Below are 143,825 nucleotides of genomic sequence, written 5' to 3'. Positions count from 1 at the left end.
TGTTTTCCTCGTGATGAGCTAACATATCCAAATAGAGGTTCTAGTTATTTATACAGTGTTAAAAAAAAAATAGGTGTTCATTATTCCCAACTTTGAAATACCACATTATACTTTGTCTTCGGGGAGTCTCGTATGGCTTACTCCACTTCATGTGAATGATCAATAGCCCAAATCACACAGTTATGTTTGTTAAAACGACTACTGACATGAAACTTGGCCTCTTCGGGAAAGTAAAACAGTGGGACAGATTCTTGACTAACACTTCTGCCTTTTCACGCGGGAGATTTTATCGGCGTCAATAAGCGTTTGCACAATTAGGATGGGGTTGCCATATAAAATTAATAAAAGCGAAAGATATTAGCGTCGAATCGATAGGTTTTTTTTTTTTTTTTTTTGAGATGAATAGCGACAGTCCTGAGGCCGTCCAACTCCGAGTTTATCTCCTATCATCATGAGGGCGAGAAGGGATAGAAATTAAAATGTCCAAAATGAATTAGTGTCCAATCCATAGTTTTCAGACTTGCAAAGTTGATTGCTGACTTTCCCGATGGCATGTAAGTCCAAATTTAGTCACGAACGTGCATTCAGTTAACCCAAGAATTGACAATGGCAATCGTCGTTACTTATCCTACTCAGTTCTTTATTTTCGAATATTGTACATAAATGTACAGTAGTTTTTCCATTGCGAAACAGGATCTTTAGCTAATATCTGCAAGTACGTTCACTTAAAATATGGTCTCATTGTGGGTCTCTTTGATACTCTCATCACAAGTGAAAATCTCTGTGACATTTTGACCTGCCTCAAACGACCGACAGCTAAACTTAATCCACTTCTAATTTCAATAGGCGGAAAAGTACGGAACTTATTCTTGGGATCCTAAATCAATATTTAAAAAAATCATTTTTCGTAATCTCTTGCTGATTTTGCTGCAGTTTTCTGAGTGTACGGAATAACCGGGGTTTCCTGCATCGGATTGTCATTTCTGATGAATATGTACAGTGCGTTTAGAAATTCGATGGCCAACCTCCAGGAAGTGATGTCTTATATCAACTGAAAAGAAATGTTCTATTGAAGATAGGCCGAAAAATGTCTTTCCTTCAGAGTTTTAAATTGCCAAAAATACTAAAGTCACAGTTTAAAACCTCCTTTTTTTTTTACATTTTTATAACACTTATTAAATTAAAATAATATGAAAATAATACTTGAAAAAGTGATTTATTTACTTCTGTGCAGATAAGTAGTTGTAGTACTTATTCCCTTGTACTCCATGATATAGGGCTCGTTTTGTTCCCCTTGTACTTCATTATATAAATTTTGTGACCAGCTTAAAACAATTGGCTAGGATAGCGCGTAAAACAGCTGGCTAGAGTAGCGCGCGGAAAAACGTACTTCCGGGAGTATTACTCTCCCGAGCGGGACGTACTCTGCCCACTCCACCCAATAACATCGCAATGTTTTGAGCCAACAATCATGGCGGAAACAAAAGTAGCTAATCAGACAATGGTGAAAATGAGAGTAGCCAATCAGAATTGCCGATGCTCAGTTGTTTTTTGGCTTCATTAATTTAATAGGATGAAGATACATATAGGCAGATCCTCTTTTTTATAACATCCTTGGTTTTTAACCTATAACGTGGGAAGGCTTGAGCTATAACTAGTTATTGATATTCACAATTGTGTTCACAGGTGGAGTTAATGTGTAGTAAAACAACGAACTACGTTAGAAAAGTAACATATGAACAATCTCTGCAATCTTTGTATACATGAAACAACTCATAATAAAATTTCTGTAATTTAATAACTCTTTCTTGTATTTAGTCAACACAGGAATACATTGTCTTTGCTTGATACACAAAACTTGCTTACTTTGCTCAATAATTTAAAAGCTATTTCGAATAACAATATCAACCTGACGAAAACGAGTTCATATCTTCAAACAGAAGGATATGTCCGCGGAAATAGGGACAAAAATTCGTGAAAGAAATATAGTTATAATTTTTAGTCAAGTTGTTCTGTTGATAAAAAAATATAGTTGTATGTAACTTGCATCATTAAATTTTTTTCAAAGAATTACTATTTTCTTATTTTTCCCGTAGGTTACCTTTCATCTACTAAGTTTTAATGTTGATTATAATATACAAGCCTTATTTATTATTGCATAGGTCTTACTTTTTTTCTGTCGGTATCCCAAGTAAAATTTCATATAACTGATCAAACCTTTTCTTAAAGTAGAGTTCAATGTTCAACTTAATTAAACGGTGCTTATTTCAAATTATTATAAATGTATGTTGCTTATACTTAATCATAAAAGACCGTTGACAAATGTAACGCGAGTTACCGTAACGTGAGTTAACCGACTATGTGCATATTCCACTAAAATAAGTAGTCATAAAATGTAAACAAAAATTTAATATTTTTGTCATAATTAAATTATGTGTGTCCCTATCTTACATAGTAATTTCATGCACATAGCTATGCCAGGACAAAAGAAAATGTATTTAAAAAATCACAGGTTCTGAATGTAGGGAAAAAATTTGTAACGTGAGTTACTATAGTATTTTCTTTTCTCCTAGGTTTGCTGTATCATATAAAATGTCGATATTTGGTAATTATCTGTATAAATAAGACAGCTTTCCTTTTTCTTAAAAAACGGAGCTTTTAAGTTTATTGTGGTTTGTATCCTTCAAAATATACTTCATTACGTAACGTGAGTTACCATGGACATACACAGAAGTAGTAATGCTAATTTTGCGTTAGGCTATTTTTGTCTAACTCTAATCCATTGTGAGAGGCATTTAGGGCCAGTCCTACAATATCCTGATATTCTTTCTGATTACTATCAGTCAGAATTAGATATCAGGAAGTTGTCAGTTACTTTAACCCGTGGTTCGTTCTACAATATACTGTGCCTGATATATGATCTGTCAGATAGTTAACCCGAAGTAAGGTTTTAACGGACCATTTGATTGGTTGGTTTTCTGTTGATCATACTGGAAACAATTGAAACGTCAAATTTATAACTAAAATTTATAACGTTAATTTCGTTATATATTACACTCCATTTTATAATACTACACGTAATAACACAATCTGAGCTTTTAATTAATTCATTTATTTGATATTCCATCTCTAAAAATATGTAAATTAGATTAATAATTTAGATATGTTTTTATATATCATTCAATTTCAATAATTAAACTCTATATTTTATATAGAATATATTTCTTCATCTTCTAACTACACACATTACATGGCGCTTATGTGCGGGCACTTGTAGCCAACGGGTACTACTTTTCGTTATAAATTGGCATATATTCGAGCTAAAATGTTCTTCTAGGCCTCGCTATATATTGAACAATCTCCTCATCGTCCTCGGACACCATCAACAATTCATCGATTTCGTCCGTGATTCACTACACGACAACTAACAAGTAGCTGATAGCTGTTAACAGGCAATTGAACTTCCTGTCAAAATACCAACCAGCTGATAGGGTTTATCAGCCACCTGATTGTTATCAGGACATTGTAGAACACTTATCGGAAAGATGTCAGGAGGATATTTATATCAGACAGATATCAGAAGATGGTAGGATTGGCCCTTAGTCATACATATCTATGAAATGCTTATAGCCTTAAATGTAGCTTATTTTATGAAACTCTTTTGCCATTTTTGGCTTTTTTATTAGCCGTTGAATTAATTCTAAGAGTACTTTTTCTTTGAAAATAAAGTGTAATTTTCAAACTTTAGCCTCTATGTCATTATATATTATCGAATTAATTGATTTCTCTAGAAGATATAGACTGTTCTGTAACGTAACAAACTATTGTTTTTCATTATTCTCAGATTTGGATCAAGAGAGATGATTAGTAAGTTTCCAAGCACCCGAAAACATTGGAAAAATGCAGAAAACGGACCCTTATTTTGGACCCATATAATGCTTACAGGAAAATAAGCAAGGAGAAGACTACAGACTGGAACGGCAAGCTAGAGCATTTCAATTAATTGATAGAAAGTTGTACCGTGCATATAGATTTGGAAATATTACGAAGCATTTATTGTGTTCCATTTAAAATGAGAGATGGAATTTTTAACTTATTGCACGCTCATCCGTCAGCTGCGGTGCATGCTGACCAGAATCGTACATATCAATTGGCGCTACAAAAGGTGTATTTTCCACACATCCGTAATTACTTTCGTCAGAAATTTAGACAATGCGTTTCTTGTCAAATAAATAAAAGAGAAAACCAAGTAGCTACTATTAAACCTCAAATATTTCCAAAGGTGACCCCATTTTCAGTAGTCTCAATTGACCAATGTGGCCCTTTCCCAACATCTTCTATATATCGTCACAAGCATATGTACATATCGTCTATCTACATATTTTAATTATGTGTAATGCTTGTACAAGATATGTCATAGCTGAAAGCATACCGAATTTAACGGGAGACATTATTGTGACTGCTATTTATAATATACTCATGTTAAAATACGGAGTACCATCATGTTTAATTTTAGATTGCTTTCCTGCTCATAAAAGTAAGATAATGTCAGAGTTAGCGAAATTCTTGGGAATAGAATTGAAATTAATTTCAGTTAATTCACATTATTCTCTCAATTTGGCTGAGAAAACAAGCGACACAATTCAAAGAGCGTTACGTCACTACATCAAATCAACTGGAAACAATTGGGACATAATGCCCAAATTGTGTTTGGATTAAATAACACTAGTTAACAAATTTAAACTTTTTGTTTGTTACATGAGAAAAATCACCTGATCTTAAAGGAACCTTTTGCGCTGAATTCGAATATGCACTCGGTTTCTCTCCATCACGTACAGTTTTCCCGTAACAGAGGGATTCTCGGGAAATTCCCTAAAAAATTTCCCTTTTTCAGACATTTTATTCCCCTAGCTCCTGTCCCCTTACATATAGTAACATAGAAATTATACCTAAGTATACATTGATTTATATTTAATAAACCCTAAAAGTTTCGTAAAAATCGCTTTGTTCTTTCTAGAGAAATAAATATATTTGTATGTATACTGTGTGCACTGTTTATTGCACCTGATAGTAATGCTTTCAGATCTCCTGAGTTGGGGTAAAAACGATTTGCTTTATTACTACAAACACAGACATAAAAATGAATATTTACAATAGTCAACAACACACTTGTATTGCTCTCTGTAAATTAGAAACGTGTATAAAAATAGAATGTACTTCCAACGTATATTTTTTTAAACGTACTGTATATGTATATATTAATACATATATATACAATTCTCCAAGTTTTTTCGTTTTGTTCATGAAATGGTTATCAATATTTGTTATCAAATGTAACAGAATGCAAAAGAAAGAAAGAATGGAATACAGACTCATTGTTAACAACAATGAACTAATGCAGTCTGAATTTTCCACTACGGTATCGTTTCCCCCCTCCCCACGCGCATTTCTTTCTTTCTTGTGTTCTTGACATCTGGTGAGGGAGTTTTGTACATTTTTATATTGACGTGAGGTTTAACACTACTTCACTTTCAAAGTTGTCTTTGCTGCTAAGAGTGCTTTCATGTTTGATCATAACGGCATTATACCCAACTAAGACCAGAAGTTTAGTTTGTGATCAGTACAATGGCGTCAAGAGGACGGCGTTCGTGTGTTAACTCACCAAATAGATTTTGTTATGTGTGTGGCCAGTTTGTAGTTAAAGGACAGTGTAGATCCATTACGCCATCGGTGAAACTAGCATATTATATATATTTCGGATGTCGTGTGGGAGATCAGGACAAAACTTGGGCACCCAACATAATTTGTGCGTCGTGCTACGTCACTTTACTTCCATGGGCCAAAGGGAAATGGAGGTTCATGAAATTTGCTGTACCAATGGTGTGGAGAGAACCCACCAACCATCTGGATGATTGTTATTTTTGTCTCACAGTAGTTAAGGGACATTCTAAAAAAAGCAAATACACAATAAGTTATCCCAACGTTAAATCCGCAATTAGACCTATTCCGCACGGGGATGAACTTCCACTTCCCGAGCCCCCTACAAACTGGGAAGAGATATGGCCAAAAGACTCTGATGATGATCATGACCTTCATGAACCATCGACATCAACATGTACATCCAAGGATCCAACGTTCATCCCTGACTGTGTTCGCGAGCCACATTTCATCCGGCAATGTGAACTTAATGACCTAGTCCGTGATTTGCACCTGACAAAACAAGAGGCGGAACTTCTGGGATCAAGGCTCCACCAGTGGAACTTATTGGATGCAGAAACAAACATATCAGTGTACAGGAAAAGGCATGTTCAATTTTCAAGCTATTTCTCAATGCAAGATAATGTGTGCGTATGTACGGATATAAATGGGTTGATGGCGGAGCTAGGAATTCCTTACGTTCCAGAAGAATGGAGGTTATTTATCGACGCGTCAAAGGTCAGCCTTAAAGCTGTGCTTTTACATAATGGAAATAAAAAACCTTCTATACCACTTGCGCACTCAGTGAAGATTAAGGAATCCTATGACACCATGTCAACTTTGCTAAATCTTATAAATTACAAGGACCATTGTTGGCAAATATGTTGTGATCTCAAGGTAGTTGGTATTTTATTAGGACTGCAGTGCGGTTACACGAAGTACCAATGTTTTTTATGTTTATGGGATAGCCGAGCTGATGACAAACATTATGAAGTGAAGGAATGGGAACCTAGAGTGAATTACGTACCTGGAGAATGCAACGTCAAATACGCTCCTTTGGTAGATCCTAATAAGATATTACTACCGCCACTTCATATCAAGTTAGGACTTATGAAAAACTTTGTCAAAGCCATGGACACATCTGGTGAAGGTTTCAAGTATTTGCGAGATAAGTTCCGTAACCTGAGTGATGCTAAGATTTCAGCGGGAGTGTTTATTGGTCCCCAAATTAGGAAATTAATGCTTGATGATAGCTTTGACAGCAAGTTAAACAGTGCTGAGCTAGCTGCCTGGATAGCATTTAAGTGTGTTGTGCGCAACTTTCTGGGCAATAACAAAGCTGAGAGTTACACAGAAATCGTACAGGACATGATACAGAAATACAAAGAGTTGGGTTGTAGGATGTCTTTAAAAATCCACTTTTTGCACTCCCACCTCAGCTTCTTTCCTGCTAACCTAGGTGCTCTCAGCGACGAACAGGGGGAAAGATTCCACCAAGATATAATGGCAATGGAGAAAAGGTACCAGGGACGATTGGATCCTTCAATGATGGGGGACTATTGTTGGGGTCTTGTTAGAGAATGCAACATTTCTTACAAAAGAAGGAAGTAGTGTACGTTTTTGTAACCCAATGGAAGTTTCATATATTGTGATAGTTTTGATTGTCTTTTCATGACCTTTTGGTACATTTGTATTATTGTTTATTGTAAATTGTCACACTTGTAAATTATATTGTATTATATTTTATATATGTGTTTGTGGTAATAAAGCAAAACGTTTTACCTCAACTTAAGAGATCTGAAAGCATTACTATAAGGTGCAATAAACAGTACACACAGTATACATACAAACATATTTATTTCTCTAGAAAGAATAAAGCGATTATTACGAAACTTGGAGGGTTTGTTAAATATGAATCAAAATATACTTAGGTATAATTTCTATGTTAGTATATGCAAGGGGACAAGATCTTGGGGTGTAAAATAAACGAAAAGGGAAATTTTTGAGGGATTTTCCCGAAAATCCCTCTGTTACGGGAAAATCGTACGTGATGGAGAAAAACCGAGTGCATATTCGAATTCAGCGCAAAAAGTTCCTTTAAGAACAGGTATTTCCTTTTATGTAACAAAACCTTTGTTAACTAGTGTAATTTGAAGAATCAAACAACTAAATATTCAAGTTTCTTTCTGCTTCATGGGTTTGAACCAAAGATTATTTTTGATCTTCAATTTCATACTCCAATTCAAGAGGAAGAAAATGTCGAACGGATGGAAACGATTTGACTTGCGAGAGATGATGCCTATCAGAATATGTATAAAAGTTATCTCAAGCAATTGGAGAAATACGAAGACCTTCATGCGCAAACACAGTTTCACCCTGGACAAAAAGTGTTCATTCAAAACGTGACAAGACATAAAGGAATACCAGCAGCATTTGATTTCCGTTATGACAAGCAACGTGTGATACTATCACGTTTGCCCAGCTGAAACAAATACAGTGAAACCTCCCTTAACGGACACCTCTCAATAACGGACACCTCTATAATACGGACAGATTTTTTTGCACCGGGAAAAATATATGTTCTCTTACGGAACAAAACCCTCCCTTTTGCGGACACTCTCAGATACGGACGCGGACAGTCCTTTTCTCCCCCAAACATTTCAATAACTTCTTCATAACGGACAGGAATTACTCTCGGTTCTGCTATATATTACAGTAGACAGAAAATTCTTTTCCCCATAAGTGTATATATCAAGAGTCTAGACCTGGTGAACCATCAAACAGAGCAGCTTCAAGCGGAACTTGAATTTTTTCTGCCAGCAATAAACTGCTATCCGATGGAAATCCTAGAAAACCTTCAATAACACTTATGCAGGGACAATCGGATGGTCAAGAATTCTATGCGGAAGATCTTCCCTTCCCTAACAAATTTAGTTCTTTTTCCAGTGGTCCTTGCACCTTTTCCCGGTAATTTCATAGATAACAAGTAAATGAATTGATTTTTTACAGGGTGATGACATGTGCAAAGGAAATTACCATACACGCATTATCTTTTGCAGTATATGAATATATTAACACATCCCCGAGTAATAACATTATTTAATAGAAATGAATACCTCCTTCATCCCTCCAAGGAAATCAAATACGTACTAAATAGTATTTTCATATTTAATTTTACGTATTTACGCTCATACATATGTATTTACTGTATATTATTACATACAATTACCGATGTAAGAAATTAAATTTACGTAACCTCTCTGTAACGGACACCTCTCAATAACGGACAAAAATTCATGTCCCATTGGTGTCCGTTGTTCAGAGGTTTCTGTATCTTGTTTTTTTTTAAAAATGCAAAAGGAGATGATGTCCAAGACGAGATAGAAGTACGTCAATTAAAGTTGCTGTAATCTTCAACAATGAATGAAAATGCGAACAAAGGACAAGAAAAGACAAACGTCATTCTTGGAAATATGTAACCAGTGAAACACAGCATAATTGTGCAAGAAGAAGTTTATATCTAAATTATCAAAATATCTTAAATATCATAATTTGTGAATTTCATGAAAGAAAAGAGTAAATTAGAATATTTTTCATTTGATCCCCTTTTCCCCTCTGTAAATACGGTTTAAGTTAGGTTATATGTTGATGTGGCCTATTTGTACTATATAGTATTCATTGTGGGTAAGCGTGTATAAGTCGTTCTCCTAAAACTCAACCAAACTTTAAGCTAAAGGCTGAAAAAACGAGCTGCAGATATGTAGTTCAAACTTTCATATTTCGAACATTGAATACGACTTGTAACATTGTGTTGTCTCTTTTATCTATCTTTGGGGTAGAATAGGACGTTATTCGAATCAGAATTCCCTCCCATTCCCCCCAGAATAAACATTTTCGTTGGAGATATTAGCTGAAACTGATATATGCAGAGGTTGTTCAGTCTACATTTGGCCAATTACGACTTACCTAAAAATTTAGAAGAATTCATGGCGCCAGATCCGTAAGTGCTCGATATGTTTCCCTTGGTTCCTAACAATAACCCGACAACGTAATTTCGACTGTAATAGGCTTCTCTGAAGAACTGGGAGGGGAATCTTGTCCCATTTCCTTTGCCCAGCTTTCCGAAGTCCTTCCACAGTTGTCACACGCCGTTTTCCCAAAGCTCGTCTCAGCAATTTAAATCCATAATAGTCCATAGGACTAGCATCTGAAGATTTAACAGGTACCTCATTGAAAGGTATCACCTGTATACCACTTGCCTCTTCCATTTCCCTGTAGAATGCGAGAGACGATCGTGAGGTATGTGATGAGGCCTTCTCCATGTGAGTGCGCACGAGATTGGCGTCGTTTCCGTACATTGTTGGAATCTCATGCTCGTAGATCGGCCGCATGATCTGCTCCTGAAAATACTGCAAATTTATTTTGCAGTTCTTCGCCACCCTACGAATCTTCAGTTTACATCGGTAACAGTAGCCAGTTACGACCATGAACCCTTTTGGGAAGAATTCTTTACAGACATGGACCAACCTTCTGAAGTTCTTGGCGCCTTACTCTCGGTACATGATGGCTCTCGGTTTGCCGCAGCCGGAAAGGCTTTGTTTTGCCAGATGTCGTTCGTACAGTTTCAATTTCGTTCCTTTTTGGTGGGCATCCGTGAGAAGATGGCCGTGAGCTTTCATGACTTTTTCGAGGTTGAGTTGATGGTGTAACGTCCGGCTCACAGTCCCCAAAGACAAGTCAATACAATTATGTAACGCTCGACTTTGTTCATTCCGTCGACCGTAGGCGACGTTCTGACAATTGAACTGTTTGGCCCTTGCATGTAGACTGAGTCGCCACCACGAATGAAAACCGTGGAAAGATTTTGTATTTTAGATCCAAGTTCGGTGATGAGGATGTAAATGCAATCATGAAGATTTCCCGATCACACCACACGGGACTAGATAACTACCGTGACTGACGATATGAATGAATACAGTCATTGGAGGAACATTCAAATTCTCAGGAATTTAAATATAAGTAAGAAGGCAAAATCTTGTTTTAGCTTGTTTATAAAGATGAGTAATTAAAACATCATACATAGAATTAACTGTAGAAAGGAGAGTATAGTTGAATGGCAAGTACCAATATTACATATACATTTATTTCCTTGTACATATTTTATAGTATGATCAATTGGTAAGTATTTATTTATTTCATGTTTCTATATGAAATCTCAGACCAGATGAATGAATCTACTTGTAGTTTAAACTGCGTAATATGTTTTTTAAATATTGTCTATGAATAGTGTTTATATAATGATGCAGCACATATATTGGTCTTATTCCGATATTTCATATTACATGTAGATAGATTACCAAGCGGTAGAAACCAGCACCATGTTATTTATAATGATATTAAAATTCTTCTTTCAGCTTCCGTACATGTCCTGTTTCAGTTAGCATCTCCGGTTACAACAGTTCAGCAAAAGACAATATTTCCACACGGGACATATTTATTCACTATATAATAATAGCATCATTTTATTTACTCTTTAATACATATATATTTAAATTATCATCAAAATCTCGTATATTAAATCAAGCCTTCTGCCCATGTTGTAAATATCCTTACCTCGTTGCCAAATAGACAAGACATGACTTCAAAACTGCACAGAGAAGAAACGTTCGAGTAGTCTGAATTTACAATATTTAGAAATAAGCAGTGCTGCGTTGCTATGCGCTACGGTTATCATCTCACTAATCAGAAATATTATGCTGATAAATTGTCATAGATCTTTCTGACAGTAAATATTAAACCCATGAAATATATAGTAGCTTGAATATCATCCGGACTAGCTTCCATATTGACCAAAAGATTATTATAAAATACTAGAATTTGGATAATGATTATTTCTTAATTTATGATGTTAAATTTTCATTTATTTGGCGGCATAGCAAGGAGTAGAAGGGCTTAAGCCCCCAGAAGAAACTCTTTAGTTAGCCATACACGTTATTTTCTCGCTCTCCATGATCAAAAATAATATATTGCTTATTTTAATTAATAATTATCTAAAATAGTTGCTATCAGAACTAATTAGTTATTTATGGATATATATTACCAGATTAAAATATCGTTGAACCTTAATTTCGTACACCTGTAATTCCAAATACCGTATTTTAATCAAATATTTTATGAAAGGATTAACCTTTTTTATAATCTCTTATGTTTCTGTTTTAAATATATCTCTTTCTCTTTTTCAAATTAATTATTTTTCTTCTTCTTCTTCTTCTTGTTACGGGAAAGAAAGCTATTTCGCCAATTGACACTTAATAATTATAAATTAAGCCATATCTTTAACGGTACAGTTATATAATATACGCTATCCCATTTAAAATAAATATTAACAATGTAATTCGTAATATTGCTTGGTGCAGGTCTAGAACAGGTTAACATTTTAATAAAACATAAATTCCAACTTTGTAGAAAACTGAACTTGTACGAAATGTCATCACAAACAATAAATAACAAACAAGTAGACAAAATATCAAGAGCTGTTATGGTCAGTTGTGGGGCATAACAATTAGCCATACACCTTTGTGTTGGTGGATTTTCTTGCATTGCCATTTTGCGAAGTTTCCTCTGCATGGTGGAGGTGGTCTTGGTGCATTCCCGCTTCATAGGCAACTTCGTTGGTGATCCAAATGGTGGAGTTTCGTTCCCATGTACTTTTTATAACATTTTTTATTCCAATTAAACTGATGTTGCGACCATTCTTCTTGCAATGTTTTCTAATAACAGAAACACTAAAGTGGGCGTCATAAAGAGACGCAACATAGCCTTCCAAAAGCCGGCTTGGTTTGGGCGGCATTTTAGTCACAGAGCGGAAACCCACACACTTGGAAACAAATTTAACACAACACTCACAACAATGGTCCTGCTTTGTGCGTTACTGTCGTCCATGCGGAAAAACAACTCCGTTCCCAGGAAGCCACTGCACAACACTGCAGGACGCCACGAGTCAGGTCGGGTGAGTCCATTCTGGCCGGGAGGGAGAAGGAACAAAATCGGCCAAACGTAGGTTGAACAACCTCTGTATATACATATATATATATATATATATATATATATATATATATATACTAGCAGCGTTCACCCCGCTTCGCTGCGGTCACCCCGGAACGCAATAAACTTTGTTACTTAGATAATTTTTACTTTTTCGCTTTCAAGTGATATGATAAAAACCATAGTAGATTGCAGTAAATGTTAACATTATATCGCCTGTCATTTATGTTAACCCGCCGAGTGACACGGTCATGCGGGTTGCATATAAATACGTTTATTTTTATACCTATGATGAACTAACAAAGGATTTGTACGTTATGGACACTTGAATGGTCAATTATCTCAAGACACTGGTAATTAAAAATTAAAGTGATATGATAAAAACCATCTAGGGTCCAAATCCTAATAACCCCCCAAAAATGAAAGAAATTGGTTCAGCCGTATTAGCGTGATGAGGGAACAAAGGAATTGTGCGTTCTCTTTTTTATATATATATATATATATATATATATATATATATATATATATATATATATATATATATTGCATTTTAGATTAACTAATGTTATATTTTCTGTATTAGTAAAGTACACAACTATTATTTCGTTTTCTCCTTTTATTTCAGGCAACATGAACGAAATCATTAGGAAATTGATCATAGCCTCAATTATTATTTTCGCTAGTGTCGATACATAAGCAAGTGATTTAATTGAACATTCTCAGTTAATATTACAGAAGTTCGGCGTTGCTATTCATAAAATTGGCCCTTCGCTTCAACATAATGACCAAATTTTTATCTCTTTAAGGATACATTTTGATTTGAAATTTGAAACAATACGCATTAACCATTATTCTAATTCAAATTTATTTGGGAAATCTTGGATTCAAAATGACACGACATTTTACGACCAATTAGCGAATCTCATTCCATGTCATTTCATGTTTTCGGAACAAACAACACGTTAGCATGTGAGTCCAAGCAGAAACGTTCCTTATTCTTCTCAGCTCTATCTGGACTTTTAAGTCTTGGCTTTTCATCATATAATTATTACGAAACGCAAAAGTTAAAGCACGTAGTTAACAATCTCCAAAATCACGATCAAATTCTCACTACTGAAATTTCAAAATTGAAGACAGATTTTAAAAATCAAATGTCTATACAACATGACACTATTTTGGTAATACAATCGGCTCTTCATGAATTAAAGAAGGACATGTTTGAACAATATTGTAACCTCTGTCGTCTGATGCTTTGTTATTAGCTAAACAAGCTCACGAAGCTTCAAAAGATGAAACCTTACGTACTTTTAGAGATGTGCTATCAAATAAATTAACTTTTCGAATTGTAAATTCTATTCATGGTAAAGAGCTTATTGCTAATCATTCTTTACTCAAGTATAGTGTTTTTCAAAAAGGCTTAGGTTTATTTTATGCTATTATGAAAACGCTTCTTTTAGAGTATAATCCCAACATTCATACGCTATATGTTTTATTAGACATTCCATTAATTCTTCCCCAAAACATAAATCCCCTATACCAAGTAACCAATTTGGGTTATTTATCACAAAATCGTATTGTTTCCTTCAAGCTTCCAGAACACGTATACTTATACCAAGATTCTCTTCACTTAATAGAAAAAGATCAGTGCCATTGGATTTCTTTCTTGTTTCTTTTCTACACTAATCAAATGTCGATCTTACCTAAAGCGAAATTTTTATCAAACTTATTGTTTCATAACGCTACAGAATTTTGTGAAACAAACAAACAAACTAAACAAACTAACTAAACAAACAAATGATAAGTTTAATATGGTCTTGAAGCTTTGCTGGCGTCTACTATTAATCCAATGTTCTCGGGATTGCTGCCAGAGTGAGTGTTGTTGTGCTGAGCTTTCGTTACCATATTGTTTCCAATTCTATTAAACTCCTGGAATCGCACTTCAGCAAGGATATAGTACATCTCTTCAGACACACCCTAACGTCTACCTACTTCAGTTACCAAGACAATTTCTTTGAACAAAGCGATGGTGTGGCAATGGCCTCTCCTCTCTCTCCAGTAATAGCGAACTTCTATATGGAGTATTTTGAACACAAAGGGCTAGAAACAGCAACATACAAACCTACAGTATTCTACAGATATGTAGACGACACATTCGTCATATGGCCCCATGGCAGACAGAAACTCGACGAATTCCTGCAGCATCTGAATTCTATACACCACAACATCCAGTTCACTATGGAAACAGAAACAGAAGGAAGACTCCCGTTCCTGGACGTACTCGTATACAAGAAACCAGATGGAAGTCTAGGCCATGCAATCTACAGGAAACCCACGCACACCGATCTCTACCTCGATGCGATCAGTTTTCATCATCCTGCACAGAAGATGGGAGTGTTAAATACCCTAATACACAGAGCATACCAAATAGCAGATCCAGATAATATTTAACGGATATTCGTCGAAACAGATCAAGGCAGCCATGAGAAAATACAGTAGCAAAAATAGCACCACAAAAGAGGACAACACGACAGACAAGGAAAATATTGCAGTTATTCCATATATGGGAAAAACCTCCAACCAACTAGCAAGACTATTGAAGAAATTCAACATCAAGACTGTACACTGCCCTCCACCGAAGATCAGGAGTTTACTACCAACTGCAAAAGACTCATTGGGATTAAAGACACCAGGGATCTATAGGATCACCTGTGAATGTAACGCCACTTACATAGGTGAAACGGGAAGGAACATTGAAGACAGAATGAAAGAACACCAGCGACACACCAGGCTTAAACAACCTGAAAAATCTGCAATAGCCGAACACTGCATACAATACAATCATACGGCCATGTGGGACCAAATTGAAGTACTAAAGAAAAGCAAACAGTTCTGGGACAGGAAAATACATGAATCTCTATTCATCCGTACATACAAGCCATCCATCAACAGAGACGAAGGTTATCATCTACCTGACATCTGGATCCAGCTTCTCAGTACGAAAAGAACCATCAGCCAATCAGAGAGCAGTTTCCACCAGCAAAATCAGAGCACGCCATAGGCCAACAAAAACAACCAATAGAAACACAGCGATTCTTAAAGACCACAATATAAACAGTACGACCAGCACACTCCAACACATAGCTCTGAAGATGTTGCCGCTGTATGGTAACGAAAGCTCAGCACAACAACACTCACTCTGGCAGCAATCCCGAGAACATTGGATTAAATGATAAGTTTATTTTCAAGCATACTCCTTTGGAAATAATTCTCTCCACAAGTTTTATGGTCACCATGTAAAACGATACACGGAAAACCAGCCTATAGCAGTGTCAACGTCAATCATGAAAATGCTTCATTTTTCGTGTACGTAGATTTTCAGTCCATAACAGTCTAAATTCTTGACTCATGATGCACTTTAAATTTAACTCACAAAATTTTTATGCCTAACATCACTTATCCTCCATTTTCTCCTCATATGGATACTTTTTTGAATAAGTTGGAATCTTTAGCGCAGCAAATAGAAATTATAACTGTAAATGCCTACAATCCATCTTTACAAATTTCTAATGACCCAATGTCATTGCTATTAATAATATCTATTACAAGTGCTGTACTGTCGCCTCTCATTATCATATTTTATCTATAAAATTATTTAAAATTAATAGGGAGTTATCGAATATAAATATGAAATTACATTCACATAACGAAGAAACTTCAAATGATTTTAAGCACGTGCAAACGAATAATGTATGAAATGTTTCTTTATGCGAAAAATATTATTGTAACATGATGGTATAAACCTAGGTTATTTTACTGAAGTAATCAAATAATAGTCATAACATGATTTGCAAAGCAAATCTAAAGACAGATTATTAGTTTCTTTGAAAGAGAAATTCCAGTTTTGAAATTCAAATTCTTGCAAAGCGAGACGAAGACATCAAACTAGACAAAAGGAAAAAAGGTACACAAAAGGTATTCGCAAAGCGAATGTTTGGAAATGTGTATGTTGTGTCTTATGTAATTATAAATATATTCATTAAACTTCCATACTAAAATTATGTAGTATTTTCTTCTGTTTACCTTTATAGGCAAATAATCAACATGAACTTCGCCTTATTCTATATAATTATATTCACTGTCACTTCTATCTTAATTTCCCTTATGTTAGCCATTTTTATTTATTTTCAATGCAGAAAATCTGCAGAAAATCTAATTCAACAGCCACAATAGAAAATTAGTTCTATTCAAATACCACCTTTACCTCAACTAGACCCTGTATGTGAGGATATCTACTATGGAAATGTGCAAAATCAAAACATACCTAATTTTTCTTCAGATAATATTTCTCTGCGCATTCATGGTTTAAATTGCATAGTTACTTATTCCAATTGCAATGTATACTTAAAATATTTCTCCTTAAGTCGAATTTGTGTCAATCAAAAGAGCATGTATGTACTCTAAACACCCCAAGAGTTTTGTAATTACAAATCACCAACTATCTCGACTGTAAAGAATATATTCAAGACGGCTATGTCGACATACCTATATGCTAATAAATAATCATCTACGTCAAGACGATATTAACGATTTAATTCCAACTATATATTTTGCATGGACACTAAAATTTCGCCAAGTGCCAACGAAAGAGGACACATCTGGATTCTTGCCATATCAACTGGAAATAGGATGAACCAGGAAATAGTCGTCTGAACCCCCCACCCCCACCCCACCCTCTAGTGTAAATTTCCCACGAAGCCTATATGTGAAAGTGAACAGTGATAAGTGATTATGTGTGAAATAATGTCGTATCAATAGTGAAAATGTTATATATAATTATGTGAATATGTGGTGTTTTAGTGCATACTTAAATTTTTAGTAAAAAAGAAAGGTGAGAGTGAATCCAGAAATAGTTATGGTGATGGATATAATTATGATTATCTTGATGTTACTTATATATATTTACAATTTTTTCAGTGTAGTGCAGCTGTGAATATTAGTGCAAATTCACATAATACGAAACCAGTGTTTTAAAAAAAACGAGCGATTTTTTTGTTTTGTATAATGATATAAGACATACTTACCAATATATCAGCGGATAAATCTCGAAAACACATACAATTCACTCCATCATAAAACACAAACAATCTAAAACTGACCTATATTTATGTTTTGCTGTGTGGAGATTTTTCTTTACCTGTGACATTGCAAGGACGCATGCATATTCTTGTGACTGTAATACTGTCCTTGTATTGCTTGTAATATGCAAACGTAATCATAACGACTTCATTTTTATGTTTGATATGATTATCTTGGACTAAGCAGTGTTTTATCACTCATTCATTTCAGCTTGCTACAACCTGATTTTATTTTAACAAAATGTCTTATACATATATTCAATTTATTTATGGTTTGGTGTTACTTTTATTTTTAAGATACGGAGATGCCGAATATCCAAGCGGGGAGGAATGTAATATGACTAAAGCATTTTGGCAAAGGGCAAATAATATTTTATTAGTTTTAACATTAATATTTTGTAAACGTTCATATTTTAAATGCAAATAAAACTCAAGTCTCAATCTGGTGCTGTTAGGCTGTTCACACGTATAAAGAAATTAAGGAAGTCTCGTAACAATTCAAAACTATGTCTAGATAAAACATTCTTTTAATAGGAAATATAACTTATGTTATGTAGCAATATGTCAAGGCAATAACAAACACTTCCTACTTCAAGTTATGAGGTAATTCTGAAAATTTAAGCGGAAGAAATAACGCTACCAAAAACTAGGAAGAAAAGGTTGGTGGACAAAAAGAGGAGTGAACTCGAGAGAGTTTTGAAGTGACCATCAGACAAGAAGGATCAACTTCTCAAATCTTCACTGATCAAAATCTGGGTGAGTACATGCTGGTTACAAATTGATAACACACTTCTATTATTCAACTTCGTTACCAAATTTATTCAACTCATAACCTAACTTCTAAATTCAATATGACAGCTGTTATAGATTTTGACGTAAGGTCACAGCACCAGTTTGGGTAATTATCTGATCTGATATCTCTGTTTTTATTTATGCAATCGTAACTACCCATCTTAACACATTAACCGCTCTACCTAAATTAAATGGTCAAGTTTCTTATTGAGAATGCATTTTAAATTGCCCCATGCTAATATGTATGTCGACTTCCGGATTTCGGTCCGATAAGTTGGCATATGTTATTGTGGAATATTGACTTTCACAAATCAGAGAGGATTTTATAGTAATTTAAAGTCATGTATGCTGCTTGTTAGTCTTCAGCGAATAAAATTCAACATTTCAAATTTTACTATAACTCACTTATAATCCTACATACTAAAAATATTTTAAAATCTACAATGTGGGTTATAGGTTAGCAGTTCAAAATCTAGCCATTTTTCGCGTAAAAAAGCTTATTTCTGAAGGCCATCTAGCCTATTTTCTTCAGAGATTGTTGGCAACACTGAACAGTACATGTGAGAACTGCTCTTTGACCTACAAAATAAGAAATGAAATCTTTCAGTTTAATGTGCCATTATTATGTCCTTTATGTTGAGGGAGACGGATGATTAAGGCAAATGAACAATTATGAAAGAATTGACGGAATGACTTTGTGGGAGGAAATGGGAGTATCACAAGAAAATCCATGAACACGATATTGGCACCAATTTACTTGTCCAGGGGTCGAACAAGGGACCCCAGGCACCAGAGGTAAGCAGTCTACTACTAAACCACTGCGCTCTCTCTCACCTAATAAAAAAAGCTTGATTTTGTCTCTTTCAATTACCTACATTCGCTTTATACAGGATGATTCACTTAAAATTTGCACCGCAAATAGATCGGGAGTGAAATATACAATCTATGCGCTGTTTCTGCAGACATCAAGTATATAGGAGGACTGATATATATTGTCCATTGAATAAAGAAAATATAGACGAATGAGCTTCTGTAAGAATTTTTTTTTCTTAATCCTACAATATCTTGGAATGTCATATAAAGGAAAGTATGGGTGATGAGAAGCTCAATTTGTTTATGTCTCTAGTTCAAGTACATCGAGAGATACAATCGAAAGAAACCAAGGATAAGTACTAATGTCAAATTTAACAGCTAAGTAGGAGACAAGCACCAATTCACAAGTGACGTTCAAATTCATGTCATTAGCTAGACGACAAGCCTCTAGCCTAGCATATTGCTGAATATGTAGAATTTCAGTCCAAATGCTCGAACAGGCTGCAGTGATACGGCGTCTGAAGCAGGAATAATAATGGGAGGAAAGGCGTACTAATTGACTTGTACCCTTCTTCAAATCCAACAACAAGGAAACATTTTGTGAAAACAGGCCGTGGTGAATCGTGTAGTCGAGCTGGGGAGCCATCGTGCTGGAATTATGTTTTCCTTCTGATCTGCAATGGAATGTCTTCTAACATCGTTGGGATGATATTTCTTAGTAGGTCAACATACTTTCGAGAATTCAGGGTGCCTTCAATGAAAAACGGACCTATGATACAGGAGCGTCATTTCAGATTTTGCTTGGGGGGGGGGAAGACCCCTTGATATAAGCAAAATTTCGCGTTTTCACTGATTTATTGCTATTCTATTGATAAAATCTATATACATCTCAAACTCAGGGGGGCAAATGCCCCTCCCTGCCCCTTCCTAAATGACGCCCCTGCTATGATATGACAGTATACTGTTTCACACAGCGCATTCACATACAACGCTTTCGTTCCACTTCACGTAGCCAATGGGAATTGTCGGCAGACCAATGATGCATATTTAGAGGTTTCTCTGTCCATAATTATTAAACGTTGCTTTGGCAGGAAACATAATGCAAGACAGATCAGGTGCATTCGGGCCTAATGCTCAAGAACATAATGATTGTTTTCATGTAGTTCTTCATGGAGTGACAAAGAACTTGTGACAACGTAGAATATGAACAACACTTGCCTGACTCGGGATAGAACTCTAGAACGATGAGGGTCTAACGGGAGCTATATCTCTAACTTCATCCGCCACTTTAGTCACCAAGGATGTTATAAAATAGAGGATCTGCCCATACAACAAAATTGCGAAGCCATACGTCACAGCTTCGCCACACATACTCTGCCCACTACGCGTCACTAAGATCGCAAAGTTTCGAGCGAACAATCATGGAGGAAACAAGAGTAGCCAATCAGATGTGCTGGCTTGGACGATGCTCGGTTGTTTTTTTTTTTTTTTTTTTGGCTTCATTGAGTTTATATGATGATGATAGTTATAGGCAGATCCTCTATTTTATAACATCCTTGTTAGTCACTGAGTTTTTTTTCTTTCTTTCTTTTAAGGCGATGAAGTGTTACATTTTCTGTGTCAGTTTAGTCTACGCTATTGGGGTATCTCTCAACGTACACTGGCGCCGACTTTGGGGGGGCAGGACACTTTTGGCCCCCCCAATATTTAAAGGTGGAGTCCTCGCCCCTCCAGTATAATCTAGTTTAGGAAAAAATAACAAAGAGGAATAAGAATTTCTGTCGTAAACTTCGTCGTACCTTTAATTCAATATTAGGAACAGCCTTCTTATTCGATAGAAAACGCCACTTTCAAAGTTGTGTTAAATAGAGCACTGAAGCTTCAACCAACACTATCGCAGCACTGATATGACAGGGAAAATCAATGTGGTGCCAAACTTGCAGTGAAATTCTCAAATTTTGAACTCGAATTTGTTTTAGGCTAATTTGATTTAGGTCGTGAATTTCGCAGCGGAGCAGATGGAGCGGACCGAGATACTGTGGGAGAGGGGCTTTCATCAAGCAGTTGATAGAAAACGTCTGAATATGATGATATATTTATTCATTGTTTGCTCCCCATCGGCGCAAATCTGCCTTCAACATTGGGGGGATGGGTAATTATATACCCTATATATATATATATATATATATATATATATATAAGCGATGTTCAAAATATTTATGAAGTTCAAAAAACAATGCTGTGGAGAATCAGGGGAGCAGAATTGTCTTCAGTGGTCTATAGGGTGCTATCGGGCTCAAGCTCGCCCCGTAATAAATTTGTTAGTTTTTCCCATTCCACTTAGAATAAAAATCAATAATCCTTCAGAATTTCATTGATTTTCCATTTTCTTATGCTCTTTGTTCAGAAATAATACTGTATTTGCCAAATTTCATATAATGTAAGAATTGCGTCCTTTTTCTTTCTTTCGTCCTTTCTACTTTTCTGTTTCTTTTTCTTGATGTTACTTTCTTTCGTTTCGCCTATCATACTTTCGACCGTTGTCAGTTGCAATTCAAGTCGGCCGTCATCAGTAACACCAAAACTAAAAGGAGCTGATAAGCGAAACTGATGTTCCACACCAACTTGCACAGATATCAACATAACGGGACTATAGTTTTTATAGCAAAGGAAAAATTATATCGTTTTGTTATTTTAAAAAGAAGGAAATGTTTGAATTAAAGAAAATCAAAGCGGGGGAATAATTACCCCGGAAAATTAGGTAGGCCAAGGGTATACTTCCTTTTTCATCTATGGATAGAATAAAAGGTGAGATTCACTCCTAAATTTTTGTATTATACCATATAGGATTTATCAGTCTGCAATTCTTGCCATTAAAATTTCAATTTATGCTTAAATTAAAATGCATTTAATTCTCAAACTCAGGTGGGCAATTGCCTACTTCCTTCCATGTGTTGGGCATAGCCCCTCGAAACAAAATCCTAAAGGCGCCACTGGTTGACCTCAACATTGCGAGATGGATAGATTTGAGACTTATTCTAGAGAGGGGAGATGAAACCCATATTACGGTAAGGGGCCACAGTGGCTCAGTGGTAGAGCGTTCACCTCTGGTGCATGGGGGTCCCGGGTTCAAATCCTGCTCCAGCGAAGTGAACTTTGTAGTGGATAAACACCATGTGCGTGGGTTTATTCGGGGTTCTCCCGTTTCCTCCCACTTTCTTCGTTCTATTATTTCATTCATTTATCATTATCACAGTCTCTCTTAGCCCAGCCAGCATAACCGTGGGACATAAAACTCAAAGATTTTCATACTACGGTAGATGAATCTGATTTCTGAGGTGAACATGTTGTAGAGTATATTATATATTAGGCGATGTAGATGAAGTAGTAGTAGTACATATCCGTATTACAAATCACTGCCGTGAACACATTCTGAAATCTGAATACATGCATATTTATAATTGGTATGTTTCCAATTAAGCATCAACAATGATCCACGTTAAAATTTTGGACACTTGTTTTATAATAATATAAATAATGAGTTCCCCAAAACTAGGAAGAAAGAAAATTATGTATGACGCAATAATACTATTATTTGAGCAAAATGATGATAATCTCAATAGCATTACAGGAATCGTTACAGAAATCTGACGCATGCCATATACTCTTTAGTTAACAGATGTAACCTTAAGATTACGGAGAAAAATATTCCAGCAATGAAATTCTTTTCTTTGCTTACGAAGCTTGAGTAGATGACTAGGCTGATACTACAAATAGATGAAATGCGCGTTTACTGAAAAGATGGGTTCTACTGACATAGGGTAGTCTATATACTCTTCGTGTGCTTAGGCCTAGGGGAGAGGAGGATATAAGATTTCATATCAGGTTACGTCATGCACAGTCGCACACCTTCATTTTCATTAAAAATGGAAAAGCCAGGAGAAATCAATTTCATCTCACTTTCCTTTAGGCAGTCGGAAATGAAATGAAATCTTTAAGTTTTACGTCCCACGATTATGCCGGTTAGGCTAAAGAGGACGGTGATGATGAGAGATAAGTGAAATGGTGGAAGGAAGGAAGTGGGAGAAAACGGGAGATCCCGAGAAAACCCACGAGCACGGTGTTTGTCCACCACAAAGCCCACACGGCGCGAGCTGGGATCGAACCAGGGACCCAAGCACCGGAGGTGAACGCTCTACCACTGAGCCACCGCGCCCCTCCTTTTTTATTTATTTATTTATTTTTATTTTTAATTTTTCATTTTAAAAAAATTTTTTTGACAGTCGGACACAAATCATCACACTTATCTGCAAAAAGCACTTTTCAAATGGGGTTATTGGGAGAGCCTCCAGTTCCAATGTTGGGGGGAACATGTCTCCAAATTTTCCCGGGATTTGTGGCCGTGCCTACAGATGAGACAATTTTCCAGAATGAGGAGAGTGGCATATTCTCCTCTGGCATTTATTGCAATTTGTGCCCAAGTAGCGGATGCGGAATTAACATATATTGATGAGACTACTAAATGCACTACAGCACGAAGTTCAGTTTGAACTATTACAGGATTCTTTTTAAAAAGACAAATAAATAAATAAATTTTAAAAAAATAAATGTACCGGTAAAAGCCAAGAGAAATCAATTCCATCTCACATTCTTTTATGGCAGACGGACACAAATCATAACACTTATCCCAAAAACAACTTTTCCCGTCAGATTATTGGGGGGACTGCACCCCCAGGTCCAAGATTGGGAGGACATGTCCCTCTCATCCTCCCGGGATTTGCGCCAGTGGCCCCCCCAATATTTTCTTCAAGTCGGCGCCTATGATGACAGCACAGAATTCTTCACATTCGTAATACGATAACAGCATGTCAACTTTTTCAGCATTCAAAAATGTTCTCGAACGAATCCACCACGTACTAATACGTACCTTATTTTGCTGAACTGTGATAATTAACGACAAGTATGTCCGTATGTACTACGAAACACCCGCGATTCCGAATCACAGCGTGAACAACATCGTTTGGCCTGTGATTCCTACTCGAACTTGATATGTTGAATGGGGCATTAGCATTTATCCTTTGTTTCTTTAGACGCCTTCTGTCGATATAGTTGAACTAGATCCGTGAATAAACAACAATTACATTCTCACCATTTGTACTTGTTTTTCAAAGACGTTATTCCATTTTCACAAAACCCCATTCGACTACTTTGGAATAGAGTTGAATAATATAAACTCTTTTATTCAACTGACGTCTAGGAACATCTTATTTATCGTATCCTCAATTTTCGACCTATTCGTGGTGCAAGTTTAAAGTGAATTACCCAGTAAACAATTTTCTTCATAACGGAATAATGCATAATATATGTGACATACCAACGAACTTTACTTTCGCGCTTGCAGATGGTTCTGCTCTCAATTATAAGCTATCAAAATTTAATCTTTACAATTAACACTAACCTACAATATGCAATAAACCTATATTATTTACTTTCTACTTGAAGAGAACGGAAATTCAAGATTAATAGTACGAAACCACAAAGCCTTAATCGCTAAACCACTGAAGACCAAACATTTTATACGACATAACCAGATACCGTACTAAGATCCACGTAATTCAGATAAATCCAAATCTTAAGGCATAATTGATTCCAAACTGAACTTGGGATTTTGTAGTCAATATATCAAATAAAAAGTAAGCAACAAATTAAATCAATTATAGAAAAATGAAATGAAATTTAGGGACGCGGTGGTTTAGTAGTAGAGTGCTTACCTCTGGTGTGTGGGGTCCCTGCTTCGTTCTTTGGCAAAATAACTTTGTGGTGGACAACATTTGTGTCCTTGAGTTTTCTCGGGGTACTACCGTCTTTCTACTTGTAGTACTCCTACTACTACTTGGGGTACTCCTCCTTTGTACTCCTACTCGTCTTCGTCGTACTCCTTCTACTTTCTCATTCCACCAATTTTTCCATCATCATTCATTTGTTTTAATCATAGTCTCCCTTAGCCTAAGGGTATAATGGTGAGACATTAAGCAGAAGGATTTCAACTTTTCATTTCAAATGAAAATTTTAGTTTAACGTCCCCGTTTATGCCCTACAGGCTAAGGGGAATAGATGATTAATAGAAATGAATGATTATGTATGAGTTGGTGGAATGAGAGTGTGGAGGAAAACAGGAGAATCAAGAGAAAACTCACGGACACGTTGTTGTCTGCCAGAAACAGGTTTTTCTGTAATTTTAACTTATATATATATATATATATATATATATATATATATATATATATATATATATATATATATATATATATAATTATTACATTCAGTCTTAATGTTCACTTTTATTATCTGTTTTGAAGTCTGTCTTCCCAGCAAATTTAGTGTAAAAGTCCCGTAACTCGCCTAAAATAGTGATAGCCAAATAGAGGCCTGCGAATAAAAATGAAAAATGTACAGTATAATTTGTTCATTTTTATAAATCAATGCATAACAAGAAGAGTCTAGCCATCATAATGTTCCTGAATTGAGACTTACCTTTAAACAGTGAAAATATTTTCTTTAATCTTTTCGTTACCTAGTCCATTCTGGAAGCTAAGGCCGTTGCTACCTGGCCGATTGTTAGAAAAATACATATTTCATATTGTAATGTTTTTGAGGTAGAGTCAATAACGGTCCGAGTGCTTCCCCTTGAGCAATTTTATTACAAAATTTTAATACAAATATTTTTGAATTTACAAAGAACAATTTAATTAAGTCTGTCCTTCTAAGTGATCAAGATGAAGGAGAAAGGTGTTTTTCACGGTACCCCTTTTACTCAAAGCAGCCACCTGTGCACCTGCAGGGTTTTAGGTGAGTTTTGCAGGAAACCTCCTCAGCCCAAAGCAGCTTCGCGAGGTTTGGTTGTAGTTAGGATTCCCTAGTCCAAAGAGACCTCAGGAGCGAGTGTTGGTTATTTGATCAGCAGTCAAACTTATAGCTGGTTCCTCCTCAGGCTGCGCTTTTATATGCGGTCTCTTTGTGACTCTTTCCTCCTCGGGCTTCGTCGTCTTGGTTTCGTAACTTCCTTGTTGTAGTTTCTTGTCTGCTTGTATTGTTTGTAAATTGTAGCACGCGTTGTGGGAACATGTGCTTGCGCTGAAGGTGAGGATCCTTACACCCTCACACTGGAAAAAAATAATCTTACAAGATTATTTTTGAAAATAACACTATTAATGTACTAGGGTGCGGTGACAGAAGAAACACTAATACACACAAAAGTAAGGTGCACACTGTTGTAGTTTGGGGACACGTAAAAAATACCATCAAGCACTAAACACAGTTGTATTGAAAGATATAAACATAATAAAATGGTAATAACTCTATACTATCTGTTCCGACTGAGCAGGATCAACACTTTGTTATCATTTCTCTCAAAGTGATCAGAAAGTGTCATCACAGTATTTAATAAATATATACTATGACACTAATTGTCGGAACAGTTCGAGTTTGTAGTTCCGTAAATTCGGTATGTATTGTTGTGTCGAGTCTGGTGGTGTTTGTCAGTGATGGTTGTACGTCCGTTACAATAATAGAGGCCAACGATGTAATCCATTCCAGCGGTAGTGAGATGGCCGGACGTGTTGGTGGATGTTGGCTCTTATAACGGGACTTTTTAATGATGAGGCGCAAATAGGTAATTATAATTATGAAAATTAAGGAAAGGATAATAATCGGAATTAGAATCTTAAAAATTTTCTTTTAAAAAAGAAAGAAATAGCGAACGCGAAATTTTGCTCAATCTATATAAGATTGCCAGATGCCTGATTTCTTGAACAACCTGTATAAGTAAATGAAAATGACGTAATTGGTTAGTATGTAATTCTCATTGAAGAAACGATGTTAGAAACTAGAAAGTATGGTGTTTCGATCTTTCATGGATTAATGACATTTGGAACTAAAAAAGAAAGAGAAAAATGCAGGGTTTGCATTGCCAACTGAACGGAAATACTGATGCAGCGAAGTTAAATGACAGAGTGAAATAAAGACATGCGATTTTATCTGTGCTATTACAATTCTTTTGTTATTATCCTTTTTTCTGTGTACGTGGATCCTCGTGTACGTGGCCAAAATATTTAGTCAGGAGGGGCATGCTTAATGAAAAGTTTGATGCGCCCTCCGTCATATTTCCAAAAGTTCAGTTGCTATTATCTCCAGCTGTTTACCAAATCTTGTCTCTGGTACTAAAAGAAGAAGAAGAAGAAGAAGAAGAAGAAAAGGAAAAATGGAAAAGTAGATAAAAATGCTACTGATGTATTTGTTGTGTCAAATTTAAAGTTAGAATTCCGTTAATAAAAAGAGCGTCCCGTACAAAGCTACCCGGCGCCTCCACCATGTAATGTCTTTGAGGTAGAATCAGTAACGGTCCGGGTGTTTTCCCTTCAGCAATTTTATTACAAAATTTTAATACAAATATATTTTAATTTACAAAGAACAATTTAATTAAGTCTGTCCTAAGCGACCAAGATGTAGGAAGAAGATGTTTTGCACGGTGCCCCTTTTACTCAAAGCAACCTCTAGAGCACCTGCAGAGTTTTAGGTGAGTCTTGCAGAAAACCTTATCAGCCCAAAGCAGCTTCGAGGTTTGGTTGTAGTTAGGATTTCCTAGTCCAAAGAGACCTCGGGTTTAGGTTAAGATGAACTTCCTAGTCCAAGGCGACCTCAGGAGAGAGTGTTGGTTATTTGATCAGCCGTCAAACTTATAGCTGGTTCCTTCTCAGGCTGTGCTTTTATATGTGGTCTCTGTGTGGCTTTTTCCTCCTCGGGCTTCGTCGTCTTGGTTCCGTGTCTTCCTTGTTGTAATTTCTTGTCTGCTTGTATTGTTTCTAAATAGTAGCACGTGTGTGTGCTTGCGCTGAAGGTGGGAATCCTTACAATATAATTTACCTTCAAATATTCCTAGCTCAGACACTAATAAGGCTAAATTCGTGAAATGAAGCAGGATACAGAAAATAACACACACATTTACAAAGTAAATGAATTATAACATCGTTTGTTACAGGAGGAGGCAAAGAAAATGAAAAACGAATCACAACTATGGTACTTTTTCTGGCCTGGTCTGCAGTGCATTGCATTATATTACTAATTACATTTAATTTGTCATAACTGATCTAAAATACAGTTAAATACACAATAAGTAGGGATGCGCACGAGATGAGTCGAGACAGGATTTTCCTGACAAAATTCGAATCGAGGCACGGCTCTTCCAATAGTAAAATATACATTTTTCGAGTCGAGACATCACTTTTACAGCACATTTTCGAGACGAGACAGCCACAAATCTTGTCTCGTGCGCATCCCTAACAATAAGAAAGAAATCACTGTCGAAGGTAAGGCTTTACCATCCACGAAACAAAGAAATACTAAGCAATTGAAGACAAAGAATTGCCTCTTACAAAACACAACCAGCAGCAATTCTCTCGCTCTAATGCGGTTGGATTACAAAAAGAATGCTCAAATATGGCGATAATTCCATTGAGCGTATTTGTGTGGCGACCGTTATTAATTTATGATTTGGAAATAATAAAATTAGTAAATGATTAGGTCTCCAGAACGAAGACACATTATACGTATGCCTCTATTATTTGTCAACACTAGCAGAACATGATGCTTAAAGAAGTGACAAGAATAGTACAATTTTTCTGAATATCTAACACCTTCATCTAATTGGTATTAACTACCTAGGAAACTTATATTTGATTGGAAACCTCTCGGAAATTACACATTGTCAATTGAGATAGGACATAACCAACATACTGAATCCCTTGAAGCATTTAATTAGCAAAAATTGGAAATTCAAAACAGACAATTTCATCAAAACCCACAAAACATTATTTCGCTTACGGTTCGCAGACGGTCATTTAACTAGGAAAAACTGACCTTTACATCAAACATGCAATTTTAGACTCTTGCTTTAAGATTTGCATACCATATCAAATTCCCTATCCATTCTTACTTCTTACACACACTCTTCAATCATTACGAACTCGTTATGTAGGAAAAAAGGCCCAAGAAGAGTCCTAATCTGTTGTCTATTTATAATTCATTGAATGAATTGAAGTTTAGTCCCTTTCAGCACCGAAGCTATATGAGACGCGAACTTACAGCTTAATGTAGAATCTGAACCATATGAGATCCCACGGGAATCAGCGTTCTCTATAATTGTCACGAGCGTCGAAACCCCGAGAAGGCAGTCCTAATTACTTTTTTCTAGCACTTTATCACAATTTTTAATTTCATATATAATATCCAGTAGTGAATCTAGTCCGGGGCCGGAAGGACTAGGCACCCCAGTTTTTTGAGTAAAAAATAATTGAAGCTATTATTTATATATTTTTGAAAGTTCATATTAAACTCATTATATGCCTATCATAGACTGTGTTCTGGCTGACCCCGAAGTTTTTACCTTCTAGATCCGTCACTGATAATGACACCCGTTATCATCATAAATTTCAGTCCTATGATAAATAAAATATTAATTATTCGATGTAATCGTCATTTTCATCATAAATAAGTTTATGATTAGGTGGAGGCGAATAAAATGTCCACCCCAAATGTACCAATACAAAGGCAATTAAATAATGAAACCTACAACACCTGGTTAATTAAAATAATCACCGTCTACAACCAATAACTATTACCATAACTCATTGTATTCCGTGGCGAAATAAGTCTGAAATCTGAGATGCAAAGAAGTCCTGATCATCAGGAAAGGTCTGCCCTCCGTGGAAATCCTCGAAATGAGGGAGGGACGTATGTTAGTCGGTGGGAGAGATATCAGGATAATATGGTAGATGAGGAAAGGTTCCACGGTGCAACTCATGCAGAGTGTGTAATGTCCTTTGAAAAACATTGAACGTACATTGTTGTTGAATATGCGGCATTTTGAACTTTAGTGTATACTTGCGGGCAAAGTTGCGCTGCATTTCACGGAGTTTAGAACTGTAACGATAAATTGTGATAGTTTTGCCTCGAACGGAGAAGGACGCAATGGATGAACTCCACCATAATCACCGTATCAGCAATAACATATTCAAGGGAATTTTAAAACCTTCTTGAAGTTTGATCGAGGTCAAATCCTCCTCTTAAAGTTCAAGATTGTCGTTTCAGATAATCTCACGCAAGCAATTTTTCTCGTTACTTCTTAATTCAGAAAAATATCCCTCTCAACTGTGATTCCTGTTGACCAGTGGCACCTGACGTGACTCTCATGAGTCCAAATTTGTCTCCTTAACGATTATTTGAAGCTGCCCAATGATGCTGTGGTATGGTGAACGCCTAACTCGTTTGCAACGGCACGAACACTTTTCTGACAATCCGCTTGTACGGCGGTCTGGAAAAAACTCATCCCAACACGATGTAAGGTGAACATGGTGCTCATTTCGGAATACTATTCACTGGAACGAACTATGGCAAAACCAACGGCAAATGGTGTTTGTCATTCGCCTTTTCCGGTCTAAATGCACTCCCCACTTTGAACTCGTAAAGAAAAATATCTCGCAATTGTGTGGAAAAAACTCATCCGAACACGATGTAAGGTGAACATGGTGCTCATTTCGGAATACTATTCACTGGAACGAAATTTGGCAAAGCCAACGGCAAATGGTGTGGTCATTCGCCTTTTCCGGTCTAAATGTACTCTGTAATTTTTTTCAACTTACTGTCTAGAATATCCCACTTTGAAGTCGTAAAGAAAAATCTCCCGCAATTGTATGTTGCCCATTGTGCACTTTTATAAACCATGTCTAGCAAGATACTACCTCTTGACATTGTTAGTACTTAGGCCTATTTTCTGGACATGTACTAAGGTTGTGACAGGCGCGCCACCTTACTTCATCTGTGTGTTGTGTTATGCTCTTGAGGTGAGTCAGTGCTGTAGTCATAAAATTTTCAGAGAGTACACGCTGTTTTGTGATCAATCATGGTTGTCATAAAAGTCATGGAAGGCATTTTTAATGAACAATGTAAAACGCATGTATTAATTAATTCAATTAAAATATAAAGGATACTTTACTGCTTTACATTCTAAAAGCATTTCATGCAGTTACTTGATGGTACTCCTTACTTAAATCACACCATTAATAACATAAATGGGTGTAGATATGGAGAAGGAGCCAACTCATTCCAAGAAGGAACAGGAAACCTCGCGCCCGATGTTGACAGAAATAAGAAAATTGTGCCCAAATGTAACTCTATTTCAGTTTAGAAAACACATAAAAAAAAACAGGGTACTTAGAAAAAACGAATTTTATCTAGTGATAACCCCTGCTAATCCCTGAAAATCATGCAAGGATATTTGAACACCTGCTAAGAATAGAAGGGGGAAAAGGTAATATAGTTACTTTATCACTGTAGTCATGGCCAGATTAAATAAATAAAGCAAAAGTGGAAAGAACAATACGATTTGAAGCAGAAGATACGCTCTAATGACTAAGATTAAGCAGAGAGTATACGGCGTGTACCACCGTGTACCCTCGACTACAGCCCTGCGGTGAGTATCCCCACCATGTTTCCAAGGAAATATTTCTCTAGCACCCAAGCTATCAATTATGTCTTCCCGTGAGCCTTAACATAATGAATAGGACAGCAAGTATTTAACGTAATAACTTTCTGTACTTACACTAATCTTTCATACATGTTACCTCACAATACAGTGCTTGAAACGAAACTAATTTCAAAAATTAAACTAATAAAACTAGAGATACAAGAAATATTTTTAAATAGTGTTAGAATATAATGCAAACGAAATTAATTTAAAGACGAAATATAGACTATGTTAATTAATAATTCTAATTTAAGTAGTGTTGCCACGAGACGAGACATTTCTCGTGTCTCGTCTCGTCTCGTCTCGTAAACGAGACGAGACACAAGACGGGACAGAACCCTTTTAGACGAGACACGAGACGAGACAGATTACTTGTCCCGTCTCGTCTCGTCTCGTGTCTCGAAAATGAAAACACTGGCGGGAATGGCCAAGATTGAAATTGCCAGTGGTCATATAGATTGCAAAAGGAAAATCCCCTTTGTGAGAAAACATGTTGAAAAGCCTTCATAGAAAAGTGTCCTCTGTCTATTGAATGAAACAATCGTGATACATGAGATTCCAGGAATATCATCCTTAATGTCTTGTCCCCAATTCCCCTTGTTGTAAACTGAGGAATTCTCATTTTTTTATTTCTGGCTGGAATGATGACAAACAAAATCAAAGACAGGGAAGATTTTTACAAGGTCAAGAAACCGAACTACCACCACCATCTATTCAATTTGAAAACTGGGTAAGGTCTACACTCATTACAGGCTGTAGTTGAAAGTTCTGGCTGAGATGGTGGAAGAGAACAGAACAGACTACACTTGTCTTTAATCTATGAACCGAAAACGGCAATTGAAGTATGTCATCTTGCGACTAAAATTTTGTCTTTTCTCTCTCTCTCTCTCTCTCTCTCTCTCTCTCTCTCTCTCACACACACACTCATACACATAAAAACATACTTTTACCATTTTACCAATCCCTCGCTTATTATACAGCAGCTCTTCGTTTGGAAGGCGGGCGAAGGACAAAGAAAGCAAACATATTATCGACGAACCCTTCAAATTGTCTGCTTTCAGCAAATTTATGATACTAACAATAACACTTTAGGTGAAGAGGTTTTACAGGGGGACCTTCGATTTGTTACGCGGAAACGTTTGATCTGACCAGAGTGCGAAATTGCCCTCTGCTTCCATGTTGAGAGGAGGGGAATACTTCCCTTTCCTAGTGATATTCATTAGGGCCTGAATTATCTTCAGAAATTGTTTCTTACAGGCATATAAAACCTCTCGAACTTGATAAGTTTAAAGAACATTTGGTATAATATTCATGGAACTCCGTTGAAAGCAGAAAATATCAAGAGAATGATCAAAGTTCGAACATTGAAGAACATAATTAACAGAAAAAAAATAGGATACCCAAACCATATTTTTAAACCTGCTATAAAATGTATATTCTATATTTTTACTAATTCCTTACTCCCATGAAAGTATCCTGGGGGAGGATATTCTCTCCATTTTTTCAGACTGAAATCCTTTTATTCCGTACGATTTCCTTCCTGACACAATACGAAAAAAACAAATGATGTTAAAATCCATACACAAGACCCTTCCAGGACTCAACCCGGGGTCTTCAAGCCATGGTCTATCGCCGCAGACAGCTCGGCTTGGTATGAAGATGTACGTTGTATGATTGCGAATAGATCACGACAATATAAGAAACTTTAATCCAAAATGGCCAACCAAAAATCAACTTTTTTTTTAGCCACTAGCTAAACTGGGTGTACTGTCATGAGTTTGTTACACAAACGGGGCAACCACCACATAGTAGCACACACCCCGCGGTTAGGGGAACAGATTTGAACCATGAAGTTGAAGACTGGCACCAAGCATTCTTTCGTCCCATGTGTCGTTCAGCTCCCATTACTATGGCACTTTAAGTAGAGCTTACTGTGCAGTAACATATAAAATTTCAATCAAATACTTTCCATTAGTCAATAAAATTATTTGGTTCCGAGCTTTTTTTTGTTAAAAAAAATAATTGCAACAAATCTAAACATGCTAAAATGGAAAGTAGTTTTTAGATTGTTATGGGTTAACACTCTGAAACCTAAAGCGTGAAATATATGAAATCAAAGTGTACACACATATCTATCTCTCTATTTATCTATATATCTTTCCATCTCTCTCTCTCTCTCTCTCTCTATATATATATATATATATATATATATATATATATATATATATATATATATATATATATATATACACTATAAAGCAAGTGGGGTGATAGTATACGACAGTGTCGGGGTTGGTGACACCTTTACATCGAACTTTGCTTGTCATGTAAACATTATTTGACATTAGTGTCTTCATCTTCGACGTACCTATTAGCAATTTGCTGTATATTCATGTATTGAAACTGGTGAAACAAATTTCAATGTTTCAGAATGTAAAAAAAAAAAAAAGAAAAAAAAAAGAAAGAAAAAAGAAAAAAGCCAGGGTCGAGAAGCCTCAGACAACTAACAGCAGAGATATATTATCTTGTAAACTATTTGTCCTTGCCTTGTGAGCTTATTTGAATTTATTTCTAAGATTTTTAGGCAACTTTAGCCGAATTCATGATGATGGGAAAATTAGTGGAATGAAGAAAGTGGTAGGATACTAGACAACTTCGAGAAAACACACACATTCGAAAAATGAAATGAAATCTTTGAGTTTTACGTCCCACGATTATGCCGGTTGGCTAAAGGAGACAGTGATGATGAGTAATGAATGAAATGGTGGAATGAAGAAAGAGGGACTAAACAGGAGAACCCCGAGGAAACCCACGCACACGGTGTTTGTCCACCACAAAGTTCACTTGGCGGGGCTGGGATCGAACCCAAGCACCAGAGGTGAACGCTCTACCACTGAGCCACCGCGGTCCCCACACACATTCAATGTTTGTCCATCACAAAGCTCACATGTCACTAACCGAGATCGAACCGACTACCACATACACCAGAGGTGAAGGCTTCAAGGTGTAGCTACCGTGACATTTCTTGTCTTGTGTGTTCTGGGTAATACTTGTAACTTAGTTGTATCTCGATTAGCATGGTGCAGCCTGCTACATTTTACTTTCGTTCCCATGGTATGCTGCTATACTTTTTACGAGACAAGACGAGACAGAACGAGACAAACAAGACGAGACGAGACGAGACGGGACAGAACCTCTCGAGACGAGACACGAGACGGGACGAACACATTTTTTCGAGACGAGACACGAGACGAGACGTGCTTTCCACGAGACGAGACGAGACAGCCTGAAGTCTCGTCTCGTCTCGTCTCGTGGCAACACTAAATTTAAGTGAACAAAATTATAGAACAAAAGGCTCGCCACCTGTTAAACTAATACTAAAGCATACAACATAATATTTTTTTAATGTAATTCAGTGTCCACAGTTGTTCGTTTTTTGTTTTTTGTTTTTTTTTTAATAAACATAAACATTTTGATAAAAGAGTAGTGTTCTCTAACTAATTTTGGACTATGTTTAGTTAAAGTGGTCCAGCTTTATTTTCGAAAAAATATATATAAAATTTAGCTTATTTCTGTTAATATTAGGTTAGGTTTGGTTACGTTAGGTTAGGGCTACCTACTTGCATATTTGTATTCATATTCCATTATGTGCGCTTCAGGTAAGTATATATAGTCTCTACAGCATTTCGCATTTCTTATTTCTACAACATGCAGTACGATTCCATTCTTAAACGACACAAAAATAAATTATAATTCCGTTACTTCAACTCATTTCTCCTGTAGATTTTCTATTTGGATCAAAAGATCCAATATATTTCAATCAAACATTTTCTTGTAGGCCTTATATCTGGAGAACTACACATATCAAACCAAACTATCACTTAACTCAGTATGATGTGCTTATTCCGTAAAAAATACGAAAAATCGATTTACGGACCGTTCAAAAATTTTGTGGTTCCTGATCCAAACACTAATTATTGGCCAAGATCGCAATCTTTTGATGCATTTTTTGGATCATTCCTAAAATTCTTGTTTTAATTTTCTATCTTCAACTAAACATAACCCCTAATTTTAAATATTGTTTATTAGCGTATTGCAGTAGCGTAACTAATGATGCATGGGCCTCCTCGCAAAAATGTAAAAAGCGTCCCTTGTTTCCACGTTCATGATGACACATAAAGTTTATAGAAAACATATTTTTGACTCGATGTTCCATTTAAGGACTGTATCGAAAAGTAACTATCAACATGTATCATTAACAGGAATTAAAATGGAAGGAGATGTACAAAGGAAAAAGACAATTTGTTACACTACAGTACTTGTTGAATACAAAGAGAAAAAAAGTATAAATTTACAGTTCGTGTCTGATGAATAAACGAAGCTTTCGTCGAACACCACCCAATAGTTTCTGCACAATATTGGCGGTGCATTTTCTCATTGCGGCAGACCAATATTTTCTGAATTCAGCCATGTTCCTGGCAGCTTTACCACCCTGTTTGACATTTTTCTTCACAAGTACCCGATACCGTTCAATAGGTCGGAGCTGAGGGCAGTTTGGTGGGTTCACCTGTTTTGCAACAAAATCCACTTTGTGTTTAATGTACCAATTTAGCGTAGATTTAGCATAGTGGGCCGTCGCCAAATGTGGCCAAAACAATAGGGGAACACTGTGCTTTTTATGCAAAGGGAGCAATCTTTTCTGTAGACATTCCTTTTCAAATATTTCGGCATTAATAGTTCCCTGTGTATAGAAAATTCCAGATCGTAAGGCGCACGAACAAATTACTTGCCGCACGAGCACTTTTGGTCCAAATTTGTCCACTGAAACACATTTGACCGAGTCATCCACATCTTCATCTTTGACTTTTGTATAATATTGAGGGCCAGGAAGTGTTGTAAAGTCCTCCTTCACGTAAGTTTTATCGTCCATCAAAACAGATTGTTCTTCCCTGCTCACAATTCGTTCATACAATTTGCGAACCCCTGATTGTGCTCTCAATTTCTGCTTAGACGATTGTTTGGCTATATTTGCTTTCTGTAGGTTTTCAAATTATTCCTAGTTTTAATTCTTTGAACCATTGCGATCGTAGTACCTGCCTTTTTCGCTAAATCGCGAACAGATAATGATGGATTTTGTTTAATTAACCTCACCACTTTCTGGCCCAGTTTTAGGTAACCTGCACCCTTTTTTCGCCCCGATCTCGGCAAATCTGTAAAAGTAAAATGATTACCAAATTTTTCAATAATAGTTTTCGCACTTGCATGTTGCACTTTCATCTGTTTTGCTATCTGATTGTAGGTAGCTCCTTTTTGGGAACATCATTTGTGCAGAATTTTGTCCTTCACTTTCCTCGGAATTCGTCCCATAGCCTATGCAACTCCTCACACGGCATTCAACATGCTACAGCAGCTAAGTACAACTTGCGAACTAACCCACAGACTGTGTGGACTCACTTTCAGCTGCCTAGCCCGTGCCTACCAGCGCTACCAATGTTGATAGTTACTTTTCGATACAGTCCTTAGTCACGCACTACTTGCTCGTATTATGCAAGAAAATTGCACATAATAATAATTTTTAAGTGATTGCATGAAAATTAAAAAAAAAAAAATCTTAACAGAAACAGCTTCTTGCTAAATAAATCAACTCAACACATACGCTAATGTGTTCACAACTAATATATCAAAACTCAGCAACATTTCTGGACCCTGATCACAACTTTCCAAACCGGTGAACCACTTGAAAGAGGAATTTGACTATTTAGTCAATATCAACATGATAACTTTCTTGGCTTTCTATGCCCAAGATTGAGGAAAAGCTCAACCATCTGTGACATCATGCTACGAACATAGGGTCTATACTGACCAGCCATAACATTATGACCACCTACTTAATATATGGTATATCCAGAAGGATGTTCCTAATACGGATTCAGTAATGCAAAAAATACACTAAGAAAAATCCGTTCTCCGAACAGCGGCATATTGTACAAATATACGGAATCCTCTTGTTTACTACAGAAATCAGTACGGAGCATACGTTATCGTATGTTACATAGACACTGCCCTTAGATGTTACTTCCGGTTTCAATATTGAAGAGGTAGCGAGAAACTGCTTTTGATGTAGATTGAGCTTTAGATGAAGAGGTTCCATCTATCACATTATCTATTGTAACTAGAAGCTATAGATCTGCTACTTCCGGTTTCAGTATTAAATATGTCTATAGGAGAGCCATCACGAGATGTTCCCTGAAGTTTCTTACGACGTGAGAAGGGAAAATGCAGCCTGTACTTTTGTGCTAGAGTTGCTAAAAACGGTAACTCTGTTTTACACCATTAATACATCGTAAAACTACCATTATTCTTTTGAAATTCTGGCTTTCTTGCGTAAATTTATACTTTCAGTCAAGCGGCTACAGCATCTTCCCTATTTATGGATCACGGTTCATATCTCGATTTTTTTCACAATAGAGCAACTGTTCAAACAGTACCATTCACATTTCTCTATCATGTCTCTGAGGCGGAAAATTTTGAGAGAAATCGGGTCTTTTCTCTGATTTTTTGAGCCCTTCTGGACACCCTCTGTGTTACCGCAGAGATCTGAAAATCAACTGAAAAATACTAAGGCATGTACTAAATGTGTGTACAAAATTTCAAATTTCTATCTTGAATAGTAAGAGCGGGAAAAATATTTACAAATGATCCCGACAATGCCCCAGATTACCGCGAAAACCCTGTTTTCAGGTAAAAACCAAAATTCTAACACATCCCTGTTTATCCTAGGATCATGTTTTGTACCTCATTCTCTTCAGAATAGAAAAGCCTTTCAAATGGTACCATTCACATGTCTCCATCATGTACCTGAGGCGGGAAAAATCGCAGAAAAGGGATTTATTGGTTAAAATATACCTATTGTTTTTTTTTTTTTTTTACTTTTCTACCTCTCTGGACCCCTCCTGTGTTAACGCAGAGATTTGGAAAAAATCCCATAAATGTTACTTGATGGACTGAAGGTTTATGCAAAATGTCAATCTTTTATGTGCAAAGTAAGCCCGCCATAAAATAATAAAAATAGGCCTAACCTCCCAAAAAAAAAAAAAAAAAATCAGGATTTCAGTTAAAAATTCCCTGAGACATCTTATTTACCCTAGGATCATGGTTGGTCCATCATTCTTTTCAGAACGGTACCATTCACATGTCTTCATTATGTATCTTAGAAGGGGAAAATCGCGAAAAAGTGGAATTTTTGGTTAAAATATCCCTTTTCTTTACTTTTTCCCCTCTGGATCCCCTCTGTGTTAATCCAGTCATCTGAGAAAAATCTGATAAATACTACTTGGTGGATGAATATTTATGCAAAATTTCAATCTTCTAGGTGCAAAAGTATGCCCGCAAAAATAGTAAAAATAGGTCTAACAAAAAAATTCAAGTTATGGCGTCATCAATTCCTATGTTTCGACGTAGAAAGGCGTGAAACCATACTAACGTGTTCTACAATGCCTCTAGACTTAAGAAACAAAAGAAGAACCGGAGTATAAACCTTTAATTGCTTTTTTTTTTAATTGAATAATGAAGACAGTACTTTAGTACCTAAAAATATATACTACGGATAAGTCTTGACATGTGAATAGTGCCAACGCCACTGCGAGCTGTCAAACCTTCTCTTGCTGATTCCTCTATAGTATAGAAATCTACAGTACCTTCACAAATGTAATACAGAAGTCGCTTGTTAGAAACTTGAGCTTTAAAAGAAGCAAGAAGAAGAAGAACGGTTAAGTGCTTTTTTCACGAACAGAGAACGTAATAGTGTAATAGATCTGAAGGAAAGATAAATATTGTAATAATTGCTAGAATACAGTTCCGGAAAGAAAGTGCAATAAAATAAGCAAGTAGGAGGTTTTGAAAGATGTATATAAGTTTTCAAGAAGAAGAGCAGCCTTCTAACTTTATATTGTCAAGAAATTTAATTGTATTGAGTTGAGTTTAACGCCGCGTTCAGCAGCGAGGCTATATGAGACGTGGACCTACTGATTAACGTGGAATCCGAACCACATGAGCTCTCGCCGGGAATCAAACCCGGGTCTCCCACGCCAATCAAGAAATTTAAATAATGAAATAAATGACGAGTTCAAACTTTAAAATAAAATTACTATCACATTATATTATTGTTATCATTATTATTATTTCTTGTTTTCTCCACTAATCATCTGAGTAGACGATATTTTAATATACGGGTCATCAAAGTGTAGCTTGCTGTTTCTCTGTTTTTTCCTTTACTCTGCGTTTCGTGGAAGGTTCTTACAATTCTGCATGTGTCCAATATTAGCCTCTTCTGGAGTTTTTTTTTTATGATTATTCATTTTTATATTATTGTTATTATATTTATTTTGTTAACTCCGTGGTGGTGTGGTGTAGTCAAACTACTTGAAATGCTAGGCTGACGATCGTAATCCGAAACCGATTTAGGGGTTTGAGTGCCACTATAGACAAACATCTTATTTTTAACAGTATTCAAAGTTTTTGTGTTTGTGTTCCAGTCGACTTTGGAAGTCCTGAACACTGAGAATATTATGCTGCTTACCTCTGATGTTAGAGAACCCTAGTTCAATCGCAAGCGAAATAAAATCGAAGTAGACAATATCGTGTCCATGAGTCTCGGGGTTCTCCCTCGCCTCTCACATTATCATTCCAAAAATTGTTGAATAATAATTCACTTTTATTAGTCATCCATATCCTTTACTCTAAATGCATAAGCATAGAAAGTGGAACTTGAGATATTATATTACAAATATATCATTATTATTATTATTATTATTATTATTATTATTATTATTATTATTATTATTATTATTATTATTATTATTATTATTAATTGGTAAAACGCTGAATACGATTACCTTCAATGAATGTAGTGTCAGGTTTGACTTCAAGTTGTGTCACTGAAAGTTTTGGTTTTACTCTACATTGTAACACAGATAAGATCCTCCTTTCTCTAAGCGGTTAAAAGACATGTCTGCATGAAGTTTGTCCTAAACTTCAATGTTGAATGGAAATCACATGTTTTCCTGACATTGATCGAATCTGGTATCCTGAAATAATTTTCAGGACAGTAATCATATAATCACTCGAGAGGATTCAGTTAGAAATCTACTTAAATTAAAGGATTATAGTGTATAGGAGTAGTAGATAATAGATCAAGAAAGTTAAATTAATAGTACTGAAAATTGATATAATGAGTACATACTACCCAACTGGTGAGCCTTATTAAACTGCAAAGGTCAAATTATTATTATTATTATTATTATTATTATTATTATTATTATTATTATTATTATTATTATTATTATTATTATTATTATTATTATTATTATTATTATTATTATTACTGATCTAGGCTTAAACCGATTTCAATTCAACAATCTGACGGCAGTATCTGTCAAATGAAGATTATTTGAAGAATTCTTCCCCAAAGAACTTCTTGACCTATGACATTTGTCCAGGATTACTTATTTTTGTAGAAGTGCTACAAGGTGTTTTGCGTTTAACTGTTGCAATTGGGTCGCGGTATTTTTAGAGACAATAGCTGTAGCTGATTTCCATATCTTTTTTTGTTTTCTGATTTCGTCAGCCAGGTCTTAATATTTCCTAATTTTCGTATTAAATGTTGAACTATAATGTGAGTCAGGGCACTTCTTGGGAGTTACTTCTTGGGTCTTTTTATTGATGATAGTGAATGTCGGATCTGTTTGTAGATACGATTACATCCGCTCTAATTTCTCTATTCCGTTATAGTTTATATTTAATGTTTTTAAATACTGATATCGCTAGTATAGCTTGGTATCGATGATTAGTTAGTATACATGTTATGTGGGAGAACTTGGTGAATTGATTTTGCAACATTCTTGTGTCTTTTCGGATAGTCTGTGGGATCCATAATGTGGCATCAATTTATGATGTGTTGAATTATTTCTGATTTGTCTCCATACTAGTATCTTCTACGTTTTTAATTTGATATTTCTATATTATTATTATTATTATTATTATTATTATTATTATTATTATTATTATTATTATTATTATTATTATTATTTAGTAATATTAATGATTAACGCGATTAAATATCCATTGGTACATCATCTTATACTAGTAAAGACAAGCTAAAGGATAAGAATCGCTACTTTATAACGTATATGAATTTGTTATGCCCGATGATTTCCTTAGTTCTCACAATGAAGAAATTTTATTACATTTTTATACCTTACAGTTTATACTTTAAGTTTTATATAGGGAGATGCAGTGAGAAAGGTAAGCAACAAGGACAGAATGTAACAAGCAAGAAACACAAGCAAATTGCAGCATAGTAGTAAAACAATATAAAAAAATAGGTCTATTAATAACTTTGCGTAATAATGTTTTCATTATTTTATTTCCCATGAATACGAATACAGGTATCATAACCATAGCATTCCCTCTGTTTAATCATACTTTGAAAAGTATATGTGAAACTATGTCCCATAAAACTTGTACAGGTGTTCATTTCCAAAAATTCTGAAGCATTAGAGCATGGTTATACCGATATTTTTCTATTTCATCCTTTCCTTTTCAATTTTCCTATCTTAAATTACCCTTCATCCTTCATCGAATCGCGAGTTTATGCCGATTTTAGTGATCAGTTTTCTTCAAGAGAAATCAAGGTTGGCAGCAAAAACGTTCAAAGAGTTCTGTGTGGCTCAAGTAGCAACAGCACATCTGTAATTAAAAGAACATCTGCAACCATGTTTCAAACGTCACTGAGCAAATAGAAAAGTTGTGTGGGGGGAGGAAATCAGTACGTTGTTTACTTTATTGTCCATTGCATGAAACAAACACGTTTTTTCTTCCTTGAAAGAGGAAAGGAGACATAAAACTTGATTCAGCATTTGATATCACCAGGTTCCATTTAAAACAATGCACCCGTCCAGTTAAAAGAAGAAAGCAGAAGGATAAAATAATAAAATTTTGGTATAACTGTGTCCTTAGAAAGCAACACATGATGGTATGACTTCCTTGCCTACTAGAAAACTTTCTTGCAAGTCTTTTATTAAATATGTTATGTACAGCAGCAAGTGAAAATATTATCGTCTTCATTTTTCATATTGCGGCAATCATTTGATATTTCTTTCTTCTTTTTTCTTAAATCAGTCATAAGCGTGGTTTAAATAGTACTTGATTGGTAAAATATTCATCCGATCTTGATCAAACTTGCCATCGTTGTACACTTTGATTAGATTGATGGGCATATGAAATTTATGTAGGCTTTTAGATTCCAAATTATTTGCCATTAAAACTCTGGTTTGAACTTAGTCAAATTTTCGCTAAATAAAACAAATTCTCTAACTGCTATTTAGGATAAGAAAAGTAAATACAATAAAGAACTTTCCTTCCCCTTTCTTCATTCCAACATTTCACTCATTTCTCATCATCACCGTCTTCTTTACCCTGCCTGCATAATCGTGGGACGTAAAACTCAAATTTCATATATTTTTTTCAAAACTCGGGTTCCACTCACTTGATGATACAAAATTAAAAACATCTTAGCCTTGTAAAAAATAAATGTACATGAACTTTTAAATAAATAAATGAACTTTTACCATGTAAAAAATATTTCTCAAATTAACTTTACATTACACGCTAAAGCGAATAAAAAAACCACTTTAGCCCTAATTCGCAGATATATCAAGTTATTACAATAAACATATCACTTAATAGCTACTAACCATTTTTATTTGATCCTTTGAAATCACCTGACTCGTATCCAGTTATCGTTGATTTACATCTACAGCCATCTATTTCATGTATATCATGTAGATAATAATGTTTTCCATGACGACATGTCATGTCAATAATAATGTTTTTTTTTTCTTTAACTATATATAGGCTATATGTTTGATTATTGCGCCTCTGATCACGTATTGACAAAATAGGTACAGATTAACAATACCGTTATAACAAGAATATATCGTTGTATAGAATGTCGCCCAGAACGGGAATTCCGTAACAGTATTACAGAGAAGGAAAGAACCCTGGATATTTTCAAAACATTCACCTTTTGAATAGCCCTCGTATTAATTATTATTACACCAATATAAGTAGTTTTCACTTCTCTTCTTTCTCCATATATATATATATTAATTCATTCATAACATTTTATTTTATTACAAATCACATATCATAAAAACGTCGATTCATTAAAAATATTGTTTATGGGTCTATTCAAAATTATAACTAACTGATGACTTACGCAGAGTTACTAGTTAATTATTCCTTTTTACATCGAGCGATAACATTCATATACAAATAACATTCTTTACAATTAAGATCGTCATCACATCAAATATCAACAAGATCAGAAGGCAATAATTACATTTAGAAACTTCAATTAAGATCAATGTCATAGATTTCAATTTAACACAATCAAATCTCTTTTGAACACGTAAGATAAAATAAAGATGAACATAACTCTTAAAATTAGTGCAAAGATAAAATAAATTAATCACATCATAACATGTTGTGCATATATAAAATTCAAATGAAGTATTCATAATACAACTCGTAACATACAAGAGAATAAATTAAGAATTGTTATCCAAGTTTAATTTAGTTATCATATCAGGGTTGACTAAAGTTTCAACTAGTTTTAGCCATTTCCAACTTTAATCTGATACTTATTTTCCTGTTCTTGCTCTACCTTTTCATTACGTTGCTGAAACTTCTGATGAAGTCCAACTCTAAGTGGATCTACAATAACAAATATCTTCTTTCCAGCTACTTTCTTCACTATGGTGGGCAAAATATCTTCAGCTCGTCCAACAAAATACTCGCTGTTTGTGATGGCATTCTTTACAGCATTGGCTCTTGCATCTTCAACTGCCTGGCTCGACATTTCTATGCCAAGAATTTGAGCACATTTCTTAGCAAGAGAAAATCCAATTCCTTCAGTGGCACAACACACATCTATCAAGGAAGTTTCTTCGTCAACTTCAATCATTCCCGCAATGGAAGTATAAAGCTGCTCGGCTCCCGAGGTATTCACTTGAAAATAAGAATCTGGAGATACTCGGAAACTCATGTCACAGATAGTTTCTTTCACATATTCTTTTCCGAACAACAGCTGCAGTGATGGAGGTTTCTCACCTTCTTCCTTTTCAGTGAATGTCTGGAAATAGAGCGATGCTACATTCAAACAGTTTCCTTCTCTGTTTTGGGAATAATAATCTTTCAAATCATCCTTAATTTTTCCTATAGGCAAATGCCTCAGAAAATCTGCAAGTCCTTCATTCTTCTCTTTTCTTTCTTCTGTCCAACCTGCTAAATCCAGATTTCTTCTCAGCAGCAAATCCGTCAGTCGCGTGAGTGAAAATTTTATTTCTTCAGTCTTCTTCTTCAACTGTTCTCCATAAGTAACATCCCACAAAGGTATTGTAGCCTGTTTTATTCTATCTTCTACAGGTAACTCAATTTTCGCCTTTTTAGAATCCTTATCATCAGACTTTTCCAATTTTCGCTTACGTTGATCAGTTTCGGCATCTTCGGCTGAAAGAACTCGCTTCTTCCAACTGTATCCATTCAAGGTCTTCACTGCCTTCTGTTGGTCTTCTTCAGTTTTGAAGATCAAATAAATCCAAGAACTCGCTCTTTTCGGTGACCTAATAGTATGGCTTTCCAACTTCAAATCGTCTGTCAACAATTTCTTCAATTCCCCTATCCTGTATAATCTCGGCAGACCTTTCACTTCAATTTTGAATACGCCTGTAGTAGTAGTGGTGGTAGTGGTCTCCTTGGCCGGAAATGACGGTTCTTCTTTAATTGTAGCATCCTCCCCATCACCATTCACCACGGGTTCAGTTGTTTCATTTTCATCCTGTTCTTCAATATTTTCATTTCGTCCATCGACCTTCTTCTGACCTTCTTCCGGTTCTACTTTCATATTCGCACCAGTACCATTCACTTTTTCAATCAATACTTGCACATCCTCTTTCAAATTATGCTGTAGCCGATCGAAATTTTCATGGATACCCTGAACTCTATCTGCAAGAGATTTGTGTTGAGTCAATAATTGTTCGAACTTTTCATCGCTCGATTTTTGTATTTGTTCTAACTTTTCATCGCTCGATTTTTGTATTTGTTCTATCCATTTTTGCATCTGTTCCATCTTTTCATCGTTCGATTTTTGTATTTGTTGATTCGTCTTTTGCATTTGTTCCAGCTTATCAGTTAGCAGTTGGCTAATCGTACTAACAAGATTAGCCTGGCCATATTCAGGTGTGTTTTCTACTAAAGTACTCGGTACATCCATTACGTCAGGATTCTGCATATCTCTAATCCTTTGTATTTTCTTTCCGCTTCTTAAAACGGTGAAATTCATAAAAAGGATATACGTTTGCAAATATACCTCGTCCTTACTTCTTTTCAGAACTTTGAGGTAAGGTCCCGGTTTTACGGCACCAGATAAAGCGAATAAAAAAACCACTTTAGCCCTAATTCGCAGATATATCAAGTTATTACAATAAACATATCACTTAATAGCTACTAACCATTTTTATTTGATCCTTTGAAATCACCTGACTCGTATCCAGTTATCGTTGATTTACATCTACAGCCATCTATTTCATGTATATCATGTAGATAATAATGTTTTCCATGACGACATGTCATGTCAATAATAATGTTTTTTTTTCTTTAACTATATATAGGCTATATGTTTGATTATTGCGCCTCTGATCACGTATTGACAAAATAGGTACAGATTAACAATACCGTTATAACAAGAATATATCGTTGTAACGCGTGAGTTCGTCTTCATTTGCATCCAAAAGTAGGTCTGGTTTAGAAGTATTTTGCGGCAAATAGCATTGTAGTGTCGTTGTAGATAAGCCATGCTCGGTTCAATTGTGCGAGAAATGCCCACCAATTTGAGCTACATGGCCATTATTAGTTGGCATTGTTTATGAACCACATAAGGATACCAACTGGAGCATACAATGTAAATTGTATTGCATAAGAACAAGCTAGGGACCACAAGCTAACGACAGAAATAAACTATAAAATTATCAATAAACTTAACAGATGTTTCGTGTTTGATATTTTGTCTTTCTAGACTCCCATTCGAGATTTTTAAGTAATCAAACACGTAATATATATAAACAGATGAAAACATGGTGAGTAGTTTGAGGTTTGGGGTCCCGTTCAGCAGCATAGCTATTTGAGATGTGAAGCTACAGCATAACATAAAATCTTAACAAATTTACAAACAACAACACTACTTACATGATTTAGTGTATAAATAAGCTAGTTCCTTAAAAATGCTCTTCGTTTCTAAATTACTACACATAGCCTGCTCATGTATATGTGGATAGCACGCACCTTTGGCGCAGGAGGCCCGGATTTGATTCCCAGTAGAAGCTCATGCAGTTCGGGTCTCATATTAAGCTGTATCTCTACGTCTTATATAGGCTCCTGCTGAAAGAGACGTATTTAAACATTACGAGTTTCGTACAAAGATAATTAAAAAAATTAAAGTTCTGCAGTTCGTACGTGCATTCTACGTGTAGAAGTATTTTATAACAGATATTATTGTCTTGTCTTTATTGATAAGGGTTTCTCGATGCAATTATGTCATCAAGTGCGTAAAATACACACAAATAGGTGCTGGGTGGTCTGTACAAGCTAGTTTTGCATCAAATCCATACAAGGGCAGGGCGAAACAGGAAGCACAAGCGGTAAGTTATAAAGTTTAAGTGATAATGTTTAAAGCAGTGGTTCCCAACTATGTTTACCTGGCGCCTCCGTTTGAAACCCTGTATGCTTCTTGCTAACCTCTCTCTCGCTCATTGGCCTTATATGCTTTTTTTTCTGACCCATCTATAATTTCAGATTCAGAATTTAATCTCAAATCTTCATTATTATTATTATTATTATTATTATTATTATTATTATTATTATTATTATTATTATTATTATTATTATTATTAATAATAATAATAATAATAATAATAATAATAATAATAATAATAATAATAATAATAATTTCATCTTTAGTTCCCTCGTGGCTACATGATTAGCATATATGTCTGTGGAGCCGGAGACCTGAGTTTGATTCCTGGCGAGAATTTATATAATTAGATTTTTTTTATATTATGCTGTAGCTCCACGTCTCATATAGCTTTGCTGCTGAACGGAACTCCAAACCTCAAAGTAGTCACCATGTTTCCATCTGTTTATATTTATTAAGCGTTTAATTACTTAAAAATCTCAAAGGGGATTCTAAGAAAGACAAAATATCAAACACGTAAAGTTCGTTAAGTTTATTGATAATTTTATAGTTTATTTTTGTCATTAGCTTGTGATCCCTCGCTTGTTCTTCAAATCCCCCCCCCCGCAGGAGGCTGGTCCTTGAGAACCACTGGTTTAAAATTTAAGGCGATTTAAAGTTGGCCCTAGTATATTCATTCTAAAGGAAAACAGGGTTAACTTTACATTGTCTGGATCTATCTCGTGGCTATATCGTTAACGTACACGTCTTTGGCCCGGAAGATCCGAATTCGATTCCCGGCATAATTTCATGTAGTTCGGATTCCACGTGAAGCAGTAGGTTCATGTCTCATTATAACTTTGGTGTTGAAAGGGACGCTAAACTCCAACGAAATGCAATGCAATTTACATTGTATGCTCCAGTTGGTATCCTTATGTGGTTCATAAACAATGCCAACTAATAATGGCCATGTAGCTCAAATTGGTGGGCATTTCTCGCACAATTGAACCGAGCATGGCTTATCTACAACGACACTACAATGTTATTTGCCGCAAAATACTTCTAAACCAGACCTACTCTTGGATGCAAATGAAGACGAACTCACGCGTGTAATGTAAAGTTAGTCTGAGAAACATTTTTGTACATGGTAAAAGTAACAAGGCGAAGATGTTTTTAATTTTGCATCATCAAGTGAGTTACCCCAAGTTCTGTATGTAAATTTGAAGTCAAAAAAGCTGTTGCATTACAAAGTGCACGATTTTTTCAAAAGCCAGTGTATTCATTGTGAGCACCATCAGCTAATATGTGATCTAATAAAAATGTTAAAATTGTAGACAGTAATAACATTCATGTGTAGTGCGTTTATTAAAACTTTAATTTGGCCGAAGACTAATTTAAGAATAATATATTTGTACCGCATAAAAAATGAACATAAATCAAGAATCATTCACAATTAATGATATTGATAATCTCCTCTCTCTTTTTTTAAAAACGCTCACACTCAAAACATCAGGTTGAACCGGTACATGAAATGCGATCTTCTCCACGTTTGTCTGCGCCGATTTTGAAAGTTCCTTTACTAATCGATTTCTCTCGCTGAGTACTACAAGAATCAGTGAAAATCTCGCGGGCACTTTTTTCTTCCCCCCAACCTAAAATTTAACAGTTTTAAAACTGATCATTTATAAAAGGTATTAGGCACATCTTACTTTTTGCTTTTTTCTTACTGTTACAGTAAGTATTAAGAGGGAAAGATAGCAGAGACATGTATAAAGAAACAGATTTGCAGGGTTTTTCATACTGTTTACTAGGGAAAACTCTCTTCATTCTTCAGAGAAATTTTGTGTTTTGACAATGGCTATTTTCCGAAAAGCAAGTCAGTTGATATTAAAATGAATATTTTTAATTAGATTATAGACAAACTTAATCATTATATGCTTGCAGGCAGACAAGATTATATATATATTAGTCATCATTAGCTGCTAATATCTACCGTTTGTAGGAAGGTATCTCTTGGGCCGGACCGTGATCAGTTTCGCAAACAACAGAATAAAGTCACTTATAACTCAGGCACTATTAGTCCTACACTAATACAAGTATACATTTTTGAAAGAGCATAAAATGACGGAAAACCTTTCGAGGAAACATTTTTTTCATTTTATCTCTAAAGAATCTGTTTCTAAAAAAACTGACGTCACGCGCAACCAATACTGAGTAAAAGTGAACATAACAAGAAGATCATTATATTTAGCTAAAAAATGCAGTAGAAATAAAATGTAGAAGACAATGATAGAAACAAAATGAAAAACGTTTGGATGCTCTAGCTCTAATGGTTACGGAGCTATAGTGAATAATAGAAACGGCTAAAATTTCGACTTTCTGCCCCTACCCCTCTCCTCCTGTGAGGTGTTTTTTCTGGCATCCGGCATTTTTGTAATCAGGATAGGCATATATTCAAAAAATATCGGATGCCAAATTGTTACAAGATTTGCCCTTAAACTCGAAGAGGAGAGCACTTTTGGCAAGATGATGCCTAGACTATAGGTTTTTGATACATTTTCACCTACCCAAAACCGACTCCACTGAGTCCAAAATCGAGAAAAAAAAAGGGATTCGTATACTAGTACATTTGTCGTGTCTAGATGATTCCTTTCTGTTTGTACGTTAAGCGCTAATAAAAAAAACACACACACTAGCAGACACATAGGCTTACATTATTTTATCATTAAAAAAAAAAAAGATGAACTACGGGCTATATTGCGGTGTCTTGTTTAGATTTATTGGTGCCACTTTGTTCAAGTTTGAGCCGCTAGATAGAATGAATACATTCTTTTGTTACAGGGGAAGCTTAATTAAACTTATGTTCTGTTCAGATTTATGTTGTTGAGAACGGAAACGAGCAATTCAGTGAGGTAAATGCTGATTACCTTTAAAAGTTCTTTATGAGATTTCTAGTTCTCATAATATTCTAATAAACAGTGACAGCTATACTAATTTTTAAAGATATTTTACTTCAATTCTTTCCGTATTGTTTATTGTCAATACCTGCACAATTAGATCTAATATAGTGTCCTCTATATATTTATTTCCTTTCCAAAAAGTGTTGACGAAATAGATTTTCAAATGTGAGAACAATTGTGTGTATAACAAGTTATATGAGAGCAACCTTTGGTAGTACTGAAAATGTCCTTTAAACAAAAATAATTGAAATCAATTGTTTCCTACGTATTTGTGAAGAACACCAAAATACTCCTTCTGGTGAGGAAAACAGGCAATTTTGAAGTAAACTTTAGGTCAGACCTCAAAGCTGAAAAGGGACGCCGCACTTCAATAAACAAACAAATTAAGAAATACTATTACCAGTGGCGTATTTAGGATTTTGTTTCGGGAGGGGCTTTGCTAACTTTCGGGGTGGGCTTTGCCTGAAAATGTGAAAATTCTGCAAGATATTTCATATACTTTACTATACTAAGTAAGATTTCAGGGGGGGCTTAAGCCCGGAAGCCCCCCCCCCTTTAAATACGCCACTGACTATTACAGTCCTACTGCGCAACTTTCTAGTAAATACAAACAAAATGCAACTTAGTGAAATATTCAATATATTTGAGACGGTCTTAGTTCTTGAGCAGTTCGTTTCTTAATCTTACGACCTCATTCTTTGTTCCAAGACTTATTTTTTTATGGTGAGCATGTTAACAACAAATACTGTTTCTGTGAGCAGCGTATGCTAAATAATCACACAGAGAAAGTTAGGCTTATCAAAACTCTTTATATATTTATATCGTCCGTCCATTTGTCCGTAAATTCCGGGGTAAAAAACCTTAAAAACTACTTAATGTAGTACTTTCAATTTTTGCTAGAACTTAGATGATCAAAGTTAGGTATTAAGTTCGTTGCTGTTAGTTATATTCAAACTGGAATTGGTAGCAATCAAGGGCGCCCATCAGGGGGGGCAAGGTGGGGCGCTCGCCCCCCTAGAGGAGATTGTACTCCTGAATATCGAAAATCCTATAGAAATTTTAGAACAGTTAAAGCAAAATTTGAAACTATATTTAAAATGTCTCCTTTTGTTGCCCCCCCTTGGAAACCATAATATGGACGCCCTTGGTAGCAATCAATTATTTCAGGTTTTAACTTTGCTCATTATAGAACAAAACGGTGATAGATAACAAGAAGCGGTTCCCTGTAATCGATTAAGCGAGCGAAGAATTAGTCTAATTTCATCTCAATTCGTAGTTCGCTTCTGAAATCGGTTGTGGTAGAAGTCCACTATAACTTCAGGTTTACATATTGACTACATTCAGTGGCGTATTTACGATTTTGTTTCGGGGGGAACTTTGCTAACTTTCGGGGGGCTTTGCCTGAAAATATGAAAATTCTGCAAGACATTTCATATACTTTACTATAGTAAGTAATATTTCGGTGGAGCTTAAGCCCGGAAGCCACCTAAATACGCCACTGACTACATTGAATAAAAACGGTAAGATATAGCGAGAAGCAGTTTTTCTAGAATCCATTTAACAGTAAGAATAGGTACCCCTCTATCTTAAACCTCTATTGAAACCCGAAGTTAACCCTTTCAGTTTTATCGTTCATTGCTACAGAGTAAAAACACTACTATAATACTCGCTTCCAGTCGTGAAGCTTGGGCTCTAAACCAATCACAGCAATATTTTGTTTGAGCTCCGATGCATCGGAAAACTTCGGTACAATTCGTGGAGTCGCTTCCCGAGCGTACACTTGGGGAAACGTCAAACAGCTGAAATTAACCAACAATGTTGCCAAACTTTGAAGAGATAATAAATGAATATTTTAAAAAACATTTAAAAATACCAATAATAACACAGCGCAACAATAACCACTGTAACAATTATTCTAAAACGGTAACAAAAACACAAATAGTAACAACGAAAATATAACGCAACAAAAGACAATTAACAAAACGGAATTTGACGCCAATTTGACAACACTGTACTCTCGGAAGATGTTTTATCGTGTAGCGCGAGAGAAGACACTGACAAAATGTGATGGGTGGGGGTTGACGACTGGAACGCACCCTCGCGTTCTATTGGGTGGTGAAATCGATAGATATAGGTAAACCTTCACGACTCGGCGCGAATACTGTAGATAGTGAGAAACGATTTTCTGCAAGCTAGTAATCTTCCAAAGAATATATTCCATCCCCATTCTGATCTCTCTTCTAAAACCGGAAGTGGTAAAAAATCTACTATTACTTTCGGTTTCAATATTAATTGACAAAATATTAGACAATACAAACCAAACTTCATAACGTGGTGTGCAGGTGACAATGTTAGTTGTTTAAATTTCAATTTATATATCTATTTTTTTTTTCAATGTATCAACATTTTGTGAAAATGTAGAAATAATTGCTGGCGAGACATTATGAACTCCTATAAAGAATCGAAATGCAAATAGTAAATTTTCATGTCAAGAAGACAGTGACTCTCAACCTATGGGTCACGACTTAAGCTGTAGATGATTGATGGATTGATTTTCAGCCCCGTTGTGATATGAGAAAGGGGTTATGGTGGCTCAGTGGTAAAGCGCTCACCTCTGGTGCATGGGATCCCTTGTTCGACCCCACCAAGTAAGTGTGGTGGACAACATAGTCCAGGACCCATAATATACCCCCGTAAAAAAAATCGAGGTCCAGAGAATTTGATTTTTGATTTGTGTTCTCGGATCATTATTGAATTAATTTAGCTTGGGTAGACATTTCTAATCCGGGCCGATTAGGTTCTGAACGTCATTTTAACCCTTTCGATACGGTGCGCTTTTTGATGTTTTCGTTGACGAAGTTATTCAGGTGCTGCAGCTTTCCTAATTATCTTATTGAAACTTTCTATGGTGCATTGTGTTGGCCAAAAACAAGGTTTTCAGATGTTGGTATATTTGTTTCAATCTAGCTAATAAGAGGGAAATTATAGAGGGAAAAATGGGATTTTTTCAAAATTTTCACTTAAATCCGGGAATTAAAACTTCTCATGGCTGGATACACTGCCACTAGATAGATGCAACTCATCTTAAAATAAACTTTGGTACACCACTAATATCTCCAAGAAATATCATGTCGATATCTAACAAACTAAGCATGTAATTAAAAAAAAATCATTCTATCTTTTAAAAAATCGCCATTTTCTGGACGTCATTTTTAAGAATGGCGAATATATTTTAATGATGACTTAATATTTCGTGAATCATGAGATCTACATTCAACATTCTTGTGTCAGACGTAGGTTATGAATGTCTTTCATATCTCTGGCCAAGACCACTCCCCAGTTACTTTACTAACAAAGCATTTACAATTGCAGCCTTTGATAATGTTGACTTTGAAGACAGCTCTTCTTTGTCCGGCACATATGGCACACATATTACGGCAATGGTGCTTTTTCAAGACCGTGCCAATGAGTTAGATGCAGGGTAACAATCAGTGTCAGCATTAAATATACAGAAACGAAGTTGTAAACTTATAACAGCTGCCTTGTCAGTGTGTGCAAAACTACTACAAGCCAAAAACACGTCCCGATTTACCAGAAAGTTTCCAAGTGGCTGAGGATATGCATCATGTAGTGCCCGATACTGCAATCTGTAAAACCAAGGAAACTGAATTTGCTATTACTCTCATTCAGTGTGGACTGAAAGATCAGCACAAGCCAGTTCTTCCATGGGCTGGAATTCATGCTCTAATCTCCCAGAGTATTGTCTTATTGAAAAAGGTTGGCTTTTTACCAGTAATATCATCTGTCACAAACTACGCAACAGCTATAAAAAATTTCCAAAATGTGCGTGCTCAGCTTGAAGATCAACCAATCCTCCCAATATTCTGTGACAAAGGTGTCTTTCGTATTGTCGCTGAGATCTGTATGAGCAATCCAGAAGAATTTAGTGAACTTTATCCAATGATGGGCATTTTTCACATGACAAAAGTTGTCCTGCTGTGTGTAGGAAGTTATATAACAGGATGTGGCATAGAAGATGCACTCATTGAGACTGAAATCTTTGGAGCCCAAACTGTGCAATCTGTATTGAGCGGAACTCATTATGTTCGATCGTTACAGGGTATGCTCACCATCTCTGAGGCTATAGAAACATTGCGTTGGATGGCCTTCTGGAAGAAGAATAACAAATTAGATTTCGCAGATGTTATGGAAGTACTGTGCAAGGTACACAATGCAAAGCCAGGCAACATTTACTACACTTCGTTCAATATCACAAACCTTAAGAGCCAAGTTTGAAGAGTTTATCAAACAGTGCGAGGATAAGTCAGAGCTTTGCAAGTACTGGGGAAATGTAATTTTAATCGGTCTAGTGAAGGACCTAGTACATGCTGATAGAAAAGGTGACTGGGAGCTGCAGAAAAAAACTGTGGAGTCACTCATTCCTGTGTTTCGTGAATTCGATTGTATAAACTATGTGAGATATGGCTCCTGATATTTGAAAAGAATAAAAAAACTAGAAGTAGAAAAAAAGTACCTTCACAACAAATTTGTTCAAGGACAATTCGTGATCAAAGACAAAGAAGAACGATTCAATGCTGTAGCTCCTGATATGAAATTAGAACAAACCATCAGAGATCAGAAAAGTTTCAAGGGAATTGTCGGTCAAACACCTAAAAGTGACTATGTTGCTCAATGGCAACTAGTTTACCACGAAGTACTTTCTATTTGTAACGTTTTCAAGGAGGTGACTAATTCTAAATTAATAGATCACCCTGAAACTGTTCCTCACCATGAGCTAATGGGAAAGAGAGGAGAACTTTTGAATAGAAATGTTGAGAGCCTTGTTCATTTTATGCAGCGATGAGGAAATCCGTTTGAAATGATTGAGCCTGAGAGGCTGCATAAGTTTGTCACAAAACAACATGTGAATAATGATGTAAAGGCACGTCTATTAGATATTTTTTCACATGGGTCAGAATTATATACACAGCTGAAGCAGGAGAAGTTTGTATTGAAAATAAAATCGTTTTTTGACGTAATCAATAAAGCTAACCTTCCACGCTTTAATCGGAACAGTGTAACAGAACCAGCAACCAGAAAAGCTCCACTGGTGATCTCAAATAAAATCCTTTTCCAAGTCAACATAGAGATAGATCTGGCAAAAGAAAGTGGGGAATCTATCAAGAACATTATGTCTCACGACCTTCTTCCAACAAATGCGTTATTTGATGGAGATGCTGCTACAAAACCAGTAAAACACACACTCTTTAAAGAATTAGAAAAATATCTTTCATCTGGCGATTTTTACTTCGAAAACGTCCCTGCACTAAACACTGCTGTTATTGTGGATTCTATGTCCCAATTGCGAACAGTCAAGTTGTCATCCATGAAAAATTTTGGAGAGGTTATTCAGAGAGTTCTACAAATATCAAAATCAGTATGTACTCTGCAAGAACTGCATATCATACTTGACAGTTGTCTTGAACTTTCGCTCAAAGAGCGTGAGAAAATGAGGCGAATGTCTACAAGTGGATGAATCGAACTTGTATGTATAACAAAATCTACACCTCTGCCTTTGCAACATGATAAATTAAGGTCATCTACATCAAACAAGCTTAATCTGGAGATTCTAATGCGGCGAAATATTACTGATGTTTCAGCAAACTCAGAATTTCCAATTATTGCTAGTGAAATGATTGTTAATGAGAAATTGGTACCGGCAAAAATATATTCAAACGGTGCAGGCCATATTGTGGAAGAACTGAAATACAAATTGGAGGAAGCTGACCTTCGTTCATTCCACATGTAGAGAGGGCAGTTCGAAAAGGTTTGAAGTGAATAATTGTTCTATCGAATAACACACATGTAATTATTCTGTTACTTCATTTTGTTGCACTTCTTAAGTCAAGGATTGTAAGAATTATGGATATGTTATGGAACAGGAGTAAAAAGACGCTTCATCCCTCTTCATATTTTGTACCATAGACTCAACTCAGAGATTTAAAATGTTTTCTCATCAAGGCCCATATTCTTACAGGTGATGACATTATGAGCAAAATAGGAACTAAGCGGGGAGCTTTAGCCGCTGAACCAGTGAACTTTCTAAAAGAATTTGCTGAGATTGACGACGACTGTGACTTCAAAGGCGTCGATATGTATCTTGTGCGAGTGTGGAAAACAAACTGTGATGTTGGCACTTTTGATGAACTTTCCTACAATGAGTTCAAGAGATCAGTTCCACTAAGTGACCTTCCGCCAACGTCACCGTCCGTGCATGGACACATTAAAAGAGCATTTTATTTACTCAGAAGATGTGTAAATGTTTTGAATCTTTCGTATGTTCCAAAACACCTCTGTGAGTTTCGATGGGAAAACGTTGATGGTGTTCTTAAACCTATTAAATTTTTAAAGCCTCTACTCAGTGAACATGTAACTGCAAAACCTGCGCTACGAAAAGATGCTCCTGCCGATACGCTCTTCTGAAATGTTCGTCATGCTGGAAATGTAATGCAAGTGACTGTAAAAACGCGTAATTGCAAATGGACATAATTAAATCGAGCTTCACGATATACGCCTGTAAAAAGAAATCGTGTTTCACAAAATTTCATTTTTGATTTGCAATTTTGCATCATTATTGAATTAATATAGCTTAAGAAAATTGTCATGTATTTCATACAAATGTAAATCAAACAAATTTATATACATGTATTCATTATTTATAATGAGTATTCTTTATAATTTGAATTTGTATACTTGTGTACCCATAGGCAAACTTATGTATTTTATCTACTTGTGTTAATTACTTCTATTCATGATCTTAGACATTCTTTGCTGATCACAATAAAAGGATTGAAACCTATTTATATTTAGTTTATTTCAATACATGTCTATTCGTTATTTATTATAGCCTCCATCATAATTTTCCGTTAGACCTAGTTAATTTAGTTGCTAGCACGCATGCCTTGAGTGTATAGTCCCGGGTTCGATTCCCGGGGGTACAGTTGAACTCAAAAGTGGTTTGGATTCGTCTATAATCAATAGGTCTACGTCTCCTTCAATCACTATGGACGTGGACCTATTGATTATAGACGAATCTGTAATAACTCAAACAAATCAAAAAAATAACATTTTTTATTATAGTTTCCTATATAATATTCGCTATTTTGTAAAATGACTAAAAGGTTGCTCTGATAGGTTATTTTCTATGTTTATAATGATATTTGACCTTCATAATCTACGTTTTGACACAAGAATGTTGAATGTAGGTCTCATGATTCACGAAATATTAAGTCATCATTAAAATATATTCGCCATTCTTAAAAATGACGTCCAGAAAATGGCGATTTTTTAAAAGATAGAATGATATGTTTTTTTTAATTACATGCTTAGTTTGTTAGATATCGACATGATATTTCTTGGAGATATTAGTGGTGTACCAAAGTTTATTTTAAGATGAGTTGCATCTATCTAGTGGCAGTGTATCCAGCCATGAGAAATTTTAATTCCCGGATTTAAGTGAAAATTTTGAAAAAATCCCATTTTTCCCTCTATAATTTCCCTCTTATTAGCTAGATTGAAACAAATATACCAACATCTGAAAACCTTGTTTTTGGCCAACACAATGCACCATAGAAAGTTTCAATAAGATAATTAGGAAAGCTGCAGCACCTGAATAACTTCGTCAACGAAAACATCAAAAAGCGCACCGTATCGAAAGGGTTAAAATGACGTTCAGAACCTAATCGGCCCGGATTAGAAATGTCTACCCAAGCTAAATTAATTCAATAATGATCCAAGAACACAAATCAAAAATCAAATTCTCTGGACCTCGATTTTTTTACGGGGGTATACTATGGGTCCAGGACTAACATCGAGTACGTGGGTTTTCTCGTCGTACTACCGTTTCCTTCCACATTCTCGTTACACCAATTATTCCATCATCATTCACTTGTTTTAATCATCCATCTCACTTATCCTAGAGGGCATGATTGTGAGACGTGAAACCAAGGGCGCCGATTTCTCTGTAAATTTGGGGGGGGCTATTCAGATGCAGAAGGTGTATATATAAAGATTTTAAGACAAATTTCACTCAGATTATGCCAAACATTGTATACTTATAAATACAATAGGGGGCTCATATGAGCTTTGGGAGGTCCCGGACCCCCTTGCCCCCCCCAGGATCGGCGCCCTTGCGTGAAACTGAAACGTTTCATTTCATTTCATGTAAGAGAAAGGACCTGTTGCTTGAAAAGTGGGATCTTAAATTTTACTCAGATTTTTATCGAAATACTCCCACCGGAAATTGAACCCGGGATCAGGCACTCAAAAAAAAAAAAAAAAAAAAACGGAAGGTTGCTAAGGAGTAATTGATGCATTCTGAAGTTCTGTTATTGAACTAAGCTTTTACAATTTAATTTACTAGTTATTGAATGTCGTTAATAGGTGACAATCGTAAAACTTCGGACAAGGTGACAAGTAACTCCAATTTCACTTCATGTTTGTCTGAAACAGGAACTTGTCGGATTCAAGTAAAAAGCAAAGTACTTCATGTTTAAATGTTTAGCATTTTAGTTTTCGGTGAGGTAAATTTGAAATCGATTTCCTATGAAACTACACGTGTTTTGGACTTTACATTACGTTGTAATTAAAATCAGATCTAATTCGGAATATGCAAACAACGAAATGAAAATCAAGAATTGAAATGAACTTTATATACTTTCAGATTTGTACCTTTTAGTTGGTACTGAGCACAATATACCTAAGTGCGTCAGTTTTTGAAGAGAAAGCAAACTCAAGCCTAACATCTAGTACAATAAAATGTTGATCAATTTTATATTTCAAAATCCGCTTAATTATAATAATTTGTTGACTGAAGGAACAGAAATTTCGCTTTCTTTTCTTTACTTTTTTTTTTTAATCTGGATCATGTGAAAATAAATAATTTTCTAGGTCGGGGCCAAGCTTCAGAAGGCTGAATGAAATACACTGTTATAGGTAAAGTTCTTTCTCTTGGCTCTTTCAAACGTACAAAATCTCATGATTTTCTAAAGGTCTTCATTACTGCCCACCATCTGTAATTATTATTATTATTATTATTATTATTATTATTATTATTATTATTATTATTATTATTATTATTATTATTATTATTATTATTATTATTATTATTATAATATTATTATTATTATTATTATTATTATCATAATAATAATAATAATAATATTATTATTATTATTATTATTATCATAATAATAATAATAATAATTATTATTATTATTATTATTAGTAGTAGTAGTAGTAGTAGTAGTAGTAGTAGTACTAGTAGTATTAGTATTATTTGTATTATGTAACTTAGTAACAATGGACAAAGTGACAAATCTTAACAGAATGTATAAGATACAAAAGACCTTCGCAAGAGCATTCATATAGAGCTGGTATTTTGATAGCACGGTGGCTCAGTGGTAGAGCGTTCACCTATTGTGGGTTAGTTCGATCCCAGCTCGCACCAAGTGAGCTTTGTATTGGACAAAAATTATGCACGTGGGTTTTCTCGGGGTTCTCCCATTTCCTCCCACATTCTTTACTCCACCAATTCATTCATTTCTCATCATCACCGTCTCCTTTAGCCTAGCCGGCATAATCGTGGGATGTAAAACTTTTTTTTTTTTTTACACATCCCACTTAGCACGAACTGGTATTGCCCCACACAGTGGAGCCACTACAGCCCGAAATGAATTTTTGTCTTCTAACAGTGATACATATACTTCTAATAATGAATATGCTGAGTAATATTAGCACATAACATTATTATTTTTAAAAGTGCAATTTCATCTCCATTAGAAGATGCGCGGGCCGCACTCGTAGCTTTATTTAGAGATGATCAGAAAAATGTTTACGTAATGCATTTTTATTTATACATACATAAGAAAGTTTTAGCATGACATGTAATGTGATTGTAAGTGCGTACAGTAGGATGTTGGTTGCGATGAGACTGTCTAAACGTGCATGTGGGTTTAGACACTTGGAGCCCTGTTAGTTAATGGCAAAGTGATGCATTGATGAAGTTCCATGCAATGGATGAAGTTATGGCGACAAGAAAAGAGACGACGGGAAATATAGAGAACAGTGGACTGATCACGTTCATGGATAGCAAGAAGATTCTACTCATGAATAAGCATAACCTGGTAAAGCTGGTGTCTGGTCTAAAGTTCATGAGGAATCGGATGAGAATCTGTTATGCAGCGTTAAATAAGTGACAGTGGAGGCTGTACAGATGACGTAAGAGTGTTGGTATTGTTGTGTGACGGTAGATCTCGGGAGTCAGACGGAGTGCGTGGGCCTAATGAATAAGCAAAGGGTAACACATGACGTTCCGGGACCTGTAGCTTGTCATAAAACTTTTGTGGAGCTGATAACCAGGCGGCATTGTCATGCATAAGAGCAGGACAAACAAAAACTTTATATGTATAAAGAATGAGTTTGGTGTTAAGACTCCAATTAGTAGTCTGCCTTTCAAATTGTGTAACAAGTTGATCCGACGGCAAATGTTAGCTTGTAAATGGGAAAAGTGGACGTTCCAAGCGAGATGTTTATCGAAAGTGTCGTTAGATGTTCACAATTGATTAGCTGATAAAAGCTGATGCTATTAGGATTTTTATGAAGTTTTAAGGAAACGAAGATTTTGGCAAGCTTCCATAAAGTACACAGTTGGTTATAAATGATAGTATTGGCCCCAGGAGCTATATTTCGGCTCATCGACAATATCGGTAGACATGCTTGGAGCTGTGAGGGTTGAGTCGGATCTAAGGGATGGTTAATGTTGGTGTGAATAATCGTCGTATAGGTTTGCCAATACTAGTAATGTGTCAATGTGTTGAATGAATAAATAGGGGAGTAGAATGAGGGGTGAAGAGGTCCTCGAAATGATTAGCGAAATCTCTTGCTTTCTCTGCATCGCTGGTAGGTACAGTACCATCAATATGAATTGAATAGTGTGATCCGTATTTCAGATAGGTAAGGTGTTTAAATAAGCTCCAAAATTTCATGGAATTTGTTTCATTGCGTCATTGATCGAAAGAAGTTGTCCAGTGTAGTCGTTTTCGAGCGATGATAAAATGTTTGAGTATGCGCTGGAATTGACGATGAGGCAGTAGAAAGTAGTGATCGTTAATCTTCCTATGCTCATCTAAATAGCCATGAGAACTGTGAATAAATATGATGTCCTGAGAAGGTAAACTAAGCCGATTAAGATGCGAGCTACGTTTCGGAACTGCATGTTCTGTAGCGTTGACAGTGATAATGCTTAAAGACGTAGGGACAGCGTCTATGTCATCTAAGGAGCTGACATTAGTGTTTTATAGCTGAAACCTGCTCAAGTATTTATCCAAGTGTGCTTTGGCGAATTTATATTTCGCAAAAGAAACTTGTGGTTCCTTTGTATAAGTGCCAGACGGAATGATGGTAAGAAGAATGGGTAAATGATCTCTTACTACTGAGCTGAGTACCTCTACGGCATATGTAGGTAGCAGATTGTTAGAGCCTATGAAGATATCACGTGTGGTGTTAGTCTCAGGCCGAGTATGGTGTGGTAAAGATGGGGGTGATTTGGGAAGAGATGTGGGTGATTTGCAGAAAGTCCTAGAAACGTTGTTGTTGTTATGATGTTCTAGAATGGTAATTAATGTCTGCTAAGACAATATAAGTTTTCAAGTTAAGATTCAGGCAGATGAGAAAGCTATAAAGCAATGGCTGAGTGAAGCGAACATAGATGGTTGCCACACTCAGAGTAAGTGCTAAGAAATAGACTGTTGTGATGACGTGTTCATAGAATTGATCAAGATATGCAGGTATGATATGACAACGAGGTAATGAATGCTTGATCTAGCAAGAACGGCTCCACCATGAGCAATATCGTGAGGCAGATCAGAATGGACCAGTTGATAATGCGGAAAGTGAAAGCGCTCTGAGGCTTTTAAGAAAGTTTCACGGAGTACAATGCAATCGATCTTGTGAAAGTATGCCATGGTTTCGATCAAAACTCTATTAGTTTTAAGTGATATGATACCAGCAAATAGTAGATTAACGGCTCAGCTCTTCCTGTTCCTGTCCATTCTGTCCATGATTCTTAGATTCTGAATGGAAATGTGAGTAAAGATCTGAATATGTAGCTGATATATGAAGGTGGAAAATTTCGTATGCTGCTTTTGTGTAATGTATAAGAATAGCTTCTCGTTGAAATGGAAACTACTATCACATTTTGGAGTACTAATGTGATAAATTGTAAGATGTTTTCTACAGTTGGAGGAGATAGAAGGGAAGTTTGGGTTAATGTTGAGTTATTGATTGAAATGGAATACATGTGAAGGTGGAGTAGAACAACAATCTTTGGTTTCTCAAGAAGAGGTTTATGTTTATTCTTACATTGGTAAGAGTACGTAGGAGATTGCCATTATAAGTGTTGCAGACAGACGGTTGACTAAGTATTTTGCAGATTTTGAGTTTGTGTGGTCCTTTGCAATGCGAAGAAGTGGACGGAAGAGTACACTTTTTGGTTTGATGAGAGTTCTAAGTGAGGCAATTCTCGCAACGTAAAGAGAGAAAGAGGCGATGGTATTCGAGATCGCTCAACGCTGTGCTAACAGAGATATATGAAAACTATTTTGAAGTAGGTCGTCGATGAGAGTCTTGACGCCAGTAAGTAAGCGAATCATGTATGTTGGTCCTGTGGCATTTTAATATGAATAGCACGAGAAAGGTGGTGCCATCGGCCTTAATTTCCTCCCGAACTTCTTCCTCTCTGATCGCGGGATCGACAACACAGATCACTACTGAAAACAGCGGCGTTCGTTTAGGTAGAGGAGGTATTTTATGACTCGTAGATTTAATTAATTGGACATTGCTGGACCTAGATACCTTATAGATTACATGCTGATAGAGATTCTGATTTAAGAATTACGTCTTTCTGAGTTGGTGCAAATCCAATCGAGTTTAATATCCTACCAGTTTCATACAGAATGATTTTACAATATATAAATTTGAGTGAAGAATATAGAGATGATTTCGGAAGTGACTTCTTCCATATACGAGACAGAAGACTTATCGGCTGTTCGTTGAGGGTCTGTAGATGCTGTGGTTTTTGGTGGACTTTGAGGAACGACGAGAAGGGAACTGTGTCGAAGGACGAATACGAAGGACGAGAAGAGAACTGTGAATGGTCCTAATTTCGAGGAGGAGAGCTGTCAGAAGGTTGAGAAGAACCGGAAGTTTTGCGATTTTAGGCACAGGTTGTTTACTGATGAGGTTCTAGTAGTGGCCTCATTTCAGTTAGCGGTATTTCTGAGTTTTTCCCCTTCTTTGCAGATGCGAAGTTCAATTTACGAGGCATGGATCGTTGTCAGTAATTTCAGAAAGGCAAGCCTTTCGTCGGTCGAACTGAAATATAAAATAGGAATAAAAAATAACTCCAAAAGGCGTAAAAATCCTTTTGTCAATCCTCTAAAGAGTGTACTTTTACCGTTCTCGGAAGTACGTAACAATATTTCTTCACCTTCATTTGTATTTAATTCGCACGTATATTCTAACTTTCTGTCCAGCAGTTATATAGGACTTGATGTGTTAACGTATCCCTGAGAATGTTAGTTGACTAACTTCAGAAACAATTATCAGGAACGAAAATAATACAATCAGCTTTGAATTCGCAGACAAAACAAAACTTAATTAATACAAAAATGATTAATTCGTGTTCCATTATCTTACACAATAATTTATATAAAAGCTTACGTTAAAATCAAACACACCTGACATCCGGTTGCACAACAGAAATTCTTTTCATAGAAAAGTTTATTGATACTACAGATTGATTAAAAATAAAGAAACCAAAATAATAAAATATATATTTTATTCACATATCAAAAATTACACTTGTATCATTAAAATATATTTTAAATTACACTCAATATACAAAAATCTTTATTGCCAGTTGCATTTTAAGGAATCGTTTTCACATTGTTCCGTTCACATATATATCAACCAAAATATCCCATTCCGAAAGGAGGAAAGCCATACATTCCGTAACCAGGATATCCTGTAAGAAAGCAAATACAAATAAAGATAAAATGTGAATTTCTATAATGTGCGTGATGTTACCCTAAAATATATTTTGAGTTATTACATGATATGCTGTAAGGAAAATTTAGGAGCATAATATGTTGTTATATTACAACATGGGCGGCTGTTTGGGCAAGTGAATTATATTGTTTTCACCCTAATAACATAGAGGTCCATTATACAAGGATAGTAAGGTGTGGGGGAGGGGGGATGGTAATTGCCCTTTCATTTAAACTATCAACCGTTTGAGGAAATAAATTTCAAGATAAAATATCCTTACTCCATAATGTAAATAAGAATTAGTGCACTCTATAAAAAAGCAGAGAAAGATAAAAATCTCTAAATTAAAACGAAAATATGATCTTGGCCCATTTCATTAAAATATCTACTACTTAAAAAAATGGCTTATCAATTTTTAAGGCTTTGTTATGTTAAATAGTAACCCCTGAATTTAATTAATGAAGTATTGAATAGGGCCGTAAGATGAAATTATTGGAGATTATCAGTGCGGATCTAGACGAAATCGATCAACTATCTATAGACCAAATATTTACCATTCGCCAAATACTCGAAAAAAAGGTGGGAATCTAATACCCCGGTACATCAACTATTTATTGATTTTAGAAAGGCGTACGACTCGGTTAGGAGAGAAACATTATGCATCGTTCTTACAGAACTTGGAATACCGAGAAATCTAATTAGATTAATTAAGATATGTTTAAATGAATCCCAAAGTAAAGTCTCGGTAGGAAAATTTTTCCCAAGAGCTTTCACATCGAAAATAGCCTGAAACAAGGAGATGCGTTGTCGCCATTATTATTTAACTTTGTTCTGGAATACGCTATAAGGAAAATCAAAGATAGCAACCAGGACCCACAGTTGAACGGTATTCACCAGGTTATGGCATATGCTGATGATGTAAATTTAATAGGTGATGATAGGAGAACAATAGAAAGAAATGCAGAGATCTTATTAAACGCTTGCAGAGACAAGGATTTAGAAGTAAATGCAGAGAAAACTAAATACATGAAAGTGCGTCGGGACCGTAATACGGCAAATTGTGGATGCGTTAAAATATTAAATAATACTTTTGATAAAGTGGATAGTTTCAAATATCTAGGATCAATATTAACAGACGAAAATCATATTCACGAAGAAATTAAATGTCGACTAAAAGCAGAGAATTCGTGTTACTATTCGGTTCAAAATCTCTTGTCGTCGTGAATTCTGTCGAGAAATTTGAAACTTAAAATATACAAAACGATAATCATGCCTGTTGTTCTTTATGGTTGCGAAACATGGTCGCTTACTCTGATAGAAGAACATAGACAGAAAGTATTTGAGAACAAGATCCTTAGACGAATATTCGAACCCAAGAGCAACGGGAATGGGGAATGACGGAAACTTCATAACGAGGAACTACATAATTTATACGGTTTACCCAACATTGTTAGAGTCGTCAAGTCTAGGAGGCTTAGATGGGCAGGTCATGTAGCTAGAATGGAAGAAAGTGAAAACGCTTTCAAAGTCTTGACTGGAAGACCAATCGGAAAACGACCATTAGGAAGACCTAGGCGCAGATGAGAGAACAATATTAAGATGGATCTTACAGAGATAGGAATACAAAGTAGAAACTGGATGCAGTTAGCTAAGGACAGAAGTCAGTGGAGAGCTTTTGTGAACGTGGCATTGAACCTCCGGGTTCCATAGGCCATAGAATTAGTTAGTTTTTGAATAGGGCCACCATACCATTTCTAAAAGAACTGAAGATAATTTAAGATACTGTTAGTACCCTGGGATCTGAGCGATATTTTCCTAAGATGAAAGATAGATGTAATCTGGGTCTGCTTCAGTAAAACGAAACTGGGGCTCCTAGCAGAAATAAAAAATGTTTATTGAGGTTTTAAATTCCAAGGACTAATCAAACTCAATTTCATATTTTTCTAAGAGAAAACTTCATATTTTTATAGGAAGTCCAAATATTAATGCTTGTCCACCCCCCCCCCTTCCGGAAAAGTTCCAAGTTACTGCGCTAATCTTATGCCATAAGATGAGTTATTGAAATTTTAAGAGGAGGAGAAATTAACATTTAAACCAGAAAACAGTTTAATATTTACATAAAATAATTATAATTTGTAGTAGTGTAGAAGTATTGAACATAATAAAGATCCAGTTGCCTAAAAGCTAGCTTAAAAAAAAGTGTATGCAAAATAAAATCACTTAGACAATTTTCTGTGCTGAAAAGCAGTTCGACTTGACAGCTCTACAACACAGAAGCTGTCCATTACTAAAATGATATTATTTAAAAAAGATCCCAATGTTCACCAAATAGTGTACTACAAAACCAAATACTGTATTTAAGTTTAATTCAAAACTATTCTTCTCTCCCTATTTTCCATTCTACCATAAGTTTGTGATTTATTTTGAAAAGTTATTAAGGGGTTTGGTTCAGAAAGAACTACTTTATGTAACTATTTATGATGCACATCCGCCCAGGAGACAAACAAACATCTTGACAAGTACTTGAGCAATTGTCAGTAATTTTTTTCAGAATGCTGAGGGTCGAAACTTAGGAATCCAGTTCATTTTTGGATTCAAACCAGAAGCTGTAGAAATTAACCACTTTCTGTTTCAATGTTGACTAAAAGTGTAGTCCTAACAGATAGAGAGAGAGAGAGATGCGATTTTCTACAATCGATTGCTGTAGACTAAAAGCGTAGTCCTAACAAATAGAGAGAGAGACGCGATTTTCTACAATCGATTGCTGTAGACTAAAAGCATAATCCTAACAAATAGAGAGAGAGAGAGAGATGCGATTTTCTACAATCGATTGCTGTGGACTAAAAGCGTAGTCCTAACAAATAGAGAGAGAGATGCGATTTTCTACAGTCGATTGCTGTAGACTAGAAACGTAGTCCTAACAAATAGAGAGAGAGAGAGAGAGAGATATGCGATTTTCTACAATCAATTGCTGTAGACTAAAAGCGTAGTCCTAACAAATAGAGAGACGCGATTTTCTACAATCGATTGCTGTAGACTAAAAGCATAATCCTAACAAATAGAGAGAGAGAGAGATGCGATTTTCTACAATCGATTGCTGTGGACTAAAAGCGTAGTCCTAACAAATAGAGAGAGAGATGCGATTTTCTACAACCGATTGCTGTAGACTAGAAACGTAGTCCTAACAAATAGAGAGAGAGAGAGAGAGAGATATGCGATTTTCTACAATCAATTGCTGTAGACTAAAAGCGTAGTCCTAACAAATAGAGAGAGAGACGCGATTTTCTACAATCGATTGCTGTAGACTAAAAGCATAATCCTAACAAATAGAGAGAGAGAGATGCGATTTTCTACAATCGATTGCTGTAGACTAAAAGCGTAGTCCTAACAAATAGAGAGAGAGATGCGATTTTCTACAATCGATTGCTGTAGACTAGAAACTTAGTCCTAACAAATAGATAGAGAGAGAGAGAGAGAGAGATGCGATTTTCTACAATCAATTGCTGTAGACTAAAAGCGTAGTCCTAACAAATAGAGAGAGAGACGCGATTTTTTACAATCGATTGCTGTAGACTAAAAGCATAATCCTAACAAATAGAGAGAGAGAGAGATGCGATTTTCTACAATCGATTGCTGTGGACTAAAAGCGTAGTCCTAACAAATAGAGAGAGAGATGCGATTTTCTACAATCGATTGCTGTAGACTAGAAACGTAGTCCTAACAAATAGAGAGAGAGAGAGAGAGAGAGATATGCGATTTTCTACAATCAATTGCTGTAGACTAAAAGCGTAGTCCTAACAAATAGAGAGAGAGACGCGATTTTCTACAATCGATTGCTGTAGACTAAAAGCATAATCCTAACAAATAGAGAAAGAGAGAGATGCGATTTTCTACAATCAATTGCTGTAGACTAAAAGTGTAGTCCTAAGAAATAGAGAGAGAGACGCGATTTTCTACAATCGATTGCTGTAGACTAAAAGCATAATCCTAACAAATAGAGAGAGAGAGAGATGCGATTTTCTACAATCGATTGCTGTGGACTAAAAGCGTAGTCCTAACAAATAGAGAGAGAGATGCGATTTTCTACAATCGATTGCTGTAGACTAAAAGCGTAGTCCTAACAAATAGAGAGAGAGAGATGCGATTTTCTACAATCGATTGCTGTAGACTAGAAACGTAGTCCTAACAAATAGAAAGAGAGAGAGAGAGAGAGAGAGAGAGAGAGAGAGAGAGATATGCGATTTTCTACAATCGATTAAGCGTTAAAAAAACGTTACGTAGCTATCCTTAACATTCTAGTAAAACTGGAAGTGTTTGAAATCACCTACGACTTCCGGTTTCAATATTGATCTACATATTTATATATAGAGCAGAAACAATAAGAGAATGCGAATTTTTTTTTAAAATCGATTTACCGTATTAAGAATAGGTAATCATTTTCTCTCTTAAACCTGTATTTAAACCGAAAGTGACAGAAATAAAACACTTTCAGTTTTAACATTAATACTTATAGAGTGAAAACAGCAACAAATACACTATCACTTCAGATATCAATAATAATTGAGTAAATATCACACCATAAAATTAAACACTTTCACACGGTACGCACGTGATACTGGCACTTGTGTTTTACTTACAGTCAAAATCATAAAGCTCCTTTACTTAGTTGAAGGCCCTACCCAAGAAATGTTTATCCCCAAATTTCCATCCTATTAAAGGACCACTAGCTGACCCACTTTGGAACTACCCTGGAATTTAAGAGAGTTGGAGACTAAAATCATTCAGAAAGTGCAAACGTAGATATTGTTTTCGTGGAAATCATGTCAGTAAAATTTAGGGGGAGGGAGGGAGGTCGATGGTCGACCCTCAATAATACCTTCATTTTATCTTCAATAAATCGAAATGTATTCTATTTCTTTGGGAATATACTCAAATATTGTACTTGTATATAGTGTGTATAATATTAGGCACTCACCTAAGTTCAGTGTTATTACCCGATTACTACACCTAAAATGTAGCAGGCCCCCCTCAAGTGCAATTTCTGCTTTCAACTTAGCACTAGGTCTGATTTCCAATCACGTCCTTTCCTCTACGGAATGAAATGTGTTGATTTTGTTTTATAAATTATACATTTTTGTCCATAATACTACCCAGGCCCATATCCAGGGGGGTCTAGGGGGGCCGGTCCCCCCTAAATTTTTGCTGGCCCCCTAAAATTTTTACAGCAGGCTTGCAAAAGAACTATAATATGGTGATGAACTATCATATGGTTGGATCGGGCCCCCCTAACTTCAGCCGCCCCCCTTACATTTTTGGGCTGGCTACGGCCCTGATACTACCTTACTAAGTAGAAATTACTTTTGTTCTTTCAATCATATTTTTCCTTGAATCCACCTTGAATTTGTGTCATGAACTTCATTGTTGGCAACCTTCAAAATTATAATTACATTTTTCTGCAAAAACTTTAAATTTAGGTTCTAGATGTCACATCTCCCATGTATGTAGAATAGAGAAGTTTTTACTAATAGTTCACACAAAATGATATTATTGCTTCTATTAGCAGTTTCATGCTGGAACTTTATCTTTTAAATGTATACGTTTCTTTTAATTATAATTCATTCAGACATTTGATTTTGAGTTACTTAAAATTCCTATTGACAGTTTTGTTATGGAAAACATATTTAAGTACATCGAACGCGAACGTATAGTGAATTACAAACAGGTGTGACAGAGCTTAAGGTCATGACAATAATGTTAACATTTATGTGGATATATCGGCATTTTAAGAGTGAAATTCTCCGTCCTCATACATTTTCTGAATTCTTTGATTTGTTCGTATTTTCTAATCTAAGGTGTATCGTTAATTCAGTTTGAGATATTTCACATGTAAAATTATGTTTTGCTATTTGTTTTAAAAAAAGGAATTGTTAAAAATAAATAAATCTATTAAAAAATATGAATAGACAAAGTAAAGATAATGATGTGTAAACCTTCTTCTTTAATTATGTTTGGAAAGTTTGTCATTCTTACCTCGCGAGTTAATGTTTAGATCAGTGGTCCTCAACCTAATTCCTATCACGCCCCCCACTTTATAACATCCTCTTGCCAGCCGACCTCCTTAAATTTCTAATTTGTAATAAGTTTGTGTGGGATTTTTAGTATGCCTATTGCGGAGATCTCACGATATCCATCTATTTCTATAATAGTAGAATCCATTTCTTGTATATAGTGGATACAATAACTTTCCTAAAAGCGAATAATAAAACTAAATTTGATCAGTTCATTTATATTACAAACATCGAATTCGATCCGTCATACGTTTCAAAATGGAGGCCGTTTGAAAATGTTAAAACTTTATAACTTCCTTAATTTCGGGTCTAAAAAAAAATTCTAATTTTGGTTCAAAAAACTTGGACAGTTGTTAAAAAAAAGTACTTTAAATGGCTTGATAATGTGAGTCACGAAGATTGAACTGGATATTGCCGCACTAGTGAAACCACACTATGCTCAGGTACCTCATTAGCTTTCAATTTTAATTGTATTTCAATATGCAGGTTTCGTTGCATTTGTATTTTTCTGGTATTTCAATATGCAGGTTTCGTTGCATTTGTATTTTACTGGTATTTAAATATGCAGATTTCGTTGCATTTGTATTTTACTGGTATTTAAATATGCAGATTTCGTTGCATTTGTATTTTACTGGTATTTCAATATGCAGGTTTCGTTGCATTTGTATTTTACTGGTATTTCAATATGCAGTTCTCATTAGTTTCATATCGTACCTCTTTCATTTAAATTGATTTTTAAACAACTCTGCATTTGTTGAAAACGTTTATTAAACATATTTTTTGTTGTTCTTAACAGTATGTATAAAAACAAAAATATGCCTATCAGAACAAAATCCAAAATAATATTTTTCCGGTATTAGATTCTAATTATATTTATCTCTTCCGCTTATCTTCGCGACCCCCATGAAACTCTCCTCGACCCTCCTAATTGAGAAACCCTACTTTACATAACGAGTTTCCTAGGTGGAAATACGAGGGAGGACCCAAAAGAAGCCGGATTTTCGTTCTAAAAAAATTATTACATTTTTTTTTTTTTTTTACAAATTTCTTTCAGTCTCCTTCAAAATACTTTCCATTAAATGCGATTCATTTCTCCCATCTTCTTTCCCACTGTTTGAAGCACCTCTGGAACTCTGGAACTTTTATATCGTCCAATGCACTCTGCGAAGTTCTTTTTACAGCCTCTACACCATCAAAACATTTTCATTTTACATTTGTTTAATTCTCGGAAAATGTCATCATGTTGGTCAAAAAGTTTGGATCACTTTCAATCTGATTTTTCAATTCCTGGCTCAAATTCAGATGAATGATTTGATCCTGTGTGAGCAGGCGAGAAACAAACTTAGCGACAACATGTCTCATTTACAAAACCTCACGCTGGCACGAGCTCCAACTGACTCCTGCCTGTTTTCAAATATCATCGATCATGAAACGACGATCCTCGCTGATTTTGGGGAAGATTTGTTCGATGTTTTCGTCGTTTCGAAATGATGAAGAGCACCAAGAACGAGCATGATCTTCAACACTCATCTCACCACACGCAAAGCGTCCAAACTACTCAAAAAATTGTGTGCGGTTCATAGTATCCTTCTTGAAAGCCTGCTGAAGCATTTGGTAAGTTTTCGTTTCCGAATTTCCAAGTAGGAAGCAAACACACCCCTTGTTCCTTTGACTCTGCCATAACGATTTCGCAGGCAGCAAACGAGAACAGTTGAGAAAAAACAATAATACGATCAAACGTTAACCTCCTACGCAGACGCCGCTTGGCCAACTGATCTGGGAAGGTCTCTATTATACCCACCCAGCAGGAGAACTCTCTACTACGCCTAGGAACGGCAGTGGTCTTTCAATCCGGTTCCTTTTGGGTCCCCCCTCGTATGTCCGAGTTTTGACATCAGAATATGCTAATCCTATAATTTGTAGAGTGAGAATGTGGAACGAAACGTAAGATCCCCGTAAATGAAAGCCATGTACATGATGTAGCCCACTACAAACTCACATGGATTATGAGCGGACGAGAGATTCACCACACCAGAGGTGAACGCTTTACCACTGAGCCATCACACTTCAAAGAAGCATTATTAGGCTTACACACCACTACAACATCTATTTACATTAAGGTAGATCACTAGATGTTCTCGGTGCTATGCTAAATGCTGCTTGAATAGTGCGGCGTTACCAGGTAGTGTCGAGTGTTTAATGGTGCCAGATAATAAAGGAAGTAATCATAGAATTCTGCTTGGATACTTACTGGAGAAATTAGTTCTCGACCCTTACCGCAATTCACAGCTAAATTCCGCTTCTCGAACTGCAACGCTAGAATCCAGGAACTGAACGTACAAATTTGGCAACAACGCATTATGGCGTTCTGCGCAAGTTTTTTCTCAAAATAAATTTCCTTAAATGTAAATTAACATTTAAATAAAATGTGAAACATAATACGAAAAATGGCCAAACAATATATCTATTTCGTAATAAGATCGTTACTTTAAAATACTTTACACGCAAAAATAAACATTTCATAAAACTAAGCACTTCTAGTAAGATCTAACAGCAAGTGCCATCTTGTGTGCTCATTGTAAAACGAATCAAGTATTTTCTTTTATTTGTTACTTTTTTTCGATATCAGGAGACACAACCAAATGAATCAGTGTCTTGTGTTGTAGCTGAAACATAATTTTATCTAATAGTACAATATTTATAAGATATAACGTTTCATTGCGCAGTAGTTAAGGGAATGAGCTAAAATATGTACTGACTTCCGGATGGTGATCCACCTTAACTTCACATCTCAGAGTTAATTGTTCATCATGCTGATTTAATAAATTTCCATATAGTTATACTGTAGCACTCTGGTCAATCATTACAATCTTTTTTTTTTTTGTTTGTTTGTTTATTTCCTTGTTAAAAGAATAATGTAAAGTGATTACGGTAAGAAGTCAATTTAATTAACAACAGTTACTTTTGTGGGGAGAAGAAAATGTAAGCAGGATTGTTGTATTCCTTCGAAATTCTTTTTTCGCAACTCGTATTGTATTCAATGTTTATATTTACTGACTTACATCATCCCTATGCAGAGCCGGATCCAGCATTTTCTGACGGACGGGGTGTACCAATAACTACCACTACATTTGAATTAAATTTTATTTTTTAAATGTCATTATGCATTTGTGGCATGAATGAGGAACAGTATTTTGCTTGGTGAATCATTTTCCTTAAACCCTCAAACAATCGACTTAAAGTAAAGCTTTTGCAAAACTCAAACGGAAACATGACGGCAGAAAGTTTCAGAAAGTGTTACCATCTTCACTGCTAGCCTTTTATTTTAGATAATGCATATTTTCAAAGAAGGGGGGTTCACCCCTCTCTAAATCTGTCCACATGTAGACCTATATGAGAAATCAAAACATTCTCAATGTAGATCTCTGCTAAAGAAACTGCGTAACCCTATGCTACTAGCCAGACTTAGATACTATTTGATTGTGAAAATATCCAGTTAATAAACAAGTCTAGAAAAAAGTGGCCCGCTAGTCCCATACTAACCTTTAAAACATCGATCCAAATATGTTGATGATTTTGTGACTTTTACCGAAGAAATAACTAGAAGTTTCTTGTTTCTCAAAAAGAAGTCTTAGGAAGCACCGCATTGCTTTGAGTATACTCTAAATAATAGTATACATAGCGATAGGATTGACAGATTTTACGTTTTTCCTGTGAGGTTTACGTTTTTCGGGCAGATTTTACGTTTTCCCGTAAGGTTTACGTTTTTCGTTCAGGTTTTACGTTAGACGTCGTTATTTTCCCTCTAAGACGATTTTCTACCCCATTTTGTGTTAAATAAAAGAAATTATAGTCATGTATGTACGCTTTAATAATATTTTTACATCGTAGAGCGAAAGAGAAATATTTTTTAATCAGAGGAACTGATTTCTCATATACTATTAACAATGCAATCCAACGATGTAACTTAGTAATCAGGGAGAAAATACATTTGCGTTTTTTATCTCCTATCAAACCAATACTCCAATTTTATGTTTAAGAATAATATGGTTTTAGCATCTTATCCTTCATCTGTCAGCACTGACTTGAAAATATCGCAGTCTCGATCAATATCGTGGTATATTGATTTCAGGACTAGAAGCTACTGTGAACTAACAAAAACCAAATTCAAGTGGTTATGAATTTCCATGTGTTCTGCAAGGATTTTTTGAACGTATAAAAGATGTGGGACTGTTAGGACATACAAAGTCTCCATTGAAATGCAATTTAAAAATCTTAAAGATTTGTGTAATATACTTGGTCGATTGAATTTGAGTTTTCCGTTCCTTTCTGCACCGTGGCTATATAAGACGAAGACCTACAGCTTAACGTGGGATCCGAACTACATGTGCGCCCGACTGACATTTGTAACATACTTTCTTTGTATTTTACATGTTGCAATTATTTGTAATGAAACTAGGTTAGTTTCAAAATTAAACTTTTTCTAGTTACTATGTGAAACCATGTACTGTATGCGCTTGCTATATGTAAATTCTGAATATCACAGATCTTCCTTTTTTTTAACCTAAAAATCGTAAAATATTCCTTTTTTTTTAGACCTAAAAGTTGTAAAATATTCCTTTTTTTAGACCTAAAACATGTAAATTTTTCCTTTTTCTAGACCTAAAAATCGAAAATTTTCCTTTTGTTAGACCTAAAAATTGTAAAATCTTCCTTTTTTAGACCTAACAATAGTAAAACCTTCCTGTTTTAGACCTTAAAATCGTAAAATCTTCTTTTTTTTAAAGATCTAAAAATCGTAAAATTTTCCTTTTCCTTCTAAAAAAAATGTGACAACAGTACACAGCGGTGTCATTCAGGAGTTTGCATCAGTCTGTCGGAACCGGTTCTTAAAACTTTTCAGGTTTCCGGAACCGATTGCTAAAATCTCTCTGCATTCTAGATCTCACTCCACTTATGAATAATAATAATAATTTTCTAGTACGAATTTTGAAAAACTAAGTTTACACTTTTTCAGCTTTTAAGGAGAAGATTAAAGTATGCAACAGATAGATCATATGATCCTTATTTTTTTTTTCTATAGCATTTCAACAGAGATGCAATTCTGCTGATGTGCAGACCCAGTTCGTTTCTGTGACATGTGTTTAGTATTCTATCAGAAACGCTAGTCTTGCGTTGCGCTGTCGAAAACCGATACGCAATTAGGTCTTTGATGAAGTATTTCAAAGCTTCAGGTTTATGCACTTTAATCTAAAGAAACCTAACGAATAGTAAAAGAAACTGATAGAGTGAAAACGTGGAAAGAAACGGAAAAAACCTGAAATAACCAACGGGCAATAATATGGATACTACCCGAGTAGCAAGAAAGCTTTCATACAGTTTCCACGTGCTTGGCTTTTGGCTTTCTACACTTGCACTTAAAACGAACATTTTCATATAATCTGCCTTTTGTTGTACTTGCAAGAGATGCTTTAGACCTTCGCAGAGCTTCATAGCATCGCTGGCCATTCATTGGCTTTTGACTTGACTAGACTTGTAAAACGCCTGCGCCAAGCTTGAATGGAACACTGAACGCAAGGTTGCCCCCATGTAACTTCGTTACTGGAATCCAGCTTGCGGTATGCTTGCACGTTTTTCAATCAAGCAGGATTCAAGCTTGGCCGATTTGCAATTCAAGCTTACAGCAAGCTTTTTGCAAGTTGTGTCTGCTAGTAGAGTAGAAACTCACATTTCGTTAAGTTTTTCTGTTGCAGTGTAATAAAAATAATAATATTCAAATACTAAATAACATTCGTATAGTAATACTATTAATTTTAAATCAATTTACTATATTAACCATAAAGCAGTTGTAAAAATGTTTTAAATAACAACACAGCATACAGCTCATAAAATCATTATCGTCATTTACAATTGTGTTTATTATAATAAATTGGTGCGAATCAAATGTCTATTTTGATGTCTGGTGCGAAACTCACCTCAGCAACATAACACAGTGATAAACCAAGGTCTAATGTCATACTCTGACTATACGTCGTTAGACAGGAATCTCTGAGGTACCCAGACAGTCAGTATATTGTGTTTTTGAACAGAGTCGTATTAAAATGAACCATGGAGAGTAGAAAACTGCAATTAATTTGAGTCACGAACTGAAAGTGGGACATTCTGCACGCACAGCACAACATTTTGATGACCATAACGGTGGTCTGCGCGCTAAAATGCACATACATACGGAATTAACACTATCAGCTGTTGAGGATGTTCATAGTCGAGCTCTAAAGACTGTAAATATATTCTGATAAAATGTATATGGGTCCTGCTAGAAAGTATATTCTTTGAAACTAAAAAAGAATAATTAAAATCGATACATTTTTGTTGAGCTTTATGCGTGAACATGCACACAATGAAATCGGTTAATTACGATATTAGCACAATTACCTGTTGAAAATTAGAGTGTCCAGCTCTAAAGGTTATTGTTATATCCTCATGAAACTTAGATGAGAACTACCTAAAGCGGAAATTCTTTCAAATAAAAGCAAAATGATTAGAATTGGTGAGTTTATGCCGAACGTATGTGTGAACATACATATGGGACGCTCAGTGCAAAAGGGATTTTTTCAAGAGCTTAAAAGATTCACGAAACATTAAGTGTATCACTACTGATGGCGGTAAAAACATGTATGGAAAAAAAATAAAGGTGTCGTTGCTCTGCTTTACCATTCGTCCCGGAAAATCCGGGACCGTCACGAAATCGAGATCTGCGTCCCGACGTCACGAAAATATTTCTCGGGACGCTAAAATGTCCCAGATTTCAGCGAAGAAAGGAAGGAAATATTATAGTTCGCTTTTTTTCAGAGGATTAGGTAGCCTATATGATTATTACAAACACCGCCAATGAACTAACCCTTAAAAAAAAAAAAAAAAAAAAAAAGATAAACAGGAACAGACAAAATATGTGATAGGAAACATCATACCTTAAATGAGCTAAAACAGACTCTCAAAGCCACGAAACATAATCCTGAGAAATTTAAAAAATATATAAATAAATAAATAAATAAAGCAATTTTGCTTATCAGGAGAAGGAGTAAATCACTGCTTAGGTTTGCTTAACTAGGCAGGAGTAGGTCTAATAATATGACTAAAAATACACTGTAAAATATCGTTGTGTTATTTCAACGACATGCCTATGTGTTAACACGATTGTGTTAAAATATAACACAAACAGGTGGTTAGAACAACTCACTCTCCATTTGGAGTTGTGTGTCAAATGCCGGTAGTTGAAATGACACACAGCCTGTGTGTTAAATTAACACAAGTAGAATCACGATTAAGAGGCAAACATATTATAAGGATATGGGTAAGAGTTTCCTATCATTCTTGAACAAGATATTGGTGAGGGTTGTATTTCGTACCATCAAGAATTACTTCACAATAAATGTTGGGGAGAACGACAAAAATTTTTATGAAATTTTTCTATATGAAGTGTTCTGTAGTTTACAATTCTTATTTTAAAATTAGAATCTTCGGTAAGCGTAAGCATGCACACCACATGGTTTTCCAACACAGAAAAATGGTTACATGAACACCACACACAGAGTTATTTCAATACCGAAATAGGTGTCATAGTAACACAAAACTGGAGTCGAACTAACAGCAAAAACGGTGTTAATCTGATGCTCTGACCTTGAATTATGACACAGATTGTGTGTTGAAATAATAAGAAAATGATGATGAAGTAACACAGGGACTGTGTTATATTGGTACTTGACATAGTGTAATGTAACACAAAATAATTAACACACTACACACTGTGTTACTTTCTTCGTGTTGGTGCAACACCGCTACAAGTAACACTCAACACTTTTCTCCACACCAACGACCCTGACATGGTGTCGAATCAACACCGAAAATACTAACATAGATCCGAATTTAACACCGCTCAACACCAGTTGTGTGTTAAAGACGTAACACACCCTTGCGTTAAACGCCAACACCACGGGTCTGTGTTGAACTAACATCGCATAGTGATAGTCACGCTGGAACCACTGCCCTGTGTTAAAATTGATTTGAATTAACACAACCACTTTTTACTGTGTACAGAACTCTCATTAATCATAAGTATAATGTTTTATTTATTATGTGATTTACCTATGTATGTCATTTATAATAAGTTTTTAGGATAAGTTTCATATCTTTAACTACAGCTAAAATATTTAATTTCACTGTGTATGGCAGTTATTGTGTCTTTTAGTTGGTCATATAAACACACCTGATTATTATTTTGTATGACTTGTTCATAGAAAATTTTACAATTTATTCAAGTTTAACTGTAGTTGTCCGTAGTTTGGAGCCCCCTGATGTAATAAAGCATTGTTTAATAATTTTCCATGTATTTAAACGGATAGTACAAATTTAGTGTCTCTTTTTCTCACAACTTTGGTAATTAGCTACTTGTGCTCTGAATGATCCGCGTATTGAAGCCGGTAATACGGTTTTCACACTGCACCTCTTACGGCGTTTCATAATCGAGCTCTAGAGACTGTCGTTGGATCATATTGAAGTTTAGGTGAGCCATCGGTAATTTTCTTTAACGAAGAATGATCAAAATCAATGCACGTATGTTGTAGTTATGTGTAAACATAGACATATTCATTATCATCAGAATCACAGGTATTCTGCCATTATTAGCAGGTCACTTGCTGCAGCTGAGAAGCTTCCATGCTGCACGGTCTTCAACTAACATCTCCGCCTTCAAGTACGATTTCTCCGTTTGATATTATCCATTAATTGTAGTCTCCTTCGCCCCTTCCTTCTCTTTCTTCCCACCGTAGCCTTAAAACGTCCCTCATGATACAGTTCCTTCTTAGCCAATGTCCCAACCAATTTTTCTTCCCCTTCTTAATAACATCTAACATTGTTCTTTTCTTCCTCACCATTTCTAACACCGTGTCATTCCGCTCGACCCAGCTAATTCTTGCCATTTTTCTCCACACCCACATTTTGAAAGCTTCCAGTTGTTTTTGATCATTTTGGCGTAAAGTAGGTTAAATACGGTTTTCACATGGTACCCATTAGGGTGTTCCATGCTTTAGCTCCAAAGATACTCATTATATCGTAATGAAATTTAGAAGGAACCACCAAAATGACGTGCCTTTTTACAAGAAAAAAAGGATCATAAAATTGGTGTAACTTTGTCAAAGTTATGCGTTAACATACACATATTGAGTACATTGCACTCGTTGAGATGTAGCTCCAAATATTCTTATTATATCCTAATGACATTTATCTGGCACTATCAGAAAAGTATGCTCTTCCAATCAAAAGCAAAACGTTAATAAAATCAGTGCGCGAAATTATATGTGAACATGAGTACATTCAAATCGGCAATTACGGTTTTTACACTGTACCAGTTGAAGTATTTCAAAGTCCAGCTCCGAAGACTGTCATTACAGCCTAATGATATTTAAGTGAAAACACTAGCAAAGTATTTTTAAAAATCATCAAAATTGGTGTCTCATGTCAAATTTATGCGTAAATATATGTAAAAGGTTCGAATTTTGAAACTTCCTTTTTTTAAGTCTTTTAAAAAGAAAAGACTAACGTTACATAAACGCTCTTATTACAAGTTTTACTAGTCTTTCATGAAGGGTTAAGTTCCAAAGTTGGACGTCCGTTTCCAGCAATTTTTTTAAAATTTACAGGAAAGATATAGATAATTTGATCGTTTGTGTGCTTGATAATATATAAGAGTGTCGAAAAATCTGTTTATTTGTTATATATATAAGCACTTATAAACATGGGACTATACGGCAAGCGGAGGGAACTACTTGGCGCAAGGTAACCGAACAGTTGCATTGTGGGAAAGAAACGAGCATTTATGTTACCAACATGGCGAATGTACAAGGGCAATGAACTGACAGTTTTAACATTTGTGAAGCAATACGTTGATAACGAGCAAAATCTTTTAAACGTTTTTGAAGAGTACGGATTAATGAACTTAATAACAAATTGTAAAAAGTGTGTAAAGGAGATAACACCGAAAAAATGTGTCGAAAGCGGACGCCGAACTTCGGAATAAATGCCTTCATGAAGAGTGGGATATAGCTATACCATCATCGCTTAATGCATAGGTTATGTAGGTCAAAAAGTGACACCATACCAAATATCAACTTGAACATTCTACAGCTATGAAATTGAGATAAGATCTGTGTACCTAATTATTAACACTTTCTAATCTACAGTACTTACCATATGGAAATCCCATTGGCATTTTGTATCCATATCCGTATCCATGATGAGCATAACCAAATCCAAATGTGTCAGATTCTTCCAAATTGTCTTGTGACTTAGGTACGTTGTCGGTTGTTTCACATAGCACGTAGGCAGCAGCTATCGTCAATAATATCCACAATGTCTGCGTACGAAAATAGGAAAAGCATAGTATGCAGGATGACTCAGCTCAAATCGCACAATTGGAAGAGTAACTACTTTGACAAATGAAAATACTGACTATTCTTAGTGAAAGCACATTTCATTAATATACTCCATCTTATCCAAAAGATCTCTTCAGGTTGTATTTTTATAACCTTGTGTTGGCAATTAAATATTTCACCTTGATGTAAGTTGTTGAAGAAAAAATATTGTAACGGGTCAATTTTCGTCTTGTTCCGTTGCAGATAAATAAATAAACTGTGACATCTTTTTAAGTAGCCCCGTCCCGGAGAAATAAGGAAAAATATTCGATTCAACCAAGGATGTTATAAAATAGAAGATCTGCCCTTATAACAAAATCTTGAAGCCATACGTCACACTTTCGCCACCCCTACTCTGCCCACTCCGCCCAATAAGATAGTAATGATTTGTGCCAACAATCATGAAGGAAATGAATGTAGCCAATCAGATGATGATGCAAACGAGAGTAGCCAATCAGACGTGCCGATGCTCGGTTGTTTTTTTTTTTTTTTTTATTTCATTGATTTAACAGGATGAAGATACACATGGGTAAATCCTCTATAAACATTCTTGGATTAGTAATGAGCGCAAGAGTCTTGGTCTTCCAGTTTTTGCAAGTATTGCATGCAAGACCAAGACCAAGACCAAGAGGTGCAAGACCAAGACCAAGACCATACCTGCAAGACCAAGACCAAAACCAAGACTCTTGCGCAAGAGTCTTGCACAAGTACCGGCACTACTTGAATTTTGTTTATATAATGTAAAAAAGAAGGAGATGGATTTCTTGGCTTCAGTAAAAATGCCGCTGGAGTGAATGTGTTCCCAGTAGTTTATGCAATCCGTGTGAGTCGATCTGCCTCTGTAGCTTATAGCAACAATATGTGGTTTTCTGAATTGGTTGTTCGCGTTTTCTGTAGATATTACTCGTTTTCAAGCCACACAGGTGTCATCTCGCACCATGTGAGCTTTTTTGGTGGACAAACACCCTGTGCGTGGGTTTTCTCGGTATTTTTCGTTTCCTCCTACTTTCTTCATTCCACCATTTCAGTCATTTCTCATTAGCACTGTCTCCCTTAGCCTTGGTGCGTAATAGTGGGACGTTAAACTAGATACTTCATTTCATTTCAAAGCATATTTGTGGTGTTCTTCCAAAACTAAAGGGAAATGTAGGAATGAACATTGGTAATACCGTACACCATAGGTGTCGACTACATGGGTATGGCCTTGGCTCCGAGACTCAAGCATCCGTTGGAAATTTTCAATGTGTACTCTTAAAATCATACCCATCAAAATAACATTTTCATGACATTGACAAAAACTTAGTGCATGTAACCGCAAGTTTGATTTTATGGGCAGATGCTTATACATTGAATAATTATTTATTAATATAACCTTTAGCCTCCTTAGATATACGGCACATCAAGGATTGAACGATATAATATTATACTACAACAATAAATTTATTATAAAATTGAAAGTGACTACTTTTGTGACTTCTAATCTCTTGAACCAGCCGACCAATCTCGATCAAATTTTCAACATAAATGATGTTTGGGTCTGGAAGTTTTTTCATCATTTCACTTTGACGGTAAAACTTAGGGGAGGGGAAGGGGGAGTTATAAAATAATAAATAAAATTTAATAACTCTTGAACCAAACGACCAATCTCGATCAAATTTTTAACACAGAAGAGGTTCAAGCCTGGAATGTTATCTGTGAGTTCACTTTGACGGAGCAATGTAGGGGAGGAGGAGGAGGGGTAGATGTACAAAAATCAATATAAATAAAAATAAAAATGACTAAGTTTGTGACTTAATAATTCTTGAACCGATCTCAATCAAATTTTTAACATGTATGAGGTCTTGGAGAGTCTTTTAGAGTTTGTTTCACTTTGCTGGTAGAACCTAGGGGAGAAGGAAGGGAGGGGGATATATATAACTTTTGAAACATCCGACCGATCTTGATCAAATTTTCAACGTATATGAAGTTCAGTCCTAGAGCGATTTTTGTAATTTTACTTTGACGGTGCAACGTAGAGGAAGGGAAGGAAGGATATATATATATATATATATATATATATATATATATATATATATATATATATATATATATAATGTAAAAAATTAAAAATATAAGTGCTTTCTTTGTGACTTCATCTCTCTTGAACCAGCCAATCGATTTCAATCAAAAATGAAAAATGAGATGAAATCTTTAAGTTTTACGTCCCAAGGTTATGCCGGTTAGGCTAAAGGAGACGGTGATGATGAAAAATGAGTGAAGTGTGGAATGAGGAAAGTGGGAAAATACTGGAGAACCCCGACAAAACTCACGAGCAGGTGTTTTTCCGCCACAAAAGTCAACACGGCGTGATCGGGATCGAACCAGGGACCCGAAGCACCGGAGATGAACGCTCTGCAACTGAGTCACCGAGCCCCCCTCGATATCAATCATATTTTCAACATAAATGAGGTTCTGACTTGGTGTGTTTTTTTTATCAAATCACTTTTACGGTAGGAGGTGGGGATAGAAAATGTACAAAAATAAATCAATTTTAATAACTCTTGAACCACCCGACCGAACTCGATCTCATTTTCAACATAGATGAGGATCTGACCTGAGGTGGTTTCTGTTTAGGTGACGGTGAAGTTTAGAGGACGGGGAATGAAATACATTTTAAAATGATCGAAAATGACCGATATTAAAATGGAGTCTATAGTTTTACTGGTCGCTGAGATAAACAGTGACATTCCCAATGCTTTTTAAATTTAAGTTCAGCCCCGTAGCTTGGCGGAGGGAAGATACTGGAGAACCCCGACAAAACTCACGAGCAGGTGTTTTTCCGCCACAAAAGTCAACACGGCGTGATCGGGATCGAACCAGGGACCCGAAGCACCGGAGATGAACGCTCTGCAACTGAGTCACCGAGCCCCCCTCGATATCAATCATATTTTCAACATAAATGAGGTTCTGACTTGGTGTGTTTTTTTTATCAAATCACTTTTACGGTAGGAGGTGGGGATAGAAAATGTACAAAAATAAATCAATTTTAATAACTCTTGAACCACCCGACCGAACTCGATCTCATTTTCAACATAGATGAGGATCTGACCTGAGGTGGTTTCTGTTTAGGTGACGGTGAAGTTTAGAGGACGGGGAATGAAATACATTTTAAAATGATCGAAAATGACCGATATTAAAATGGAGTCTATAGTTTTAGTGGTCGCTGAGATAAACAGTGACATTCCCAATGCTTTTTAAATTTAAGTTCAGCCCCGTAGCTTGGCGGAGGGAAGATACGATATAAAAAACGATCGAAAATGACAAATATTATTGTCGAATCCATAGTTTTCCAGTTCGCTGAGTTTAATACTGACACTTAACATACCGTTTACGACCAAATTCAGCCTAGTAACTTGGGGAGAGGGAGATAAATAATAATGTTCAAAAATGACCAAATATTAGTGTCGAATCCATAGCTTTCGGCGTCGCTAAGGTGAACAGTAATACTTTCCATCCCGTTTAAATGCAAATTCAACACCGCAACTTAGGGGAGGAACAAGATATATAAAATTATCAAAAATTACCATTATCAATGTCTAACTCAAGGTTTTTCGAGATCATTGAGATGAACAATGACACTTCCGATGCCCTACCTCGCAACATGGGGGTGAGGGAGATATATAAGTTTATTGAAAATGACCGCTATTAGTGGCGAATTCTTAGTTTTCGGGGTCTCTGAGACGAACAGTGACGCTTCTGATGCTGTTTAAATTCAAATTCAGCCCCGCAACTTGGGGAGAGAGAAATATAAAAATAATCGAAATTGACCGATATCAGAGAGCGTTTTACTAATAGTAAAAAGTGACTGACTAACGAAATATTATGTTTTTCAGTTTAACCCAATTAAGTGGGTAATTGATGCTAGTAATTCATATTCACAAGTGAGACTTCAAATAACTTGGAGTTTGATGCCGTTATTTTGTATTTCTAATACAGGTCAAAAGTATTTATATAGATTGATTTTACACAATTGAATCGTTTTCAGTTTTCACTTAAGTTATTCTAAAATATTAAGAGGTTTGATTATAATAATTATTATTTTAATTTTTTCTCTCTTTTTTTAGTCAATATTGCTAAATATATTATCATCTTAAAAGCTTGAACGTCGGGCTGAGGGGCGGCAAAACATTTAATCGAGCACTGCTTTTAAGTGTTGGTAATTTAATTCCTAATTGGTCTAGCTAGACACACAAAACAGAAATAAGGAACAGAATACACAGAATAATAATAATGATAAAAAATCATAAAATATGTGACTTATGCAACCTTGAGAAGGGGAAGCAATGACAATGATCACTAAGTATGAACCTGATTTTGTCTTGGTACGCAGCCCATTATATCCTAAATTGGCAAATTGGTCACCAGATTCTACACAGAAATTTCCTTTACTAATAACAAAGCAAGCATGGTTATAGATATACAGGTTGATTCAGTTTTATGTCCCTATTTTTAGTACACTATAAATCCGCCAATAATGAAGTTACATAGGTGCTTTAATTTCTATAATATACTACGGTCCTTGCCATTTCATATTTCAACGTTTGCACCAGCATTAATAACACACCGATTCTTGATAGACCGTTACAACATATAGCTTGGCATGGACACAGATTCCACCCTAGGTACTGGTTTCAACGTATCCAAATCACACGATTGCTGCCATACACTTTTTTCTTTCAAGTACTCGCCTGAGAAAGAAATCCAATGGGATAAGTTTGGGCTTCGCCGTGGTCACTAAAAATTTCCGTGATGTTCGAAAGAGGTTCGCGACCACGCATGAAGTGCACATTGTCTACATTGTTTTAGCTTGCAACTACAGACTGAACGAAAGTTTCTAACATATGCACAAACCTCGCCGCATTCATTGTTTTACAAAGAATGCACGGATCAGAAAGTGTATTATCAAGAATGCCACACCACACAGTCAAAGAAGCAAGTGACTGTTATTTTTCAATTGTAGCACACCAACCAAGATTGCGATTTACGAACCCGCTCACATGAAACAGTGTTGTACGTCAAGAAAACCGCGTGATTTGGACACTTTCGAAGCAGTGATTAGAGGGGACAGTGTGTGTCTATGCCAAATGATATGTTGCAACGGTCTATCACAAATTTAGGCCGGTGTGCTACCAATGTTGGTGTTCACCGTTATATGTGAAGAGGCAAGGACCATAGTATATTATACAATTAAAAGCAATCATGTAACTTGAAGGACAGATCTAAAGTGTAATGAAAATAGGGACCAGTTATTGATTACCCTGTATATCATTGTTCTTACTAGAATTCGCGACAGTCAAGTAGTACATCATAGAAAGAAAGATCAGTATATTATTATTATTATTATTATTATTATTATTATTATTATTATTATTATTATTATTATTATTATTATTATTATTGTTGTTGTTGTTGTATTGAACAATAGCATGCATTATACTCGAAAGTTATGTTGTATACACTAGACTTCCTTGGATAAGTCTAGTGCACCATATATAAAGATATTTTATCGGACTAATAACATTGAAAATTCATCCAGTGACATACTCTCTTGCGTTTTTATTGCTGGATGATAGTGAATAATACGCGAGATAGTGTAATACGGAGTCTCTATGAAATAGGGCAGACCGTAGTGGTGAAAGATGGAAGACTTCCCGATTTTCAAAATGGAAAAATCGTGGGTGCACAGTTAGTTGGAGCAAGTGCATCCGATATTACAACAGTAATAGTTGTGCTGAATGCAAGAGTGTCTAAAGTGATGACGGCATGGAGATCCGGACTGTAATTTGCTCTACCTATCCTCTACCTACACCTGCACATGCAGAACTTTACAATAGCCTACAAACAAAGAAACGTTTAATTTATAGGAAGAAAGATTATGGTCATTGAATTATAAATGGTCAAGAATAATTCTCAGGGACGATTCTGGAGGAAATCAGATTTCTGGACAAACATAGAAAATATAGCAGAGAAAGAACATGAATATTGAATCAGAAAAGAAAATTAGAATCTGAGATTTTTACCCCACAAATCATCCACATCTTCACTTAGCAATCATACTGTATACCGAAATACAATCATTGCAAATCTTGCCACTTACCTGGAGAACCATTTTTTTTGCACTGTTACTTCTATAGTACAAATGAGACTAAACGTAATATCCCCCAAATCAGTTTATATATAATGAGTTTAAATTTTTTAATCCATGTCACTTCTGAGAACTAACATCCTTTTTGGCACCTTTGACAAGAAAATACCGCGAAAAATGTTGCGTGTCATAAACAAGCAAAACAAAAGAAACAATTTTTGCAATACGGCTAAATGTCATAAATTAATTTATTATCCGAACGAAAAACTGGCTCGTGTATTTATTCCATCACGAAAACCAGGTATAGTGTTGATACCGTTCACTTGAGATTTTTTTGTAGGCGGCATCATGCTCTCCATGAACGAACATGACAGTTATGTAATTAATGACGTTTAACTAGAAATTACCAAGGACAATTTATAAATAACTAAGAAAAGTATTGTATACAATGAGTTTTCTCAGTGTTCAATTTCTGAAATAATAACGATAGTAAGAACGAAGTTGGTTTACGTCAAAGAAATTGGTAACAACGCACGCAAGTCTGCAACTGCATTGATCTTCAATGGTAATAAACGGTGCAATATTAATGTCAAAAGAACAGTGTCTCCAGAGAGTCATAAGGAAATGAAATGGGGTTTCCCCAAAGAGGTTTCCGATGCTCTATTGTTGTTACAGTTTGGAGATATAAAATGAAGACCCATCTACGTAGTGTTTTACTCAAAACTTCTTTCTCTATTCGTAGAATGAAGTGGTTATTGGAAGATCCGATCGTGGAATTCTATTAAAAAGACCCTAAATAAGTGTTCTAATTAGTTACGGACAATTGTAGTATACCAACACGGAACTATATACAGGACGTCCTTTTTGTTTTATCTAATAGGTTTATCGAGAGACCTACAGTTTAGATTGGAATCCAAACAGGGCCGGATTAAGGGGAGCTTAGAGAGGCTGTAGACCCGGGTCTTCAGGTGAACGGAGGCATCCACTTGATCAAAATCTCAACTGGCTGTCTAAAAAGAATCATACAAGATACAAGCATCATCATAAGATAAAATTTATGACCAAACGTATGAAACAAATTTCTTCGTTTGTTACATGCACCGTCTTAATAAATTAGCATAAATCAAATTTAAAAAGAAGATCGAAAATAGAGCATCAGAATCGTGATTTACATTTTCTCATTGAATAGAAGTGTTCTGCAGTCTCATGTAATTATAGAATATCCAGAACCAATCCGACAGAAGAAATTAAGTCACTGCGTAGATGCATAATAGGTTATGTTCCTTTTATGTCAACAAGTTCCGTCTTGTTTATAAACTCTGCATGTGTGGAGTCGGATACAAATTTTTACCACAATAATTATAATAGGCGGTTTACTTCAAACACATTTGTGCGCTGTGAGCAGTGGCGTATTTACTATTTTGTTTCGGGGGGCTTTGCTAACTTTCGGGGGAGGGAGGCTTTGTCTGAAAATATGAAAATTCTGCAAGATATTTCATATACTTTACTATAGTAAGAAAGATTTCGGGGGGGGGGCTTAAGCCCAGAAGCCCTCCCCCTAAATACGCCACTGGCTCTGAGGTACACTTAATCCTCGCCTCTTCTTCTGTTCGCTACTTTTGTCACTTGTCTATTGTTATAGAATGGAGCTGTTAATTCCTGCGCCATGGTTGATGTCGTAGAACTATGTGTATTCTCTAACTTTTCTACTGTACTTTCACAGACATGTATTAAGCAAAGTCAACAGGGGCCATATATTTTTTTTTCTAGATCTGGACCTCAAGATGGTTAGTGTGGTCCTGAATCCAAACCACTGTAAGTTCAAATTTTTGAATGTTTTTCCACTGGGAATCGAACCCGAGACCACGTGCACCACAAGTACATTACACCACTGAAGAAGGGTTCAGAATTGTATTCATTCTTAACGTTTTCAGCCATTCAAAAATAATGTTTGTCTTAGGCTCGTCGCCTAAATGATAAATCGTTCATCTGGATAAGTTATAAGTGCTAAAGTTAAAAAGAGATGTTCAGAAAAAAATATAAATAAACTATGATAAAGACAGTAAACAGAATTACGCGCTTCCATGTATGGGATATGGATAGCCAATTTTATAATACATTTTACATTTTATACAATACATAATATATTACATTTTATAATAGACAACCCACATTTCTTTGCTACTGTGCAGATTGCATAATATAAGGGGGTATAATACAATTTAAGTGGGATATAGACAGCCAGCCTTAAATAGGGAGCTCTAGCTCTCTACTGCAAAAAAGAAAAATCAAAATTCAAAAATTCGCCTTCGTAGAAGAATTTTCGAGTGGAGTAAGGGACGAACGTACCTACTTATACTACAGTAACAGTACAATCCACTGTGCATGATCTAAATTAAAGGAAAGAAAAGAAAAACGCGAAATAATACACATATGCGTGTACGTAAGATAACCCTGACATCTTGTAATTCGGGTTATTTATGTGTTCATGCAGTGAATATGATTATACAAGTCATGGGAATGGATTTACTATAACTTCGTCTTTCCTTTGGATTTCACCATACAGGAAGTTACGAAACTAGATAATTAATATGAAGAAAATGTGTTAGAAATCTGCGAATCTTCCGAAATGCCATAGTTAAACAAACAAATATGTATGAAAAATGTTTGTTTTATAATTATTTAGCTTTCAAGGTTGAGTGTGAAGAAGGATTTTTAAAAAACATAACCAAACTATATAATTAGGGTTGCCAATTTAGCCATTCTATGGTTAAATCTAGCAATTTGGAGATGGTGTTTAGCTAGTAAAAATGTAGCCTAATTAGGCCTATTAGCTATAATTTTCGCCAGTTCTACTCTCACAATTGCCATTTTTATTAGTCATTTGTCTTTAGCGGTAAATAAACACTTTTGTCAACCAAAGTTCTCTAAAAACATGAACAAAATTATAATAAGGTATAACATCCCTCTGTTTACACTATACTTACTAATATTTCTACTCCATTGTGTACATTATACATCTTATTTGCATCATTCTCTCTTATGTGACACGACATAAAGGCAAATTGTTATTTTCGAATATTTCACCTTTTAATAGTTAATTCAGAAGTGTGGTTAAAGGGTATATAAGTATTTCGGGGTATTTTTTTTTTTTTTTGGCTAAGACTGTGTGCTTTTAGTGCTATGCTAGAGTAACAGTGCACTGATATTTTTGAATAGGATTGTGTAACTTTAGTATTGTATTAGATCAATAGTGCACCAATAATAGTAGCACGCAGTAGCGTTATTTCAGGATTTGCTTTGGAGGGGGGACAAGACTTTCCCATTTATATACAGTTTCACGTTTTTCATTAGTATATTATTACACTATTGATTAAAATTTATATACAGGGTGTCTCAAAAGTCCCCTGACATGGGGTAACTCGGTTATCAAAATTACAACAAAATGTAAGAGGTGAAACTGTCTCCAAATATGATGTTTTCAATCTAAAGTGAATATTTTTTTTTTTTTTTTAAGTCGGAGCATCCGTTTGGGTTATACACTCTTAATGTGCCCAATGTTAAATGAAAATGCAACGTTGCCATTTACCTGGACCTACAACATAAGTGAATGAAGTTTATGATTGAAATGAGAACTAGCCATCGACAGATTAGCGTAAAACACAGTAACTTCATTCACTTATGTTGTAGGTCCAGGTAAATGACAACGTTGTATTTTCATTTAACATTGGGCGCATAAAGAGTGTACAGCCCAAATTGCTTGTCCGATTAAAAAAATATATATATTTCACTTTAAAACTGGTAGGGTAATTCGTAGGAAACTGGTGGGCCTACGAGGTAGCGCCTGGGTACACCCGAAAGGAGCAGGTGCGTCAGCGATTGTATGTATGTGCGTAAGCGACGGTAGTGAAAAGAAGTGGCTTTTGGCAAAGCTACGAATTTCAATAACACTTGTCATGGCTGCATACTAGTAATGCTCCACTTCTAAACTTAAAATATGGGTTCTGTACGCCATGCAGAAATATACTGCGGGTGGAAAATTGCATCTAATGGAGTCATCTTTCATATGCACTCACTTATTTTATCCGTCGTAAAGCACTTTTAACGATTTTACATTATTAACGCTACACTTGTAAACCTATAATACAGCTGTATTACTTTGCATTTATTTCTGTCGCCTGCAGAAATTTGTTTCTTATAAACATGTTATTTCATGCAAAGTATTGAATTTTAGCTATAAATCTTCCAAAATGTGGTGAGCCAAAGCTGTACCAGCACCGACTAAGTTTTCTTCGATGAAAATTATATTCAATTTTCAAGATCCTGGACGTTTTAATAATGAATTAAAACATAAAACGCATCGTCGTTTAATTTTAAACACTTTGGGCGTAGACTCATTTTATGGAAATTATTGTGCAAGAAATCAATATACTAAAAGTATTGAATTATATAGAATACAGTAAAAGTTAATAAATAATAATATAAAATGAACAGATAGCAATGAACAACACATTTGGAATGCCAATCTTCGAGGAAGACATTACAATATGACGCTGATATTAGGACTAACATCTTTCGCGCTGAAGTGGTATTGATAGCTGGTGTTACTGAAGTCTCGACCTTGCACCGTCGCTTATAAGTACACGCACCATTGTGTGATTAATGATCTATGACTTCCCATAAATTCAGGTTCACAATAAATATTTGCGAATTCGTATACATTTATGTGCGTTTGGGTGTTTCCAGAGATATGCACCTTTAATTACAACACAGAGCAGCAACAGAGGAGTTTATCGTGGGTGGAAAGGATTGTTTGGTAGTTGTGGCTTTGGGAATCAATACTTCATATATAATTATTGCGAAAAAAAATCTGTTAGTAGTTTCGCAGCATTTAGAAATTCAATTACACTATTTTATCTGCTTAGACTTTCAGGAATATGTCAAGATAGAGATATGAAATTTTAGAAACGTATACTTAGTTCTATTTCCGAATTTCACTGTTTGTTTTTTTAAGAAAAAAAATGCGAGTTCAAAATTTAACCAAAAAATAGGAGAACAGTTACTATCTTAGTAAGGAAAATAATTAGTCTAGTGTAGTGTAGTATAGTAATCGTATTAGCTATATTGTAGTGCATTGTGACATCTATAATTATTGTTGAGATTCATTCAATCGAAAAAATTCTGAAAGTATCGTTTAATTAATTGTTTTGTGCATAATGCAGCTCTACTGACAGACAGACAATACAAATTTTTATCAGCACCACTACCAACTTTATGCACTCTCTCTTTCAACTCGAGGGGAGGGGTGCACGGTGACTTAGTGGTAGAGTGCTTACCTGTGGTTCGTTGGGTCCCTAGTTAGATTCCCGGCCAAGTAAGTTTGTGGTGGACAACATCGCGTCCCTGGGTTTTCCCGGGGATACTTCCGTTCAAGGGCACCGATTTCTCTGTAACTTTGGGAGGGCCCATTCAAATTCAAATTATGCCAAATATTGTATATTCATAAAAATACATACAACAATACATATAACAATAAAAATACACATGGAAATACACATAACAATAACAAATACATATAAAAATACATATTCATAAAAATATATGCGGTGGCCCACCAAACAATAATGCAACATCTCTGTGAAGGCAGGGACAGTCATATAAGCACTATATCATACATAAGAAAAAAATAGTTTAAATTATTGCTAACAATACTGGATAGAAAGAAATTCAGAGCTCTTACCAGAAAGTCAGTATTCCTCATTTTTTGTGGGTGGGGCTGTGTTCACATTAGTGCGAATGATACCGCATATAATGAAAATGAGTGTTGTTTATCTCATCATGAAAAGGATAAACTTTCTTTGATGACGCCGCCATTAAAGATTTTGGCTATCTGGTAAGATCACTTCTTTTCTTTCTGTGTGATATCATCAGCACTAGTTTGCCACTACATTTTGGCAGCAAACATTTGTGCTACATTATTAGCTTATATCATCATCATCATCATCATAGGTATTCTGCCATTATTGGCAGGTCATTTGCCATAACTGCAAAGCTTCCATGCTCCACGGTCTTTCGCTAACCTCTTCGTCTTCACGTACGATTTCTGTTTTGATATCGTCCATTAATTTTAGCCTCCTTTTCTTTCCCGTCACCATAGGTCTATCACCTAGCACGTCCCCCATGACACAGCCAATGTCCCAACGAGTTTTTCTTCCTTTTCTCAATAATGTTTAAAATTGTCCGTTTTTCGTCCATCAGTTCGAAGACCCTCTTATTCATTTTCCGCTCAACCCAGTTAATTCTTTCAATTCCTCTTCACACCCACATTTCGAAAGCTTCCAATTGTTTTTCATCACTCTGAGTCTGTTCCTCAACTCTTTATTCAAGATCCCACAAAATAGTCTCTTCTTCCTCCTAAAGGCTTCTTTCCCCATCTCTATCCTTACTTTTATTTCCCCATCTTTATCCTTACTTGACACTTCATATCATCACTAATAATACGACCCAAGTATCCAAAACTAGTCACTTGTTCTATTTTCTTCCTCCTACCGCTTCGTTCTAATCACCATAGTTTATGTCTTTCTAACATTTCTTCTCATCCTATATTCTTCACAGCTTTTCCTCGTTTTCTAACATCTTATTCATTTTCTTATATAGCATATAGGTCATATAGCTTTATAGTAAACGTCGAAGTCCTAATATTTAATATTTGGTCTGGATATTCTGAATGGTGTTGTCCGGCTTCTAAATGTGTATACTTTGTACAGTCAAAAACAATATTAAGTATAAGTTGGAGGTATAAGAAATGATAGCTCCAACTTATACTTAATATAGTTTCTGACTGTACCAAATTTCACACAATTAAATCCCCATGTTAAGCAGGTTTGCATATTCAGGCTCCTAACTATGAAAACATTTACGATCACTCCAACTCCAATCATTTCACATATTAAAACTGTTGTATATAAGTTATTAGGACACAAAATTGAATATAATTTATACGAAAAAGACTTTTATGCATTGCAAGAGTTGTAACTGCCAAATATTCACCACAAACTTATAGTCGTATCGACCTAAACAAACAAACAAACAAAAAAAAAAAAAAAAGATAGCGAAAAACAATCTACATAATGAAGATGGAATTTCGGTAGGAGATGTGTATACGGTTTGGGGTTTATATGGTTGTTATTGCAGAATCTAAAAGGAAAATTAATAAGATGTAGAAAATTTGAGAAAGGCTTCTGAAGAATATGGGATGAAAATAAATGTTAGAAAGACAAAATCCATGATGATTGAAACGAAGCGATCGGTGTCATATATAGAAGTAGGAGCGGGAAAAAAGAACAGGTGACTAGTTTTCGATATCTGAGTAGTAATTTTAGTGATGATATGACATGCGAACGTGAAATAAAAGGAAGGATAGAAATGTCGAAAGAAGCCTTTAGGATGAAAAAAAATACTATTTTGTGGGACCTTGAATAGAGTTGAAAAAAGACTCATAAAATGCTTCGTGTACTGTATTTTACTATACTTATAGGACAGAAACATGGACATTACGCAAAAATGATGAGAAACAATCAAAGGCTTTCGAAATATGTGCATGGAGAAGAATGGAGAGAAATAGCTGGGTCGAGAGGAAAACGAATGAGAGGGTTGGAAATGGAAGGAGAAAAATATTATTAAGAAGCGGAAGAGAAACTGGTTGGGATATTGGTTAAGAATAAACTGTACCATGAAGGATGTGCTAGAGGGTATGGTGGCAGGAGAGAGAGCGAGGGGACGGATTAGACTATATAGAAACAGAATTAGGCTATTGGCGATATCGAAACAGAAAAATCGTATGTGAAGATGAAAAGGTTAATAGAAGATCGTGGAGCATGGTAGCTTCTCAGCTGCGGTAAGTGACCCACTGGTAATGGCGGAATACTTCTGATATAATTTTGCTGAAGATGCACAGTAGAAACAGAAAGATCCACTTTACTGTCATTGCTAATACGAATCAGAATGCAAATTTCTACAGGCTGCCAAAATGCCTCGCTCGAAAGGATGTAGAAAACTATCTGTTACTATGCGAGGGGAAATCATAGGTCGAGCAACAATGGGACAAACTGCCATTCAGATAGCTAGAAGCATGGGCTATGACGAGAAAACTGTGAAGAAATTGATTTAGCGGTATGAAGAAGATGGTGAATATTTCACATCTCGGCCAAGAAGTAGGAGACCAATAATAATAATAATAATAATAATAATAATAATAATAATAATAATAATAATAATAATAATAATAATAATAATAATAATCTCAGGAATTTATATTTATTTCCAGCAAGAGTTTTGCATACCCTCCTAGTGCAGTATTATGTTTTTAAACGGTCATTATAAAATTGTCAAGCTTAATTTTAAAAGCCATTATAAGTGGTGCTTTATTTATTTATTTCGCAATTCATTTCTGCCAGTAGCTTTCGCTCCCTTAATCCCTCTTCATGCTTACTCAGGAGGAAGCTTCGCTTCCCCAGGTTGGGAACCACTGCTTTCCATTAAGAAATTCTGACAACCTGTTAGAAATTTGCATTGTGATTCGTATTAGCAATGACAGTAAGCTGCAGTCTTCTGTTTCTACTACGCATGCACCTGTGAATTTCCATGGAAGATCATGAATAATTCTGATAATTTATATAATATTTACCGACGAATATGTAATAGAACATATATCATTCCTCAAAGTAACGAATACAGTAAACATTAAAAATCAATAGACATATACTGCAGGCTGAAATAGGTATCTCTTCAGACACTACAGAATACATTTCACTCGCTCTTCCCGCTGGTCTAGTGGGTAGCACGTATGCCTTGAGTGTATGGGATGCCGGGTTCTATTCCCGGTAGGAAAAGTTAGGAATTTTAACTGTCCTACTAGGTAGATGTTTTTGTGTTCGTGTTCTTGTCGTTCAGGGGAAATGGAAATGATTGTAAAACGTGTATAACCGAGCAGAAAATAGAGACAAGTTACTCAGATACATTCGGTGAATCAGTTAACTTAAAGAAAAGGAAAAAGTGTTTAAGTCACTTGTCTGTAAATTGTTAAGAACTCTTAAAGGTTACTTCCAATCCCACAAAACTAACATTTTTCTTTTACCTGTTCTCAAAGTTTCTCTTTGTATTTCTATCGAATTCGATTAAATAGAACTTCGAATAAAGACTACGTTGAATTTTATAGACTAAGCCTGAAATTCTGATGAAGATCTGGCTATGACATTATTATTATTATTATTATTATTATTATTATTATTATTATTATTATTATTATTATTATTATTATTATTATTATTATTATTATTATTATTATTATTATTTAAAGTACGAATTTTCAAATCAAGCGATGTAGTATTTACGTAAACTAAATGATAATTTATTTGATAATATTCACTAGTTCACTACAAATTAGCGAGGTTTTGCTTTGGGAAATGAAGTACATATGACATTGAATAGTAAAAGTATTACAATAAGAATATATTATTAAAAATATTGATTAAGTAATTGGAGTTAAACATGCTTTCCAGTAAGAATTATATAGAGAGATGATTTACTTTAAAGTGCGATGCAAACGAATATTCGAGTTTTAATCCTATTAGAAATCGATAACTTACACAAGAATATTTACTTTATAAGTTCTATAAATCTTTATGCTTATCGTATTATAATTCTTTCTAAAATTATGATTTTTCCATTTCAAAACGTAGAACGAGAAATAAATATAATATTCTATTTGTTAAGAAAACTTTCAAACGGTGATGATTTCAGAGCATGACCTGTCGTAGAATTTGAGACCTTGTCGACATAAGTTATCTTCTACCATGCTCAAAGTGGACTAATAATGTTTTATTAGTTTTCTCTCATTCATATATTGACTATCCCCGGGGAGAATCTTCTGAAATCGTCAATGCTTATAATTAGTTTTTCATTACAAATCAAAGGATAATAATGAAATATTGAACATACTTAATATTTTGTTCTCAGCTATGGATTTTAGATTTGCCATTCATATAATGTTCGCTTCTAATCGAATTTGAGAAAAAAGTAGTTGCCAAAGATTTATTCAAAGAAATGTTCTCAATCTTCTGATGAAAGTGGGAACTCACTTTTAAGAAAAAACAAAACAAAACGAATACTTCCTACAGAGTTTGAACGCATAAACTTCTGATTGATAGGCTAGTGACGCAAACCGATTGACCAGTTCGTATGTCTTCACTGAGCCTCTTTTGACTCTTATATAAAGTGGTTTCCTGCTCCACACTTTTTTTTTTTTTTTTTTTTTTTTTTTTTTTTTGTTTAGGTCGATACGACTATAAGTTTGTGGTGAATATTTGGACGTTACAACTCTTGCAATGCACGAAAGTCTTTTTCGTATAAATTATATTGAATTTTATGTTCTAATAGCTTATATACAACAGGTTTAATATGTGAAATGATTGGGGTTGGAGTGATCGTAAATGTTTTCATAGTTAGGAGCCTGAATATGCAAATCTGCTTAACGTGGGGATTTAATTGTGTGAAATTTGGTACATTCGCAGGTAAACGATATGACACTAAAACTATTATCCTAAAACTAATAACATAACTTCGCAGAGTTATCCACAAAATAATAATTTACACAATATATTCAATCATTTTAAATAAACTATCCTATTAAGGCAAATCCTATACAGGGTGTCTCAAATTTCGCGAATCATGATACATTAGTCAAATGTATAATGTATATAAAAAAAATGCTTAGTCTTAAACATACGGTTTAGGACCCGCTTAGATAGAATATAAGAACGCAACTTGTTGCATTTTATTTATTTATTGAACAAATTCTCAGTTATAGCATAACTTCGCCATTTTACACACGGAAAGGTTAACAAATAAGAAAAAAAAAGTGTCAACAAGGAGTACAAAGGTAATATTATTTTGACAAAACTCGTTTAATTACACTACTAAACACCGGGTAGCTCGAAAAATGTCCACATCAGTTGTTAAATGATTATAATAGTTCAGTATTCTGTAAAAAAAAAAAAAAAAAAAAAAAAAGACCTATAATTTCTAATTTAGGGCGGGCAAGATGGAATAGGTGCGCATTCCGGGTTGTGCGGAAAAGGACACCTAAGGACAGTTCCTGAAGTAGTGATTCTGATATCAAGTTTCCACTGCCTATCTTTTGAATGAATTTCAGGTCAGAGTTATTTCTGAGTACTCCCGGAGTCTGGATATTAAGATTCCTCAAGAGTTTCTCCTTAGGTAATATTGGAAGCGCGGGGACACGAAATTCTACTATAGCAATAAAGAAATTGAGAACAGAATCAAGTCTAGAAAGATATGTAGATGCTACCATTGCCCATATGGGAGAGCAATATTCCATCTTGAATGCTCTTTCTCATTTGTTGAGTTGCGTTGATAACTGTGTGAAAAATCACTTCCTCTAATAATAATAATTAAAAATGCATTAACTTATATATATATATATATATATATATATATATATATATATATATATATATATATATATATATATATATATATATATATATGTATATATATATTAACATTTTAGTGGCGTTTAGGACTATCATTTCTCGCATTTATTAAAAAAGCGTAATAAATTGTTTTACTAAATTAAAACGAATGACGTAGGATGTCCAAGAAAAACGTAAAATATGCCAAGCCTACTATAACTTATGTAAACTTAATTAGTTTCGGTGAGACTATACTTTTAGGGGGCCCGAATTGTTTTTTTAGGGGGGCAGGCCCGCACATCTATCGTTACGCTACTGCCCGTAGCCTCTACTCTCTGGACTACTGCCGCAGCAATTATTTCCCTTTTATATTGGACACTATATCTCATTGTTCAATCGAGATCTATAAATAATAGTCTCAAAGCTATGACTATTAAGGATTCAATAAGTTTTACACAACAATGGATTGAAGTATCTAGGAAATATATTTAAAAAAAACTAATTTAAATATCAAATCATCGTTATAGGCATGCATCTCTGAAGTCAAGATGTCGTAAGTAAGTTTAAATAGAATAGATATGTAATAGTATACGGTACAAAATTTCAAATGTCGAAATTGTTCATTTCCAACTGAATGCAACTGTATACCACAGCATTTTTCCATTAATGACTTAAACTACTTTATCAGGACTTGTAACAATATATGAAATGTTACTGTTATATTATTTTGACAATGGCGAGTAATATACCGGTATCTGTATTAGTCTGTTATTTGTATCTTCCGCCGTGACTCAATAATACAGAACTCGTCTTTCTGCGAAGTGTTTTATGTTCGATTCTAAGCAGGTCCGTGCCCAAAACAGTAAGGTCAGGCAACTGAGATAATTTTCTTGGAGGCACGGAATTAAATTCAGTTTAGCTAACATTCACTGTTTGTACGCAGAAAAATGTTATTATGAAGTAATATTTTGTTTGATGATCTACGTAGAAGCAAAAGCATTTGAAGCAATTCTCGGTGGTGTAATGGCTAATGAGCGTCTTTAGTGCACGTGTTTACTGGTCTGATTCCTGGTAGAAGAACTTTAAGATCTGAATGTTTTATGGTGGTTTGGATTCCGCCTTAAATGGTAGGTAGTTTAATGTGATTTCAACAGTTTCTCAAAATTCTTCCGACAAAATACTTCAATTTCTGGGGGGAAAAAGAAGAAGAAGAAGGGGGTACTAAATCCATTCTTTCTTCAGCGAAACAGGAAATCTCTGTCAAGTCAAAGGGTTGAATGCAAGAACCAGGTAAGTCCACTTTTAGAATTTTTTCCGCAGCTGCCTGCTTCTTGCTGTAACTTCAGGATGAACACGGTTTGTAGAAGGTATACCTCCTTTTACATTATAAAACTGAATATAATCATCGAATCCACATGATTCTTGCACACAATGAAAAGTTTTTTTTTTTTTCAGGAACATGTCAAAATCTCAAATTCGCACCTATCTGGTTCTTGCATCCAACCCTTCTATTTCCGTTCGCATACATATTTTCGAAATCCTCTGATCTGTCTGCATTTTCTAACGTTCCTAATGCGGTCTATCGTATTGGTAAAAGCACTCAATGAGGAACGGAGGAGTTGGCTATCTTACCATACAATCGCTAAGATAGTTTTTTCTTTTTTTTCTGTTCCTTCCGTATCTATGCTTCCGATTCATTCTGTAAGCTTTGATATGTGAACATATTGACGTATTTAAATTGTTATATCTAAGTGCACTGTGATTTTATAAAGGTAACCAAGAAAGTTCTGTCGGTTTTTACCCACCATCTTCGAACATCAATATGTATCCTAAGACAACCTGGAAGATCACAAATAGTCCCCATCAGCATCGACGATCTTCTGTCAACGTTCTGGAAGGCCATGGATTCCATCGCGGTAGAACTTGGTGCGCCGTGAAGCGAAGAAGGTATCAAGTGCATTTTGCACCTCTAGTAGGGATTTGAACTGGCGTCCTCTAAGGTGATTGTCCAAGGAATGGAACAGGTGATAATCGGACGGTGCAATGTCTGGGACGTATGATTAATGCAATAGTGCTTTCCATCCAAGGCGTAGAATGGTGTCACGGGTCATCCTAGCCACGTGGAGCTTAGCATTGTCCTGTAACAGGAGAACCCCTTTGCTATTCAGAAGTGCTTTCTCCAGAGTTTTGAGTTTTTCTTGAACACAGCTCAACTGCTAACAGTACACAGTTGCATTGATGTTCTGACCAGCGGTAGCAGTCCCGATGCGCGATACCACGAGCAGTCCACCAAACACACAGGATGATCTTCTTCTGGTGCAATGCTGGTTTCGGCTTTTTTTGGAACCAATTCATGGGATGTTAACCAATGGTGATGCGCCGTGGAGCTTCGTACAAGACCTACTTCTCATCACATGTCAACAGTCTGTCCAGAAATGGCTCCTTGCTCAGACGAGACAGCAAAGAAACAGGTGTCTGCTCGCGTTGCCTTCTAACCCGGAGTCAAATCATGTTGGACCCATCGACCCAACTTGTAGTGCTTCCCAAGTTGATGGAGGTGCTGCCGAATGGTTTCTGCACTTACACTGAATTGTAGTCCCAGTTCTTCACATGTCTGGCGACTGTTCGCCTCAATTTCTGCCTGAAGATCTTCATTTTGTACATGTGTTGGTCTTCTGGCACGCGGTGCTTCTTCGAGTGTTTCGTCACCGTCCTTAAACTCTTTAAACCACCGCTGCACTGTCCGCATAGTCACGACACCCTCACCAAAGGCCTGGCATATCATCCGCCGCGCTGCAGCGGCGTTTGACCCCAGTGTAAACTCGTACAGCATACACGCCCTTGCGATGCTCTGTGGAGGTCCCATGTTCCCTCTGTCCTTACACAAGTTCACGGTGTAACTGATCTGCCACAACCAGATAATATGTTAGATACTCATACCAGCAATTGACCTTCGCCTTATCTCCATTCGAATTCAATTCACGGTGTGAGTGTCAGTTGAACACAAACCTCCACAAAAAACGACAAAACTTTCTTGGTTACTTTTATAGTACCCATCGAAGTTCAACGCACGTGCTCCAACGTGTCCTCAGCTTCACGGTTCCTACATGGAAATGAGTTTCTTCGAGGCTTTCAAAGTAAATGTTACTTCCTATATGATCTCTTCATTTGACTCAAATTTTTGTCGTGCTGAGAAAGTCTTAAATTTCGGAAAGATGGTGGAGCTATATCTGGTGAATTGGCAGGACATGAAGCAGTTCATATCGCAGCTCGGCGAATTTTTGCTCAGCGACACGTCTTTTTCTCTGCTCTGGAGTGAGTGAACACAGCACCCATCTTTATGATTATGAGGAAGCAAACTTTATGATTGCATAGATGGATGACGTTAGCGCCATTATCAGCATGTGGACCAAGTTACTTATTAAACTGATGTGGATAGAATGGATGAACCATTTGAAAATTTTTGAAAATAGGACTTGAGTCGGGGTGAGTTTTTAGTATTAGGATGACGCTAGTGGGCTTCATAGCATTGTAGCATTATGAAGTTAATATCTAACTCCGTTACTCCCAATAACTTGAACTAAAGCGAATTTCTGAATATGTTTTCTTCGGAATAGATAGACTAAATTGATAGCTGGTTGGTAATTGAAATTTCGTTTGATCTTTTTTACTGCCTTAGCGGAGTTTCTCCAAGCACTATCCACTATCCACCAGTTGAAATAATTGATCATCAAAATATTTTGTTTTTTGTTTAACGTCCCACGATTATGCCCTTTAGGTTAAAGGAAACGCTTGATACCAAACTGTTTACTGCATTACAATGGAGCCAGCTTCTCATTGTTGAGCCTGGTCACTTCGCTTGTGCATTGATTTTAATTTTCATAGAACTTTCACCAACGTTGAGTTCAGTTGATTTTCAAAATGAAAAAATAAAATCTTTGAGTTTTACGTCCCACGGTTATGCCGGTTAGGCTAAAGGAGACGGTGATGATGAGAAATGAATGAAATGCTGGAATGAAGAAAGTGGGGGGAAACGGGAGAACCCCGATTAAACCCACGCATGAGTTGATTTTGAGTTTAACATCCGTTTCAGTAGCGAGGCTATATGAAACAAGCATTAAGCCACGCAGTCTGCTCAGTTTTCTTGTTTTGCTATTCTCACTTCCAAGATATAACCTAAGACACTCGGGCTATTCTTCCCCAGCAGACGAAAACTCACGTAGTTTTGCAGAGACAGTGTTTCCATCAATTTGTTTTCTGACGAGTGTTTCTGGTGTTAATGTGAACTAGTTTTTCAACGATAAACGATTTTTTTAAACAAATGAAGCTTTTATAAAACACAAAAGTTGTGGCCCTACTAGGGGTACAATATGAAAGTAACTTTCAAAACAAGTAGTGATAATTTTCTAAATTATTTTCAATGATCAATTATAGATAAGGCAAAAATTTGGCACGAAAGAATCATTTATTTTTATTTAAAATGTAGCGTCTTCAAAACTCTTTAAGTTCTCGTAATTAGTCTTGCAACGAATGTACGACCTTAAAGCAGTGGTTCTCAAACTTTTCCACAACGCGGACCCTCTGTTCATTCGGAAAGTAATCTGCGGACTTCCTTGCAATGCTATCTGAAATTGAGTTGATTTTAGTTTAGCGTCCCTTTCAGCAGCGAGGCTATATGAGACGTGGACCTACTGATTAACTTGGAATCCGAACCACATGAGCTCCCGCCGGGAATCGAACCACTATCTGAAATTTTACATGGTATTTAAAATATACTAATTAGAATTACCAGTGACAAGAAAATGATAAAGAAACATAATGCAATAAGTAATTTATTCCAAAGATGCATCACTGGTACTGTTTCCTAGTGAACGAAATTTTAATTGAAAATACAATAACTTTCAAGACTAAAAATTAATGTTTTCTTTTAAAAAAATCAATTTGATAAACAATGTTCTCAAATGTAGGGTCACTAATGTGAGGACTGAAATTCTTTCTGTTTTTCCATAATTATATTGAAATCTGGAATAAGTTCTATTACCATCAATCTTAGGTCCTATTCCAGATTAAGACGATTTCACTTTAATGTTTTAATACTGCAAAGAGCGGAAAAGATCTGCTAACATAAGTAAGTAGTAGGGAAAGGCATCAAATGTCGCAATGTCTTTTTAGACAACTCTTCATACTTACAGGGCAGACACTTAGTAAAGTAGGGAAATATTTAAATTTACAAGCGTAGGTATAATTTCTAATTACTTTCTTTTTAGTAACTGAAAAAAAAAATAATTCTTGTATAACAGCTGTGAGTTCCATTTTATTACAACACATTTCAATTTTTAGGCGTCGCGGACCCCAAGGAGTCCGTGGACGCCACATTGAGAACTGCTTAAAGAAAAGGAGTAAGTGAAGTTGTTTGGATTTGACTAACTTCTGCTGCTTGTATACATGGCGTTTTAAAATGTCATTTAAGCTTGCTTTAGTACAATTTTTGTTCTTTGTTCGAAAGAACACAGAAATTCCACTCTGACATAAGCTGTAATGAAAAATGAAATGAAATCTTTCAATTTAACGTCCCATGATCATGCCATTTAGGCTGAGAGAAATCTGATTAAGGCAAGTGGGTGATTATGGAAGAATTGGTGGAATGAGAAATTGGAGGAAATGGGAGTACCCCGAGAAAATCCATGGACACGATTAATGTAAAATAACAATTTTGTTATTATTTAATTGTAGAGCGCTCACCGTTGGTGCATGTTATTCTTGGTCCGATCTCGTTCACACAAGTTAGTGGTGTCTGTGGATTTTTTAGAAGTTGTCCCGTTTCCCCCCACATTCTCATTCCTCCAATTATTTTTACAATACATCACTTTCATTAATCATCCTTCTACTTTAGCCTAAAAAGCAGACCCATACGATGTAAAACTAGAAAATTGATTTAATATAATAATAATAATACGAGAATAATAATAATAATAATAATAATAATAATAATAATAATAATAATAATAATAATAATAATAATAATAATAATAATAATAATAATAATAACATTCTGGAAACTAATGTAATTAATGTTTTGTATTAATATTGATCTGGGTAATCACGTTTTGCTTTGTTTGGTTTGCTTTCAGTTTATTGTCTTTTATCAGAACTAAAGCTACATGAAACATGGATCTACAACTTAATGTCGAAATCAGAATCTGCATGTTACACGTGAAGGCGAGTGTGCTAACTACTATATCCACGAAAGACCTCTTGAAAGTGTGTTTCTAAATTAGATCTAAAATCAAACTGTTCTCACTAAAGTGGAAATGATGTATTAAAACATGAAGATATCTTTGGTCTACTCGAAGTAAAGCCAGAAAATGTATAAAAGTTTCGCACTACAGTAATTTGATATTTTTTTTAATGCAAACCTTAGGAATATTTCTACGAACTACAGTTGATCCCAAATGTTGCAACATCTTACAAAAATGAGATCCCGTGATTGGTTGTAGACCAGTCCCACTTTCTCTAATCATCATTGCATGCGCCCACCACTGTCAGTCAAACTGTTCGTAAAAAATGTGTTCGTTTGTGCGAGTGAATGTGAGGTTAGACAATACTTTTAGAGGAGAGGGAACAATGACGAGGCTAAAAGATTCTGCCGTTTCGAAGGTTGCTCTGAGATATAGTCCCTTATCATTTATAATTCTTTTACTTCGCCTTATTATTTTCTTACCATTTAAAGCTTTCCCATTAATTTTCATTCAACAAACTGTAAGAGATACAGATTTCATAACGTTTTCATTTTTCAACATACTTCTCTTGTAAATGCTGCGATGCTGAAGAGCCCTTATCACAGCAGTATAGGAATATTTAGGTCGTGATCGCTGTAATGATGTCAGCATCAGTTGCGAAACCTCGTGCAGCTTGAGCTTTTTAAATATTCGGGAACAAATAGAAGTATGAGAGGCGAAACCTGGTGAAAAAGGTGGATGAGGAAAGAGTTCAAATTCATATTTATGAATACTTGCCACAAAAACTTCTGAGATGTGGCCTGAAGCATTGTCGAATGTTAGAGAACTGCTCTGGTCGGCATTTGTGGTCTTTTTTCTTGGATTTGATATTTTGATTTTCTTCACAAGCATAATATTGCCTCCTAACACTACAAGCATAATATTGTGATGATGTGACTCCTTTGAATGTAATCAATCAATAGCATACCTTGATAATCTCAATCTCATAAAATTAATGCTATTACCTTGACAGCAGAAGGGTGGTCTTTGTCGCCTTTGGGGTAGGGGATGAATGGTGATTCCACTGTTTGGAATCATGTGTGTTTTCGGGTTGATAGTGATAAACCCAACATTCGTCCATAGTGACGAATCGCGACCGAAAATTGTTCTACTCACATTCAAACAGTTTAAAATAACCAATGATGTGATTTACCGAGTGCGCTTTTGTTCAAGAGTCAGAAGACGATTTCTGCGACAGCTAAAGGCACCATTATCTATTCAACTTCTTCTGAACAAAGATGGATACAATTAGTTTTCTTCTTACAGATTGTAACCTCATTTGGGTCAAATATTTAAGATAAAACTACTGATAGAAAAATAACAATTTAACGCATCAGACTACGATATCAAATGTGAATTTCTTACGAGAAAGACAGTTGGTTTATCCTAACACGTACTGATTAAAAAATAGGGTGTATTTGTTCAAGTGTTACTGATTGAGTTAGCCTTCATAGTGTCACTTCAACTGTAGAAATTTTATCTTTGGATGATGAACTGTTGTGACAAGTGAGACAAAAAATGCACTTGTTTTTAAGAAAGACCACCTTAACCTTGAATGGTAATACCAAATTTGTATGCATAGTGTAAATTTTTAAATTTTTGGGAGGTAAATGCCTCCAAGTAACAGATTCTTCCCACACAAAACTTTTACCATGAGGAAATAGGTTGAAGGTACGGCATTGAACCTCCGGGTTCCATAGGCCATAGAGTTAGTTAGTTACTTAGATGATACTACTACAAATGACCATTTAGTTATCATTATTGTCATGCCATAAGATCTGTATCTAAGTTCACTAGCGCCACACGGCCAATTCAACTGACGTTCGCGATCAACTTTGTGTAAACAACATCGTGCCAAACCTGTAGTGCAAACTAGTCCCCAGTTTGTGTCGTTCACTCGTCCAGTTTACATGAATTGGGGTATCAAAGAGAATCATACCGCTGTGATCGCGTTGCATAAGTGCAACAAGTCGCCGGTAGAGATTTTCAATCTTCTAAAGAATTTGCAAATTACGCAAAAATTTGTGTATCGGTGCATCAAACGGTTCAACAACACTTCTTGACCGATGACAGAACAAGAAGTGGCTGCCTACGCACTTCAAGAACGCCAGCAGCTGTGAAAGCCGTAGCTGCGGGAATTCGTTGAAATCCTCTTCGAAAACAAAATCATGGCACGAGAGACGAATATACCGAAGAGAATGATGTCCCGCATCATCAAATAGGCTTATAGAAGAATCACAGAACAACTGTTGACAGCAACTTTAAAGAAGATACGATCCACAAGAGCCAAGAGGATACTCCAGCGGCACGCGAACGGAAAACACAGGCGAATCCTGTTCACCTATGAAAAAATATTCAGCCTACAATAAAAATTCTACCGATAAAATTACGGAATTTATGCCCACAATTCTCCGGAAGCTGCCGAACAAATTCTTAGGATCTAAAGAGACCACCACCCAGCTTCCGTGATGGCTTGGTGGGGCGTGTCTTGCTACGGGGTGGCTCAGCTGCACTTTTGCGAACAAGGAGTCAAAATCAAGGCAGCAAATTAGCAGAACGATGTTTTGGAGAAGGTAGTGAAACCATTGAAGCACACTGTGTTTTCTGGCGCAGAATGGATATTTCATCAAGATTCCGCGCCGGCACATAAGGCGAAGATGAACCAGCAGTAGTTAGCTAACAATGTTCCCCACTTCATAGCCGTTGAGGATTGGCTTTTAGACGCACGGATCTCAACCCGCTGGACTACCGCTTTTGGGACTACATAGAGGAGAACGCCTGCAAGAAATTTCACAACTATATTGAGTCGATTAAGGCCGATTTAGTAAAAGCAGCCGCTTCCATACCCTAAGATGTGGTGCGTACAGCCATTGACGAGTGGCCTCAACAATTGAAGATGTGTGGAGGCCATTTTGAATAGGCTAGTGTTTTTTTATTATTATTATTTTCCGCTCCTTTGGTACTAAAGTACACGTCGCAATAAAGATTTCAATGAACTATAAAATTTGGTTTTGTTTCGCCCATTTGAATAAAAGACAGAACATACGGCACGACTATATACGATGCATGCAGAATAATAAACTTCGATATGGAAACCATCAGCATTTGCGAAAGCGTTTGGGCTATCGATATACACCTGCAACAAAGCAGAAACAAAGATACTTTCTAAGTCTCCTATATGGGAGATGAGTCTTTCCTACAATGCAATTAAAAAGAATATCTTATACTTCTAGCGCGGGAGACCCGAATTCGACTTCATATAATTTGGATTCCACGTTAAGTTGTAAATCCACGTCTCATATAGCCTTGGTGATGAACATGAACGCGGTGTTGAAAACTAATATAAAATAAATGTTTCCAGAATTTCCCTACATTGGATAGAAATTATTCCACTTTGAAACAGATTTCCCTTCTATTTTTGTTTTATGTAGATTGAGTCGATTAACTCTCAAAACACCACACTATGATGGAAAAAGTGACGTAAGGGAAGCCTGAAGAGAAATTGTCTACCGTAGACCTGGTGAATTACTATAATACTTGGAATTTACAATCGTTAAATACATCGTCAAATGAAAGATGTATTGGATGGTCTTCAAACAATACTTTCTGCTATGCTACTGGGAGAAAACATAATCTACTTTCGTGTAACTGAGGAGCCACAATTACTGAATTGTATTATAATTAATTTTAAATCAACAAATATCAATCAATACGAGTATCAATATCAATCAATAGCTGGACGAAGATTGTTAGAAGATTTAAAATAATTAGTCAGAAGTATTGGACGTAAGTACTAAATAAACTATCATGTATAAAGAATAATTTGTCTTTGATAGTATAACCATTACAAAGTTCAGAGGATGATAAAGCCTTTTGTTGCGTATCACGTTCTCCCTTGTTTGTGATCCAATGTAAGCCTTTAAGTTAAAGACAAATTACGTAAGAACGGTAGTGTAAATCACTATATCGATTATATTTGATAATTATTGTTTAATATTTTTTCGATTACTCTTTTAATTTACTTCGATTTACCTCTTGTGTATCAGAAACATACATTTAGACATCATATCACATTTATAAAATATATTTTCCTTGGTATAATAATGGCTAATAAAGGAAATAAGTAACGTTGTTTATAACACTTAACAAAATCATGTATTGATAGATATTAATACCTATATTCCTAGGAAAATCACATTTTAAAAAATGAACAGATTTTTGGTAGAAGGAACATTTTAAATTTTGGATTATAACGGTTATTTTAACAAAAAAGATATAAAAATTCTTATTCCTCAAACTTCTCCACACAGAGCTAGAAAGTGGTCTTCCACAAACAAAATTATTTTATACATTTCAGAAATAGTTTTCAATAGAGTATTTTTCAATAAAATCTACTTAATAAAACAGCTCTCAAGTATAAATATACTATGTACATCGACCATGTAAAAATATTGCAAGCAAACCAAAATGCTAAAATATAACAAGCCATTTGAGCATCTCCTCTAAATAGTAATAGGTCATATATTTTAATATAAGAATAAACACAATGTAAAATATAAATTATCAACTGTACATTGTTCCTTTTATTCAAACAGCTTTCTAAAATAGAAGATCGCCGAAGGAAAAAAATAACGACACATAATTAAACAACTGATTTTATAAACATCAAGAAGATAAACAAATATGGATCATTCACGGCAAGTGAAGATATTAACTCCATCAACAACAAAAAAAATGTAACAACAAAGTGAAACAATCTCTACACTTCGAAGATTATATATATGGATCTAATCACAAAACAAGAAGATTCTACGTTTAAGTAACTGCAGAGGACGAGGACTGAAGTCCAGAGAATCCTAGCTTCTTCGGAAGCAAATTAGGAGGAGAACCAAGGTCTGTTGACGCCTCATTATAGAAGCAATAAGGACGAGGGCAGGCGTTCTGAGACTCCTAGCTTCTGTAGAAGCACATTAGGATGAGGACAAATGCCCGAAGACTCCTTGCTTCCAGTTACGCCATTTCAAGAAAGAAGAGGACATTTTATATATAGAAGAGGAAGAAGAAAAACATTAGAAGATTCTATGTTTAAGTAACTGCAGAGGACGAGGACCGAAGTCCAGAGAATCCTAGCTTCTTCGGAAGCAAATTAGGAGGAGAACCAAGGTCTGTTGACGCCTCATTATAGAAGCAATAAGGACGAGGGCAGGCGTTCTGAGACTCCTAGCTTCTGTAGAAGCACATTAGGATGAGGACAAATGCCCGAAGACTCCTTGCTTCCAGTTACGCCATTTCAAGAAAGAAGAGGACATTTTATATATAGAAGAGGAAGAAGAAAAACATTAGAAGATTCTATGTTTAAGTAACTGCAGAGGACGAGGACTGAAGTCCAGAGAATCCTAGCTTCTTCGGAAGCGAATTAGGAGGAGAACCAAGGTCTGTTGACGCCTCATTATAGAAGCAATAAGGACGAGGGCAGGCGTTCTGAGACTCCTAGCTTCTGTAGAAGCACATTAGGATGAGGACAAATGCCCGAAGACTCCTTGCTTCCAGTTACGCCATTTCAAGAAAGAAGAGGACATTTTATATATAGAAGAGGAAGAAGAAAAACATTAGAAGATTCTACGTTTAAGTAACTGCAGAGGACGAGGACTGAAGTCCAGAGAATCCTAGCTTCTTCGGAAGCGAATTAGGAGGAGAACCAAGGTCTGTTGACGCCTCATTATAGAAGCAATAAGGACGAGGGCAGGCGTTCTGAGACTCCTAGCTTCTGTAGAAGCACATTAGGATGAGGACAAATGCCCGAAGACTCCTTGCTTCCAGTTACGCCATTTCAAGAAAGAAGAGGACATTTTATATATAGAAGAGGAAGAAGAAAAACATTAGAAGATTCTACGTTTAAGTAACTGCAGAGGACGAGGACTGAAGTCCAGAGAATCCTAGCTTCTTCGGAAGCGAATTAGGAGGAGAACCAAGGTCTGTTGACGCCTCATTATAGAAGCAATAAGGACGAGGGCAGGCGTTCTGAGACTCCTAGCTTCTGTAGAAGCACATTAGGATGAGGACAAATGCCCGAAGACTCCTTGCTTCCAGTTACGCCATTTCAAGAAAGAAGAGGACATTTTATATATAGAAGAGGAAGAAGAAAAACATTAGAAGATTCTACGTTTAAGTAACTGCAGAGGACGAGGACTGAAGTCCAGAGAATCCTAGCTTCTTCGGAAGCGAATTAGGAGGAGAACCAAGGTATGTTGACGCCTCATTATAGAAGCAATAAGGACGAGGGCAGGCGTTCTGAGACTCCTAGCTTCTGTAGAAGCACATTAGGATGAGGACAAATGCCCGAAGACTCCTTGCTTCCAGTTACGTCATTTCAAGAAAGAAGAGGACATTTTATATATAGAAGAGGAAGAAGAAAAACATTAGAAGATTCTACGTTTAAGTAACTGCAGAGGACGAGGACTGAAGTCCAGAGAATCCTAGCTTCTTCGGAAGCGAATTAGGAGGAGAACCAAGGTCTGTTGACGCCTCATTATAGAAGCAATAAGGACGAGGGCAGGCGTTCTGAGACTCCTAGCTTCTGTAGAAGCACATTAGGATGAGGACAAATGCCCGAAGACTCCTTGCTTCCAGTTACGCCATTTCAAGAAAGAAGAGGACATTTTATATATAGAAGAGGAAGAAGAAAAACATTAAGGGTATTCTACGTTTAAGTAACTGCAGAGGACGAGGACTGAAGTCCAGAGAATCCTAGCTTCTTCGGAAGCGAATTAGGAGGAGGACCAAGGTCTGTTGACGCCTCATTATAGAAGCAATAAGGACGAGGGCAGGCGTTCTGAGACTCCTAGCTTCTGTAGAAGCACATTAGGATGAGGACAAATGCCCGAAGACTCCTTGCTTCCAGTTACGCCATTTCAAGAAAGAAGAGGACATTTTATATATAGAAGAGGAAGAAGAAAAACATTAAGGGTATTCTACGTTTAAGTAACTGCAGAGGACGAGGACTGAAGTCCAGAGAATCCTAGCTTCTTCGGAAGCGAATTAGGAGGAGAACCAAGGTCTGTTGACGCCTCATTATAGAAGCAATAAGGACGAGGGCAGGCGTTCTGAGACTCCTAGCTTCTGTAGAAGCACATTAGGATGAGGACAAATGCCCGAAGACTCCTTGCTTCCAGTTACGCCATTTCAAGAAAGAAGAGGACATTTTATATATAGAAGAGGAAGAAGAAAAACATTAGAAGATTCTACGTTTAAGTAACTGCAGAGGACGAGGACTGAAGTCCAGAGAATCCTAGCTTCTTCGGAAGCGAATTAGGAGGAGAACCAACGTCTGTTGACGCCTCATTATAGAAGCAATAAGGACGAGGGCAGGCGTTCTGAGACTCCTAGCTTCTGTAGAAGCACATTAGGATGAGGACAAATGCCCGAAGACTCCTTGCTTCCAGTTACGCCATTTCAAGAAAGAAGAGGACATTTTATATATAGAAGAGGAAGAAGAAAAACATTAGAAGATTCTACGTTTAAGTAACTGCAGAGGACGAGGACTGAAGTCCAGAGAATCCTAGCTTCTTCGGAAGCGAATTAGGAGGAGAACCAAGGTCTGTTGACGCCTCATTATAGAAGCAATAAGGACGAGGGCAGGCGTTCTGAGACTCCTAGCTTCTGTAGAAGCACATTAGGATGAGGACAAATGCCCGAAGACTCCTTGCTTCCAGTTACGCCATTTCAAGAAAGAAGAGGACATTTTATATATAGAAGAGGAAGAAGAAAAACATTAGAAGATTCTATGTTTAAGTAACTGCAGAGGACGAGGACCGAAGTCCAGAGAATCCTAGCTTCTTCGGAAGCAAATTAGGAGGAGAACCAAGGTCTGTTGACGCCTCATTATAGAAGCAATAAGGACGAGGGCAGGCGTTCTGAGACTCCTAGCTTCTGTAGAAGCACATTAGGATGAGGACAAATGCCCGAAGACTCCTTGCTTCCAGTTACGCCATTTCAAGAAAGAAGAGGACATTTTATATATAGAAGAGGAAGAAGAAAAACATTAGAAGATTCTATGTTTAAGTAACTGCAGAGGACGAGGACTGAAGTCCAGAGAATCCTAGCTTCTTCGGAAGCAAATTAGGAGGAGAACCAAGGTCTGTTGACGCCTCATTATAGAAGCAATAAGGACGAGGGCAGGCGTTCTGAGACTCCTAGCTTCTGTAGAAGCACATTAGGATGAGGACAAATGCCCGAAGACTCCTTGCTTCCAGTTACGCCATTTCAAGAAAGAAGAGGACATTTTATATATAGAAGAGGAAGAAGAAAAACATTAGAAGATTCTACGTTTAAGTAACTGCAGAGGACGAGGACTGAAGTCCAGAGAATCCTAGCTTCTTCGGAAGCGAATTAGGAGGAGAACCAAGGTATGTTGACGCCTCATTATAGAAGCAATAAGGACGAGGGCAGGCGTTCTGAGACTCCTAGCTTCTGTAGAAGCACATTAGGATGAGGACAAATGCCCGAAGACTCCTTGCTTCCAGTTACGTCATTTCAAGAAAGAAGAGGACATTTTATATATAGAAGAGGAAGAAGAAAAACATTAGAAGATTCTACGTTTAAGTAACTGCAGAGGACGAGGACTGAAGTCCAGAGAATCCTAGCTTCTTCGGAAGCGAATTAGGAGGAGAACCAAGGTCTGTTGACGCCTCATTATAGAAGCAATAAGGACGAGGGCAGGCGTTCTGAGACTCCTAGCTTCTGTAGAAGCACATTAGGATGAGGACAAATGCCCGAAGACTCCTTGCTTCCAGTTACGCCATTTCAAGAAAGAAGAGGACATTTTATATATAGAAGAGGAAGAAGAAAAACATTAGAAGATTCTATGTTTAAGTAACTGCAGAGGACGAGGACTGAAGTCCAGAGAATCCTAGCTTCTTCGGAAGCGAATTAGGAGGAGAACCAAGGTCTGTTGACGCCTCATTATAGAAGCAATAAGGACGAGGGCAGGCGTTCTGAGACTCCTAGCTTCTGTAGAAGCACATTAGGATGAGGACAAATGCCCGAAGACTCCTTGCTTCCAGTTACGCCATTTCAAGAAAGAAGAGGACATTTTATATATAGAAGAGGAAGAAGAAAAACATTAGAAGATTCTATGTTTAAGTAACTGCAGAGGACGAGGACTGAAGTCCAGAGAATCCTAGCTTCTTCGGAAGCGAATTAGGAGGAGAACCAAGGTCTGTTGACGCCTCATTATAGAAGCAATAAGGACGAGGGCAGGCGTTCTGAGACTCCTAGCTTCTGTAGAAGCACATTAGGATGAGGACAAATGCCCGAAGACTCCTTGCTTCCAGTTACGCCATTTCAAGAAAGAAGAGGACATTTTATATATAGAAGAGGAAGAAGAAAAACATTAGAAGATTCTACGTTTAAGTAACTGCAGAGGACGAGGACTGAAGTCCAGAGAATCCTAGCTTCTTCGGAAGCGAATTAGGAGGAGAACCAAGGTCTGTTGACGCCTCATTATAGAAGCAATAAGGACGAGGGCAGGCGTTCTGAGACTCCTAGCTTCTGTAGAAGCACATTAGGATGAGGACAAATGCCCGAAGACTCCTTGCTTCCAGTTACGCCATTTCAAGAAAGAAGAGGACATTTTATATATAGAAGAGGAAGAAGAAAAACATTAGAAGATTCTATGTTTAAGTAACTGCAGAGGACGAGGACTGAAGTCCAGAGAATCCTAGCTTCTTCGGAAGCGAATTAGGAGGAGAACCAAGGTCTGTTGACGCCTCATTATAGAAGCAATAAGGACGAGGGCAGGCGTTCTGAGACTCCTAGCTTCTGTAGAAGCACATTAGGATGAGGACAAATGCCCGAAGACTCCTTGCTTCCAGTTACGCCATTTCAAGAAAGAAGAGGACATTTTATATATAGAAGAGGAAGAAGAAAAACATTAGAAGATTCTACGTTTAAGTAACTGCAGAGGACGAGGACTGAAGTCCAGAGAATCCTAGCTTCTTCGGAAGCGAATTAGGAGGAGAACCAAGGTCTGTTGACGCCTCATTATAGAAGCAATAAGGACGAGGGCAGGCGTTCTGAGACTCCTAGCTTCTGTAGAAGCACATTAGGATGAGGACAAATGCCCGAAGACTCCTTGCTTCCAGTTACGCCATTTCAAGAAAGAAGAGGACATTTTATATATAGAAGAGGAAGAAGAAAAACATTAGAAGATTCTACGTTTAAGTAACTGCAGAGGACGAGGACTGAAGTCCAGAGAATCCTAGCTTCTTCGGAAGCGAATTAGGAGGAGAACCAAGGTCTGTTGACGCCTCATTATAGAAGCAATAAGGACGAGGGCAGGCGTTCTGAGACTCCTAGCTTCTGTAGAAGCACATTAGGATGAGGACAAATGCCCGAAGACTCCTTGCTTCCAGTTACGCCATTTCAAGAAAGAAGAGGACATTTTATATATAGAAGAGGAAGAAGAAAAACATTAGAAGATTCTACGTTTAAGTAACTGCAGAGGACGAGGACTGAAGTCCAGAGAATCCTAGCTTCTTCGGAAGCGAATTAGGAGGAGAACCAAGGTATGTTGACGCCTCATTATAGAAGCAATAAGGACGAGGGCAGGCGTTCTGAGACTCCTAGCTTCTGTAGAAGCACATTAGGATGAGGACAAATGCCCGAAGACTCCTTGCTTCCAGTTACGTCATTTCAAGAAAGAAGAGGACATTTTATATATAGAAGAGGAAGAAGAAAAACATTAGAAGATTCTACGTTTAAGTAACTGCAGAGGACGAGGACTGAAGTCCAGAGAATCCTAGCTTCTTCGGAAGCGAATTAGGAGGAGAACCAAGGTCTGTTGACGCCTCATTATAGAAGCAATAAGGACGAGGGCAGGCGTTCTGAGACTCCTAGCTTCTGTAGAAGCACATTAGGATGAGGACAAATGCCCGAAGACTCCTTGCTTCCAGTTACGCCATTTCAAGAAAGAAGAGGACATTTTATATATAGAAGAGGAAGAAGAAAAACATTAAGGGTATTCTACGTTTAAGTAACTGCAGAGGACGAGGACTGAAGTCCAGAGAATCCTAGCTTCTTCGGAAGCGAATTAGGAGGAGGACCAAGGTCTGTTGACGCCTCATTATAGAAGCAATAAGGACGAGGGCAGGCGTTCTGAGACTCCTAGCTTCTGTAGAAGCACATTAGGATGAGGACAAATGCCCGAAGACTCCTTGCTTCCAGTTACGCCATTTCAAGAAAGAAGAGGACATTTTATATATAGAAGAGGAAGAAGAAAAACATTAAGGGTATTCTACGTTTAAGTAACTGCAGAGGACGAGGACTGAAGTCCAGAGAATCCTAGCTTCTTCGGAAGCGAATTAGGAGGAGAACCAAGGTCTGTTGACGCCTCATTATAGAAGCAATAAGGACGAGGGCAGGCGTTCTGAGACTCCTAGCTTCTGTAGAAGCACATTAGGATGAGGACAAATGCCCGAAGACTCCTTGCTTCCAGTTACGCCATTTCAAGAAAGAAGAGGACATTTTATATATAGAAGAGGAAGAAGAAAAACATTAGAAGATTCTACGTTTAAGTAACTGCAGAGGACGAGGACTGAAGTCCAGAGAATCCTAGCTTCTTCGGAAGCGAATTAGGAGGAGAACCAACGTCTGTTGACGCCTCATTATAGAAGCAATAAGGACGAGGGCAGGCGTTCTGAGACTCCTAGCTTCTGTAGAAGCACATTAGGATGAGGACAAATGCCCGAAGACTCCTTGCTTCCAGTTACGCCATTTCAAGAAAGAAGAGGACATTTTATATATAGAAGAGGAAGAAGAAAAACATTAGAAGATTCTACGTTTAAGTAACTGCAGAGGACGAGGACTGAAGTCCAGAGAATCCTAGCTTCTTCGGAAGCGAATTAGGAGGAGGACCAAGGTCTGTTGACGCCTCATTATAGAAGCAATAAGGACGAGGGCAGGCGTTCTGAGACTCCTAGCTTCTGTAGAAGCACATTAGGATGAGGACAAATGCCCGAAGACTCCTTGCTTCCAGTTACGCCATTTCAAGAAAGAAGAGGACATTTTATATATAGAAGAGGAAGAAGAAAAACATTAGAAGATTCTACGTTTAAGTAACTGCAGAGGACGAGGACTGAAGTCCAGAGAATCCTAGCTTCTTCGGAAGCGAATTAGGAGGAGGACCAAGGTCTGTTGACGCCTCATTATAGAAGCAATAAGGACGAGGGCAGGCGTTCTGAGACTCCTAGCTTCTGTAGAAGCACATTAGGATGAGGACAAATGCCCGAAGACTCCTTGCTTCCAGTTACGCCATTTCAAGAAAGAAGAGGACATTTTATATATAGAAGAGGAAGAAGAAAAACATTAGAAGATTCTACGTTTAAGTAACTGCAGAGGACGAGGACTGAAGTCCAGAGAATCCTAGCTTCTTCGGAAGCGAATTAGGAGGAGAACCAACGTCTGTTGACGCCTCATTATAGAAGCAATAAGGACGAGGGCAGGCGTTCTGAGACTCCTAGCTTCTGTAGAAGCACATTAGGATGAGGACAAATGCCCGAAGACTCCTTGCTTCCAGTTACGTCATTTCAAGAAAGAAGAGGACATTTTATATATAGAAGAGGAAGAAGAAAAACATTAGAAGATTCTACGTTTAAGTAACTGCAGAGGACGAGGACTGAAGTCCAGACAATCCTAGCTTCTTCGGAAGCGAATTAGGAGGAGAACCAAGGTCTGTTGACGCCTCATTATAGAAGCAATAAGGACGAGGGCAGGCGTTCTGAGACTCCTAGCTTCTGTAGAAGCACATTAGGATGAGGACAAATGCCCGAAGACTCCTTGCTTCCAGTTACGCCATTTCAAGAAAGAAGAGGACATTTTATATATAGAAGAGGAAGAAGAAAAACATTAGAAGATTCTATGTTTAAGTAACTGCAGAGGACGAGGACTGAAGTCCAGAGAATCCTAGCTTCTTCGGAAGCGAATTAGGAGGAGGACCAAGGTCTGTTGACGCCTCATTATAGAAGCAATAAGGACGAGGGCAGGCGTTCTGAGACTCCTAGCTTCTGTAGAAGCACATTAGGATGAGGACAAATGCCCGAAGACTCCTTGCTTCCAGTTACGCCATTTCAAGAAAGAAGAGGACATTTTATATATAGAAGAGGAAGAAGAAAAACATTAAGGGTATTCTACGTTTAAGTAACTGCAGAGGACGAGGACTGAAGTCCAGAGAATCCTAGCTTCTTCGGAAGCGAATTAGGAGGAGGACCAAGGTCTGTTGACGCCTCATTATAGAAGCAATAAGGACGAGGGCAGGCGTTCTGAGACTCCTAGCTTCTGTAGAAGCACATTAGGATGAGGACAAATGCCCGAAGACTCCTTGCTTCCAGTTACGCCATTTCAAGAAAGAAGAGGACATTTTATATATAGAAGAGGAAGAAGAAAAACATTAGAAGATTCTACGTTTAAGTAACTGCAGAGGACGAGGACTGAAGTCCAGAGAATCCTAGCTTCTTCGGAAGCGAATTAGGAGGAGAACCAACGTCTGTTGACGCCTCATTATAGAAGCAATAAGGACGAGGGCAGGCGTTCTGAGACTCCTAGCTTCTGTAGAAGCACATTAGGATGAGGACAAATGCCCGAAGACTCCTTGCTTCCAGTTACGCCATTTCAAGAAAGAAGAGGACATTTTATATATAGAAGAGGAAGAAGAAAAACATTAGAAGATTCTACGTTTAAGTAACTGCAGAGGACGAGGACTGAAGTCCAGAGAATCCTAGCTTCTTCGGAAGCGAATTAGGAGGAGGACCAAGGTCTGTTGACGCCTCATTATAGAAGCAATAAGGACGAGGGCAGGCGTTCTGAGACTCCTAGCTTCTGTAGAAGCACATTAGGATGAGGACAAATGCCCGAAGACTCCTTGCTTCCAGTTACGCCATTTCAAGAAAGAAGAGGACATTTTATATATAGAAGAGGAAGAAGAAAAACATTAGAAGATTCTACGTTTAAGTAACTGCAGAGGACGAGGACTGAAGTCCAGAGAATCCTAGCTTCTTCGGAAGCGAATTAGGAGGAGAACCAAGGTCTGTTGACGCCTCATTATAGAAGCAATAAGGACGAGGGCAGGCGTTCTGAGACTCCTAGCTTCTGTAGAAGCACATTAGGATGAGGACAAATGCCCGAAGACTCCTTGCTTCCAGTTACGCCATTTCAAGAAAGAAGAGGACATTTTATATATAGAAGAGGAAGAAGAAAAACATTAGAAGATTCTACGTTTAAGTAACTGCAGAGGACGAGGACTGAAGTCCAGAGAATCCTAGCTTCTTCGGAAGCGAATTAGGAGGAGAACCAACGTCTGTTGACGCCTCATTATAGAAGCAATAAGGACGAGGGCAGGCGTTCTGAGACTCCTAGCTTCTGTAGAAGCACATTAGGATGAGGACAAATGCCCGAAGACTCCTTGCTTCCAGTTACGCCATTTCAAGAAAGAAGAGGACATTTTATATATAGAAGAGGAAGAAGAAAAACATTAGAAGATTCTACGTTTAAGTAACTGCAGAGGACGAGGACTGAAGTCCAGAGAATCCTAGCTTCTTCGGAAGCGAATTAGGAGGAGGACCAAGGTCTGTTGACGCCTCATTATAGAAGCAATAAGGACGAGGGCAGGCGTTCTGAGACTCCTAGCTTCTGTAGAAGCACATTAGGATGAGGACAAATGCCCGAAGACTCCTTGCTTCCAGTTACGCCATTTCAAGAAAGAAGAGGACATTTTATATATAGAAGAGGAAGAAGAAAAACATTAGAAGATTCTACGTTTAAGTAACTGCAGAGGACGAGGACTGAAGTCCAGAGAATCCTAGCTTCTTCGGAAGCGAATTAGGAGGAGGACCAAGGTCTGTTGACGCCTCATTATAGAAGCAATAAGGACGAGGGCAGGCGTTCTGAGACTCCTAGCTTCTGTAGAAGCACATTAGGATGAGGACAAATGCCCGAAGACTCCTTGCTTCCAGTTACGCCATTTCAAGAAAGAAGAGGACATTTTATATATAGAAGAGGAAGAAGAAAAACATTAGAAGATTCTACGTTTAAGTAACTGCAGAGGACGAGGACTGAAGTCCAGAGAATCCTAGCTTCTTCGGAAGCGAATTAGGAGGAGAACCAACGTCTGTTGACGCCTCATTATAGAAGCAATAAGGACGAGGGCAGGCGTTCTGAGACTCCTAGCTTCTGTAGAAGCACATTAGGATGAGGACAAATGCCCGAAGACTCCTTGCTTCCAGTTACGTCATTTCAAGAAAGAAGAGGACATTTTATATATAGAAGAGGAAGAAGAAAAACATTAGAAGATTCTACGTTTAAGTAACTGCAGAGGACGAGGACTGAAGTCCAGAGAATCCTAGCTTCTTCGGAAGCGAATTAGGAGGAGAACCAAGGTCTGTTGACGCCTCATTATAGAAGCAATAAGGACGAGGGCAGGCGTTCTGAGACTCCTAGCTTCTGTAGAAGCACATTAGGATGAGGACAAATGCCCGAAGACTCCTTGCTTCCAGTTACGCCATTTCAAGAAAGAAGAGGACATTTTATATATAGAAGAGGAAGAAGAAAAACATTAGAAGATTCTATGTTTAAGTAACTGCAGAGGACGAGGACTGAAGTCCAGAGAATCCTAGCTTCTTCGGAAGCGAATTAGGAGGAGGACCAAGGTCTGTTGACGCCTCATTATAGAAGCAATAAGGACGAGGGCAGGCGTTCTGAGACTCCTAGCTTCTGTAGAAGCACATTAGGATGAGGACAAATGCCCGAAGACTCCTTGCTTCCAGTTACGCCATTTCAAGAAAGAAGAGGACATTTTATATATAGAAGAGGAAGAAGAAAAACATTAAGGGTATTCTACGTTTAAGTAACTGCAGAGGACGAGGACTGAAGTCCAGAGAATCCTAGCTTCTTCGGAAGCGAATTAGGAGGAGGACCAAGGTCTGTTGACGCCTCATTATAGAAGCAATAAGGACGAGGGCAGGCGTTCTGAGACTCCTAGCTTCTGTAGAAGCACATTAGGATGAGGACAAATGCCCGAAGACTCCTTGCTTCCAGTTACGCCATTTCAAGAAAGAAGAGGACATTTTATATATAGAAGAGGAAGAAGAAAAACATTAGAAGATTCTACGTTTAAGTAACTGCAGAGGACGAGGACTGAAGTCCAGAGAATCCTAGCTTCTTCGGAAGCGAATTAGGAGGAGAACCAACGTCTGTTGACGCCTCATTATAGAAGCAATAAGGACGAGGGCAGGCGTTCTGAGACTCCTAGCTTCTGTAGAAGCACATTAGGATGAGGACAAATGCCCGAAGACTCCTTGCTTCCAGTTACGCCATTTCAAGAAAGAAGAGGACATTTTATATATAGAAGAGGAAGAAGAAAAACATTAGAAGATTCTACGTTTAAGTAACTGCAGAGGACGAGGACTGAAGTCCAGAGAATCCTAGCTTCTTCGGAAGCGAATTAGGAGGAGGACCAAGGTCTGTTGACGCCTCATTATAGAAGCAATAAGGACGAGGGCAGGCGTTCTGAGACTCCTAGCTTCTGTAGAAGCACATTAGGATGAGGACAAATGCCCGAAGACTCCTTGCTTCCAGTTACGCCATTTCAAGAAAGAAGAGGACATTTTATATATAGAAGAGGAAGAAGAAAAACATTAGAAGATTCTACGTTTAAGTAACTGCAGAGGACGAGGACTGAAGTCCAGAGAATCCTAGCTTCTTCGGAAGCGAATTAGGAGGAGGACCAAGGTCTGTTGACGCCTCATTATAGAAGCAATAAGGACGAGGGCAGGCGTTCTGAGACTCCTAGCTTCTGTAGAAGCACATTAGGATGAGGACAAATGCCCGAAGACTCCTTGCTTCCAGTTACGCCATTTCAAGAAAGAAGAGGACATTTTATATATAGAAGAGGAAGAAGAAAAACATTAGAAGATTCTACGTTTAAGTAACTGCAGAGGACGAGGACTGAAGTCCAGAGAATCCTAGCTTCTTCGGAAGCGAATTAGGAGGAGAACCAACGTCTGTTGACGCCTCATTATAGAAGCAATAAGGACGAGGGCAGGCGTTCTGAGACTCCTAGCTTCTGTAGAAGCACATTAGGATGAGGACAAATGCCCGAAGACTCCTTGCTTCCAGTTACGTCATTTCAAGAAAGAAGAGGACATTTTATATATAGAAGAGGAAGAAGAAAAACATTAGAAGATTCTACGTTTAAGTAACTGCAGAGGACGAGGACTGAAGTCCAGACAATCCTAGCTTCTTCGGAAGCGAATTAGGAGGAGAACCAAGGTCTGTTGACGCCTCATTATAGAAGCAATAAGGACGAGGGCAGGCGTTCTGAGACTCCTAGCTTCTGTAGAAGCACATTAGGATGAGGACAAATGCCCGAAGACTCCTTGCTTCCAGTTACGCCATTTCAAGAAACAAGAGGACATTTTATATATAGAAGAGGAAGAAGAAAAACATTAGAAGATTCTATGTTTAAGTAACTGCAGAGGACGAGGACTGAAGTCCAGGGAATCCTAGCTTCTTCGGAAGCGAATTAGGAGGAGGACCAAGGTCTGTTGACGCCTCATTATAGAAGCAATAAGGACGAGGGCAGGCGTTCTGAGACTCCTAGCTTCTGTAGAAGCACATTAGGATGAGGACAAATGCCCGAAGACTCCTTGCTTCCAGTTACGCCATTTCAAGAAAGAAGAGGACATTTTATATATAGAAGAGGAAGAAGAAAAACATTAGAAGATTCTACGTTTAAGTAACTGCAGAGGACGAGGACTGAAGTCCAGAGAATCCTAGCTTCTTCGGAAGCGAATTAGGAGGAGAACCAAGGTCTGTTGACGCCTCATTATAGAAGCAATAAGGACGAGGGCAGGCGTTCTGAGACTCCTAGCTTCTGTAGAAGCACATTAGGATGAGGACAAATGCCCGAAGACTCCTTGCTTCCAGTTACGCCATTTCAAGAAAGAAGAGGACATTTTATATATAGAAGAGGAAGAAGAAAAACATTAGAAGATTCTACGTTTAAGTAACTGCAGAGGACGAGGACTGAAGTCCAGAGAATCCTAGCTTCTTCGGAAGCGAATTAGGAGGAGAACCAAGGTCTGTTGACGCCTCATTATAGAAGCAATAAGGACGAGGGCAGGCGTTCTGAGACTCCTAGCTTCTGTAGAAGCACATTAGGATGAGGACAAATGCCCGAAGACTCCTTGCTTCCAGTTACGCCATTTCAAGAAAGAAGAGGACATTTTATATATAGAAGAGGAAGAAGAAAACATTAGAAGATTCTACGTTTAAGTAACTGCAGAGGACGAGGACTGAAGTCCAGAGAATCCTAGCTTCTTCGGAAGCGAATTAGGAGGAGGACCAAGGTCTGTTGACGCCTCATTATAGAAGCAATAAGGACGAGGGCAGGCGTTCTGAGACTCCTAGCTTCTGTAGAAGCACATTAGGATGAGGACAAATGCCCGAAGACTCCTTGCTTCCAGTTACGCCATTTCAAAGAAGAAGAGGACATTTTATATATAGAAGAGGAAGAAGAAAAACATTAGAAGATTCTACGTTTAAGTAACTGCAGAGGACGAGGACTGAAGTCCAGAGAATCCTAGCTTCTTCGGAAGCGAATTAGGAGGAGAACCAAGGTCTGTTGACGCCTCATTATAGAAGCAATAAGGACGAGGGCAGGCGTTCTGAGACTCCTAGCTTCTGTAGAAGCACATTAGGATGAGGACAAATGCCCGAAGACTCCTTGCTTCCAGTTACGTCATTTCAAGAAAGAAGAGGACATTTTATATATAGAAGAGGAAGAAGAAAAACATTAGAAGATTCTACGTTTAAGTAACTGCAGAGGACGAGGACTGAAGTCCAGAGAATCCTAGCTTCTTCGGAAGCGAATTAGGAGGAGAACCAAGGTCTGTTGACGCCTCATTATAGAAGCAATAAGGACGAGGGCAGGCGTTCTGAGACTCCTAGCTTCTGTAGAAGCACATTAGGATGAGGACAAATGCCCGAAGACTCCTTGCTTCCAGTTACGCCATTTCAAGAAAGAAGAGGACATTTTATATATAGAAGAGGAAGAAGAAAAACATTAGAAGATTCTACGTTTAAGTAACTGCAGAGGACGAGGACTGAAGTCCAGAGAATCCTAGCTTCTTCGGAAGCGAATTAGGAGGAGAACCAAGGTCTGTTGACGCCTCATTATAGAAGCAATAAGGACGAGGGCAGGCGTTCTGAGACTCCTAGCTTCTGTAGAAGCACATTAGGATGAGGACAAATGCCCGAAGACTCCTTGCTTCCAGTTACGCCATTTCAAGAAAGAAGAGGACATTTTATATATAGAAGAGGAAGAAGAAAAACATTAGAAGATTCTACGTTTAAGTAACTGCAGAGGACGAGAACTGAAGTCCAGAGAATCCTAGCTTCTTCGGAAGCGAATTAGGAGGAGAACCAAGGTCTGTTGACGCCTCATTATAGAAGCAATAAGGACGAGGGCAGGCGTTCTGAGACTCCTAGCTTCTGTAGAAGCACATTAGGATGAGGACAAATGCCCGAAGACTCCTTGCTTCCAGTTACGTCATTTCAAGAAAGAAGAGGACATTTTATATATAGAAGAGGAAGAAGAAAAACATTAGAAGATTCTACGTTTAAGTAACTGCAGAGGACGAGGACTGAAGTCCAAAGAATCCTAGCTTCTTCGGAAGCGAATTAGGAGGAGAACCAAGGTCTGTTGACGCCTCATTATAGAAGCAATAAGGACGAGGGCAGGCGTTCTGAGACTCCTAGCTTCTGTAGAAGCACATTAGGATGAGGACAAATGCCCGAAGACTCCTTGCTTCCAGTTACGCCATTTCAAGAAAGAAGAGGACATTTTATATATAGAAGAGGAAGAAGAAAAACATTAGAAGATTCTACGTTTAAGTAACTGCAGAGGACGAGGACTGAAGTCCAGAGAATCCTAGCTTCTTCGGAAGCGAATTAGGAGGAGAACCAAGGTCTGTTGATTCCTCATTATAGAAGCAATAAGGACGAGGGCAGGCGTTCTGAGACTCCTAGCTTCTGTAGAAGCACATTAGGATGAGGACAAATGCCCGAAGACTCCTTGCTTCCAGTTACGTCATTTCAAGAAAGAAGAGGACATTTTATATATAGAAGAGGAAGAAGAAAAACATTAGAAGATTCTACGTTTAAGTAACTGCAGAGGACGAGGACTGAAGTCCAGAGAATCCTAGCTTCTTCGGAAGCGAATTAGGAGGAGAACCAAGGTCTGTTGACGCCTCATTATAGAAGCAATAAGGACGAGGGCAGGCGTTCTGAGACTCCTAGCTTCTGTAGAAGCACATTAGGATGAGGACAAATGCCCGAAGACTCCTTGCTTCCAGTTACGCCATTTCAAGAAAGAAGAGGACATTTTATATATAGAAGAGGAAGAAGAAAAACATTAGAAGATTCTACGTTTAAGTAACTGCAGAGGACGAGGACTGAAGTCCAGAGAATCCTAGCTTCTTCGGAAGCGAATTAGGAGGAGAACCAAGGTCTGTTGACGTCTCATTATAGAAGCAATAAGGACGAGGGCAGGCGTTCTGAGACTCCTAGCTTCTGTAGAAGCACATTAGGATGAGGACAAATGCCCGAAGACTCCTTGCTTCCAGTTACGCCATTTCAAGAAAGAAGAGGACATTTTATATATGGAAGAGGAAGAAGAATAACATTAGAAGATTCTACGTTTAAGTAACTGCAGAGGACGAGGACTGAAGTCCAGAGAATCCTAGCTTCATCGGAAGCGAATTAGGAGGAGGACCAAAGTCTGTTGACGCCTCATTATAGAAGCAATAAGGACGAGGGCAGGCGTTCTGAGACTCCTAGCTTCTGTAGAAGCACATTAGGATGAGGACAAATGCCCGAAGACTCCTTGCTTCCAGTTACGCCATTTCAAGAAAGAAGAGGACATTTTATATATAGAAGAGGAAGAAGAAAAACATTAGAAGATTCTACGTTTAAGTAACTGCAGAGGACGAGGACTGAAGTCCAGAGAATCCTAGCTTCTTCGGAAGCGAATTAGGAGGAGAACCAAGGTCTGTTGACGCCTCATTATAGAAGCAATAAGGACGAGGGCAGGCGTTCTGAGACTCCTAGCTTCTGTAGAAGCACATTAGGATGAGGACAAATGCCCGAAGACTCCTTGCTTCCAGTTACGCCATTTCAAGAAAGAAGAGGACATTTTATATATAGAAGAGGAAGAAGAAAAACATTAGAAGATTCTATGTTTAAGTAACTGCAGAGGACGAGGACTGAAGTCCAGAGAATCCTAGCTTCTTCGGAAGCGAATTAGGAGGAGGACCAAGGTCTGTTGACGCCTCATTATAGAAGCAATAAGGACGAGGGCAGGCGTTCTGAGACTCCTAGCTTCTGTAGAAGCACATTAGGATGAGGACAAATGCCCGAAGACTCCTTGCTTCCAGTTACGCCATTTCAAGAAAGAAGAGGACATTTTATATATAGAAGAGGAAGAAGAAAAACATTAGAAGATTCTACGTTTAAGTAACTGCAGAGGACGAGGACTGAAGTCCAGAGAATCCTAGCTTCTTCGGAAGCGAATTAGGAGGAGGACCAAGGTCTGTTGACGCCTCATTATAGAAGCAATAAGGACGAGGGCAGGCGTTCTGAGACTCCTAGCTTCTGTAGAAGCACATTAGGATGAGGACAAATGCCCGAAGACTCCTTGCTTCCAGTTACGCCATTTCAAGAAAGAAGAGGACAAATTATATATTGAAGAGGAAGAAGAAGATTAGAAGATTCGACGTTAAATAACCGCAGATAACGAGGTATTTTTGACTCCTTGATAAGCCAATGAGAAGCTTGACAGGAAGATTTTTATGTTTAACTAATTCCACAGGATGTAGATCCGGAACGAGGAGGAATTGGTTGTTAGTAAGTATAAAATAGTATTGTATATACATTTATGATTTTGTATTTAATTTTGGGTTTCAGTTATGCATATATGAGCCTAGGGATTATTATTAAGGAGAGAAGTATGTTAGAATATTTTGTACTTGACGTTGACCTTTGTCCCCTTTTTACATCCCTTCATATCTCAGAGGTGTTTAACAGAAACGATAAGCCCGGGAAAAGCTCTTACAACGTCTGGGATACAACAGTCTGAAGTGCGTTGTGGGTAACCTAGGGAAGGAGCTGGCCGCCTTATTATAACCCTAGGCAAGAACATTTTCTGTACTCAAACCTCAACTTTGCTAAGAGGTTCTGTTCTTCCCACTTTGCATGGAGACTGGGGCGGTCAGGGCTTCAATACAGCTTTGGATATATGTATTTTATCTTGAATATCTTTCATTCATTGAGTTCTGGAATACTTCACTAGAGCTGTAACTTACGCTATTGTGTATGTAAGTAGAGTATTAACTAGTTTCCCTTTGAGACGAGACAAAACAGAATTTTCCCGACGGGATAGAGACGAGGCAGAGTTCTTCTAACATAAAACATTTCGACGGGACACTACTTTCAGGGGGCCTTAATTGCTTTCTTGTAGGGAACCCTGCATAGGGTTGCAAATTTAACAGTGATTTCTTTTTCAGTGTTTGGAATAAAAAGATCTCACTTGCTTGCTTCAAGGTGTAATCACGGCCGGCTCTACCATATGTGAAACACGTGCATTTGCACTTAGCGGCAAATTTTGAGGGACGGCAAAATCTGCCATAACTATTTATCTGAAATAAATATTTCTTGACGGAAACAGACTTCATGATGATGGTAGTTTAAGTTACCTCTACTTGAATACTACATTTATAAATCATGTTTAGGTCGCATTAGTTTAAGGTCACATGGACAGTGCTAAAACAAATGGTCAAATAAATCCCAGCATGAATAGCTTAATTGATGTCAAATATAAGAACTCAATTCTCGAACAGTAACAAACACTTGTTCCATTTAGTTAGTTATCACAATTTTCACATGAAAACTAGTCTTGTCTTTGTCACAAACAAATTCTTTATCATTGAAGGTGGAAACAAGTTTTAAAACATTAAAAGATGTATTAGGAAGATCAAGAAATAAACATAAAAGAGCTAGTTGCACTGGAATTGCAAACTGATATATTGAGATTGAAACTCGATATTGAATTCTATAAAAAGGATGACCATCTTTCCTCTGTTTATCTTTCACTAATATAATAGATTATTATTTATAAAAGAAAAAACATACAACGAGGTTGTATTTGTAATGTTTAGGTCTTTCTGAGTGCGAGTGTGTTTTTCCTCCCATTCGTTGTTCACGTGGGGGGTAGCATACTTAAAATTGTGGCTTTTAAGATTTTTTCTTTCTAGAGAATGGGGGATGCTGCAAATGATGCCATTGCACGGAGCAGCAAATTGCCTAGGGCCGATCCTGGGTGTAATTAGTTATAATTCGAGATAGTATCATGAATTCTTACTAGCATTCACTCTACAAATGCCCATTGCGTAAGAATATAATATTATTACATAATTAAATTATTATCAAATTATGCAAAGGTTACACTTGTTGTATCGTTTCATTTTCGGAAAGAAGTTAACTCCATTGGAATACCAATCCAGAGTGAACACAATTTATAAGACATATTTGTTCTTTTTGCTCAGTTTCAATTTATCATTATAAAATTAAGACATGACTTCCAGTTGTGTGCCTACTGAAATGAAATATCGTATTTACTGAAATTTAATTCATCTTTTAATTTTATTTATTTATTTATTTTGTTCATATTAGTATCCAAAAGAAAGGGCTACATTAAAATCGATTGCGTAGTTAAAATTAACTCCCTAATTTTATTCAAATTAATCTTTTCTTACATCACAATGCAATGGCGCAATTCTCGATATCGTTACGTTTATTGTTGGCCTATTTTTCATACAGCCAGTGGCGGTACTATAAGAAAAAACTGGGGGGGGCAGCTCTCAATATCGAATATATAAGATGTGTGTGAGTGTGTGTGTGTGTGTGTGTGTGTGTATGTAGGGAGGATGGGCCACATCAGGTTATGGCTTATGCTGATGATGTCAATCTGATGAGAGATTATATGTAGAGAATACAAAGAAATACAGAAGTGTTATTAAAAGCCTGCAGGGACATGAGTTCATATGTAAATGTAGAAAATACTAAATACATGGAAAAGAAAGTGTGGGTGGGTGTGTAATATAAAGTGTTTCTATTTTGATGCTGTCCACAATCTACATTCTCTTTCTTTCCTCTTTTGCTTTCCCACCATTCGTTCCAATGCGTTTTTCCGTAAGCTCTTTTCAGACAATGACTCAACAAACACATTTGTCATTTTTTTAATTGCTTATTAATTCTCCTCAGGTATATCTATGAAGGAAATACAAATATGTACGTTTAAAACCTTTTTCAGTGTAAGAAAACAGTAATTAGTTGAAACAAAAGAGTGAACATTTTAATATTCAAATAAACATTGGATATATGTAATGTTTGCAATACGTTTCAATGAAAATTCATAAAATAAAGTTTATATTCTAGGTAGTGCTATATAATAATTATTCACAAAATAAATTCAAATAAACCTAACATTATATTTTTACAAATGTAAAACATTTTTTTCAATTTAAAACAGTAAACGCTGTGTTATTTTTTTTACCACTGAATGACAATACATTATTTTTTTGATTTCCATTGTTTATAAGCAAGTTTTATCCTGATTGGAAGCTTAAAAGAAAGAAGTCCTGTTGAAAATATTAATTTTGTGATTACTCTAAAGTAGAGCCTAACAATGGAATATTACTTTGTTTTTGTTTTTTTTTTTAGAAATAAAATAAAAGCAAACCTAATAATATTTATAACCAAATAAATATTATGTATTTATATTTATATTATATTTATATTATATTATATTTACATTATATTTATAATGTATTTATATTATGAGCAATCAGTAACTAAAGATTGATTCTACGGTTTCCAATATTCGCAAACTGATCCACTACCCCAGATGGATCCTGAAAAAGTGTTCCACTTAACTCCGTCTCAATTGATATGAGAGCAAGATTAGAAAGTCTTTTCGCTGACATTGTAGATCTCAAATATTGCTTTACGCGCTTCATAACAGAGAAACTGTGTTCAGCAGATGCAGATGGCACAGGAAGTGTTAAGATGATCCTTAGAAACGTCAACAATTCAGGAAAAGCCAATTCCATAGTTTGTAGCTGAACGAAAAACTCCATGACATCTACGCTTTACAGTTTACTGTCGTTAGCAAACACACTCTTAGCCAAATCCAGTTCCGATTTTAATTTGTTAATATCCTGGAAAAAGTCCTTGTACTTCTCCGCGAAGATCTGAATCAAAGATGGATTAAGGAAGGAACCACTTCTAGGATTGCATGCGTCTATAGCATCACACACAAAATCATTTTCAGGAAATGTGCGCTTCAGTTCACTGGTCATATTATCAAGCACTTGAAACAAGACCCTTTTATATTCTTCAGCCAAAGGTGTAGATTGGTCTCTTCTTACGTTGGAAATCGATGCTGTGACTACATAATCATCCAATTGCTTTGATATAGTTTGAATTCTTAAGCTAGCATCAACTTGAAGATCAAAAGATCTGAATAGCTCCCATGTTTTCTTCCAAATGATAGAAAAATAATCATCATTACGTTTATCTTGCAACGAACAAATCAGTCCATTAACTAATCGTTTTGCGCTGCCGAAGTCAACGAAGTACCATTTTAAGGGCCAAAATATCGTTAAGTATTTGTAGCACAAACATCACTTTAAAGTCACAGAACTGTTTCAATAGTCCTCGCGCCTCTTCAGCTTCTCTTTTGTTTGTTGAGTTTGAAAAATACTCATGGGCTGTTTTAACTGATGCAAAGCGTTTTATGTAATACACGATGCCCTTGTATTTACATACCCAACGTGTGGCCAGGGTTGAATTCAGGGGGTAGCCCGGGGGGAATCTCCCCCCGAAGAAAATTCATTCCCCCCCGGAGAAACTCAAAGAATTTCAATCACAAAATGTAGAAATTACTTCACATAATTATTTGCTTTCTTTCCGTGCACGTGCAGACGAAATCCAATCTCTCAATATACACATAAATGACGCAGACCCATTCTATATAAATATTAAACATGTAACATCTAAGATAGAATACCAAATAGCCAATAAAACTTGTATTTCTTAACGCTATGACCGAGTTTGGCAGAACATGAAATTGTCAACTGTTGAAGAAAATTTGTATCTTAGTAGGTACTATACTCTCGCCCTATATTGTATATTTGTAGGTAGCACTAGCACAGGTTGAGATAGGAAAGGAAAGATAGGAAGATCTTTCGATCATTCCATATGATCTCTGATGTCAACAGATTTCAGTTCTTGAAAATGTACAGTTCTTGCATTATTTGAAATAGGGCACCTAAATCCCATTTCTCGCATCGGAAGTAACAGACGTAAATGTGTTTTACGATTGTCAAAGTAAACACACCTTTCTTTAATTAAAAATAATTAAGTTAAAGGGAGAGATTCAGAGGACGTCATTTAGAAGGATCAGGGAGGAACAGTTATCCCTCCTGGATTAGAAACTTATATAGAATTTATCAATATGATAGTAGTATATAAGTGAAAGATCGCTATTGAAGGTGTTGAAGATCCTGCTCAGAGCCGTGCCATGGGGAAGGGGCAAGCGGGGCGACGGCCCCGGGCGCCGAAGTAAGGGGTGCAAAATTCGGGAGGGAAAAAGAAAAGAAAAGAGGGAAAGAAAAACAGGAATAAAACACATGTGCACATATTATATAAAATAAAAGAAAAAAGTAATGAAAAGTGCTCAAAATCAAGGAAAAGCATGGTTTACTTTTTAAAATTTTCTCACCTTTGCGGCTGGTCTGTCGACCTCACTCATATATACGGGGGTGCCGTCGTATACTCTCGCGCCAAGCGCTGATTTTCCACGACACGGCACTAATCCTACTGAAGATTTCGTAAACTAAACTATTGATGTGTATGCAGTGAAGAAACCAAGGCTAATATGCTTGATTTAGAATCAGAAGTGTGAGAAAGAATGATAACTTTTTGTTAAGATATTTCTGTGTGTGTTTGTTTTAGGAATAAAAATTTTTGAGTTAATTTAAATCCTTTTAAAAACTTCTACATTAGTAACAAACAATAACTACTGAATATAGGAAATAATAACAAAAATAGCTACTGTAAATAGCAGTTAAAGTTTAGTCTAAAATATTTTTGCCAGTCTTTATTTAATGCTTTAGATGAAATCAAACGATTGTTTTTTTTTAAATTATAATTTCACATTGAATATTTATCAGCAATTAATCTCAATATTAGGTAAGATGTGTATGTGAATGGAATTGTTAAATATGCTGCTGCTTTCTTGCAAAAATACAGAAAAACAACCGCCCCCCCGAGGAGTTGACATTCCCCCCCGGGTGAAAATGTCTGAATTCAACACTGCGTGTGGCACTTCTAGAACTCGCTCTTCAGGATAAAGTTTATTCTGCACTTCAATAAATTTTTCGTGATGTAACATGGACACCGACTGGAAAGAATAGATGGCTTCTAACAAACCTAACCTAACCTAAAGCATCACCAACCACATCAAGTCTTTTAGAAACGTCTACTAGCACTAAATTTAATCTATGTGCATAACAATGGATATAAACACATGGATTTTTAACTTTCTGACGAAATATGTTCTGTACACCATTAGCAAATCCTGACATTACCGATGCACCATCATAGGATTGGTCGATGCATTTCTTTGGGTCTAAGCCTACAGTAGCAAGATGTTCCAAAGCTTTACTCGAGAGTGATTTTGCACTCAAATCTGATAGTTTTATGAAACCGATTAGCGTCCTTTTATTTCATCATGTTTGACGTACCAAATTTCACACAATTAAAACCCCACGTTAAGCAGGTTTGCATATTCAGGCTCCTAACTATGAAAACATTTACGATCACTCCAACCCCAATCATTTCACATATTAAACCTGTTGTATATAAGTTATTAGGACATAATATTGAATATAATTTATACGAAAAAGACTTTTATGCATTGCAAGAGTTGTAACGTCCAAATATTCACCACAAACTTATAGTCGTATCGACCTAAACAAATAAAAAAAAAAAAAGTGTGGAGCAGGAAACCACTTTATATAAGAGTCAAAAGAGGCTCAGTGAAGACATACGAACTGGTCGATCGGTTTGGGTCACTAGCCTATCAATCAGAAATTTATGTGTTCAAACCTTGTAGGAAGTATTCGTTTTGTTTTGTTTTTTTCTTAAAAGTGAGTTCCCACTTTCATCAGAAGATTGAGAACATTTCTTTGAATAAACCTTTGGCAACTACTTTTTTCCCAAATTAGATTAGAAGCGAACATTATATGAATAGCAAATCTAAAATCCATAGCTGAGAACAAAATATTAAGTATGTTCAATATTTCATTATTATCCTTTGATTTGTAATGAAAAGCTAACTATAAGCATTGACGATTTCAGAAGATTCTCCCCGGGGGATAGTCAATATATAAATGAGAGAAAACTAATAAAACATTATTAGTCCACTTTGAGCATGGTCGAAGATAACTTATGGGCACGAAGGGGGAAATTTATGTCGACAGGGTCTCAAATTTTGCCCCAGGTCATGCCCTGAAATCATCACTGTTTGAAAGGTTTCCTTAACAAATAGAATATTACATTTATTTCTCGTTCTACGTTTTGAAATGGAAAAATCATAATTTTAAAAAGAATTATAATACGATAAGCATAAATATTTATAGAACTAATAAAGTAAATATTATTGTGTAAGTTATCGATTTCTAATAGGATTAAAACTCGAATATTCGTTTGCATCGCACTTTGAAGTAAATCATCTCTCTATATAATTCTTACTGGAAAGCATGTTTAACTCCAATTACTTAATCAATATTTTTAATAATATATTCTTATTGTAATAATTTTACTATTCAATGCTGTATACGCTTCATTTCCCAAAGCAAAACCTCGCAAATTTGTAGTGAACTAGTGAATATTATCAAATAAATTATCATTTAGTTTACGTAAATACTACATCGCTTGATTTGAAAATTCGTACTTTAAATAATAATAATAATAATAATAATAATAATAATAATAATAATAATAATAATAATAATAATAATAATAATAATAATAATAATAATAATAATAATAATATCATAGCCATATCTTCATCAGAATTTCAGGTTTAGTCTATAAAATTCAACGTAGTCTTTATTCGAAGTTCTATTTAATCGAATTCGATAGAAATACAAAGAGAAACTTTGAGAACAGGTAAAAGAAAAATGTTAGTTTTGTGGGATTGGAAGTAACCTTTAAGAGTTCTTTACAATTTACAGACAAGTGACTTAAACACTTTTTTCCTTTTCTTTAAGTTAACTGATTCACCGAATGTATCTGAGTAACTTGTCTCTATTTTCTGCTCGGTTATACACGTTTTACAATCATTTCCATTTCCCCTGAACGACAAGAACACGAACACAAAAACATCTACCTAGGTAGGACAGTTAAAATCCCTAACTTTACCCACCGGGAATAGCACCCGGTATCCCATATATTCAAGGCACACGTGCTACCCACTAGACCAGCGGGAAGAGCAAGTGAAACGTATTCTGTAGTGTCTGAAGAGATACCTATTTCAGCCTGCTGTATATGTCTATTGACTTTTAATGTTTACCGTATTCGTTACTTTGAGGAATGATATATGTTATTGATATATGTTGTATTACATATTCGTCCATAAATATTATATAAATTATCAAAATTATTCATGATCTTCCATGGAAATTCACAGGTGCATGCGCAGTAGAAACAGAAGAATGCAGTTTACTAATACTAGTCAGAATGCAAATTTATAACAGGTTGTCAGAATTTCTTAATGGAAAGCAGTGGTTCCCAACCTGGGGACGCGAAGCTTCCTCCTGAATAAGCATGAAGAGGGAGTAAGGAAGCGAAAGCTACTGGCAGAAATGAATTGTGAAATAAATAAATAAAGCACCACTTATAATGACTTTTAAAATTAAGCTTGACAATTTTATAATGACCGTTTAAAAACATAATACTGCACTAGGAGGGTATGCAAAACTCTTGCTGGAAATAAATGTAAATTCCTGAGATTATTATTATTATTATTATTATTATTATTATTATTATTATTATTATTATTATTATTATTATTATTATTATTATTATTATTATTATTGGTCTCCTACTTCTTGGCCGAGATGTGAAATATTCAGCACCTTCTTCATACCGCTAAATCAATTTCTTCACAGTTTTCTCGTCATAGCCCATGCTTCTAGCTATCTGAATGGCAGTTTGTCTCATTGTTGCTCGACCTATGATTTCCCCTCGCATAGTAACAGATAGTTTTCTACAACCTTTAGAACGAGGCATTTTGGCAGCCTGTAGAAATTTGCATTGTGATTCGTATTAGCAATGGAGCTCCTCTGTGGCTAAGCGGTTGGCGTACGCGCCTTTGGCGTGGGAGACCCGGGTTCGATTCCCGGCGGGAGCTCATGTGGTTCGGATTCCACGTTAATCAGTGGGTCCACGTCTCATATAGCCTCGCTGCTGAAAGGGACGCTAAACTAAAATCAATCAATCAATCAAATCGTATTAGCAATGACAGTAAAGTGGGTCTTTCTGTTTCTACCGTGTATCATCAGCATCATTATATCAGTAGTATTCCGTCATGACCAGCGAGTCACTTACCGCAGCTGAGAAGCTACCATGCTCCACGATCTTCTATTAACCTCTCCATCTTCACATACGATTTTTCTGTTTCGATATCTCCAATAGCCTAATTCTGTTTCTATATAGTCTAATCCGTCCCCTCGCTCTCTTTCCTGCCACCATACCCTCTAGCACATCCCTCATGATACAGTTCCTTCTTAACCAATATTCCAACCAGTTTCTCTTCCTCTTCTTAATAATATCTTTCTCCTTCCATTTCCAACCCTCTCGTTTGTTTTCCTCTCGACCCAGCTATTTCTCCCCATTCTTCTCCACGCACATATTTCGAAAGCCTTGAAGTGTTCCTCATCATTTTTTCGTAATGTCCATGTTTCTGTCCTATAACTACAGTAAAATACAGTACACGAAGCATTTTATGAGTCTTTTTTCAACTCTATTCAAGGCCCCACAAAATAGTATTTTTTTCATCCTAAAGGCTTCTTTCGCCATTCCTATCCTTGCTTTATTTCACGTTCACATTTCATATCATCACTAATAATACTACTCAGATATCGAAAACTAGTCACCTGTTCTTTTCTCCCGCTCCTGCTTCTATATTTGACACCGATCGCTTCGTTTCAATCACCATGGATTTTGTCTTTCTAACATTTATTTTCATCCCATATTCTTCACAAGCCTTTCTCAAATTTTCTACATCTTATTAATTTTCCTTTTAAATTCTGCAATAATAACCATATAAACCCCAAACCGTATACACATCATCATTCTATCTCCTACCGAAATTCCATCTTCATTATGTAGTTTATGTGAAGGACTTGTGTAGTGGTGGGAGACAATTGACGATAATAATAATAATCATAATAATAGTAATAATAATAATAATAATAATAATAATAAAATTGTTGTTCAATGGAGAGGGGTCCTGTACTTTGACTTCCCTCAAGAGCCACCACAGCCTGAAAAAGGCTCTATCCTTCCAGCATAACAAAATATCTTATCTCAGGGTATGTTAATCTTAAAAATGATCTCTAGTCAACACCAGCTAGGCTAACACGTAAGAGGATGGAGGTGTCATAAGACAAATCTCAACGAAAGAAAGAAAAAAACAAGCTAACAACAGCTTCCGTTGTGCAGAATCTGAGAAGGTACAATACGACGTAAAAATCTCAGACTTCCTCTTACCAACTAGAGATATTATCTGGTTCTATGGGCATCAACCCCTCCTAGCCCCAACAGGAGGAGGCAGCAGTGATTTCTGAAACCTGAGTGGAAACTCACACCATCCTTCCTGAAAGAGAAGTACATGTATTTATGGCAGAGATCATTTTATTACTTACCACACTGGGATAGAGTAACATCCAAACTGCTAAGAATGAGTACCATTTATTTCCAGAATGCACGAACACACACGCAAAACCCTGATCTATTGTATACACACTCAATTATGCGGTGCACCACTTACATAACACACTTAACTTTTACGATTAATTACAGCATGAAAAAAGAAAAAAAACACTACGTTGTAGTTGTGATATATGTTTCCACTAAACATACAAACTATTTTTTTTTAAATGCCCACTCCTATGCACTTTACGAGAACTGTTAGTAACATTTCTTGCTTTTCAGAAAAAACTCGAAAAGAAAAAAAAAAGTTAAAATTTTCTCTGTTGAATTAAACTAATTCAGTGTCCACAGTTCCTCGTATCCGGTCGTCCACTTGAACAAGTCTGAAGAAATACTACACTGTGTATGCAAGTTGAAGCCGTTGATATAGGTGTACAATTTGTGACTGGACAGCTTCCGCTACTTTAGACCTCTAAGTCTGGGTTTGAACTGGGTAGTCCTGCATACCGTCTCTCCAAGCCAAGAAGATGCAGCAACCCACTGTTGTCTTGAATTCGCTATGCTAGATTAGTCTTACCACAACTACTTCCACTGGAAACTAGTATGTACTGGAAAATGACACTGGAATTAAAGTTTTCCATGACACAATTTAACTCTTGTGGATTGATACCATTGCAGGTGATTATTTTGTTGTCTTATTTTCTTGGTCGAGACGAGGCACTTCCCGACGCACTTCTCACCTGATCTGTCGAACTAAATAATGTATTTATATCTATATATATATATTATTATTCTAATTAATCTTAATGCGGTAACCACACTAAATTCCGAATGAACATAACAAATGATCTTCAGGCGTTGTTTTCAAACAGTAGTATCCCTCAGTCCAAACGTCACTACTACCATGTTGAAGTCCCACTCATAATGGAGTTTTTTCTTTTTATATATATATATATATATAGTAGCCCAGCACTTGTTACTAGTTAATATTACTAGTATATCTTGAATAGGTTCCTATTCATTCCATTCACTACATTAATTACAATGCAACGCATGGTAGCGGTAATTCTCACGTAAGATACTAACCCACTCAAAAAAAAAAAAAATTCTCATGCCGTGAGGAAAAGTCTCAAAAATTGAGGACAATACACCCGCCGTGGTGCTGTCTTCCGTCGCGAAATTTTTACTGTCTTTTCTTCCCCCGCTCTTTACAAGTCTCTTTTCTTTTGGCCACCCACGTCAGAGCCACGCTATGCCGCTCCGTCGTTCAAATATCCACCCCTACCAGAGGGGTTCCCTGTGGGTGGCTTCTTGCCCTTGTGGGACAATGACATTTTAAAACATACAAATATATTTAATTGTAACTTAATCCACATTCATCAGAGAGTAGTGCCGAGTAGATCATGTAACTCCTCATTCTTTCTAGTTTACAGAGATATGAAAAATTATTCAAAACACTGAAAATTTAACCTAGAAAATTTCATTTAATTACAACCCTATGTGCAAAATTTACTGATGTAGCTATCTCCTCCCAGCACTCTCAAGAGGTGCTGCCCTCTGCCTAGAGAACGGGGAAAAGGAGAAACACTCCTCTAGCCCGCTGAAGCCGCAAAGTTTATGTACAAAAGATTATTATAACAGGTTGATGAAACATAATCCATACTATAATATGATCAAAATAAAGTATATACACATTAAACAAGATAATTGAACAATATACAAAGCATGACATCCCTTTATTTTTCTGCTAACAATATTTCCAGTTGACAACAAGTATCGTCTGCCCTTTCAAAACATGGACACTCCCCCAAGAGAGAGGTGATGAGAGGTTCTGCAGACTGCAGAAATAATTTTGACAATAGAGGAATAAAATTACTCTAGCGGAAGGAACCACGATAATAAATAGTTGTATGAACTTGCGTACTAGTTCCAAGAACATGTCAGCGAGATACGACAGTATTAATATTTTTTACAATAAAATGATTCAAATTATAATACAAATTTTCAAAGACGCAGTGCATCCTGGGAAAGAGGAAGCCACGTTCCGCAAACCAGCTAGAGTGGTCGTTACTTCCACTGATTATATGAGTGCAGGAGGGGGCCACATTGTTCCGAAAAAGGTGAATGACCCTTCAATCCAACCCCAAAGGTTTAGAAGTTCTCTGCTAAAATATATATATGTAGGAAACAAAGCATAGAGCAAAGAAGAGAGAAGTGCTCACAGCCCCTACTTCTTTTCCTTGCTGCTGTCCCAGTATGCTGAAGTATTTTACTCTTCTTCTAAACTACAGACAACCTGGCTATCTGGTGAATTCGTAGTTAGAAACATTGATTTCATATGTTCAGAATAAACTGTACTCCAGAGAAAGAAAAAAAACTGTTTCTAGCTCTCTGTAGCCGTTCTATCCTGTATTCAATATCCAAACTTAGGTTTTATTTCGTATACTCATATACTCCTTAGTCTCCTTATTGCTGAAATAATATTCAAATCCAATCCAGATTCTTCTTCATTAAATGTCAAACAATTAAAAAAATACTGATCCAGGGGCGTATATCAAAATATAAATATATATAACAAAATAACAATTTAGCACATCTACATATTATAGTAATACTGCCGTATGTCACTGTGTGGTACCTAACTAATCCTTTAAATTATTTAATATAATAATTTAATTAATTAAATCGCAATAGTTTACAGAATCAAATTTACATTTTGATAGTCAAATGTGCACGTATCTGCATATCAAAATGCAGATGAACAACAGAGGAAACTCTGCTGTTCACAATTCCCCCCTTGACATTGTGAACTGTGGTAGCTAACACAGAAGCACATGTCAAACTGGAGTGCACCTTCCTTCAATTTAATAATAAAACCCTTGTAATCACAAACAAAAGAAAAGGAGATAGTACTATTAGAGTACACTATCAAAATGCAGATGAACAACAGAGGAAACTCTGCTGTTCACAATTCCCCCCTTGACATTGTGAACTGTGGTAGCTAACACAGAAGCACATGTCAAACTGGAGTGCACCTTCCTTCAATTTAATAATAAAACCCTTGTAATCACAAACAAAAGAAAAGGAGATAGTACTATTAGAGTACACTAGGAATTTTAGAAGTCCCTGTTTATGCGAGACATGGAAAACTTTAATTCCAGTGTCATTTTCCAGTACATACTAGTTTCCAGTGGAAGTAGTTGTGGTAAGACTAATCTAGCATAGCGAATTCAAGACAACAGTGGGTTGCTGCATCTTCTTGGCTTGGAGAGACGGTATGCAGGACTACCCAGTTCAAACCCAGACTTAGAGGTCTAAAGTAGCGGAAGCTGTCCAGTCACAAATTGTACACCTATATCAACGGCTTCAACTTGCATACACAGTGTAGTATTTCTTCAGACTTGTTCAAGTGGACGACCGGATACGAGGAACTGTGGACACTGAATTAGTTTAATTCAACAGAGAAAATTTTAACTTTTTTTTTTCTTTTCGAGTTTTTTCTGAAAAGCAAGAAATGTTACTAACAGTTCTCGTAAAGTGCATAGGAGTGGGCATTTAAAAAAAAATAGTTTGTATGTTTAGTGGAAACATATATCACAACTACAACGTAGTGTTTTTTTTCTTTTTTCATGCTGTAATTAATCGTAAAAGTTAAGTGTGTTATGTAAGTGGTGCACCGCATAATTGAGTGTGTATACAATAGATCAGGGTTTTGCGTGTGTGTTCGTGCATTCTGGAAATAAATGGTACTCATTCTTAGCAGTTTGGATGTTACTCTATCCCAGTGTGGTAAGTAATAAAATGATCTCTGCCATAAATACATGTACTTCTCTTTCAGGAAGGATGGTGTGAGTTTCCACTCAGGTTTCAGAAATCACTGCTGCCTCCTCCTGTTGGGGCTAGGAGGGGTTGATGCCCATAGAACCAGATAATATCTCTAGTTGGTAAGAGGAAGTCTGAGATTTTTACGTCGTATTGTACCTTCTCAGATTCTGCACAACGGAAGCTGTTGTTAGCTTGTTTTTTTCTTTCTTTCGTTGAGATTTGTCTTATGACACCTCCATCCTCTTACGTGTTAGCCTAGCTGGTGTTGACTAGAGATCATTTTTAAGATTAACATACCCTGAGATAAGATATTTTGTTATGCTGGAAGGATAGAGCCTTTTTCAGGCTGTGGTGGCTCTTGAGGGAAGTCAAAGTACAGGACCCCTCTCCATTGAACAACAATTTTATTATTATTATTATTATTATTATTATTACTATTATTATGATTATTATTATTATCGTCAATTGTCTCCCACCACTACACAAGTCCTTCACATAAAAGTTTGGCGCCGCAGCGTTAAGGGCAAAGTCACGTTGGGGCTACGGAAACTTAAAATGCTCAACGTGAAAAGCAGTAATTCATGTGTTGGCTGTTCAAAATATTATTGCCAACTGTAAATGAAACAGATTTCTGAAACCATTTGGTTGTAAAATTTCGGTGTTCGTATGTTTTTCTCCTCAAGTAGTTCCAAGAACATTTATTTTTTGTATATTTATGTGTTTTGCAAATGTATTAGAGTTTGTGTCCATTAGAGTTTCAGGCATATAGAGTTTGGGGGGAGAATTTTTTTTAAACTTGTTATATTATTACGTTAATGCCTTTAACTCGCGCTCAAGTTAGGAAAATGGAAGGCAAGGTTATAACCGAAGAGTTTGCACAGAGAGCTGCTGGGCTCTCTGAAGATGAAAATGATAGTTCTGAGCACAGAGAAAAGGATGCCCCTTCGAGCATCAGCGAGACACCACTGGTGGTTGCGGGATCGACCCCAGTGGAAACACCAAAAGAAACTAATAACTCGGAAGTAGAATTGAGTAATACAGGGAACGCAAACCTAACTGTGATGTTAGAGCAGATTCTGAAAGGCATAGAACAAGTCCGGCAGGAATCTCGGGAAAATAATGAGAAATTAGAGCAGGTACGCAAGGATACAGAGCAAGCACGTAACGAGATGCGAGAAAGCAATAAGAAACTCGAAGAAAAGGTAGAGGCTACTAACCAGCGTTTGGAGGCACGGTTAGAGGCTAGTAATAGTAGACTAGAAAAGAAACTAGAACTGGTTACTGAACAGCTGGAGAACAGCGAACGACAACTCGCTAGGCGATTAGATAGCGCAACCAGCGAGATGCGAACCCAGTTAGAGGCCACCAGGGGGGAGTTAAATGCTCACATCTGTGAGACCAACCAGCAGTTAGGACAGATCCAAGAGAATTCCGACAGGGTTGCCAAGGTAGTCGAGGAACACTATGTGGAACTAACAGATGGGTTGCACCAGGTAGAGTCCCGGGTGGAACAGACCGTTGTTTGTGTCACCGAAAGGGTAGACAGCGTTGAGACTACTGTGACACAGTTGAATGAAAATGTTAGGCGCATGGAAGTGAACTTCGCTTCTCAGATTGTGCGGATAAGGGGGGAAATCCAGCAGGAGACGCCTTTCGAGGAGATAAGATCGGAGTGTAATGGTAGCATACAGCGTATTCAGGAAACAGTTAATGATGTTTGTGAGAAACTCGAAGAAAAGATGGCACAGTGGAAGGAGTCGGTACAGCGAGAAACAGCTGAGATTGTGGATGGGAGACTAGCCACCATCTCAGCTGGGTCACCGAGAGCTGTCTCGCCATCATGTTCACAAAATATCTCTTCGGGACGCGATCTGCAGGGTTCTCAACCTGGGAACCTCGTAAACACCCATGAGATGGAACCTGTTACGCAACCGACATCGTCTCGAAATTGTGATCACGAGACAACGAGACTAAATATGGCAACAGCTTTAGGTTTTCTTCATCGAGACCTAACACTTCCCACCTATCAAGGGAATGAAAGCGAAACTGAAACTCACGCTTTCCTGGTGGATCTCGACAGGTATTTCGAGATCACTGGGTGCCAAATGAAATGAGACTTAGCTTAGTTGCCAAGTGTCTCCGGGGGATGGCACGCCAGTGGTATCAGGTTACTGGGGCAAAGACTAAGACTTATGAAGAGTTCGTTCTTCTCTTTCGTGAGAATTATCTCAGCGAAGAGCGTCTCGCCAACCTGCGGGCAACAATACTTACATCACACTATGATGCCAGGATACACAAGTCTCCAGGAGACTATCTTTTAGATTTGCTGCACAAGAACAGCATATTATCTCCTAGTATGCCAGAGGAGACGTTACTCAAGGTCCTCCCACGTCAGCTTCCAAACTGGTTATTCCGCTCGGTCGTCTCGTCTCGACCACGAAATATCTCGGAATTGCTCACATTGGTACAGGAGTTACAGACTTCTATGAGAGATCGTGAGACATTCCATCAAAATAATAGGAAAGGGGTGAACCTGTTGGAAGTGG

General features: G+C 36.6%; 1 protein-coding gene and 1 long non-coding RNA gene across 2 annotated transcripts; both read right to left on the bottom strand.

Moving 5' to 3' along the window:
* Positions 1 to 44,734: 44,734 nt before the first annotated feature.
* On the bottom strand, positions 44,735 to 46,024 carry LOC145661718 (tRNA (uracil-5-)-methyltransferase homolog A-like). Its single transcript, XM_081727051.1, has one exon. The coding sequence runs from the start codon at positions 46,022 to 46,024 to the stop codon at positions 44,735 to 44,737; it is 1,290 nt and encodes a 429-aa protein (XP_081583177.1).
* An 18,691-nt stretch (positions 46,025 to 64,715) lies between these two features.
* On the bottom strand, positions 64,716 to 138,802 carry LOC145662134 (uncharacterized). The gene is made up of 3 exons (XR_014126994.1): positions 137,448 to 138,802; positions 81,228 to 81,393; positions 64,716 to 64,891 (listed from the first exon to the last, which is right to left on the bottom strand). It is a non-coding gene; the product is annotated as an uncharacterized LOC145662134 (long non-coding RNA).
* Between the last annotated feature and the right edge of the window lie 5,023 nt (positions 138,803 to 143,825).

Source organism: Thermobia domestica, chromosome 10 (assembly GCF_964235325.1).
Source record: "Thermobia domestica chromosome 10, izTheDome1.hap1.1, whole genome shotgun sequence".
NCBI lineage: Eukaryota > Metazoa > Arthropoda > Insecta > Zygentoma > Lepismatidae > Thermobia > Thermobia domestica.
This window is presented reverse-complemented; position numbering and strand designations above follow the sequence as displayed.

Bases quoted from the DNA above. Each gene is read 5' to 3' on its own strand.
- LOC145661718 (XM_081727051.1), bottom strand. From the start codon at position 46,024: ATGAAAGTAGAACCGGAAGAAGGTCAGAAGAAGGTCGATGGACGAAAT.